This window comes from Oncorhynchus clarkii, chromosome 21 (assembly GCF_045791955.1).
Source record: "Oncorhynchus clarkii lewisi isolate Uvic-CL-2024 chromosome 21, UVic_Ocla_1.0, whole genome shotgun sequence".
NCBI lineage: Eukaryota > Metazoa > Chordata > Actinopteri > Salmoniformes > Salmonidae > Oncorhynchus > Oncorhynchus clarkii.
In genome coordinates this window covers 12,263,080-12,407,258 of record NC_092167.1, presented here as the reverse complement: position 1 = coordinate 12,407,258, position 144,179 = coordinate 12,263,080, and the positions used below count along the sequence as shown (strand labels likewise).

The 144,179-nt window shown below is 43.0% G+C and overlaps 10 protein-coding genes and 1 long non-coding RNA gene across 14 annotated transcripts in view; 5 read left to right on the top strand and 6 right to left on the bottom strand.

Annotated features, from left to right (window-relative positions):
- Positions 1-12,862: 12,862 nt before the first annotated feature.
- Positions 12,863-14,545, bottom strand: LOC139378547 (achaete-scute homolog 1a). The gene is made up of 2 exons (XM_071120820.1): positions 13,888-14,545; positions 12,863-13,734 (listed from the first exon to the last, which is right to left on the bottom strand). The coding sequence occupies exon 1, from the start codon at positions 14,488-14,490 to the stop codon at positions 13,906-13,908; it is 585 nt and encodes a 194-aa protein (XP_070976921.1). The 5' UTR covers positions 14,491-14,545; the 3' UTR covers positions 12,863-13,734; positions 13,888-13,905.
- A 5,059-nt stretch (positions 14,546-19,604) lies between these two features.
- Positions 19,605-21,235, top strand: LOC139378548 (KICSTOR complex protein ITFG2-like). The gene is made up of 4 exons (XM_071120821.1): positions 19,605-19,633; positions 19,751-19,928; positions 20,063-20,206; positions 21,098-21,235. The coding sequence occupies exons 2-4, from the start codon at positions 19,820-19,822 to the stop codon at positions 21,139-21,141; spliced, it is 297 nt and encodes a 98-aa protein (XP_070976922.1). The 5' UTR covers positions 19,605-19,633; positions 19,751-19,819; the 3' UTR covers positions 21,142-21,235.
- On the top strand, positions 21,150-33,085 carry LOC139379602 (KICSTOR complex protein ITFG2-like; the record flags this gene model as incomplete). Its single annotated transcript, XM_071122397.1, has 6 exons — positions 21,150-21,252; positions 21,604-21,695; positions 21,778-21,895; positions 22,793-22,989; positions 29,145-29,155; positions 33,016-33,085. Coding segments are annotated over 6 exons (591 nt in total), but the record flags the coding sequence as incomplete, so codon positions are not given.
- A 7,486-nt stretch (positions 33,086-40,571) lies between these two features.
- Positions 40,572-70,417, bottom strand: LOC139378544 (nuclear receptor-interacting protein 2-like). Its single transcript, XM_071120817.1, has 6 exons — positions 69,585-70,417; positions 58,985-59,293; positions 48,561-48,643; positions 48,186-48,301; positions 47,218-47,270; positions 40,572-45,543 (listed from the first exon to the last, which is right to left on the bottom strand). The coding sequence occupies exons 1-6, from the start codon at positions 69,738-69,740 to the stop codon at positions 45,424-45,426; spliced, it is 837 nt and encodes a 278-aa protein (XP_070976918.1). The 5' UTR covers positions 69,741-70,417; the 3' UTR covers positions 40,572-45,423.
- A 4,930-nt stretch (positions 70,418-75,347) lies between these two features.
- On the bottom strand, positions 75,348-78,962 carry LOC139378546 (kelch-like family, member 42). The gene is made up of 3 exons (XM_071120819.1): positions 77,692-78,962; positions 77,314-77,507; positions 75,348-77,128 (listed from the first exon to the last, which is right to left on the bottom strand). Exons 1-3 carry the CDS (start codon positions 78,453-78,455, stop codon positions 76,677-76,679), a joined length of 1,410 nt encoding a protein of 469 aa, XP_070976920.1. The 5' UTR covers positions 78,456-78,962; the 3' UTR covers positions 75,348-76,676.
- A 5,136-nt stretch (positions 78,963-84,098) lies between these two features.
- On the top strand, positions 84,099-98,762 carry LOC139378545 (endosome/lysosome-associated apoptosis and autophagy regulator family member 2-like). The gene is made up of 22 exons (XM_071120818.1): positions 84,099-84,334; positions 87,314-87,434; positions 87,740-87,929; positions 88,650-88,797; positions 89,079-89,168; positions 89,274-89,379; positions 89,595-89,744; positions 89,844-89,932; positions 90,066-90,246; positions 90,515-90,643; positions 90,886-90,976; positions 91,244-91,346; positions 92,479-92,616; positions 92,831-93,100; positions 93,396-93,569; positions 93,689-93,878; positions 94,047-94,143; positions 94,547-94,648; positions 97,401-97,527; positions 97,700-97,878; positions 98,000-98,162; positions 98,237-98,762. Exons 1-22 carry the CDS (start codon positions 84,230-84,232, stop codon positions 98,306-98,308), a joined length of 3,015 nt encoding a protein of 1,004 aa, XP_070976919.1. The 5' UTR covers positions 84,099-84,229; the 3' UTR covers positions 98,309-98,762.
- A 2,437-nt stretch (positions 98,763-101,199) lies between these two features.
- Positions 101,200-104,253, bottom strand: LOC139378543 (uncharacterized). Of its 2 annotated transcripts, XR_011628308.1 has the most exons (5): positions 104,197-104,253; positions 102,066-102,189; positions 101,860-101,980; positions 101,689-101,762; positions 101,200-101,537 (listed from the first exon to the last, which is right to left on the bottom strand). It is a non-coding gene; the product is annotated as an uncharacterized lncRNA (long non-coding RNA). The 2 variants fall into 2 exon arrangements; XR_011628307.1 differs by lacking the exon at positions 104,197-104,253 and having other exon boundaries at positions 102,066-103,023.
- On the top strand, positions 104,224-109,504 carry LOC139378541 (tetraspanin-9-like). Of its 3 annotated transcripts, XM_071120814.1 has the most exons (9): positions 104,224-104,494; positions 105,073-105,121; positions 106,354-106,433; positions 106,586-106,777; positions 106,876-106,950; positions 107,070-107,171; positions 107,283-107,414; positions 107,832-107,915; positions 108,022-109,504. In XM_071120814.1, exons 3-9 carry the CDS (start codon positions 106,371-106,373, stop codon positions 108,091-108,093), a joined length of 720 nt encoding a protein of 239 aa, XP_070976915.1. In that variant the 5' UTR covers positions 104,224-104,494; positions 105,073-105,121; positions 106,354-106,370; the 3' UTR covers positions 108,094-109,504. The 3 variants fall into 3 exon arrangements, with proteins under 3 accessions (XP_070976915.1, XP_070976916.1, XP_070976917.1); XM_071120815.1 differs by lacking the exon at positions 105,073-105,121; XM_071120816.1 differs by lacking the exons at positions 104,224-104,494; positions 105,073-105,121 and adding an exon at positions 105,153-106,148.
- An 18,861-nt stretch (positions 109,505-128,365) lies between these two features.
- LOC139378540 (amidohydrolase domain containing 1) lies at positions 128,366-133,713 on the bottom strand. The gene is made up of 8 exons (XM_071120813.1): positions 133,476-133,713; positions 133,119-133,225; positions 132,393-132,457; positions 131,841-132,118; positions 129,757-129,982; positions 129,381-129,599; positions 129,057-129,217; positions 128,366-128,790 (listed from the first exon to the last, which is right to left on the bottom strand). The coding sequence occupies exons 1-8, from the start codon at positions 133,604-133,606 to the stop codon at positions 128,685-128,687; spliced, it is 1,293 nt and encodes a 430-aa protein (XP_070976914.1). The 5' UTR covers positions 133,607-133,713; the 3' UTR covers positions 128,366-128,684.
- Positions 133,714-133,891: 178 nt separating this feature from the next.
- LOC139379316 (small nuclear ribonucleoprotein F) lies at positions 133,892-135,683 on the bottom strand. The gene is made up of 4 exons (XM_071122117.1): positions 135,578-135,683; positions 135,158-135,283; positions 134,665-134,729; positions 133,892-134,159 (listed from the first exon to the last, which is right to left on the bottom strand). The coding sequence occupies exons 1-4, from the start codon at positions 135,578-135,580 to the stop codon at positions 134,093-134,095; spliced, it is 261 nt and encodes an 86-aa protein (XP_070978218.1). The 5' UTR covers positions 135,581-135,683; the 3' UTR covers positions 133,892-134,092.
- Positions 135,684-142,587: 6,904 nt separating this feature from the next.
- The window catches only part of LOC139379315 (netrin-4-like), a 22,734-nt gene continuing 21,142 nt past the window's right edge, over positions 142,588-144,179 (top strand). The window contains exons 1-2 of the mRNA XM_071122116.1: positions 142,588-142,782; positions 143,516-144,057. Coding sequence (XP_070978217.1) covers positions 142,725-142,782; positions 143,516-144,057 — 600 coding nt within the window. The 5' untranslated portion in view covers positions 142,588-142,724. The remainder of the gene's footprint in view (positions 142,783-143,515; positions 144,058-144,179) is intronic.

The following is a 144,179-nucleotide window of genomic DNA, read 5'->3' as shown; positions in this document are numbered from 1 at the left end:
TGTTAGGTGACCTAAACTGGGATATGCTTAACACCCCGGCAGTCCTACAATCTAAGCTAGATGCCCTCAATCTCACACAAATCATCAAGGAACCCACCAGGTACAACCCTAAATCCGTAAACATGGGCACCCTAATTGACATTATCCTGACCAACTTGCCCTCCAAATACACTTATGCTGTCTTCAATCAGGATCTCAGCGATTACTGCCTCATTGCCTGTATCCACTACGGGTCCGCGGTCAAACGACCACCCCTCATCACTGTCAAACCCTCCCTAAAACACTTCTGCGAGCAGGCCTTTCTAATCGGCCTAGCCCGGGTATCCTGGAAGGATATTGACCTCATCCTGTCAGTTGAGGATGCCTGGTCATTCTTTAAAAGTAACTTCCTCACCATCTTAGACAAGCATGCTCCGTTCAAAAAATGCAGAACTAAGAACAGATATAGCCCTTGGTTCACTCCAGACCTGACTGCCCTCGACCAGCACAAAAACATCCTGTGGCGGACTGCAATGGCATCGAATAGTTCCTGCGATATGCAACTGTTCAGGGAAGTCAGGAGCCAATACATGCAGTCAGTCAGGAAAGCAAAGGCCAGCTTTTTCAAGCAGAAATGTGTATCCTGTAGCTCTAACTCCAAAAAGTTCTGGGACACTGTACAGTCCATGGAGAACAAGAGCACCTCCTCCCAGCTGCCCACTGCACTGAGGCTAGGTAACATGGTCACCACCGATAAATCCATGATAATCGAAAACTTCAACAAGCATTTCTCAACGGCTGGCCATGCCTTCCTCCTGGCTACTCCAACCTCGGCCAACAGCCCCCCCCCCCCCCCCCCCCCCCCCCCCCCCCCCCCCCCCCCCCCCCTCGCAGCTACTCACCCACACCTCCCCAGCTTCTCCTTTACCCAAATCCAGATAGCAGATGTTCTGAAAGAGCTGCAAAACCTAGACCCATACAAATCAGCTGGGCTTGACAATCTGGACCCTCTATTTCTGAAACTGTCCGCCGCCATTGTCGCAACCCCTATTACCAGCCTGTTCAACCTCTCCTTCGTATCATCTGAGATCCCCAAGGATTGGAAAGCTGCCACGGTCATCCCCCTCTTCAAAGGGGGAGACACCCTGGACCCAAACTGTTACAGACCTATATCCATCCTGCCCTGCCTATCTAAGGTCTTCGAAAGCCAAGTCAACAAACAGATCCCTGACCATCTCGAATCCCACCGTACCTTCTCCGCTGTGCAATCTGGTTTCCGAGCCGGTCACGGGTGCACCTCAGTCACGCTCAAGGTACTAAACGATATCATAACCGCCATCGATAAAAGACAGTACTGTGCAGCCGTATTCATCGACCTGGCCAAGGCTTTCGACTCTGTCAATCACCATATTCTTATCGGCAGACTCAGTAGCCTCGGTTTTTCTAATGACTGCCTTGCCTGGTTCACCAACTACTTTGCAGACAGAGTTCAGTGTGTCAAATCGGAGGGCATGTTGTCCGGTCCTCTGGCAGTCTCTATGGTGGTACCACAGGGTTCAACTCTCGGGCCAACTCTTTTCTCTGTATATATCAATGATGTTGCTCTTGCTGCGGGCGATTCCCTGATCCACCTCTACGCAGACGACACCATTCTGTATACTTCTGGCCCTTCCTTGGACACTGTACTATTTAACCTCCAAACGAGGAGGTTAAATGCCATACAACACTCCTTCCGTGGCCTCCAACTGCTCTTAAACGCTAGTAAAACCAAATGCATGTTTTTCAACCGTTCGCTGCCTGCACCCGCACGCCCGCTCCAGCAGGTGTATCTCACTGATCATCCCTAAAGCCAAAACCTCATTTGGCCGAATTGCAAAAATCTCTGAAGTTGGAGACTTTTATCTCCCTCACCAACTTTAAACATCTGCTATCTGAGCAGCTAACCGATCGCTGCAGCTGTACATAGTCCATCGGTATATAGCCCACCCAATTTACCTACCTCATCCCCATACTGTTTTTATTTTATTTACTTTTCTGCTTTTTTGCACACCAGTATCTCTACCTGCACATGTTCATCTGATCATTTATCACTCCAGTGTTCATCTGCTAAATTGTAATTATTCGCTCCTATGGCCTATTTATTGCCTACCCCCTCATGCCTTTTGCACACAATGTATATCGTTTATTTTTTTCTACTATGTTATTGACTTGTTTATTGTTTACTCCATGTGTAACTCTGTGTTGTTGTCTGTTCACACTGCTATGCTTTATCTTGGCCAGTTCGCAGTTGCAAATGAGAACTTGTTCTCAACTAGCCTACCTGGTTATATAAAGGTGAAATAAAATAAAAAAATAAAAAAGTAGTTCTTACTCTCTCTATAGTTCTTACTCTCTCTATAGTTCTTACTCTCTCTCTCCTTTTCACTCTTCCTGTCTCTCTCTTTCTCTAGTTCTTACTCTCTCTCTCCTTTTCACTCTTCCTGTCTCTCTCTCTCTATAGTTCTTACTCTCTCTCTCCTTTTCACTCTTCCTGTCTCTCTCTTTCTCTAGTTCTTACTCTCTCTCTCCACGTCACTCTTCCTGTCTCTCGTGATCCTAACTTTGCTTACATGATGATGTTGTTGTTGATTATGATCATGTTCATGATGATCCCTTCAGGTTGTCATCGATGCTGATGGTTACATCTTCTGCCTGTAAGTGCTGATGACACTAAAGATGGTCATTCCTCCAGAGCTGCTGTCTGATGAAGAAGATACGTCTACAGGTTGAATACACACACACACACACACACACACACACACACACACACACACACACCTTCCGCATCACTTTGACCATGATGGTTTTTCTCTCAGATCCTGGAGATGGTGGATTTCAGGGTGACAGATGAACTTACAGACCTGAGGCTCTTTGCTGTGATTGCAAGCCTGGCTCAGAAAATAGCTACCATGGAGTGAGTAGTCCAAGTCACTAATCCAACTCCCTTTTCACAATGAAGTCGAAAGAGGTGTCACCGAACCCCCCCACCATGAATAAGAATAATAGTATGTCTGTCCACTGTGTGTGCATCGGTATGTCTGTCCACTGTGTGTGCATCGGTATGTCTGTCCACTGTGTGTGCATCGGTATGTCTGTCCACTGTGTGTGCATCGGTATGTCTGTCCACTGTGTGTGCATCGGTATGTCTGTCCACTGTGTATGCCTCAGTGCGTGTGTACTGTTTTGAGTGTGTTTGTGTATGCCTGTGAATATATTAAGACTACAACATGCCTAGTCAGGCCATTAAATCTGACCCGGGCAGTCATGATCCCAATACAGAACCCCATCACACTGATTCGAGTTTGGGGCCTCTGTCACTACATTATGTCCCATATGCCACAGATTCCCACACACTGCACGTTTCTCCCTGGCCATGGTTTATGGCTGAGTACTAAGTACTGTGAACAGGGCCCGCCTGAAGCTCCAGGGGTCTCCGGGGGTCAGGGGCTGCTCAGGGAGACACAGTCCAGTGTGAGAGCTCCCTCTCAGGGTGGACGCGGCCAGGGTCATGGGTCCCCTGATTTACGGCGGGCCCTTTGTGCTGCCCGGTGAAGAGGAGAAGAGGTTCCTACTCAATCCCATCTAGGACTATAGACTGTCTGACTTCTCCAGAAATGGAGAGGGACTAACTGGGGTGTTTAGTCTGGAAAGAAGTAATTGTGATCGTGATTCATTTTAACGCCCTGTGCATGGAAATGGTACTCTTTTCAGGGATCTTGTAAATGGTTCCTGGATATTTCTAACAGGGACCATGCCCAATCATTAACATCTCAGACAATACTGGCATGTAATACTTCCAGAGTTTCCTAAACCGCCCATTTTCATCTGTAGGTCCTTAGATGGAAGTACAAGCTTCAAGACAAAGATTAGTCATCTTAATACCCTTCCCTAAAAAAACAATAGCGTCAGTCTCTCATCTGGTCCTAGCTGAACTAAATTGATCCTGTTACCTGCTCTAATCCTGTTGACTTTAGTCCTAGCGTAAAGCTAATCTGTAACGGTACCCAAAAAATTCTACTCTCTGGTTGCCTTTGAGGATTGACCAGCATGAGTATACCAAATAATGATGTACCATTATTTCCCCCTTCCCCCGCAATTCCCTTTATATCCTTCGCAATGTCACTCTACTATTCAATCTAGTTCTCCCCTCTGTGCCTCAGTATCTCTCGCTCTCTTGCTCTCTCTCAATGTCTCTCTCTCTCAATGTCTTTCTTTCTTTTCTCTCTCTCTCTATCTCTCTCAATGTCTCTCTCTCTCTCTCTGGCGTGTTGCCCCCTGACTCAGTCCATCTGTCCCTGTATAACACTGTGCTTCTCAGCCTGCCTTGTACATTGCTATTCCCTCAGGGCAGGTCACATGACCTGAGAGACACATTTCCATACAGCAGCAGCCCATCAGAGCCAGGGTTGCATTCCCTTACAGGACACCAGTGGAACCCCCCCCCCCCCCGAACCTGGAAGATCTGTAGTAGAATTTCACTCCTATTAGTCTTTCCTCACTCTGACCTGTGTGTGTGTCACTTCTGAGTCCCTCCAAATGCATTCTCCTCTTCTTCTCCCTCAGACATGCTTTTATTAATTCTATCCTTCCTTCACACTGCATTCAGACCAACTGTGGCCTGCTCAAATCCCCCTCTTCCAAAAACAAGTCTCAATTTCTCCCTGTCACTCGATTTTAACTGGGTCAGCATGCATTTGCGTTCCAATACTGACCCCCAACCTCATCATGCCCCGGCCCCCCTAATGGAGGAGTGACCAAAATTTTGGACATTACGTGAGTACGAAGTCTGCTGGGTTGTCCATGGCAGGGTGCCGTAGGAGGGCCAACAAAAGAAGTGGGTTAGGCTGCTATTATCCTCACTGGTCCTTCCCGGACCCATGTTTAGGGCGGCCATTATCATGACTGTCCTTCCCTGCACTGTCGTTTGGGCTCTTTTACTGCAAACCAAGTGCAATTAATGATCATTAGCTGCCCTGTCTCCCCTCGTTCCCATCAAGCCCCTCCTGTCTTGGCCCCGGTTGGGGAAGTGGGCCAATCGCAGAGTTGTGAGCACTCAGGCGTGCGCTCAACTCAGTGGCAGAGTGCTGATTCCATTCTTTCCCACTAACAGGCCATTCAGCGCGTGGGCCTGGCCGGGGAGGGACAAGGGCTCATTAGCACAGGGGGCTCGTTAGAGACCGGGGGACGACCGTCGCTGTGCCACACGCTGGACAGGAGAGGTCTGTCCCAACACAATCTTCTGTGTCTCTGTCTAATTATCTGAACGGGGACTAGATTGTGCCGGTCAGTGAGTGGTCATATTGCACCAGAGCGTGCCCTGATCCTGGTCTCTCCTTCCTCTTCCTCTAATCTACCTCCACTGAACCCCCCCAACCCTACTACCCCTCACCACCCACTCACTGTCTCCATCCAGAGCAGTTTTATCCGTTATCTGTGGCGGGATTTCCCCTTATCCATGGTCATTGTTTGGGGGACAGGCCACGGTGAGCAACCACAATGGGCTCAGAACACTTTACCATCACGTCTCCCCAAACAGCGTCACATGGGAGAGCCCCGCCAAAAAACACCCGCCACAGGGACCCAGTTTTTCTGTTTACTCTCTCTTTCTCGCCTTTACCCTAACACTGCAGTGATACTGTAGAGATGCGTTCCCTGATAAGCTAAATGGACTTCCATTCTTTGGCATTAAAGCTATACAAAGCAAAGGTAATACAAACCACATATTGTCATTCTCTCATGCCTGTTGAAGCAACATCTTCAGTATGAACGATGGTCTACAGTGCCTTCAGAAAGTATTCACACCCCTTGACTTTTTCCACATTTTGTTGTGTTACGACCTGAATTTCAAATGTATACTGTAGATTAAATTTAGATTTTTTTGTGTGTCACTGGCCTACACACAATAACCCATAATGTCATAGTGGAATTATGTTTTTTCGAAATTTGTAAAAATGTATTCAAAATGATAAGCTGAAATGTATTGAGTCGATAAGTATTCAACCCCTTTGTTATGGAAAGCCTAAATAAGTTCAGGAGTAGAAATGTGCCTAACACGTCACATAATAATTTGCAGGGAGTCACTCTGTGTGCAATGATAGTGTTTATCAATTATCTGTAAGGTCCCTCAGTCGAGCAATGAATTTCAAACACGGGCTCCCGAGTGGCGCAGTGGTCTAAGGCACTGCATCTCAGTGCAAGAGGTGACAGTCCCTGGTTTGAATCCCGTCTGAATCACATCAGGTCGTGATTGGGAGTCCCATAGGGCGGCACACAATTGGCCCAGCGTCGTCCGGGTTTGGCCAGGGTAGGCCGTCATTGTAAATAAGAATTTGTTCTTAATTGACTTACCTAGTTAAATACATTTTATTTTATAAACACAGATTCAAAGACCAGGGAGGTTTTCCAATGCCTCGAGTAAGTAAAAAAACAAAACAGACATTGAATATCTCTTTGAGAATGGTGAAGTTATTAATTACACTTTGGATGGTTTATCAGTACACCCAGTCACTGCAAAGTTACAGGCGTCCATCCTAACTCAGTTACCGGACAGGAAGGAAACCGTTTAGGAATTTCATCATGCGGTCAATGGTGACTTTAAAACAGTTACAGAGTTTAATGGCTGTGATAGGAGAAAACTGAGGATGGATCAACAACATTGTAGTTACTCCACAAAACTAACCAAATTGACAGAGTGAAAAGAAAGGAAGTATGTACAGAATAAAAATATTACAAAACATCCATCCTGTTTACAACAAGGTACTAAAGTAATACTGCAAAAAATGTGACAAAGCAATTAACTTTTTGTCCTGAATACAAAGTGTTATGGTTGGGGAAAATCCAATACAGTACATTACTGAGTACCACTTCCTATTTTCAAGCATATAGGGGTGGCTGCATTGGGTTATGGGTATTCTTGTAATCATTAAGGACTGGGGAGTTTTTCAGTAAAGAAAAAACACAGAATGGAGCTAAGCACAGGCAAAATCCTAGAGGAAAACCTGTTTCAGTCTGCTTTCCATCAGACACTGGGAGATTAATTTACCTTTCAGCAGGACAATAACCTAAATCAGAGTTTCCCAAACTCAGTCCTGGGGCCCCCCGTGGGTACACTTTTAGTTTTTTGCCCTAGCACTACACAGCTGATGCAAATAATCAAAGCTTGATGATGAGTTGGCTATTTGAATCAGTTGTGTAGTGCTAGGGCAAAAAACTAAACTTGCACCCAGCGGGGGCCCCAGAACCAAGTTTGGAAAACCCTGACCTAAAACACAAGGCCAAATCTACACTTGAGTTGCTTACCAAGACAACATTGAATTTTACTCGTGGCCGAGTTACAGTTTTGACTTAAATCTGCTGGAAAATCTATGTCAAGACCTGAACATGGTTGTCTAGAAATGATCAACAACCAATTTGACAGAGCTTGAAGAATTCTGAAAAGAATAATGGGTAAATGTTGCACAATCCAGGTATGGAAAGCTCTTATAGACATACCCAGAAAGACTCACAGCTGTAATCACTGCCAAAGGTGATTCTAACATGTATTGACTACTTACATTACTGAGTAATTTGTGTAGATTGCTGACAAAAAAAATGTCAATGAAATCCATTTTAATCCCACTTTCTGGAGGCACTATTCATGTGGTAATAATATTCAATATAATTCAGGTAGTTTGCTTACTCCCTAACTGTAAAGCCCATCTTTACCATGTACAGTATAGTTTAGCATTTACCATAATCACTCTCATGAAGGTATTTTCATGCTTACATCACAATCTCTTCCAACCTGCGGTACCTCTCCCTCTTTCATGGCCCCGGGAGGGTAATTACAGTGAAATAAAGACTTGGTAAACACTTTGAAGGGCATTTCAAATGAAATCTTAGTAAAACTAGCTTTTTCCAGAAGGACCAAGTGCATCTATAGAAAGAGAGAGAGAGCGAGAGAGAGAGAGAGAGGCTCCTTTTCGCTTTCATGGATTGCGGGGCCTTAATCTCATTAAAGTGCCCAGCGGTGTACCTCCCGCGCCGCTCCGCCCCTCCCTCCCTTTAATCAGCCCTGAGACACACTACCACTCATCTCAGATGGACCAGGGTTATAGGATGGCCATTCACAAGAGGCAAGGCAGCCCGTCGCATTCAAATGGGGAGGGCAGGCCGACGGGGCTGCTGAAAGGCACATAGGGAACATGAAAGCATGTGGCCATGGGTGTGGAAACTGAGCCTGGTCTAGGTGGAGGAAGGCTTTGTAATTATAGAGCTGGTGGTAGGGATAAGGTTGTTAACTGGGCTGCAGGAGCTGGAGGGTAGAAGTGGGCTGATTGCCAGAGGATTATACCCCCTCCCCCCAATTATTACCTAGAATGCATTTAACTGTGCAAACAGGTGCACTCATACAAGACTAGAAACAGGCCGATGTAACATGAGGCGCTAGAAGAGGCACACACCGACCTACACACACATATACGAGACACACACGCACACCTCTGCCCTGTCTAAACCAAGTCCACACCATTGCATATTGAAAGGGCCTCTCTTTTTTTCTACCATGGTGTTTGTCCCTCCACAGCAGCTGTTCCTGTTCCTGCTGGAGGGGCCGACAGGGGGTGCTGTGGCCCAGCAGGGCTGTATCAGCGCAGAGCAGCTCCTGGTGGAGCTAAAGGCCGGGGGCATCCGACCAGAACAAGAAGAAGCCATCAAACAGAAGCACCGATACATCAGCTCCCTGGACCTGCTGGACTTCCTGGCGTACCAGCCCCTCTTTGTCCTAATCCACAACTCGGTCATCGCCAACCCACTGGATGACTCCAGCAACCTGTGTTGTCATTGGCTACACAGGCTTGACCCCTATTTGTCATTAGCTACCACACACTGTGGCAACAGGGTTCCAGGGTTCTCTTTCTAAAATGCTAGCTAATGCACTTAAAGATGTTTTTTTTTTCAGGGGGGGGGCACTTTTCATGTAATAAGGTCGACATTCTGAGACATTTCTTCAAAAGGGCTTTGGAGACACCCTTTGGAATATGCATTGATAAATAGCCTACTGAAGGTGGACATCTAAGCTTGAGAAGGGTGCTGTCTATGGTACTGAAATATGCAGGGCTTTTCAGTTGCGGTTCATGCTGAATCAGTAATGCACTGAATAGGAACATAACACGTTTAGACTCCAGTTAGACAAGGGATACACAATTGATGCTCATGGGGGGGCGAATCCTAAAATGCAAGATGCAGGTGCAACTTCGAACTTTTGCACAAATCAAGCATTGATTTAATGCATGATTTATGCCAAACCTTTGTGCGGGTTTTTCAGATAGAGGGGTGAATATAATGGCTCTCCACCGCTTTAGTAACTGAGTAATGTGGCATTATGAAAATAAAATAAATGAAGCATGACCTAACCTAAATCTCCTATGTGTTTTCAATCAGCTCCCTCAGCTTTAAGTGAGAGGGTCCGGCAAGAAATGACAAATTAGATATAGCAGTTCTTTCTTTAATTTCCCTCAGGCTTGACAGAGTCGGGGGGGGAAGCGTTAACGCACTCTGACAGGCGGTCACGGAATTGTTCGGACCATTCATTGCTGTTTTCGAGTAGCTGTGTCATAGACATTCTATAATGCCTGATAAGGGTACTAAAGAGAGCTATACATATTGCCTGTCGTTTTTGTGTCTTGTGCCCTTCTTGGTAAGCTCTATTTTTATTTCATCTTTATTGTAACCCTTTCCTGCAGTCAAATGATCAAATCGCCCTCTAGAGCAATCCTGGGTGTAATGTTATTTTTTTCATAATTAATAAAAATGTTCTGTTTTTTACGCCGATAATTCGGTGTTTCTATGTCAAACGGTTTTGTTATATTTCAGTCTTCTGTGATGTATAATGTTGGGATGCAAAGTCAAAATGGAATACATTTTCGCTGACGCTTTTCTATTTTCTATTTTTTTATTTATTGTTTAAGCCCATAACCGTGTGTGAAGTGCATACTTTTGTTTCAAAGTACAGTAGATTTGTTTAAGACTACCAAGAAAGACTGTGTGACCCTGACTTAGCCCACTGCAGTAAAAGGTTAACAGGGAGTTCCATTGAGACCAAGGTCTATTTACCAAGCAAGCCCAGCATATACACAATTTAAAATATAATACAAATAGGCCTATACAAAATTACAAACACATTCAAGAAAAACAATCACAATCCTCAGCAAAGAGGTCCCCAATCAACAATTTGAACGAGAGGCACCACACCACATCCGGGAACTCTATAGATTGTTCCATACATAGGGTGCTAACAAACTAAAAGCAGAGACCGAAGGGATTTCCAGAGTAAGCCATCCCTGAGACCAGGTATGATACTGTAATTCGTATCTCTAAAAGTTATTAATGATGCTAGGTACGGCTAGAGTTTTTGTAAGGGAGCTTTATAAATAAAAAGAGCGCAATGAATCGACCAATGTGACTTCAAAGATGGCCAGCCTACTTTTTGGTAAAGAAGGCAGTGATGTGTATTGAACCTGTCACCAGTAATAAAACGAAGTGCGCTATGGTAAACTGCATTTAACGGCGTTAATGAAGTGGCTGCTGCATTCATATAGATGTCACCATAGTCTAGGAACCGTAGGAACGTCGATAAAAGGATCTGCGTTCTACAATTAAGCGAGAGGCAGGGCCTATTTCTATAGTAGAAGCCCATTTTTATTCTCAGCTTCCTCACTAAATCATCAATATGCTTTTTAAAAGACAGCCCATCGTCTATCCAGATGCCCAGATATTTGCATGCAGGGACACAATCGATGTTAGCACAATCTAAAGTGCATGTGCTCTAGAAAACATATAATTAAATACTAGTTTGAGGTCAATAAAGGTTTTCTGTAAATCAATGAAGGCAGATTGATGATCAGATAGAGCCATGTCAACAGAAAGGGCAGCAGAACACACAACTGTATGCCCGCGCACACAAGTGAAGGTAAAACATTTTTTTACAGACAAACCAATAGTGTTTCTGCACTGTATTTAGTAAAATGTACAGGACCCAAAATCAAACCTTGTATGACACCTTTCCTAATATCAAGGAAACCTGACTTAACACCATCAGAAAATACACGTTGTGTCCTGTCTATAAAGAACTTGGCCCCAGCAATAGATTTCAAATCAGTATTTGTCCCTCTAGAGAGTTAGATAATGGTGCATTATACACAATGCACAGGCTTGATGTAATAGTAGTCTCCACTCAAATAATATGTAGGCCTAGTAGCCACGCCTTAGAATATATTCTTATGCGACTACCATTTTACCGAATAAATCATTAATGAAGCATCAGCTATGATGTTTATCTTGGTGTCAAGGAATTGTATTGTGGTAACATCACAAGTTCATAACTGCTGAGCAATAACCCTTTCAGCTATAGATAGTGGTGAACAATACCTGGCACTCTTTGACGATATTCCCTCTGGCAGCTGCACGCAACAAATGGTTTAACTTCAGCCAAACTGTTTTTTTCTTCCCAAGGACATGTGTTGAGTGCTAGTCGCGCGCTGCTGTAGGAAAGGCACACGCCGTCAGCCAATTCAATGCTCTGTCTCCACTCCACCACCAGACAACCGCATTCACTCATTAAACCAGGCACGCGCCTCGGAGCAAACGCGTCCCTACCTGTCAAACTCGATGCTTCTTGGCCTCAGGGAATAGATAGGTACCTGAACTAAACATATTCTCATCTAAAATATTGAATCAGTCTCTGTTTCATTGATTAAATCTTATGAACCAAGGCAATCAAGACTACCAAGTGCCAGCTTTTGTAATCAATATAATCAAACAACTACAAATTATTTCCTACCCTTTGATTATGCTTAATGTGAGTTTCAATATATAGCCTAAAGTTACGGTCAAATATACTGTCACCTTAGCACTTTACAGAGTGAAATGGAGCAGAATGTTATGGGTGGTCTTTGCACTGTTTGTATGTCTATTTTTACACTGTAGGCACCTGCAACTTACCACAGGTGAGATCCTTTACATGTAGGCTAAACAAGAATAACTTTTTAAGGTTTGTGTTTTTTCTTGTCATCGCAATGAACTTTATTTTCAGAGCTTAAAACCCCTACAGTTCTATATGATTCAGAATCCTAATGTTGATGGTTTGCCAACGAAATAAGTATGTTTACATGAGAAATATGATTGTTTGTTTTACAGAATTGCACAATATATTAGAGGTTCCAAAAACATAGTAAACTGATATAATTCAGTTATTTATACAGTTTTGTTTACTAAAGTTGTTTTTAGAGTTTATTGTAATGGATTTGACAAAGAGGATGGCATAGACTGACTGACGGAGTCATTGTCACAACTGGGACTTTTTCAAGAGCTATTTTGGGGTGCTGGGCTAAGCTACATATTTTTCTCACTCTGTTATGCACGCGCTTGCGCGCTTCAGCATTGAGCTGGTGCACAACAGAATTGACATGCAGCATGAACGCTCCAATATTCATGACACGTCTCCGCTAGCCTAAAGCCAGGCAAGACGTATTATCCCCCCATTAAGTATCCTCGGGCTAGAAACAGGGCTATTGGATTCTTGAGGATTCGAATTTGCTATTGTTATATTACTCTATTTGTATGTTAATAACTTATATTACAGAATGTACCGTTTTTTACGCAAATTGAGATGCGCATAAAATGTGTTCGTTGGTGGAAGTGTGCGTAAAATGGGTAACATTTGTATAAAAAAAATGTAACAGAAATATGTTTAATTCCCCCCTCTCCTATATCCTTTCTCCCATTCCATCTCCAGTCAAAACACACTGTAACTAAAAGTGAATGTAAAATGCAAACGTAAAAAAAGTCTGAGGTACAAAAGGAAATACTAGAAAATGTTTTATTATGAGACTAGAGTGTAGAAAATATGGTTATAGGCTTTTCTCTTTTCAACCAACATGATATAAGTAAAGGCAGTGTGGACCTGGCAGTATAGCAATAGACAATGAATCGCCATTGTGCTGTGTTTGGACAATAGCTGCATAACCTTTGATCATCGTGAACTCCATGTACAATAACATGTATTTCCTATTAAATAAGACACATTGGTGCTAAATTCAAACGTCGGAGTGTCAAACCCCTTCTTGAAACCTCATTAATCAATGACCATACACAGAATAGCCAGCTGCAGAGCATTATACAAGTCTAAAATAGGCAAGAGGTAAGAGCAACTTATCAATATAAATATATACAAAAGAAAACATCTAAAAAAAATCTCTTTACATACAAAAATATCTTGATATATTTCAAAAACATGTTTGATATAGAATTTCATATAATAAAATCCGCACATTGGAAGCATTTTAGAACTAAATGTCACAGGAGTTTACAAAGAAGGGTTGATGTTCTTTGATTGGATTAAGCATAGTTCGAGAACAACATTTTACATTATGTTTTGCGTGCTGTTGTAAAATCACTTTTGAAATGTTGTTTTCGTGGGCGAATGTGCTGGAAGGTTGGATTCCCACGCTGTCAGACATGGAGAGCCTGTTTTCTATTTAGTCCTTTGGCGTTTTTGCTCAACACTGGCCTGCATGTCCGCAGTTTCTCTGGTTGCAAGGCGGTTCCTTTAGGTGGACTGGGTCGTGGACGACCGGAGCAGAACGCCAGCTCAGTGCGTCTTGTTCTAGAGGGCGCGAGCTCCTCTGTAATCCTCCCGAGCCATGCTGAGAGCTTACATCATTCAATTGATCCATATTCCTATAGTAACGAACAAGAAAAGGGGGTAAGACATTAGTTCAGTTATTTTCAATTGATCTTGAAAACCTAATAATGCAAATATTTATTATAACAAAGCATAATACAGTACTTGTAGAATATGAATGATAGGCCTATTATAAAAAACATTTTTACCTTATAGGATACAGTTTCTCAGAACCAGTTAGTGAAGTCCAGGAGTTCCTGCTCCTCGGGGCTGAGAGGGTCGTAAGACCCCTCATCGGACGAGTAGGAGGACACTGGAGAGCCTGCCATGGAGTTCATCTCGTTGGGGTAGTTGTTGGGCGACAGGACCCCGGACTGAAACGCTGCGCTCACGGCGTCGTGCTCATCCAAAAGTTGTTGTAGTGCGCGAATGTACTCCACCGCCGACCGTAACGTTTCCACTTTGCTCATCTTCTTGTTGGCCGCGCCATTGGGGACGTGTTCCCGGAGAGTGGCGAAGCCGTTGTTGACAAGTTTCACTCTGTTGCGCTCCCTCTCGTTCCGCCGAGCCACAGTGTGCGGCTGCTGCTGCGGCAGGCTGTACCCAAAGCCGGCAAAGTTCAGCCTCCTCTTGCATCTTAGCAGCTCGGGCGAGGATGAGCGCTGTCTCTTCACCTTGGATGCTGACTTGCCGCTCCCTTGGCTGCTGGTAGGGCTGAGCTGGATACTCTGCGCTGCGGCAGCAAAGAAGCAGGAGGGCGGCATGAACTGCTGCTGGCTCACATTTATTTCCATCTTTGCTGTGATGTCCATTGGCACGTATTGAAAAATAAAAAATAAGAGCTGCAGAGAATCTCAGAGTTCTTCTTTGGATTGATCGGTAGCAGTTGCGTCCTGCTCGTGGCGTTCACGTGTGGCTTAATGCTCACTTTAGCCGTGTTTAATGGGCGGTCTTGTGGGCTTCTGCCTCGCACACTCCTCAGTCTGAACTGAGTCCTGAGAAAGGCTAGTAGCGAGGCTTATACACTGGCAACCCCACGCGCTGGACCTGACCACGCCTCCTCCTCGTGCTAGTTGTATTCACCTTGGCTCCTGTGCTGTTGCAATGCGTACGCCGGTCGCGTGCCACTTGAACCACTGAACAAACAGTCACCAAAGCACAACTGGTTGCAGCATGCCGACTTGTTCCAGATGTCTTGAGAGTTTTGAGCACTAATAGAATGTTAGTTTTAATAGAATGAATGATTACGCGCAAAGGTTACAAAATGCTCCTCATATAAAATGCATAAAAATAGAGCGTCTTTGGTTCAGAAATGGACCTTATATAATATATATATTGAATTGTTTCATGGCGAATGAGAGATTGGGGGTGTTGTTCATAAAAGTTGGCCACAATGTGATAGAATATAAAATAAGATCGAGGTCAAAAGACAAATAAGGCGTAATTTCATTTTATGCGTAAAATGAGTTAAACGTGTCCCTTTATGGGTGACTCAAACAACTGTTGAATTTTTTTTGAATATATAATTTTTAGAAATTAGCTTATACAAGCGAAACTATTAGGCTATACTAGCTTTTTACGCATGCAGATAACCAATTTCTCAAGTGGACCGAAAAGTAGTGCTGAAAGGCAGCTCTCAAACTCAGGCGGACCTTAAAGGCGCTTATCAAAGATGTTAAGATTTAGTTGTTTGCATTGTCTTTGCGGTCCATACAGTATGGGCAGTATACTATAAGGTATACCTTATAGACCCCATTGACTGTAAGTTGTTTGGAACACTGTCGGGTTGGCAGGCACAAGCAGACCCCACAGTCTTGGATGACCCACAGTTTATTGTTAACACTTTTACAACCGCATTTGAATGCTTCGTCTTTCGAAGAATGGAGCTTTGTCCAGCAGAGGCGAATTTCCCACTTTCATTAGGCTAGAGCTAATCATCACCCTCGGAGAGGCGGAACGGAAGGGTAAATCTGAGAAGGGGCCATAAGAAGGACGCATTCGAGGATGTTTTGTGTATGATTTGATACACCCTATTTTGTTACAGTAACGACTCGACACAGTGTATTTCGACAATTTTGTTTTCTTTTAAAGGGCAGCATAATAGAACATGCCTTTCACTGAGAACAAAACCAACCGACTCCACTCATGGGGATGAGTGTGTGTGTGTGTGTGTGTGTGTGTGTGTGTGTGTGTGTGTGTGTGTGTGTGTGTGTGTGTGTGTGTGTGTGTGTGTGTGTGTGTGTGTGTGTGTTTGAGGGGAGGGGGTAAATTGTGAAATTTTTCTGTGTTGGCTGTGGCATTCAAAATCAAGCCTGCATTGAAGAACCCAGCCCCCACCAACTTTTCTTTTCTTTTTCCTCCTTTTTTTGCACAGCAAGAGAGTTTAGAAAATAAGCGTGGGTTCTATTCAGTTTCCCCCAGTCCCCTCGCCATCGTCGGCTTTCTGAAACCTATCTACCATCCCCTGTCAATGCGGTTCCAGAGTCCAATTAGCGCTTTGTAAAGACTTGTTTCTACTGCAGATCTTCCAGAGGCAGGCAGAGCGCCATCTATTCGAGGGTTCCAGTCATAGCCGAGTGTAATAATTAATATGACATCTGGGCGCCCGAGTCTCCATTGAAACACCTCTGTCTTTCTGCTTTTGGAGTTCACTGAGACATCATAAAACAAAACTCATAAGGGCCCATTTGTCCTGGGAAATAATCCCTATGTGATATGCGGGATTAATTTTCAATTTGTTAGCTGTTAAACTAAATTGTGGTGTTTATTTTTTTTTAAATAATGTGGTCGTTTGGGGTCGCCCATGGCACTGACTCTACTTTGTATAATTTCTGCAGGTGCATTACAACAGATCAGTCTTATAATAAAGTGAAAAGCCTCTACTGAATGCATTTTGAAGGATTCAAACAAGTGATCACGGTTATCAAAATTCTGATTTATCTTTACTAACAATTTATATACATGAATAGGTCTAAATAAAAAAGTTTGAAGGGCATCGCCTATATTCAGCTGCATTAACTATTCAATTGTGCTAAAAATAGAGTTTTCGATGAAAGACCATATCTGAAATAAGACATTTGAAGTGGACTATAGCATAGTGTTGTCTAGCTGGCGTACATGACAGTATAGGGGACTTTAATTTTGAAAGTTTTGGACGTTTAAAATTAGACTACTTTAAACATCTATCTGATGCTTTTGTTTTAATTATTGAGTAAAAGAAAAGTGTTGTGCTATGCATTAATTAATTAATGAGACCTGTCAAGAACATCTGGAGTGAATGGTAATGACCCATGCCATCCACAAGGCATCTGAGTAATCTGAATCAACTTCTCTCAGCAGTTAGCCTATTGAAGAGATGCTGAACTGAATATTTATCTGAAATTCCCTACAGTCGATGTGGACAATCATCCAGTCCTGTCTGTGGCCAGTGATGTGCAGCTGTTTAATGGGTCGTGACTACCTGTTCTGGTCTTTACACACACACACACACACACACACACACACACACACACACACACACACACACACACACACACACACACACACACACACACACACACACACACACACACACACACACACACACAGACACACAGACACACAAACACACACACACAGTTAGAGAGAGAGATCCCCAGTAAAATTCTACTTGAGTAAAAGTCTAGAAGTATTTGGGTTAAAATATACATAAGTATCAAAGTAAAAGTATAAATCATTTCAAATTCCTTATATTAAACAAGCCAGATGGCACCATTTTCTTGTTTTTTATTTTATTTACAGAAAGCCACGGGCACACTCCAACCTTCAAACATCATTTACAAACGAAGCATTAGTGTGTTTAGTGAGTCCACCAGATCAGAGGCAGTAGGGATGAACAGAGATGTTCGGTTGATAAGTGCATGAATTTGACCATTTTTCTGTCCTGCTAAGTATTCAAAATGTAACAAGTACTTTTGGGTGTCAAGGAAAATGTATGGAGTAAAAAGTACAATATTTTCTCAAGGAATGTAGTGAAATAAAAGTACAAGCAGTCAAAAATATAAATAGTAAAATAAAGTACAGATACCCCCAAAAAACGACTTAAGTAGTACTTTAAAGTATTCTTACTTAAGTACTTTACACCACTGGAGATCACTGAAAACAGCAGCTCTGCTGCAGTAAATATCCACAGGCTGTGCACTGAAATTATTCCGCACTTCTGAGAATATACCAACAAATGTAGGTCTTTCAAACATGTAGGCCTAATATATAGGCAAAACAATGGTGGCTTGGGTTCCTCACTCAAAGTGTCATATGGGTCAGAAGGGCCTTGGGTCCCTAGACAGTATGGATGAGGTGAAATAGTTGGAAAATATTTTGTCTTGTACAACAGCACCCTCTAGAGGATTGACAGTGCATCACCCAAATGCACTTGATGGCAGTTGTACTTCGTTTTTAAATCTTTTGATTTAATGCCCACAGCAGTTTACCACGTTATTCTTTTAGTTTACTGACATTATAATTTATCATTTACACTCATAGAATATTCTGGAATTACTAGGCTACATGTGAGTGTGACATTAGTCTATATTATGAACAATTGAATAATCAGCTAGGTGGGATTCAGTATTTGTGCATAAATACAAATGCAGGGATTATGTTACAATATCACATTTCCGTTGTCTGTTTCATTTTTTCTTTACTTCTCAATAACTAACGATATCTGTGGGATTATAATAAATATCGCCACGTGACCATACGAATCGCAAAATACAAAACGCGTGAAGTCTGTCTCAAGTACGTTTCCGTACTGTTTTTGTCATGTGAGCGATTTTTAAGGAGAAGCATACAAATCCTCACACCTTACAAGTTTAGTATAGCTTTCTGTTATTTTTAATGGTTATGGTTGATAATAGTTATCACGCCAAGTTTAAAAGCAGAAGCAACGCTTAAATATACGCTTTAACACAGCTAACTACTTGACGTTTCTCTAACTTGCATCTGGATGGTGCAAATTGCAGCTGTCAGTCTGTTATCTGGTGATATGCGGTCCTTGAGCTATGTTCAGCTTGTTAGTTTGGATTTCACCGGAACCCTTTTCCCTCGTACAATTTGTCTTGGGGAGGCGGACAATGACTCGGTAAAATATCAGCAGCTAGACAATTATTCAGCGATCTTTCATTGTGTCCATGTTTTCAGACATAGGCAATCCTTGAAAACATTTGTGTAGTCTCAATGCTCACGGCGTTAGTGTATCCACCTCCTAGGGACAGTTATACATACTGTAGCCTACCAATGACATGTATCAACTCGTTTTTTTGCCAGTTATTTACCCACCTACGTGGCAACATATACATCATTTTCCAGAAGTCATAAACTGCTCTGTCCACTCTCCAATTGCCCACTCGTTGTCCAGCTGTGCCTTTCTAGTCCCTGTACTGTAAATAACAACTCTTGCTTTAGAGGGTCTCTGACTCATTCCCTCCAGTCACGATAAGAGGGTCAAGAGTGAAATAGTAGATGCCATAACAGTCCTCTTATCACATTCCTTGACCTTCAACATATCTTATATCTATGGAAACAAAATGTCCTGACTGTACCCGTGGCCTTGAGACCAAAACCTTGACATGAACTGTTATTATTTTTGAACAGCTGAATGAACTTATCGTGGGTGACACCAGTGGAAAGCTGCATGTGTACAAGAACGATGACTCCAAGCCTTGGATCACTAGAACATGTGTGGGCATGATAAGTGGCTGCTTAGAGGGTATTTGATCACCTCTCTTTGAGTTCAAATATCGTCACGTTTAAGTACAACTGCAGTGGCGTTAAAGAGGGGTTTTGAACACCCCTGCCTGCACATCTGATTTCTGTTGTTATTTTAGCAGATTTAGACAAATATTTAATGAAGTATCTTTTTTGTTTCTTCTTTAGCTCACCGGTGTTGGTGTTGGAGACATCTGCAACAACGGAAGGGTGGGTGTGCAGAAACTGCATAGTCCTCCAGTCAGATGAGGAATAGTGGTGTCATTTTCCCCTTGCATCCAATGAGTGCTATCATCTAACTATTCACCGCCTTAACTTATCCATCAGAACTTTGTAGTTGCTGTGGGTGCAGAGGGATGGTTTCACCTGTTTGACCTGTCTGCAGTGGCAGGAGCCATGTCAGATTCATCCAGCCAGCAGGAGGCGCTGTTCTCTGACGACCAGAAACCCTGCTTCTCTCAGCACATTCCTGCCAGCACCAAAGTCATCCTTATTAGTGACATAGGTAACCTCTCTGTTCTGCACCCATTTCATCCTAGATGTAGGGACCCTCAATGCAATTGACCGTTTCTGTTTTGACTGCTTTATTCTCAGCCGTGTGTGTGTGTGTGTGTGTGTGTGTGTGTGTACGCTTTGCAGATGGGGATGGGCGCAGTGAGCTTGTAGTGGGATACACAGACCGTGTGGTGAGAGCGTTCCGCTGGGAGGAGCCCAACGATTCTTCAGACCTGAGCTCTGGACAGCTGGTCCTGCTGAAGAAGTGGCTTCTGGAGGGACAGGCAGGTCTATACACAAACATGGAATATGTCAATCAAAGGCTGAAAAACTCCTGAGGGGTTTCCTACGGAGTAATCTAGATTACTCTACTCAGGGTTTTCTTACCATCTTCAGCAAGCTTTACATTCCAGCTCAGGCTTGGTCCGTACTACGACGGTGGATATTGCTCGTCCGCCTGCCGCTAAACTCTAACAGGCTTGTAACTGCGCATGTCGCACATGGCTAGTCGCTCTCTTCGTTGTGACAATGCTGAAACCTTCATCTATGAATTAATCAGTGCCACATTTTTATTTGTTCTGAGAGAAAAAATCTCTTGCAAGTTCAGCAGGCTATGGTGTGAAATAGGCTATTAAAAGTGCCGTCTTTATTTTCCAACTTTTCGTTAAGGCCGTCTTTGGTGTGTTTATCAATGCACAAGCACCTTCCCACTCCTATTGATATTTGTTATTTATTAAGTCACACAAAAGTGTTACGTTGCGTGAAGTTTAAAATGCATTCTATCATTACTAAATGTGAAATGTGATATCTTAACATTAGTATTTTGTAGCACACAAAAAACATTTGATTAATAAAATATTGAGTCAGTCGTCTTCCTCAAATGAAGGGGATGATGCAGTCTTTGCAAGAGGGAGTGAATCTGAGTTAATTGATCCTCAACTCGTGGCTCAGTCATTTCATTCAGGGTAAGTGGAGTTAGCTTGCCCAGGAGCAGGTTCGTTCTGAAAGATTCGTTGCCATAGAAATTGACCTGGCTAAAAGCTGAGCTACTTTTGTATGACCGGTTATCCCAAGTTGAACTCTGGCCCGACATATAAACCCCACATAACACTGGATGACTTCACATCCTGTAAAGTGTACACTCTACTATTTCTAATCCATTATTTCCTCCTGTGACAGGTGGACAGCCTGTCAGTAAACCCAGACCTACAGGGTTTTCCTGAACTGATGGTGTCCCAGCCTGGTTGTGGCTCTGCCATCCTGCTGTGCACATGGACACAACAGGACTCCTCTGAGGCGGGGCCTGGGGAGGAGGCTCCACCCACTCCTGGCAGGTACATACCACTGGACATGCAGAGCACCTAATACATATGCAGAGAACCTAATACATCTTTAGATGACTATGTTGGTGTCCAGCACTGAGTGCTGCTGTAAACATATGAATAATTCATTCCATTTCTATGGCTTTAATGTTTTCCTTAACCCTGTGAGAACCAGTGGTCTGTAGGTCTTGAGCTGTTTTAGTTCTTTACATTTTTTTATCAGACTGTCATTTTATTATTATTAATATTATTATTATATGCAGTTTAAACAATACTCTTGATGCCATTAACAATTGTAAGCATAAAATGTTGGTAATTTTAGTATGTGAACAATGTGATCGTGTAGTTTTTTGTGTGTTCCAGGCACACTGAAACTGATGGACAGTTCAGAGCAGTTGAAGTGGTCAGTGCAGGTGGATCACCAGCTTTTTGCTCTGCAGAAGCTGGACATCACAGTGAGTTTATAAAAACAGTATATGTTTTTTTTGAGTGACTGCCTGTGACCGTGCGGTTTTTGACTGTGCCTCTTGTCTCCAGGGCGACGGCAGAGAGGAGGTGGTGGCGTGTGCCTGGGACGGTCAGACCTACATCATCGACCACAACCGCATGGTGGTGCGCTTCCAGTTTGACGAGAACGTCAATGCTTTCAGTGCAGGTGACATCTCATTCTGAACCACACATTCTTGTCATGTATACCTGATTTACGTGATGACTAAGCAAATGATATTGACAGTATTAATACAATAAATGTTTACAGCTCATGTCACCATTAGATGGCAGTGTTGGACTTCAGGCTCACATAAACAAGCTACATCCTCTCTATCTCCCACTCTCTCGCTCGCTGTCAAATGCTGTCTCTCCAATTTCTGCACGAGCCCCAGTGCCTCTGAGAGCAGAGAGAGGTCCTATTGTTATCTAATAAGAGGATTAAAGAAATGGGCAAGAGAGAATCAAATGAAATTATTTTTGTCACATGCTTCTTAAACAACAGGTGTGGAGTAACTGTGAAATGCTAATTTACGGGCGCTTTTCAACAGCGCAGAGGATAATACAAATAATAATAATACCACAAGGAATAAATGCAGAATGTGTAACGATGAACGCATGTTGAAGCTACAGACAGGACTATCAGAGTCAGTGTGTGAACAACACACACTCAGGGGTCATCCATGCTTTGTCTCTGTGGTTATTGGAATGAATTAGTTCAGCCTCACCACTGTTGGCATTGCTTGCGAAACACACATTATTATAGGCCAGTGTTCACAGGGCCACAGTGATGAGCAAATATTTTCTTACAAAAAAACCTGCATTGTTGGTTAAGGACTTGTCATTTCATGGTAAGGTCTACGACACCTGTTGTATTCGGCGCATGTAACAAATAACATCTGATTTTATTTATTTGATTTGAACAATCCTATTTCTAAGCCTCTCCTATTGTCACTGAATGTATATTTTACTGTAATGACTAGGGCCTGGAGTTTTTCCTGATTAAGACATGTGATTAGGGGAAACTCTTGTTGTCTAACCGGCCTTAGATGTTGGTGTTTAACAGGTCAGTACACCTGTAAGGATGGCAAGAACAGCCCCTGTCTGGTGTACGTCAGCTTCAACCACAAGATCTATGTGTACTGGAGGGTGGAGCTGGAGCGCATGGAGCCCACCCATCTCCTTAGGGTCCTGGAGGAGAGGCCAGAGTTCAAGGCCCGGCTGGAGCAACTGGGAGTGGGCGAGTTGGAGTTAAACAACAATGTAAACCTAAAAGCTACTCTCACTCAAACCATATCAAGGAAAAAAATGAGTTAGTTCTAACCTCCTCCGCAGGCTCGTTACTAGAGAGAGCCGACAGGTGGACTAAGTAGGTCAAAATACAAAAATAATCTTGCATGTAATTTAATTAGAACGCAGCACCAGGTAGAAAGCTCCTGGTTTTCCCTGTCCACCATTTTGTTTAGTTCCCCATTAACTCAGCTAATGCTACCTGACACACAAACAGTGCATGTACTGTTCTGTATTCATGTCCTCTAACTGAGAGTAAGGGAAACAGATGAAATGTGTGTGTCCTCTACTCGTCTAAATGTATGTAAAACCTGTCCCCGCCAGCAGACTGTTGTTCTGATGCGTGACTGGAGTATTTATAGAGGCAGAGGCTGGAATCCACGCATTCACTCCTGTGGAGCAGACGGGACCACTCTCTTCATCTCTCTCTCTGCCTCTCTCTTCTTTGCTCTCTATATCCCAGGGGAATTCTCTCTCAGCAGGCTAGCAACACTGTCAAAGGGCTGCCCAGATTCACAAACACATCACACACACACACACACACACACACACACACACACACACACACACACACACACACACACACACACACACACACACACACACACACACACTGAGGGACACATCTAGAGACGTACAGAAGATCCATCACACAGCTGTTCATTGTAGGGTGTGGGTGGACATGCACAGGACAGACTGGGGATATACAGTTGAAGTCGGAAGTTTACATACACCTTAGCCAAATACATTGTTATTCACAATTCCTGACATTTAATCCTAGTAAGAATTCTCTGTCTTAGGTCAGTTAGAATCACCACCACCTTATTTTAAGAATGTGAAATGTCAGAATAATAGTAGAGAGAGTAATTTATTTCAGCTTTTATTTCTTTCATCACATTCCCAGTGGGTCAGAAGTTTACATACACGCAATTAGTATTTGGTAGCATTGCCTTTAAATAGTTTAACTTGGGTCAAACATTTCGGGTAACCTTCCACAAGCTTCCCACAATAAGTTGGGGTAGTCAGGTGTGTAGGCCTCCTTGCTCGCACACGCTTTTTCAGTTCTGCCCACAGTTTTCCTATGGGATTGAGGTCAGGGCTTTGTGATGGCCATTCCAATACCTTGACTTTGTTGTCCTTAAGCCATTTCGCCACAACTTTGGAAGTATGCTTGGGGTCATTGTCCATTTGGAAGAACCATTTGCGACCAAGCTTTAACTTCCTGACTGATGTCTTGAGATGTTGCTTCAATATATCCACATAATTTTCCATCCACATAATTTTCCTGCCTCATGATGCCATCTATTTTGTGAAGTGCACCAGTCCCTCTTGCAGCAAATCACCCCCACAACATGATGCTGCCACCCCCTTGCTTCACAGTTGGGATGGTGTTCTTTGGCTTGCAAGCCTCCCTCTTTTTCCTACAAACATAACAATGGTCATTATGGCCAAACAGTTCTATTTTTGTTTCATCAGACCAGAGGACATTTCTCCAAAAAGTACGATCTTTGTCCCCATGTGCAGTTGCAAACCGTAGTCTGGCTTTTTTATGGCGGTTTTGGAGCAGTGGCTTCTTCCTTGCTGAGCAGCCTTTCAGGTTATGTTGATATAGGACTGGTTTTACATTTTCCTCCAGAATCTTCACAAGGTCCTTTGCTGTTGTTCTGGGATTGATTTGCATTTTCGCACTAAAGTGCATTCATCTCTAGGAGACAGAACGTGTCTCCTTCCTGAGCGGTATGACGGCTGCGTGGTCCCATGGTGTTTAAACGTGCGTACTATTGTTTGTACAGATGAAGGTGGTACCTTCAAGCATTTGGAAATTGCTCCCAAGGATGAACCAGAATTCTGGAGGTCTACAATTTTTCTTCTGAGGTCTTGGCTGATTTCTTTTGATTTCCCCATGATGTCAAGCAAAGAGGCACCAAGTTTGAAGGTAGGCCTTGAAATACATCTACAGGTACACCTCCAAATGACTCAAATTATGTCAATTAGCCTATCAGAAGCTGCTAAAGCCATGATGTCATTTTCTGGAATTTTCCAAGCCCGTTTAAACGCACAGTCAACTTAGTGTATGTAAACATCTGACCCACTGGAATTGTGATACAGTGAATTATAAGTGAAATAATCTGTCTGTAAACAAGTGTTGGAAAAAGTACTTGTGTCATGCACAACGTAGATGTCCTAACCGACTTGCCAAAACTATAGTTTGTTAACAAGACATTTGTGGAGTGGTTGAAAAACGAGTTTTAATGACTCCAACGTAAGTGTATGTAAACTTCCGACTTCAACTGTAAGAAATAGTAATGGTGTCTTTTTGTAGGCACCACTCTGCCATGGTTCGTTGGGCAAGGCCTATGGGTAAATGAATGGCGTTTTGGGATATACGCGATGAAAGAAGGTTGGTGGTAAACACAGGTTTAGGAGATCTTGTTCTATGAGATAATCTTCACCCGCTAACATAACTTTTTTTTGTGAATTCTGAAGCATTTATGTCATCAAAAAAAGCACACAGAGCACATGAAAGGCTTCAGAATTCATAAAGGCCACGTTTACTGCCTGATATTATCTCATCGAACAAAACGTAGAAGATCTCCTAAGCCTGTGTCAACCTCAGACCTTATTTTCGGCGTTTATCCCAAAACCCTGTTCTTTCCCATTCATTTCCCCCAAAGAAACGAACCAGAGGTATCTCTTTTCAGTTTTTTTTTAGGACGACAAGCTGCCGAGCTCTATTCAGGCTTATCTTTCTGCTGCATGAGCACTATCTCCATCTGTCCCTGGGCTGAATGACATAGACTGCACTACATAATACAGTAGCTAGCTTCCTGTCTGTTTATGTTTGTGTTGCGTATGCACGTACTGTGTGACTGTTCGTTTGTACTATACTCTGCTGCTCTGCATGGCCCTCTCTGTCGGAGCCAGTAGCTGCTGTGCTCACAGAGTGACAGATGGTCCAGCTACCAGACCCAGTGGAGGCTGCTGAGGGGAGAACGGCTCATAATAATGGCCGGAACGGCGTAAATAGAATGGCATCAAACCCCTGGAAACCATGTGTTTGATGTATTTGATACCATTTCCTGATTCTGCTCCAGTCATTACAACGAGCCCGTCCTCCCAAAGTAAGGTACCACCAACCTCCTGTGCATGACACTGACAGCTTCTATATAAACACTGCCATCCTGGCTACAGGGCAGACACGCTGTTGAACTGTCTCCTGTTTCAACAACAGAATGAAGCACTAGCAGGGTAAATCAATTTGGCCCAAAGAAATGATCATTAATCCCTTAATTAGCCTCTTGATTAAATCAAAGGTCTGGTGAGCTGACTGCTCGCCTAAATGATTACATAGTCTGCAGATAGCCATTTCAGGTAGGCCTTATTCATAAAAAAAATCAAAAGATTTCCTAACAACAGTTAAGCCTAGTAGCTTCCTGTTCCTGCAGCGTGTTAATAATTGAACCCCTGGGCGTGTTGGTGCTCCTTCCCGGGATTTCAGAGAACTGTTACCTAACTCATCATGAGACACATAGTGGTCATGGAGACAGGGCTGGGGGGGAGGGCAGAGAGAGAGAGAGGGGGTAGGGACAGAGAGAGAGGGGGTAGGGACAGAGAGAGAGGGGGTAGGGACAGAGAGAGAGAGGGGGTAGGAACAGAGGGGGTAAGGACAGAGAGAGACAAATGGGGTAGGGACAGAGACAAAGGGGGTAGGGGCAGAGAGAGAGAGGGGGTAGGGACAGAGGGGGTAGGGACAGAGAGAGGGGGGGGGGTAGGGACAGAGAGAGAGAGGGGGTAGGGACAAAGGGGGTAGGGACAGAGAGAGAGAGGGGGGGTAGGGACAGAGAGAGAGAGGGGGGGTATGGACTGAGAGAGAGAGGGGGTAGGGACAGAGGGGGGTAGGGACAGAGAGAGACAAAGGGGGTATGGACAGAGAGAGACAAAGGGGGTAGGGACAGAGAGAGACAGAGGGGGTAGAGACAGAGAGAGACAGAGGGGGTAGAGACAGAGGGGGTAGAGACAGGGGGGGTAGAGACAGAGAGAGACAGAGAGGGGGGAGGGACAGAGGGGGTAGGGGGAGAGAGAGAGAGGTAGGGAGGGAGGTAGGGAGAGAAGGGGTAGGGACAGAGAGAGAGAGGGTAGGGACAGAGAGAGAGGGGGTAAGGACACAGAGAGAGAGAGAGAGGGGATAGGGACAGAGAGGGACAGAAGGGGTAGGGACAGAGAGGGACAGAGGGGGTAGGGACAGAAAGGGACAGAGGGGGTAGGGACAGAGAGGGACAGAGGGTAGGGAGAGAGAGAGAGGGAGGGGAGGTAGGGAGAGAAGGGGTAGGGACAGAGAGAGACAGAGGGGGTAGGGGCAGAGGGGGGTAGTGACAGAGAGAGACAGAGGGGGTAGGGACAGAGAGGGACAGAGAGAGACAGAGGGGGTAGGGACAGAGAGAGACAGAGGGGGTAGGGACAGAGAGAGACAGAGGGGGTAGGGACAGAGAGAGACAGAGGGGGTAGGGACAGAGAGAGAGGGGGGGGGGGGACAGAGAGAGAGAGAGGGGGTAGGGACAGAGAGAGAGAGAGGGGGTAGGGACAGCGAGAGAGGGGGGGTAGGGACAGAGAGCGAGAGAGAGGGGAGGGGGTAGGGACAGAGAGAGACAGAGGGGGTAGGGACAGAGAGGGACAGAGAGAGACAGAGGGGGTAGGGACAGAGAGAGACAGAGGGGGTAGGGACAGAGAGAGACAGAGGGGGTAGGGACAGAGAGAGAGAGGGGGTAGGGACAGAGAGGGACAGAGGGGGTAGGGAGAGAGAGGGACAGAGGGAGGGAGAGAGAGAGAGGGGAGGTAGGGAGAGAAGGGGTAGGGAGAGTAAGGGAGGAGTAGGGAGAGGGGTTTGGGAGAGAGAAGGGAGTGGAAGAGAAAGAGGCTCAAAGAGAGGGAGATGTTAGAGAGAAAAGGAGCGACAGACTGTAGCTAGAGAGAGAGAGGTCCTTATGGCTAAACCCAGTTTGCAGTGTGACATCAGTTTATTGCTGATAGCGCTGCCTGTGTGTGTAGCTGTCGCCTGTCACCAAGTCTGAGTTCCACACACAATGGTAGACATCTTCACCCACCCATCACAAATAACAACCAAACACATCCCCCTTCTCTGACTGTCGACAGACCTGAGGTATTATATATGAGTCATTTCTTAATAACACGGAAGGGAGTAAAGTAAATGTATCTACAGTGTGTTTATCAGGAAGCTTATTTTCTCTGGCTTCACAATGTGACAATGCAGGATAATTCTGTCTGTTGCTGTACAAGGCGTCGTGAGGAGAGATGCATGTTGTTATACCTATGGGGACTTTTATCTCTCTCTGCTTGTGTTTATTTCAGCAGTAAATTAATCATCTGAATGTCTTCTCAGCAGCGTTGCCATGCAGATGGTACAGTTTACTTTGTACCACCACTCTCGGGTGTTTCACTGTGGCAAGCTAAAACATTTATGTCAAGTGAACCTGTGTACCTGTCTGCAGTATGTCATTACTATGTAAATATGGGTTTGAACAACACTTACAAAGTTGGGCCCTCAACAAGAAAGCTCAGACATGCAGCTACTACATACTGCCTGTGTGCATCTCTTGATTTAACATCCTGCCCTAATGCATTTTCTTTAAGGGGCCAGCTAAATGAATGGCCCATCCGTAATGCATGCCACCCTGCTTCTGCATGATGATGTCACACTTTTTCTGCATTACCTTCCCTAAAGCAACCATGGTTATGCATTCTAAACTCCCCAGTTTAAGTGAATGCTGGTAGAAGAGCTCCCCAGAGCAGCAGGGAGCTCCTCCGCTGGCTCAGCCGTGATTTATTCATCTAAAGCAGTGCTCTCATCTGCATTTCAAAACCCACTCTGACTCAACCCCACTAAAGACAGAGTTTAATACAGAGCGACTCGGTCGAGCCACTGCGGTTCAGTTTTTTTGTTGTGACCCTTCCCTGTCCTAAGGCAATGTGCCGGTTTGACAGAGTTAATGTGCGATAGGTTCAACCACCAATATTTATTCCCGGCTTTTCATCTTGTAAGTTATACCAAATGTCGGCCATTTTACTCCCATTCTTTCTGTCTTTTTGTTCTGTGATCGTTGATCCTCAAGGATCTGGAGAGGTACTGCTGTTACATAATTACCAACAGCGTTATGTGACTTGACCATCAGCGTAGCAGCAAGACTGTACGCTCCCCTCCCCTTCATGGGCCAAGGCCCTGCAGTGCAGTGTGTACTGTATGTGTGTGTCTAGACTCTGGGCTCAGGTGTCTCTTGGGTATCATACTCTAGAGCTCCCCTTCATGGGCCAAGGCCCTGCAGTGCAGTGTGCACCAAAGCATGGACACTTTGTTTTTCATCTGTTTAGTTTCACTTCTCAAGGTTAGAAGTTGCATACAGGTAGCTGCCAAAATAATGGAAACAAAGAGAAATCGAAAGCAGGTGCTTCCACACAGGTGTGGTTCCTGAGTTAGTTAAGTGTTTAACATCATGCTTAGGGTCATGTAAAAAAATATATAAATCTGGGCAGGCCATTATTTCGCCTACCATGGCTATGCCCCCATAGGATGACTATGCCCCCATAGGATGACTATGCCCCCATAGGATGACTATGCCCCCATAGGATGACTATGCCCCCATAGGCTGACTATGCCCCCATAGGATGACTATTGGATGACTATGCCCCCATAGGATGACTATGCCCCCATAGGATGACTATGCCCCCATAGGATGACAATGCCCCCATAGGATGACAATGCCCCCATAGGATGACTATGCCCCCATAGGATGACTATGCCCCCATAGGCTGACTATGCCCCCATAGGATGACTATGCCCCCATAGGATGACTATGCCCCCATAGGCTGACTATGCCCCCATAGGATGACTATTGGATGACTATGCCCCCATAGGATGACTATTGGATGACTATGCCCCCATAGGATGACTATGCCCCCATAGGATGACTATGCCCCCATAGGATGACTATGCCCCCATAGGATGACTATGCCCCCATAGGATGACTATGCCCCCCCATAGGATGACAATGCCCCCATAGGATGACAATGCCCCCATAGGATGACTATGCCCCCATAGGATGACTATGCCCCCATAGGCTGACTATGCCCCCATAGGATGACTATGCCCCCATATGCTGACTATGCCCCCATAGGATGACTATGCCCCCATAGGATGACTATGCCCCCATAGGCTGACTATGCCCCCATAGGATGACTATTGGATGACTATGCCCCCATAGGATGACTATGCCCCCATAGGATGACTATGCCCCCATAGGATGACTATGCCCCCATAGGATGACAATGCCCCCATAGGATGACTATGCCCCATAGGATGACAATGCCCCCATAGGATGACTATGCCCCCATAGGATGACTATGCCCCCATAGGATGACTATGCCCCCATAGGATGACTATGCCCCCATAGGATGACTATGCCCCCATAGGATGACTATGCCCCATAGGATGACTATGCCCCCATAGGATGACAATGCCCCCATAGGATGACTATGCCCCCATAGGATGACTATGCCCCCATAGGATGACTATGCCCCCATAGGATGACTATGCCCCCATAGGATGACTATGCCCCCATAGGATGACAATGCCCCCATAGGATGACTATGCCCCATAGGATGACAATGCCCCCATAGGATGACTATGCCCCCATAGGATGACTATGCCCCCATAGGATGACTATGCCCCCATAGGATGACTATGCCCCATAGGATGACTATGCCCCCATAGGATGACAATGCCCCCATAGGATGACTATGCCCCCATAGGATGACTATGCCCCCATAGGATGACAATGCCCCCATCCACAGCGTTTTCCACCACCATCAACAAAACACCAAAATATGGAATTTCTTGTGGAGGAGGTGTGTCTCATCCCTCCAATAGAGTTCCACGCCCTATTAAGACATTTTTATGTCGGTGTTTCCTTTATTTTGGCAGTTTCCTGTACGTTCATTAAGGTATTTAATGAACCGGTGATGGGAACTGTAGAATGATGTGTGTGTTCTATGTCCTCCTTCCTCTCTGTTAATCATTATATTCATGGGTCTGGCCAGGCTGTTCAACAAGTTACGTGATTATGTTTTTAGGTTGATCGTTGCGCCCATTACTGTGGCATGAGAAAAACAACGCTGATTTATGCCCTTATATGTAGCCGGCTCATTGGTCAGCAGCATTCCTATCAGCTTTGTCGAGACTTGTTCCTGTTTTGCCCGTTAATGGTCAAACGGTTGGCACGTCCATGTGTCACGCTGCTTCCCAGGACCTGTGTCTCTGTGCGTCAAGACTGAAGGGACAGAAAAACACTGCATTCTATAACTGGGTTCCACTTGGGTCTCGACTTCTGACTCCGTCTGCCGACTAAGGCCTCTGACTGCAGTCCCAGTACTTGCTACATCACGTGGTTATTCAGTATATCAAATCTTCTAATGTTAGGTTCTTAAGTGTTTGTCTACTTTATATAGACGTGTGTCAAGCCCCTGCAAATAGAGTAATGTCAAGACCAGCAATTGGTTCCATATTTGATTTCTTTATTTATTTCCCACATAGGACACAGCTGGCCTGGTATAATAAATGCAACATGGAGGAGTGGAATGGTTCCTGTGTGAATTTGACCTTTGCCCTGATATTTCCCCAATGCCATCAGGCTGGATGTTACACTATCTAATACAGAAGCAGCAGACAGATGACCCTGGGAACTAACCACCCAGGGGTAATGTCCCCACCAGCTGTGTGTGTGTGTGTGTGTGTGTGTGTGTGTGTGTGTGTGTGTGTGTGTGTGTGTGTGTGTGTGTGTGTGTGTGTGTGTGTGTGTGTGTGTGTGTGTGTGTGTGTGTGTGTGTGTGTGTTTAAGCAATGGGAGCTATTCTTGTCACCACTCTCCTGTAGTTTTTACCATTTATATTGATAGTCAGTGTTGACATCTGTTTAGTCTCACTTGTCCAGGTTAGAAGTTAGAGCTCGTAACAGAAGTTCATTAGGGAATAGAGTAAACCGACAGTGGGGACTGTAGAATGATGTGTGTTGTATGTCCTCCTTCCGTTCTGTTAATCATTATATTCATGGGTCTGGCCAGGCTGTTCAACACGTTTTGGGATTATGTTTTTAAGTTGTCTCTCCCATTACCGTGGCATAAGAAAAACAGCACTTTTTTTTTTGACTGTGTGTAATGGACGGAGGACTTTCTCTCTCTCTCAGAGATAGAGAATGTTATCATTTCATGTGCTTCCACAGAGCATAGCTACCGGGTTAGTGTAATCGCAGGAAGGTTGAAAACAACTGTTCTGATGAAGCAGAATGGTGAGGCTATGATCAGGGCGTCTCTAAACACACTCTATAATGGATGCATTTGTATCACTGTAAATGAAGGATACATTTTATTTTGTCTGCTGTTATTGAAGTTGATTTGCAACATGTCATTTTATTTACACTACATAATATCATTTTGGGTAAAGCATCAACAGCTATAATTACCTTAGAAGAAAGGGGTACATTTGAATGTCATTACAAATGATAATAATCGAGTTATAATTGAAGTTAAAGCTGGAGGGGGAAAAAATCTGATATGGTGTTGAAGGCATTAGGCTGTAAGAGCTTTAGCCAACATAAAAGGGTTTGGAAAACGTTCCCCTTTGAGTCCCATCTAAGCTCAAAGACAGGGCTAATAATAAGTACTGTCGGAAATAGTATTTCCTCTATGCGGGAAAAGAAAATGGTCCTACTCTGAAAACTGACAGCCGCCTCTCGTACAAACAGCCTTTACGGAAAAACCCCATGAACTTCACGTGATCTTATGTGAAATGAATGTGATAACATGTAAAGCGACGTGTGATAACATCAACCAACACATGAAAATGTGATCACGTGAAGTGTTCCAAAAACATGATTTCAACGTGAAATATCGTGTGATTTGTCACATGTCGAATCATGTGTTTTTTTGTGTAAAGGAGTATCCCCCTCAAATCCTTCACCTTCGCCATCAGGTCACTCGGTTGTCATGGCAGTCTCCTCACATGACTAATAATAATATTGCGGGTCAGATAGCACTTGTGTGACACTAAAGAAGCCCCCTGATTACTAGGACTGAGACTGATTCATATTTCAGTTCAGCCATCATTGTCCCTTCAAGGTCTCCTCTGTCAAACACTGTATATCAATTCAAGGCGCTTTATTGGCATGGGAAACATACAGTTGAAGTCGGAAGTTTCTCACAATTCCTGAAATTTAATCCTAGTAAAAATTCCTCGTCTTAGATCAGTTAGGATCACCACTTTATTTTAAGAATGTGAAATGTCAGAATAATAGTAGAGAGAATGATTTACTTCAGGTTTTATTTCTTTCATCACATTCCCAGTGGATCAGAAGTTTACAATTAGTATTTGGTAGCATTGCCTTTAAATAGTTTAACTTGGGTTAAATGTTTCGGGTAGCCTTCCACAAGCTTCCCACAATAAGTTGGGTGAATTATGGCCCATTCCTCCTGACAGAACTGGTGTAACTGAGTCAGGTTTGTAGGCCTCCTTGCTCACACACGCTTTTTCAGTTCTGCCCACAAATTTTCTATAGGATTGAGGTCAGGGCTTTGTGATGGCCACTCCAATACCTTGACTTTGTTTTCCTTAAGCCATTTTGCCACAACTTTGGAGGTATGCTTGGGGTCATTGTCCATTTGGAAGATCCATTGACGACCAAGCTTTAACTTCCTGACTGATGTCTTGAGATGTTGCTTCAATATATCCACATAATTTTCCTTATGATGCCATCTATTTTGTGAAGTGCACCAGTCCCTCCTTCAGCAAAGCACCCCCACAACATGATGCTGCCACCCCCGTGCTTCACGTTTGGGATGGTGTTCTTCGGCTTGCAAGCATCCCCCCTTTTCCTCCAAACATAACGACGGTCATTATGGCCAAACAGTTCCATTTTTGTTTCATCCGACCAGAGGACATTTCTCTAAAAAGTACGATCTTTGTCCCCATGTGCAGTTGCAAACCGTAGTCTGGCTTTTTTATGACGGTTTTGGAGCAATGGCTTCTTCCTTGCTGAGCGGCCTTTCAGGTTATGTTGATATAGGACTCGTTTTTACTGTGGATATAAATACTTTTGTACCTGTTTCCTCCAGCATCTTCACAAGGTCCTTTACTGTTGTTCTGGGATTGATTTGCACTTTCGCACCATAGTACGTTCATCTCTAGGAGACAGAACGTGTCTCCTTCCTGAGCGGTGTGACGGCTGCGTGGTCCCATGGTGTTAATACTTGCATACTATTGTTTGTTCAGATGAACGTGGTACCTTCAGACGTTTGGAAATTGCTCCCAAGGATGAACCAGAATTCTGGAGGTCTATAATTATTTTTCTGAGGTCTTGGCTGATTTCTTTAGATTTTCCCATGATGTCAAGCAAAGAGGCACTGAGTTTGAAGGTAGGCTTTGAAATACATCCACAGGTACACCTCCAAATGACTCAAATTATGTAAATTAGCCTATCAGAAGCTGCTAAAGCCATGATGTCATTTTCTGGAATTTTCCAAAATGTTTAAAGGCACAGTCAACTTAGTGTATGTAAACTTCTGACCCACTGGAATTGTGATACAGTGAATTATAAGTGAAATAATCTGTCCGTAAACAATTGTTGGAAATATTACTTGTGTCATGCACAAAGCAGATGTCCTAACCGGCTTGCCAAAACTATAGTTTGTTAACAAGACATTTTTGGAGTGGTTGAAAAACCAACCTAATTGTTTGTAAACTTCCGACTTCAACTCAAAGTTTACATTGCCTAAGCAAGTGAAGTAGATAATATACAAAAGTGAAATTAACAATAAAAATGAACAGTAAACATTACTCACAGAAGTTCCAAAAGAATAAAGACATTTCAAATGTCATTATGTACAGTATATATACAGTGTTGTAACGATGTGCAAATGGTTGAAGTACAAAAGGGAAAATAAATAAACATAAATATGGGTTGTATTTACAATGGTGTTTGTTCTTCACTGGTTGCCCTTTTCTTGTGGCAACAGGTCACAAATCTTGCTGCTGTGATGGCACACTGTGGTATTTCACCCAGTAGATATGGGAGTTTATCAAAATCGGGTTTGTTTTCAAATTCTGTGTAATCTGAGGAAAATATGTGTCTCTAATATGGTCATACTTTTGGTAGGTGGTTAGGAAGTGCAGCTCAGTTTCCACCTCATTTTGTGGGCAGTGTGTACATAGCCTGTCTTCTCTTGAGAGCCAGGTCTGCCTGCGGCGGCCTTTCTCAATAGCAAGGCTATGCTCACTGAGTCTGTACATAGTCAAAGCTTTCCTTAAATTTGGGTCAGTCACAGTGGTCAGGTATTCTGCCACTGTTTACTCTCTGTTTAGGGCCAAATAGCATTCTAGTTTGCTCAGTTTTTTTTGTTAATTCTTTCCAATGTGTCAAGTAATTATCTTTTTGTTTTCTCATTCTCATTTGGTTGGGTCTAATTTTGTTGCTGTCCTGGGACTCTGCGGGGTCTGTTTGTGTTTGTGAATAGAGCCCCAGGACCAGCTTGCTTTGTGGGCTCTTCTCCAGGTTCATGTCTCTGTAGGTGATGGCTTTGTTATGGAAGGTTTAGGAATCGCTTCATTTTAGGTGGTTGTATAATTTAGCGGTTCTTTTCTGGATTTTGATAATTAGTAGGTATCATCCTAATTCTGCTCTGCACGCATTATTTGGTGTTTAACGTTGTACACGGAGGATATTTTTGCAGAAGTCTGCATGCAGAGTCTCAATTTTATATCTCTATAGGCCTACCTACCCCATTTCCATTCTATATCACAGTTTGTATGTGCCATTCTGTGTGTTACTAGCCCACATGCTCCCCTGATCTCTGTAGCACAGAATGAAATACAACAGTAAAGTATGCATGTATCTATGCTCAGTAGCCCCTCTGTGAGAGCCTCCATGCATAATCTGGGTCTGTTTGTACAATAAAGCCTTATTGATTTTCACATAATATCGCTGCAATGTTGCATTCATACAGGCTGAATAGCATCCATACAGGCTGAATAGCATCCATACAGGCTGAATAGCATCCATACAGACTTAATAGCATCCATACAGGCTGAATAGCATCCATACAGGCTGAATAGCATCCATACAGGCTGAATAGCATCCATACAGGCTGAATAGCATCCATACAGGCTGAATAGCATTCATACAGGCTGAATAGCATCCATACAGGCTGAATAGCATCCATACAGACTGAATAGCATCCATACAGGCTGAATAGCATCCATACAGGCTGAATAGCATCCATACAGGCTGAATAGCATTCATACAGGCTGAATAGCATCCATACAGGCTGAATAGCATCCATACAGGCTGAATAGCATTCATACAGGCTGAATAGCATCCATACAGGCTGAATAGCATCCATACAGGCTGAATAGCATTCATACAGGCTGAATAGCATCCATACAGGCTGAATAGCATCCATACAGGCTGAATAGCATCCATACAGGCTGAATAGCATCCATACAGGCTGAATAGCATCCATACAGGCTGAATAGCATTCATACAGGCTGAATAGCATCCATACAGGCTGAATAGCATCCATACAGGCTGAATAGCATCCATACAGGCTGAATAGCATCCATACAGGCTGAATAGCATCCATACAGGCTGAATAGCATTCATACAGGCTGAATAGCATTCATACAGGCTGAATAGCATTCATACAGGCTAAATAGCATTCATACAGGCTGAATATTGAAGTAGTGTTGGTAGTTGTTTACAGACGCTTCATGAATTGTCTCAACCTGAATAGACATGGTAGTGTACTGTAATCAGTCCTGGTCCTTGTGAGTACATGAGAGCTGTTAGAAAGATGAGCCATAACAAAGTCCCTAGCCCATGAGACAACACTCATCTTGATGGAGATGTACTACTGTGCTTTTGCTGAGTCTCTGTGGTGGCTACAGTCTGTTCCAAACTGGCATGGTACCCCTGTGCGTGCTTAGGCTTGATGCTGGTGTGTGTGTGTGTGTGCGCGTGCGTGCGCTCTCGCTCAGGCTTGATCCCAGTGTCACCGTGACGGGTTCTGATCCTGACTGATAGCCCACCGGCCGCTATCTACCTCACAAGGGTCCTTGATGTGAGGGCTAGTCTCTGTTTCCCCCGCGGCCCCCACCATGTGGAGAGAGAGAGGAGGAATCTAAACCCAGAGAGTAATTTCTCTTTGACAGGCAAGACAAATCATCACATTGTGAGTTGACATACAGAATACAGACAGACAGCGTACAGAATACAGACAGACAGCATGCAGAATACAGACAAACGGGTTTCTACTCCACCCCACCAACCCTGTCTGTTTATTCTCAGGTCTATTACAATAGGAGCAGGTAACCTTGTCAATTATAATACTGTGTCAACACTGGCCCGTAATTTTGACTGCAATTGTGCTGCCTTGTCCGATATTTATTTTCATGTCATGATCTATTGCATGATTTGAAACAACACTTTTCTTTCAATTACCATAGTTACACCATTTAGCCTGCGATGCTTAAAAGCAACGAAGGCTCTTCCATTCGTGACCGGTTGGACATGGTCACACATTGACCATCTTTCATCAGTGGAACGCCTATGTAACCTGAGAGCCCATGTGTAGCGATGAAGACTCTGAGAGAGATTCAGTGTGTGATGGTTCTGTGAGTGAGATTGTTGTATCAGCCTTTCATCCACTGGGTCTGACTATGTCTCCTGCTTGGCTCTGCAGAGCCCCTCTCCTTCCAGTAAGTGAGAACGGTCTCCGGTACGGTGTCTATTTGTTGAGGCTGTCCGAAAATGGACACCGTACTCAAGGTCTGCGGGGAGGTGCTCTGTTACCCTGCAACACTCTTCTGAAGATGGCGAGAGACTTCAGACGTGGCTAGACTTTAGTGTGGGCGGCAAAAGAGGGTTAGATGCCTCACTGATGCCTCGAGTTTAATGTAGTTTTAACCATATGACTAACAGAATCACATGTGAGCAATAATCAAATCAAATTTTATTTGTCACATACACATGGTTAGCAGATGTTAATGCGAGTGTATTAACATCTGCTAACCATGTGTATGTGACAAATAAAATTTGATTTGATTTGAATAATACTTACTCTTATGTTTTATTCACAGCAGTTTTTAAGTAATCAAGCAAGAAAATAGCTTGGCGGAGGTCCGGAGGTGTCAAAAGCCCCAAAGTACAACGGAGACTACCATTACTGTTTCCTGTGTTCAGCGTTTACACCTTTGAATTATGCCGTTGTTCTCTGCAGAGGAACAAATGATGTGGCGACTTAGAGCTGTGACAGGATGTGGCCTGTGGTCAGTGAATAGCAAAGGAAAGTTGCTACTGGCCTCCCAAAGCATGCTGTGATGGCAAACTACAGTTTTGCACAGATGACTATGCTTTGGGTTATCTGTAGGGTGCTCGGGGGACGTTCTGTACCTCGCTTTGATGTAATGTAGCTCCGCAGAGTTCCTTCAATCTGTGTGCCTACACGTTTGAGCCCACGCGTTGCGTTTAAACCTAGGATAAGCCAGGGACGTCCCATGGCTCAGATGAAACCGTTACTGAGAGACAGTTCAGATGAGGTGATGTTTTTGTGACATGATAGCTGATACATCTGTAAAACAGACAGAAGACAGCAGCAGCAGCACAGGACAATAGCTTTTTAAATTGACACTGATCTGATTAGAAGTTTCCTTAGCTGAGGTCCATTTCTCTTCCAAAATTCACATTAGCAATGTTATTCTGAATCCTGTCTACTGCAGTACCTGTTCTTATTCCATCAGCACTGTGGACATGGAGAACAGTGGGAAAATAGTCTCTTGTGACAGCCTTAACATTGAAGCTGATTTGGTTCTGGGTGCCAAGGTAATAACTTGGTCATAGAGACCTCTGCTAGTAGCATTGTTTTGAGCTTGTAGTCCTTTGCAGTCAGAGATACATCTGTGTAATATGTGTGGCTCTAGTCCTAAGGCTGTTTGTTGGTAGCAGTGATTCAGCAGAGCACCTGGGGGCTGGGCTGGCATGGGGGATTAACAAACAGAGGCAGCCTGCCTCCCTGGTTCCGTTCTGATTTGGGGAGGTGGGAGCATGCGTAACAGGGTTGGTTATGTTTCCACTTGCCACTGAAGAAATATGTATTCAGTGTATGTATTCCTATTGGTTGGTTGAATTTACATATCAATAAGGTGTTATGCCATTGGTCATGCTTGCAGATAGGGGGAGATCGTGAAACGTAAATTCTAAGCAGTCTGAGGGTGAATGGGCAAGACAAAATATTTAAGAACCTTTGAACGGGGTATGGTAGTAAGTACCAGGCACACCGGTTTGAGTGTGTCAAGAACTGCAACGATGCTGGGTTTTTCAAGCTCAACTGTTTCCTGTGTGTATCAAGAATGGTCCACTACCCAAAGGACATCAAGCCAACTTGACACAACTGTGGGAAGCATTGGATCAACATTGGTCAGCATCCCTGTGGAACTCTTTCGACACCTTGAGTCCATGCCCCGACGAATTGAGGGTGTTCTGAGTGCAAATGGGGGTGCATTCAATATTAGGAAGGTGTTCCTAGGGTTTTGTACACTCGGTGTGTGTGCGTGCGCACCTGTTAGATATTGCGGGCTTCCTGGGATTTGCATTTGTATGTTAGCGCTGTACGAGGGTTGTTAGCTAGCATTTTCTGATTGTAGTGGACACATTAGCTCCCTGCTTTTTCAGTTATTTTCATGCTAACAGACGAATCACAAATCTACAGCCATCAACATACTGTTGCTCCTGCGTTTCTAATGTGCTTCCTTGTGTCTATTGTCAGGTACTTACATGTATTGTATTTTGTACTCATTTTGTCGTTATGACGTTTGATTACAAAATACCCAGTCTGATATTGACATGCAAATGACTAATAACGAATCTATAGCCATCAACCTACAGTCCGTCATATCTAATGTGCTTCCTTGTGTCTATCGTCAGAATAAACACCAATCAACTGGGATCTCTGGCTGAACAGTTTAAGAACACAACGCAAGAGTTCCGTAGTACTATCACATCTGTTACACATGTTAGCATTAGCACAGGGACCTGCTCTTTAGTCAGAGGAGTCATCCCTCCAGCCCCCCAGTCCCTCGCTGTGGGAACATCTGCTTTCTCTGCTGCGCCAACTTGAAAAGGTTATTTTTATAACGACGTCACAGCAACACAACCATGAGAATATCAGAGCTATTTAAAAAAAAGAAAATGGCAGCACAGTGACTCATGTTTTAGTTAGCGCTGCATATCCTCCCTTCTTCCCTCCACTTGATCAGGTGGTGGATATTAGTGATACTGCTTGTGGTTTGATGTGTTTTGAGCAGATAAATGGTTGTACTGTTACTGTAGCTTAGTCTTGTTTTTGTGTTATAACTGGCATTCGTCAAGATGTGACTGGCACATCTTAGTCTTGGCATAGTAAATGTGTGCAAATTAGACCTATAAAAAAAACTGCAAGCATAGCTAGCCAGAATACATCTTTTAATAGGCAGAGAAAATACTGTTCAGAAAAAACACAAAAAATAAATGTATTTCATACGTCGATTACCATCGCACAGCATATTAGGAAGTACACTAGTACGAAACATTAGCAATTATTTGTGGGTGACCTCCATAGAAAGAGATAGAGGTCAGATGGATATTGTTACACAGTTGAGAGCATGGCACTGTCCAGGACCCATCTTCACAAAAAGTCTGAGTTGGAGTGCTGATCTAGGATCAGGTCCATGTAATATTGTCCATTATGAGCTGAAAGGCATGACTGATCCGATATCAGCACCTACTCGGGGTAGTCACTAGTTACCACAGCCACAAAGTCATAAACCCAGCCTATTTCTACGTCTCTTCCTGAAATCAGATTTGTATACCTAACCGTAACCACACTGCAAAACGTATGTCTAACCTTGAATTAAGACCAAAAAGCTCATTTTGGTTTTCATTAATTTTTTTCCCGATATAGACAATTTTGACTGTGGCTGTGCTAACTAGTGGAAACCCGTACTCAGAGAGTCTTTGAATACAGGTCCAGATGGTAAAAGCAGAGTATGAAGACCTTTCTGAGGGCGTCTGAAGCGCTTCTCGATTGTTCAAACAATGCGAATGGATCAAGGCAGAGTGTAATGCATGTTAGTGGGAAGATTATGGCGTGGCCTTTTGGCTTTCTCACATGCCTGATTCACACCATCGGGTCAAACTGAACCAAGCCGAGCTGTACAGTACTGGATTGGACTCGTTACGTATCCACCATAGTAGCTGGAACTGTGCTGTAAAGGATAATGAGAAAATACGATATTCAAGCCAGCACAGTACGTTTCGGCCCTGTAGTCGACCCTGTAGTGTGAAACTGTCAGTCAGGCAACAAGCAGGGGCCTGATGATGATTCTGTGCCGCTGCGCCGGTCCTAGTAAAATACCAAATCAGCAAGCAAGGCTTGTCAAAGTGAATAACGTACGTCAGCAAAAGTGGAACGAATGAGAAGAGGAAAAATGTATCTATAAATGTATCTATCCTCCTGATTCCTGCTTGCAGGCAAAAATTCAAGCAGGAAGCACCAGTGACTAGATTGATTAAAAAAAGTGGTCAGATGAAGCAGATGCTAAACTACAGGACTGTTTTGCTATCACAGACTGGAACATGTTACGGGATTCTTCCAATGGCATTGAGGAGTACACCACATCTGTCATTGGCTTCATCAATAAGTGCATCGATGATGTCGTCCCCACAGTGACCGAACGTACATACCCCAACCAGAAACCATGGATTACAGACAGCATCCGCACTGAGCTAAAGGATAGAACTGCCACTTTCAAGGAGCGGGACTCTAACCCGGAAGTTTATAAGAAATCCGCTATGCTCGCCGACGAACCATCAAACAGGCAAAGCTTCAATACAGGACTAAGATCAAATCGTACTACACCGGCTCTGACGCTCGTTCGATGTGGCAGGGCCTGCAAACCATTACAGACTACAAAGGGAAGCACAGCAGAGAGCTTCCCAGTGACACGAGCCAACCGGACGAGCTAAACCACTTCTATGCTCACTTCGAGGCAAGTAACAGGGCCAGACAGATTACCAGGACATGTACTGCGAGCATGCGCTGACCAACTAGCAAGTGTCTTCACTGACATTTTCAACCTCCCTGTCCGAGTCTGTAGTGCCAACATGTTTTAAGCAGACCATCATAGTGCCTGTGCCAAAGAACACTAAGGTAACCTACCTAAATAACTACCGACCCCGTAGCACTCACGTCTGTAGCCATGAAGTGCTTTGAAAGGCTGGTCATGGCTCACATCAACACCATCATCCCAGAAACCCTAGACCCACTCCAATTTGCATACCACCCCAACAGATCCACAGATGATGCAGTCTCTATTGCACTCCACACTGCATCTTTCCCACCTGGACAAAGGGAACACCTATGTGAGAATGCTATTCATTGACCACAGCTCAGCGTTCAACACCACAGTGCCCTCAAAGCTCATCAATAAGCTAAGGACCCTGGGACTAAACACCTCCCTCTGCAACTGGATCCTGAACTTCCTGACGGGCCGCCCCCCAGGTGGTAAGAGTAGGTAACAACACATCCGCAACACTAATCCTCCCCTCAGGTGCCCCTCCTGTACTCAATGTTCACTCATGACTGCACGGCCAGGCACGACTCCAACAGCATCATTCAATTTGACGATGACACAACAGTGGTAGGCCTGATCACCGACAACAATGAGACAGTCTATAGGGAGGAGGTCAGAGACCTGGCCGTGTGGTGCCAGGACAACAACCTCTCCCTCAACATGATTAAGACAAAGGAGATGATTGTGGACTACAGGAAAATGAGGACCGAGCACGCCCCCATTCTCATCGACGGTTCTACAGCTGCACCATCGAGAGCATCACTGCCTGGTATGGCAACTGCTCGGCCTCCGACCGCAAGGCACTACAGAGGGTAGTGCGAACGGCCCAGTACATCACTGGGGCCAATCTCCTGCCATCCAGGACCTCTATACCAGGCGGTGTCAGAGGAAGGCCCTGAAAATTGTTAAAGACTCCAGCCACCCTAGTCATAGACTGTTCTCTCTGCAACCACACAGCAAGCGTTACCGTAGCGCCAAGTCTAGGTCCAAGAGGCTTCTTAACAGCATCTACCCCCAAGCCATAAGACTCCTGAACATCTAGTCAAATGGCTAGCCAGACTATTCACATTGCCCCCCTCCCCTCTCCACACCACTGCCACTCTCTGTTGTCATCTATGCATAGTCACTTTAATTATCTCTACCTACATGTACATACTTCCTCAATTAACCGGTGCCCCTGCACATTGACTCTGTACCGGCACCCCCCCTGTATATATTGTTATTTTTTACTGCTCGTCTTTAATTACTTGTTACTTTTGTCTCTTATTCTTATATGTATTTTTTGAAACTGCACTGTTGGTTAGGGGCTCGTAAGTAAGCATTTCACTGTATTCGGGGCATGTGACTAAGAAAATGTGACTTGTTTTGAAACTGTCAGTCAGGCAACAAGCAGGGTCCTGATGATGATTCTGTGCTGCTGCACCGGTCCTAGTAAAATACCAAATCAGCAAGCAAGGCTTGTCAAAGTGAATAACGTACCAAATGAGAAGAGGTAAAATGTACTAAGCAGATTTGTTTCCTGAACATAAAAAAATTAAGGGAGAGAGAGAGAGAATATGCTTAAACAAACATCTATGAGGGCCTTGATTAATGTCCCCTAAAGAAGACGAGGGAACGAAGGCAGCTGGGGTCAGCTCCGTTTTGGCAGCTCCCTCTGACTGGAGCTGGGAGGAGGAGTAGGAGGAGCTGGGAGGAGTAGTAGGAGATGGGAGGCGAAGTAGGAGGAGGAGGAGCTGGGAGGAGTAGTAGGAGATGGGAGGAGAAGTAGGAGGAGCTGGGAGGAGAAGTAGGAGGAGCTGGGAGGAGGAGTAGGAGCTGGGAGGAGTAGGAGCAGCTGGGAGGAGTAGGAGGAGGAGAAGTAAATAGAACTCATCCCTTTTTCTTTCCCATGTGAAACACTAGCCACTAACCATATCAAAACAGAAAAGCCCCTCGATTGACATGCATCCAACACATACACACACACACACACAAAGTGCACATCTACCAGTACGTACACACACTCGCACATCTCCAAGTCACACACACTGACACACTCTCACAGGAACACTAACATTCAGACGTATACAAAAGCAGACTTCTACAAAAAATCATGCAGAAATATGGAATGTTTGGATCTTTTTGCTGTGCTGTCCGTCTGACACACACAACTAGCTCCAGGACTCTTAACATTTTAAGTGGAATTATTGAGAACTAGTTTTGATGTGGGTCATCGTGACATTCTTAGGAGCACTCTTCATTTGGGAAAATAAATGAGAGAGAGAGTCTTCACTTGGCTGAAGGCAGTTCGTTCAGGAGTAGCAGTAGTCTCCTCACATCTCTTCCAGAATTCCCTGTCTGTCCTGACTCTCAATTAGATTTTTTAACAGGCAGATTCAAAGGTTTCATAAGACCTGTTTTTTCTCTCACTTTCTCTTGAGCACGTGTGAGAGGACATCTGGAAGACTATCTCTCTGTAAAGGGATGTGAGGGAGATATAATTTTTTCCTCTAGGCTGAACTGATTTTGATTTTAAACAGTTTGGGCATTTAATTGATGATCAATGTGAATTATTTTATACCTCCAAATCACAATATGTTCATTTCAAATGATAATCATCGTCTGACTCCGTATGTTTCAATACACTCTTAGGAAGAAAAAAAAAGGTGCTATCTAGAACCTAAAAGGGTTCTTTGGCTGTTTCCATAGGATAACTTTTTGAAGAACCCTTTTGGGTTCCTGTTTTTTTTTTTTTTTTTTTGAGATCAATGTAGAACTCTTTACAAAGAGGATTCTACATGGAACCCAAAATAGTTCCACGTGGAACCAGAAAGAGTTCTCCTAAGGGGACAGTCAAATAACTCTTTTGGATTCCTTTTTTCTATGAGTGCATTAAACAATGATGCACTGTCTGGCAGATAAAAAACACCTTGATTAAGTACATAATTATGAAGATTGTTACATAGAATTGTCCCAATCCTTGAGCTCCATCTGCTCCATGAACTAGTCTAATTCAATACAGGGGTAACATCATGGTAATGTCTTAATTCCACAGAAACAAACACAATGGTGTAAACTGAAGAGAATTGGGGTGGTCAACCATGTTCCTGGCAGTGCGAGACACTGATTGGACAGTCCCGACCCGGACCGCATTATGTTTTTTCAGAGGAGGGCGTGGGACGGCTGGGAGGTTGTGACACGCCAGCGTCACAGGTTCTCATTGCTGTCTTGGTGATGGCACTGGCTGACCAATGGCGGCTCCATGAAAGGCAGCTCCTCCCCTGAGCCCTGGAGCTTTAGGACTCTACTGCTCAGGTCCACACAGCACTGGAGATAAAGGATGGATAAGGGAGACATCAGATGGGTGACCGTGACTGACTATAGGGTCAAAACATGGTTTAACATCAACTCTACCACAGATAGAGTGCAGTGCCATGGAAACTCCATTAGTTTGCGGAACTGCCATCATCCAACAAAGTGCCATTTTAGACAACAGAGGGTTAATAATGTTATGTAAACCAAAATCCTCAGAAAGGTCGCCTCGTCTGCTCCAAATAGCAGTTCAATCGGTCTGCACATGGTGACATTAAAGGGAGACACTGTACTTTTTTCCGTTATGTACTTTTCCATCCAAATGGTTCTCTTGAGGGGCACAACATTAAATATGCCCCAGTGCGCATGCATATGTGATCACAATTCACACAATGGCTGTGAGATGCACCTGAGTCTAGCTCTCTGCTCTCCATTGGGCCTAACAGACTCCACTGAGCTTTGTGTTTTACTTCCAGGTCATCAGAACGGCCCAGGGACTAAACTGAACATTTTGTCTCTGTTCTAACAGTTGTCTTTAACTTTAACTCCAGGCTTTCTCCATCTCCATATATGGGTATCTTTCCTTGCAGGCATACGTGATAATTAAATTAGGATTTACCCTTTTTTCCAAGCCACCGGTCTATTTAAGGAGTATTTTGAAAACTTTTCAGCTATGATTAAATTGAGTTAAAGTTCCCATCTTGAGTTTTGCCGAGGGAGCAGAATACTGAGACTGGGTGCACTTGGAAGGAAAATTGTCTCCGGTATCGCAGATCCTCCGGGGGTGCTTTTGCGTAATCATAGATCTGGTTTGCAGTGTACCCTTAAAGTCTAATTAGATTCTCTGTGAGAAATGGTCGCAATTAGTCTCGTGCCTAATTCTACTTTCCCTCTCAGACCCTCTAAGACAGAATTCTGTTCATGTAATTTCCCCTTCTGTTCTGTTTGTTGACTGTCACATTGGGTTGCCATTTCCTGGGATATCCTGGGGAAATGGCAGCATTTTAAACCTCAGTGAGATGTGCTGATCTGAAGTCTGTATTATCTGTCTGCTTTCACCTGCAGCCCTGTCCTCACCAGGAAGCGCCAGCAGTGCAGCCGTAACCCTCAGATAACATAACACAAACCTGTCTGTCTCCACCTCTGTCTTAACCTGGCATTACTTGATGTGTTCTGATAGTAACACATTGAAGATGCCGGTTCCTAAGGTCTCTGCTTAGTCTAATCGCTACAGCTCAATGTCTGCTTTTTTCCCCCCCTAGGATTATTTTCAGCAGCAGTTTTCATTAGCTGTGAAGTTCAAGTTGGGGGAGATTTAGGGAGGACGGCAGATTCAAAATACTAAAGGATCTCGCACATCTGAGCAAACGTTTTCAGGTGCAGTTGAACAAGATGAATGAAAAAGGAACCCGCACACTGCTCTTGATAGTATCACTGATCTGTAATAAGCTTACATATCGGTCTCACGGCCTTCGTCAGAGCTTTTGTGAATGTTTTTAAATTAGCACCCTTAAGTAGACCTAGCCCCACCCACATCCGTTCCACGCATGGAAAGGGGTTGGAGGCGAAAGGAAAAACAAAGTGCTACCAAATATAACAATTTACATTTCATAAATATTCAAATAAAGTGTGTAAATAAGACAGATCAAACACAGCATTTACACATTTGCGACACTAATGAGGACTTACTTTGAGTTCCTGCAGAGTCTGAAGACCCAGGCACAGCTCAAACACCTCATCCTCTGTGGGGAGATGGTGAGGAGAGACAAAGAGAGGAAGAGAGAGATAAAGAGGAGAGAGGGAGCAGAATAAGAAACAGTGAATTTCTAACCTGCCGTGTCTCTCACTGACTGATTAATTAACACTGCATAAATGAGCTCAAAACTAACAGGAATCATCAGCACATCTCCATTCTCCCATCTGCATTGTGTGTGTGTGTGTTCAACCATTAAGGTATTAGTCTCTCTCTGCTTGTCTTTGTGATTTGTCCCTGGCTGCTGAATAGGAAAGGTCAGGAGCACATGCTGCATACTGAGTTCACACACACTCACTCTCTCTCTCTCACACACACACACACGCTGTCACATACACATTGGCTGCCAAGCACATCTCCAACACCTTTTAAGACCGCTGCCTTTTTAGAGCAAGCATTCAGAAATAACACAGCCAGTAAGCAAATCTATTACCATCTGTTAATGTTACTGTCTGAAACACAGCTTTGTACCTAGGCACTGATTTGTTGGGGGGGGGGGGGTTTACCAAGGGGTTTTGTATTGACATGGGTAAAGGGAAGTAATCTTGATGGTGTGGAAAAGGGCTTGTGGTCATTGTGAGAGAGCACCCAGACGTTTTGTATTGATCACTGACAGGAACATTACAGTTTAACCCCAGCGATTTATATAATCAAGTTTACTTATCCAATCCATAGCATTATTCGATTCAATGTTGTTTGCCACGCCTACAGTCCAGATAATGCTGAGCAGAACGTATGTTTACGGAGAAAGAAAAACAAAAGTGTTTCATTGACACTATCATAACACCTGTATTCCTACCCTGTATGAGTGGACTCTCTCTTGCTTCATTGACAGTCATTACAACTGGCTGCAATGCTGCTTTAAATGTTTATGTGACGTAATATTTGGTCTCCCCTTCCTTACCGGTGACGTGGGCAGAGCACTGGACACTCTGTCTGCCCAGCTGCAGCTGCAGGCCCCTCACAGAGCCCTGGCCCTCTGTCTGCTCACAGGGTGGACCTTCCTGGGTGGGAACCAATCTGGCAACACACAACACAACACGGCCATGGTAGAGGTTATTAGGACGCTACTCTGTTCTGTCTCTCACAGGCCAGTTTGTTGATGCTGATGCAGTCTGATGTTGGTTGTGGTTGTATGAGTGCCTGTGGAACTCAAATGTGTTTGTTGGCGCTCTGTATTTCGGTGCTAGTTGGCAAACCTGGACCCAGGAGTGTTATGTGAAGGGTGTGGTAGAGGTCGACGGAGAAAGAGATAACGAGGGAGAATAAGGCCTCTCACCCAAGCCTCCTGCAGCAGGAGCTGGAGATGCGGTTGTGTTGACTCCCGGTGTTGATGGAAGCCTTCACCTCAGTGTCACAGCACTGTGGAAACACAGCAGAACAACTACAGTGTTAACTGACAGTGTACGTGTATAGTCAACACACTTATACTCCCACAAAGGAGAGAACAGCAGACAGGAACGCGTATATTTATCCTGCAGCCATAGGGAAATATATCTGTTTGATTACAAAAGGCTTCTCATCATATGGGTCCCAACAGCTCAGCTGTTGAAAAAAACTGCCAAACTATGATAAAGTCTGAATTAAAGCCTTATCGACTCGAGTTTTGGTCAAATTTGTGCTAGTAGTCCATTATTAAGCCACATTTCCCAACCAATTACAGGTAGTGTTTAAGACCAGGTGTTTTCTAGGTTTGGCATAGTTGTTTATATGCAATCACGTTTGTATTGATCCTCTCTGTCTGAGTCAGAGACTATTAGATCATGAAGCCTGTGCTGATGTTGCAGGACTTTGGCTATTCTGCCTCATGGTTAGAGATAATACCAAACCAACCATGACTGTTTTAGAAAAAAACACCTATGAAATCATTAGTCTCACTCCAGTGGATGTGTTGACTATTAGTTCAACCATTAAAGCCAATGACTGTGTTTGTTTTCTGAAAAAGATCTGAGAGATCTTATCTGAGGCCTGTCCATGCTTTTATAATCCTGAATACATTACTAGACAGTGAAATATTAGCTCAATCAGCAGAGCCTGTGGAATATTCTTCAACTAATCAGCGAACCGGTCAGTTCCTGTTTCGAAAATAGTGCTCGTCCAAAACCATTATGCTCAAGGGCAACATCTTCTGTACAAGAGCAACATGATGTTGTCTTCTGAGCCAGAACCATAGAACAGTAAACAACACAACAATACTTCTGAAGTGAGGATCCTGTGTTTCAGCAGGGCTGTCTTCTCCTGGGTGCCTAAAGCATCCTACCTGTCTCACTCCCTGTCATCCAGCGTGTGTGTGCGTGTGCGTGTGTGTGTGTGTTCACCCACCCAGCAGAGCTGCTAACAGCCAGGGTGGTGGTCCTTTATCCTCCTCCACATCTCCCAGTAGTTCTGTCGTAGGGCACTTCATGTCACAATGCAGTAATTCACGGTAAAGGGGAAGCAGACATTGCGGCAGATTCTAATGACTGCAGAGGCCTGGCGGCATGTAGCCTAGTGGTAAGAGCAATGGGCCAGTAACCGAAAGAGCGCCGGTTTGATTCCCCCGAGCTAGGTGACAAATCTGCCGATGTGTCCTTGAGCAAGGCACTTAAACCCATAAATGTAAAATGTTCTATAATGAAGTTTCTGTTGTAAATCTCAAGGCTCTTATTAGAATATTGCTTTTAAATGTAACTTTTTTTTTTTTTTTAACTAGGCAAGTCAGTTAGCATATCATACTTCTGCGAGTGGAAGGCAGAACAGGCAATGTTGCTGAAAACATGCAACTCTGGAGGGAGGATTTAAAACATGTTCACACTTCACAGCATATGGTGGATCTGCGTGAGTGAGAACGGAACAAGATGTCACACCCGCCCCCTCTCGATGGAGAGGGAAAGACACCGAGTGGACACATAATGATATGCTTCCCTGAACACGAGTTAACACAACCCAGTGACATAACCTCTGTGTCCTTGCTAGGTCAGCAGTACTACCTTGTGGTTTCTGAGACTGTGTACCTCATCTCAAGCCTTCTCTAACATCCACCATGTTTTGAATGAATGGTTCGATTGGTAGATGGAAGGATGAATAAGGGTTGGATGGGTGGATAAATGGATCCTAGATGTATGGATGGATAAAACATCCTGAGAAAAGCATGTTTTCACTTGTCTTTTTCCTGCCATATTATCACTGTGTATCACAGTACATACATCGACTTGACTTTAGGGTGTTTTTTACCCCCTAGATTAAAGCCCACTAGGACATAAAATCCCATTGCTGTGGCTGGGTGTAAAAATGTAGTCCCGACACACAATATGGTGATAGTTGAGCTTTCCCTCTTAATCCCTGCAGGCTTCTCACGGCCAGGCTTCTCAGCAGGCCTGCGAACGTATGTTTTTGTCTCTGCCTGAGTGGTGAAAAATTCCTTCCCTTCTGTGAAGTTTAAAAATGGCTCCGGAATTAATGGGTAAATATGGAGCGTGTAACCGCTTTTAAAAACAGAATTAAACAAAGATAAGCTGAGCCCCATGGAATGTTCCCTGGTGAACCACTTACTTCAAACACATACACAGTAGCTGTGTTCGCATACTCAGACTAACCGTACTATTTGTGACGTAAATTGAGGATATAAACTCAGCACAAAAAGAAACGTCCCTTTTTCAGGACCCTGTCTTTCAAAGATAATTCGTAAAAATCCAAATAACTTCACAGATCTTCAATGTAAAAGGTTTAAAACACTGTTTCCCATGCTTGTTCAATGAACCATAAGCAATTAATGAACCCTCTGGGGTTTGTGATATATGGCCAATATACCATGGCTAAGTGATTTGTCCAGGCACTCCACGTTGCGTCGTGCGTAAGAACAGCCCTTAGCCGTGTTATTTTGGCCATATACCACACCCCGTCGGGCCTTATTGCTTAAGTATTCACCTTATTTAAGAACCCGGAAACAAAACAATGTCCGAACGTTCTGTTTTGTGGAGGACTTTCGTTGTGGCGTTCTTGCCGTTTTGTGATCGTTAGCTAGCTAGCTCAAAATGTTGTGGGATCTTACCAAGAAAAACCTTTCAAAGTCTAATGGCAAGTCTGTGCCACATCCACGGATTATTCAAGTAATGTTTTGTTGAAGGTGTAGAATGCTGTGTATGGAGGATTGACAGGGGTGTCCTGTACAGATGAGCAATACCAGTGGAACTCGGGGAGGCAGCGGAATTTAGCTCCAAAAAGGTTGAGCGAGATCTGTTTCAAACGTCACAAACCAAGTGACGAGTTCTCTGACAACACCACAGCCGCTTCTCCACCTCTACCTCCAACTCCTGCATGCCACTCCCACAACGCACTTAAACGTTTGAAAGGAGCCAATGTTCCAGTGTTGAGCTTTCTACACAAGTGCATCAAAGCTTAACCAAACAGTCATCAGGTTCCAGCAGCAGCCACACAGCTACAACAGCCTTATGGTGAACATGGCATCAACATGCAGTGTCAGAAATGCTTGTCATATTATGACATCTATGTTAAGCTGGAGGAGTGTAAATGTGCCAGCTTGGAGGAGGTCACTAAAGCACAGAGTGCCTCCCATGCATTGTATGACGCGCGTTAGCTTTGGATCACTGCTAGCTCAGCAAAGAAGGTTCCCGTGCGCACCTCAACAAATCACGACTTCTTTGTGCGGGAGAATCTCTTCTCCCGGGTTCCGCAACCACATATAGCAAGGAGAACGAGCAGGTGGCCTACACATGGATGGAGAGCTGAAGGTTTAGTCTGGAGAGTGGAGGCACAATAGTGAGTGTCAAGAAGCCATGTTTTTTTTCTGCATGCCCAGATCAAGTGTTTAAACTCTCAAGAACTATTAGAAATCAAATTTCCCCTTCTGATTAAGAAGTGTGAGTCTCTGACTGAAATGTTCTCTGGCAAACTCACCGACGTGAAGCTGGTGCATGGGGTTCCTCAACCTAATGGAGCCCGTGGGTACTACATGCAGGTGCAAATGGGCATGTTCTGCACAGGACTGGAGAGATGTGCTAGCAGTTGATGTTATTCTTCAATAACACAGACCCCAAAGCAAATCAGGGGGAGAAAAATATATTTATTTAAAGAGAACAAATCATAGTTGAAAGTAGATGGTAGATGTTTATTCTTCCCTGTCCTCAATGTTTCTCCTCTGAACAAAGAGACTGGATGGAGTTTATAACCCAACCCTAGCCCGTGGTTGACCAATTAGAATGTCTTGCAATAAAACTGGGCCAATGGCCAAATAACAAATATCCTGTTTCAGGCTCAATGTTTAGACAATTCGGACCAATGAGAACTTGACACATGTAGCTATGAGTCCCAGACTGAAATTCCTTCCGTGTCCCTGACCCATTAATCTTCAGTTCCCCATTAGAGAAAAACAACTATTTCCATTGATAATGAATTCCCTCTTGACCTTTAGTCCTCTGAGTTGTGTATTTATCTTTGAATACTCGTACAGATGCAAACTGCTTGTCTGGGCTCCATCCGAGCAGGTTGTTATTGATGTGCCTTTTGATGTGAAGTTCTGTGCTGATCTTATCCCTAAACTAAAGGCATTCTATTTCACACACATGCTGCCAAGGATAGTAGATGAGTTCCAGTCAGGCAGACCAACCCTGTGCTCCAAATATGTTCATCTATGTGGTATCTAGGGGTCTTATACTTCTCTGTTTTTAAATGGTTCATATATTTTGTGTCTTGTAAAGCTCTGTCAGCTCTACCTTATTATCTCAGCATAACTCTTGATTGGTGTTTTAGTCTGTCACAGTTCACCTTCATATGCACATTTACCTGATTTTATATTTGCATAATTCTTGTTTTTTTATATCTTGCCTTGTACAGCTCTCTTCATACTTGTTTATCTAATGCCTACGGATAATGATTTATGAATGTTTTTATTGTCCCTTGTATAACTCTCTTTTCATATGGCACTTTATGAATTTATCTCAGCATATCATAATTCATCTTGCACTTGGCTAAGGATGGTGTTAATAAAACCACTATGAAATTCAACTTTGTTGACATTTTCTTTTGATACTTAACATTTTGAAATGAAGGACGAGGAGGCATGTCTAAAGGTTTCAAATGGGTTTTCAGTTTGATTCTGCGTTTGGTTTTCAAGGGCACAAATTAAGAAAACTGTACAAAGCTATCAAGGCAATGGGTGGCTGCTTTGAATAATCTAAAATACAAAATATATTTTGAATTGTTTAATAGTTTTTTTGTTTACTTCATGATTCCACATGTGTTATTTCATAGTTTTGATGTCTTCACTATTATTCTACAATGTAGAAAATAGTAAAAAATACAGAAAAAGCCTTGAATGAGAAGGTGTGTCCAAACTTTTGACTGGTATGTGTTTACACCCCTTTGCAATGACAATCCAAATTGAGCTCAGGTGCATCCAATTTCCTTGTATCATCCTTGATGAAGTCCACCTGTGGCCAATTCAATTGTTTGGAGATGATATAGAAGGAAACACACCTGTCTATATACAGTAAGGTCTCACAGTTGACAGTGCATGTTAGAGCATAAACTATAACATGCAGTCCAAGGAAATGTCTGTAGATCTCTGTGATATAAATATGATGAGGCATATATCTGGGGAAGGTATAAAGTGTTTTTCCAAGAGCACAGGGGTCTCCAGCATTGGGAAACTGAAAAAATATGGAACTACCCAGACTCTGCCTAGAGCTGGTTGTCTGACCAAACTGAGCAACCGGGCAAGAAGGTGGCCAAGAACCCAATGACCACTCTGACAGAATTACATAGTTCCCTTGACTGAGAAGGGAAAACCTGCCAGAAGGATAACAGTCTCTATAGCACTTCACCAATCTAGTCTTTATGGGAGAGTGGCTAAGCGGAAGCCACTCCTAAGAAAAAGGCACATGACAGCAGGCAAATCCTTCATGAGAACTTGGTTCCGAGTGCAAATGACCTTAGACCGGGGTTAAGATTTACGTTCCAACAGGACAATGACCCCAAGCATGGATCCAAAGCAACGCTGGAATGGCTTCAGAACAAGAATGGGAAAGTCCTTGAGTGGCCCAGCCAAAGCCCATACTTGAATCCCATTGAAAGTCTGTGAAAAGACCTGAAGATTGCTGTTCACTGCTGCTCCCCATTTAACTTAACAGACCTTGGGAAAATATGCAAGGACGATTGGGAGAAAATACCCAAATCCAGATGTGCAAAGCAGATACAGACATACAGTTGAAGTTGGAAGTTTACATACACTTAGGTTTGAGTCATTAAAACTCGTTTTTCAACCACTCCACAAATTTCTTGTTAAAAAACTATAGTTTTGGCAAGTCGGTTAGGACATCTACTTTGTGCATGACACAAGTACATTTTCCAACAATTTCAAGTATACTTCACTGTATCACATTTCCAGTGGGTCAGAAGTTTACATACACTAAGTTGACTGTGCATTTAAACAGCTTGGAAAATTCCAGAAAATAATGTCATGGCTTTAGAAGCTTCTGATATCATGAGTCAACTGGAGGTGTACCTGTGGATGTATTTCAAGGCCTACCTTCAAACTCAGTGCCTCTTTGCTTGACATCATGGGAAAATCAAAAGAAATCAGCCAAGACCTCAGAAAAAGAATTATAGACCTCCACAAGTCTTGTTCATCCTTGGGAGCAATTTTCAAATGCCTGAAGGTACCACGTTCATCTGTACAAACAATAGTACGCAAGTATAAACACCATGGGACCACACAGCCGTCATACCGCTCAGGAAGGAGACGTGTTCTGTCTCCTAGAGATGAACGTACTTTGGTGCAAAAAGTGCAAATCAATCCCAGAACAACAGCAAAGAAACTTGTGAAGATGCTGGAGGAAACCGGTACAAAAGTATCAATATCCACAGTAAAACGAGTCCTATGTCGACATAACCTGAAAGGCCGCTCAGCAAGGAAGAAGCCACTGCACCAAAACCGCCATAGAAAAGCCAAACTACGGTTTGCAACTGCACATGGGGACAAAGATCGTACTTTTTTGAGAAATGTCCTCTGGTATGATGAAACAAAAATAGAAATGTTTGGCCATAATGACCATCGTTATGTTTGTAGGAAGAAGGGGGATGCTTGCAGGCTGAAGAACACCATCCCAACCATGAAGCACGGGGGTGGCAGCATCATGTTGTGGGGGTGCTTTGCTGCAGAAGGGACTGGTGCACTTCACAAAATAGATGGCATCATGAGGCAGGAAAATTATGTAGATGAGCGATAGTATACAACATCTCAAGACATCAGTCAGGAATTTAAAGCTTGGTCGCAAATGGGTCATCCAAGTGCACACTTCCAAAGTTGTGGCAAATTGGCTTAAGGAAAACAAAGTCAAGGTATTTGAGTGGCCATCACAAAGCCCTGACCTCAATCCTATAGAAAATTTGTGGGCAGAACTGAAAAAGCGTGTGCGAGCAAGGAGGCCTACAAACCTGACTCAGTTACACCAGCTCTGTCAGGAGGAATGGGCCAAAATTCACCCAACTTATTGTGGGAAGCTTGTGGAAGGCTACCCGAAACGTTTGACCCAAGTTAAACAATTTAAAGGCAATGCTACCAAATACTAATTGAGTGTATGTAAACTTCTGACCCACTGGGAATGTGATGAAAGAAAATAAAAGATGGAATAAATAATTGTTTTTACTATTATTCTCACATTTCACATTTCACACAGTGGTGATCCTAACTGACCTAAGACAGGGAATTTTTACTATGATTAAATGTCAGAAACTGTGAAAAACTGAGTTTAAATGTATTTGGCTAAGGTGTACGCAAACTTCCGACTTCAACTGTACCTAAGACGACTCCCCTGTAATCGCCGCAAAAGGTGCATTTGCAAAGTATTAACTCGGGTGTGAATACTTATGAAAATTAGATACAGTGCCTTGCGAAAGTATTCGGCCCCCTTGAACTTTGCGACCTTTTGCCACATTTCAGGCTTCAAACATAAAGATATAAAACTGTATTTTTTTGTGAAGAATCAACAACAAGTGGGACACAATCATGAAGTGGAACGACATTTATTGGATATTTCAAACTTTTTTAACAAATCAAAAACTGAAAAATTGGGCGTGCAAAATTATTCAGCCCCCTTAAGTTAATACTTTGTAGCGCCACCTTTTGCTGCGATTACAGCTGTAAGTCGCTTGGGGTATGTCTCTATCAGTTTTGCACATCGAGAGACTGAAATTTTTTCCCATTCCCCCTTGCAAAACAGCTCGAGCTCAGTGAGGTTGGATGGAGAGCATTTGTGAACAGCAGTTTTCAGTTCTTTCCACAGATTCTCAATTGGATTCAGGTCTGGACTTTGACTTGGCCATTCTAACACCTGGATATGTTTATTTTTGAACCATTCCATTGTAGATTTTGCTTTATGTTTTGGATCATTGTCTTGTTGGAAGACAAATCTCCGTCCCAGTCTCAGGTCTTTTGCAGACTCCATCAGGTTTTTTTCCAGAATGGTCCTGTATTTGGCTCCATCCATCTTCCCATCAATTTTAACCATCTTCCCTGTCCCTGCTGAAGAAAAGCAGGCCTAAACCATGATGTTGCCACCACCATGTTTGACAGTGGGGATGGTGTGTTCAGCTGTGTTGCTTTTACGCCAAACATAACGTTTTGCATTGTTGCCAAAAAGTTCAATTTTGGTTTCATCTGACCAGAGCACCTTCTTCCACATGTTTGGTGTGTCTCCCAGGTGGCTTGTGGCAAACTTTAAACAACACTTTTTATGGATATCTTTAAGAAATGGCTTTCTTCTTGCCACTCTTCCATAAAGGCCAGATTTGTGAAATAGGATTGTTGTCCTATGGACAGAGTCTCCCACCTCAGCTGTAGATCTCTGCAGTTCATCCAGAGTGATCATGGGCCTCTTGGCTGCATCTCTGATCAGTCTTTTCCTTGTATGAGCTGAAAGTTTAGAGGGACGGCCAGGTCTTGGTAGATTTGCAGTGGTCTGATACTCCTTCCATTTCAATATTATCGCTTGCACAGTGCTCCTTGGGATGTTTAAAGCTTGGGAAATCTTTTTGTATCCAAATCCGGCTTTAAACTTCTTCACAACAGTATCTCGGACCTGCCTGTTGTGTTCCTTGTTCTTCATGATGCTCTCTGTGCTTTTGACGGACCTCTGAGACTATCACAGTGCAGGTGCATTTATACGGAGACTTGATTACACACAGGTGGATTGTATTTATCATCATTAGTCATTTAGGTCAACATTGGATCATTCAGAGATCCTCACTGAACTTCTGGAGAGAGTTTGCTGCACTAAAAGTAAAGGGGCTGAATAATTTTGCACGCCCAATTTTTCAGTTTTTGATTTGTTAAAAAAGTTTGAAATATCCAATAAATGTCGTTCCACTTCATGATTGTGTCCCACTTGTTGTTGATTCTTCACAAAAAAATACAACAAAAATGTCTGTATTTCATTTTAAATACATTTGCAAACATTTCCCCCAAAAATGTCACTTTGTCATTATGGGGTATTGTGTTTAGATGGGTGCAATTTCTTTTTTTATTGTAGTTAATCCATTTTGAATTCTGGCTTTAACAACAAAATGTGGAATAAGTCAAGAATGAATACTTTCTGAAGGCACTGTACGTGTATGAGTTCATCAACAAAGAGCTCTATCTATCCCAAACCACATTGATTTGTTGGAACCTGCTTCAGGCAGGTATGATTCAGAAAGCCAGTCAGTTAAAATGCTACACAACACTACCTTGAGATGACAGCCAGAAATGATGCAACTGAGTGGGCGTTTTTTTGTGTGGCAGTCATCATTGTTCTATAGAGTGACTCAGGTGAGGTGATCTGGAGGAGGTAAAGAACACAGTAGTCTCTGCCGCCCGCCCACCCACTCCCCAAGGTCAAACTCCTTTATTTGGGGGTATATTTCCGTACCTCTCAGTGGATGCCTGGTTAGTCTTGTGTGTGTAGGTGTTGTTTCATCAGTCTGAGCCTGTGTTCCAGACAATCAATACTTGTGGGTGGGTGCAGTATGGTGTTTTAAAGTTAGTCCAATTATTACGTTGCAGTATGTGGGTTGTCAGTGGGTTGTCTGCAGAAATAATATAGCCTGAACATACTGAGTCAGAAATGACTTGGGATGGTACGTTTGCTCATGTTCACTAATAACATCTTAATGACTGCTATTCATTCACTGAAATGAATGATGTTGCCAGTGAACTCAATGCATTTGCATTGCTGGTTTGTCTTCCCATCTTGCATATAGATTGATTCTACCAATGTTGTTCGTATGATTATCTTGTGATGTTCGTATGATGGGGTCTTCAGCTGTGTGTTGACTTCATTATGAGGCTGTTGCTGATCCTGCATGTGGAGGAGTCACTGTTACAGTATGTTACATTAGCTCTTCATTTAGCCACAGACACAGTGTGACGAGAGTGTCTGAGGGGTGCAGAGGGTCGATATGGGGACTCTACAAACCCTAGAATCAAAGCCATTTAGAATTGACGAGACCGGGCTCAGTGGAATACAATGAGGGAATAAATAATCTGGATAAATGATGAGTCACTGTGGTCTCTCTGAGTGCTTCTCTCTCCTCCTATCCCTTTATCTCCCCCTTTCACTCCTCTTTTATCTTCATATGGAGTGGAACTGAATGGTATCTGAGATTTAATTTAGGTGAATAAAAAACCCATGGGGCCAAAATGAAGGAAGGGTGGATGTTCAAGCGTACCTTGCACTGGACCAGCAGGGTAGTGAGAGGCCTCTCCTTCCTCCCCTCCTCTGTTTTATCGTTCCCCGCCATGCTGCTTGTCTTCCCCCCGGCCTCGCTGCTGTCCTCCTCCTCGTCCGACCTCGTCTCTAGGCTCCTCTCGCTCTCCTCCGTGGAGTCGTCAGCCGTGCTCTCGCTCTTCTCCTCTGCGTCGCCGGCGCCCGCCTCCTTGCTGTCGACTAGGGGCGAGGGTCTCCCCACGCGGGCCTCGCCACGCAGCTGTGTGATGTTTCCCGCCATGAGGCGGCGCTGCACGATGCTGTGGGGCTGCTGTAACCAGGAGACAGGGCAGGTAGAGGGATGTCAGACACCATTTTCAGGGGAGTCAGAAAGAAGCTATGCATTTAGGGCTTAGTTAAGCCTAGTCCTGAACTAGATTAGATTAGAGAGTTTATAGTCACATGTATAGGCTGGCAGATGTAATTACAGGGTACAGTGAAATTATTGCGCTCCGAGCTCCAACAATGCTGGACAAAGAGAAAAAAAATGAATACAAATAGATAATAAAATAATAATATATACATATTACAACTGTGGCAATGATAAATGTCCATTGGGGTGGGGGCAGGGTGACTCAAAATGATGTCACTATAGAATCTCCATTGAAAGTGCTTTTTAGTCTTGGACTAGGCTTAATCTGTGTCTGAGATCCCGCCCCTTAGTTTAATATGTATTTCATAGTCGACCTAAAATGGTAAATAAATAAATTAAGAGAAGAGGGAACCAGTCTCGTGCAGTCTCTGTTCAATGTTACAATGATTCCATATTCTTCAGGACAGAGAGTTCTGTAAATATGATACATTTCTATCTTAGTGTTCTGTACAGCTTTCATGTCCATTTACTCAGACCAACCCCATTCCATAGAGACATTAAGGCAACTGTTCTTTTATGATTCGATAATTGCCTGGATGACTAACAAAAATCGATTTTAAACCATTTCAGAAAAACTGGTGGGCAAAACAATAAAATGTTGAGCCTTATGGTAGTCCAGTTGTTTTGCAGTAGGGAGTCACTCTAGAGAAAGATGGAAATAGTTTTTCTAAGAGGCCATGTAGTTTGAAGTGAACAAAAGGTCAGCTAACACCAGCAAAACCAACAGCATCAATTCACCAGAAGGAGGATGTCAGTGATTTCAGATATACTTGCTGCTGAAAAACGGTGCTGCTACTGACGGGATGGAAACATCCATTCTCTCTATGCCAGAGGCACATCGTTAGCTGTAAGTAGCGTGTGTGCGCTCTTATGTGTGGGTAAGCGCGCCTCCAATCTGTGTTATCTGCACTGTGCATGTCTGTACAGTATGTAGCCTACAAAACAGTTGTTCTGCTTGTATCACACAGTTGCTGGTCTCAAATCTCACCTTTGGGGCCTCATTGTGAGTTCAGTTGAGGTGTTGAAGGTTTCAGGTAATGACCACAACATCAGAGCATATCAGAGCCGAGCTGTCTGTCAGTCTCCTCCTGGGCTCATTTCACCCTGTGCTCCAGCTCTCCCTGTCAGCCCATCAAAGTGATCGTATCAGGGCTCTGAGCCAGTGTTCTCACACTGGCTCACACAATAGATTGTATCAGGCCTCTGTATACCTCTGTGGGTAGGCGTTCTATTGATCAGGGAGGAAGTACTCTCTGGAGGGGCCAGTTTTGCTAAGAGCTTTCTCTGTTATAGGGCTTATTGACACTGTAAACAGGCAGATATGCACTCTCTCTCTCCCTCTCATATTCAGCTCTCTCACACACTCACACGCACATAGAAGCAAGCCTGCGTATGTGTGATAACCACATGAACAAGGTTAACAAAAACAAGAAGCTTGTTTGCTCTGACTTTTCTAAGACATTTAGTGGGTATACTGTATATAGTGAACTCCAAACGTATTGGGAGGGTGGCTTTTTTGTTGTTGTTTTGACTCTGTACTCCAGCACTTTGGATTTGAAAGGATACAATGACTATGAGGTGAAGATACAGACTGTCATCTTTAATTTGAGGGTATTTTCATCCAAATCGGGTGAATCGTTTTGGAAATGACAGCCCTTTTTGTACATAGTCGACCAAAATTATTGGGATAAATTCACTTATGTGTATTAAAGTAGTCAAAAGGTTAGTATTTTGTCCCATATTCCCGGCACGCGATGATGACATCAAGCTTGTGACTCTACAAACTTGTTGGATGCATTTGCTGGTTGTTTTGGTTGCGTTTCAGATTATTTTGTGCCCAAAATAAATGAATGGTAAATAATGTATTGTGTCATTTTGGAGTCACTTGTATTGTAAATAAGAATAGAATATGTTTCTAAACACTTTCTACATTAACGTGGATGATACCATGATTACGGATAGTCCTGACTGAATCATGAATAATTATGAGTGAGAAAGTTTGACTCACAAATATCAAACCCCAAGACATGCTAACAATTACAATAACAGCATTTTTTTTTGGGGGGGGGGTGTATGATATTTGTGCATCTATAACTTTCTCATCATTATTCACGGTTCCTTTCAAAATCTCTTAAGTGATGGCTACTGTAAAGTCAGCTAAATTGCATTAGGGGAGTAGGCTCAAATTAAGATCCTACATCTGTAGGTGGGTTCTGCTGCTGGTACTGTGGGAGACTGCAGTTTCTCTAAAGACTCTGTGTCACACCGGAAGTGTCTGGTGAGAGTTTACACAGACATGACCCTTGACCTCCTCAGCACCTTCAGTAGACGAGCAGGTGTCCGTTGTGTATACTGCTTTGAGTCTGTAGTCTAGTGCTTCCTCTAAAAGATACTATTACTGAGAGCAGCTGCAGGACATCACAGCACAAACAGCCTCATTACTATGTTGTGATACAATGCCACCTCTGATAGTTATTTTATAGTTCTATAACAAATCATATTATTTTACATTTCCTCCGTATGTTCGTGTTAATAGAAAACCTTGGTACCTTGTATCCTTTCTCTGCACATAAATGAAGTATTACATGGCCCACTCCTGTAATCATAGTATTGTATTGCACCCAGATACGAAGAGCACAAATCCCCAGAGGGTTGACTGTCCAAATACTGCGATTGTGCAATCATACCCAATAGCCTGAGGAACAGATGGAGCAAGACGGAGAGGAAGGAGGAGGATAAATGCCACGCTGGTATTTTGTCCCGTTCTTTTCTCAGCTGATTGTATTGTTTTCATCATCATTTCATCCTTGTTTTGTATTGTGCAACGTGCAGGGCTAATTTACCATTCTCTACACGAGGCTGGAAGCTGCAGCTTGTTCTGCCTGTTTACAATATGAATGAAGATAAGAGGGGAGAATTATAGGAGGGTAGAGAGAGGGAGAGAATGAATGAGAGAGAGAAAGAGAGAATAAGAGGGATAGAGAGATCCCAGTAGATACTGGCTATATCCCTTTATTCTCCCCCCCACATCTCCTACCATTTTGCCTCCATCTCTCCCTTCCTTCACTGTTGTCTGCCAGTGCGAAGGCAAAAGTATATTGTTGCTGTTGCTACCTCATAGTCCAGCCAAGGTTTGTGGATACGGGAACCGACTGGGTAAGATGTGAGAGGTATTCAATCACTCTCAGAGGACATGGAACTCTTCTGTATTTTTCCAAAGCAACTAGTTTGGGCATTACACAATTCATCTGGGTACTTTAGAAGCTACCAGTCTGTAGAATTGTCCTCCCAACCCAGCCTCAGTTCTAGCTGATCATGTAGTTTCTAGGCTGAGCTGTGTTAGTCAGCTCTGACACAAGCTGTGAAGAAGGCCTCTCCACAGGAGCCCGCCGCAGAATAGTCTTTTCACAATGAGCAGCTCGACGTCCGCTCCACACCACTCCACATCAATCAACAGGGTCACTTGGACCGGGCCTGAATCATACTCACCCCCTTCTGGTCCTGGAGCGAAGGGAACAGTGTTTTCTGACTCTGTCATATCTGACAACCGTTCAAATCAAGCTCCCGTGGTTCCTTTGACCTCACACTCACCTTCCCAGCTATCAACACCCATAGAGACGGGTTTTATCTCGATGTCCGCAGCCCTTTATCAGAGATGTCATTGGAAAACCAGCAGTGTGTCATTCTCGTTTGACCCCCACCATTCAGCCTTCTATCTTGCACCAGCGTTGTTGAAAGCAACACAGAAAAGGTGTAATTTCAGCAAAGTTTTCTCATTTACATTTCTCAAAGCTGACAGGATCAGATAATTTATTATCTAAATCCGACAATGATTAAGGGTACTTCAACACGTATCCCCCCGCTCCTTCCTGCTGTAATGAACAGCATGTGTATGGAAACACACACAGGGAGATAGATAATGAACCCAGGTAAATGGCTGGCTGGCTGATGGAGGGGCTTCCCTGGGCGAACTACTAAAGGTTAATCTGGAGGGAGGAGTCACAGTCTGGAGGGAGGAGTCACAGTCTGGAGGGAGGAGTCACCGTCTGGAGGGAGGAGTCACCGTCTGGAGGGAGGAGTCACAGGCTGCGTCCACAAATGGCTCCCTGTTCCCTATTTTGACCAGAGCCCCATAGTATCCCTGTCATTTCAGACACAGACACAGTCTGTGGTACTGCTGATTTCTCTGACTTCGTCCCAGTGTGTTACTTTTTTACATTTATGGAGTTTTTGTTTGGTCCTTGGGAGGAGATTTAAAAAATGAAGAAATAAACATATTTCTCTTTGACACTTTGACAAGCATTAATTAGTCGAGGGAGGGAGCGAGAGAGTTGCCTGGTTGCCTGCCTCCCCTCCCAAGGGGAAAACCCTCCTTTAAATCCCATTATTATTAATCAGTTATCGAAAAACTCCATTACCCATACTTCCCCTCCTCAGTGCTCCTCTCTGACTGGCAAAGAGCAGAGCAGATTGAAGCTGACAGCAGTGTACCCAATGTAATTCCCCCTGCTCCATGTGAGTGAGGAGGCAGATGGCTGTTGTAGGTTCCGATTGCCCTGCAGCTACAGCGAGGTCAGACTGTTTGGATGCAGATCCTCTGTCCACAACAAGCGGCCTGTGTGCAGTGGTTGTGAACTGCCATACTGTATGTGCCCTGGCCTTTTTATAAAGTTCAAATGCAATTCACTGTTCTAGCGCTCCACTTAGGCGGATGTGCTTAGTCTTTTGTCTGGTTTCAGGGACAGGGATGAAAGTGGCTATAAAAAATAACCCGTTTGGAGACAAAGATTATAATAATGTCTGATGTTGCATCTGTCTGACCTCTTTTCTAGCCATGACATTCTCAGAGACAAGATGGCGTGCTAAGGTAAGCAGTATGATTTCAGGGCTTTTGCAACAACAAAATAATATATTGACCGAATGCCGCAAATGAACGTTGATTATCTATTCAATTTCAGCTATCACAGTGGACATGTTCATCACTTTTGTGCCAACCGTCAAATGGCAAAAGCATGAGTACATGTAAAACTGTCTCGTTTTGCCAAATAGCTCATACAAGGCTTTAATTGGATTTGTCACACTAAATATGGAGTTACCCCTATTGAATCCCCCCTGGGATAACCTTTATGGCTGTAAATGCATGCTGATAGGTGGTAGTCTTTATTGGCTAAGTGGTTCACTTGGAATTGGCGTCCCTGCTATGACTTAGGCTAATCTTTGTCTGCATCCATCAGCGTTCATGCAAATGAGATTATATTGGCTGATATCATGATTAGCCATCATTCATTTCAGCCAACAGAGATGATGACTGGATGAGTCTTAAATAGGGATTTGTGATGGTTGGTTAAACATGTACAAAGGATGTGAAGGTTCCTGTTCCTTCCTGTCCCTCCCCTAGTTTGTCAATTGGCTGTAATTAAAGAGAGTATAACTTCCCATAGCCTTTCTGGTACTGAAAGTATGGAGCAGAGATTGAAATGAAAACTTTATTGGCATGACATATAATATTTCTATGACTTGTTGAGAACACTGCATGACACTATTGATGAATGCCAACTGTAGGCTAGATGGCCATTGTTTATTTTATAAAAAATGTTATATTTGAATTTACTAGATACAGAAGCAAACTGACCCAGTCAGACAACCAGTCCAGTCAAACCACTAGACATGGCACAATAGGTTAAGAGGAAAAACAAACTGGGATGTTTATAGAATATCAATCATCAATGACCTTGTCCTTTCCTGTCTGTATCCTGTCTGTCATATTCTAGCATTCCATCTAGCATCTTTTCAAGCCCTCCTCAAACACACACACACACACACATATATATATACACACACACTGTTCCTCTGTGTTCTTAATACATATTGCAGACTGCTGATTCTGCTGCTGAGTGTCCTGCAGTGACCTCCCTCGGAACATGTCCACAGTGTTCCAGTTCAAACCGGTCACTATGATGCTCTCTCTCTCTCTCTCTCTCTCTCTCTCTCTCTCTCTCTCTCTCTCTCTCTCTCTCTCTCTCTCTCTCTCTCTCTCTCTCTCTCTCTCTCTCTCTCTCTCTCTCTCTCTCTCTCTCTCTCTCTCTCTCTCTCTCTCTCTCTCTCTCTCTCTCTCTCTCTCTCTCTCTCTCTCTCTCTCCCTCCCTTTTGTCATGGCATGTCCTCTTTCCTCTTTTCTTCTCTCATTCTCTCTGAGAGATTAGAGCCTAATTGCCGTGTGGGCTAATTATCTGACTGCAACAGGCTCCTCTCTCTGTCATGGCTGAAGTCACATGACTCTGCTAATGCCTGCTTTCCCACTCGGATCAAGGTCCCCAGCCGCTGGCTTCCTGTCATACAAACCATCAGGGTGTAGCCAGCAACACATCTGCTCTCTCTCTCATCTCACTCTCTTTCTACTCTCGATCTCTCCCTCTGCCATCCCCTCTGCATCCCCTCGGTCTCTGTGCCGGTCTGTTTCACCCAGGTATTTTTAGCCGGCTGTCTGTCTGCGGAGCGCGGACCAGCTCTGGGTGAACCAACGCTGCCGCCCATCAAAGCTTCTGACAACTGGCAGCGAGAGTGGATGAGAGAGAGCGGGGAGGGTGAGAGAGTGCAGAGAAGAGAGAGAGAAACAGATAGAGAGAGTGTGGAGAGAGGGTGGAGGGATAGAGAGAAGGGTCCTCACCTCTGCTCTCGTCAGCCAAGCTAATTGGCTCAGTGCTGGGTTCTAATGGTAATCACTAGAACCTTCCTGAGATGTCTCCTGAATCAATTCGCCATGGCCCTCCACAGTCAGAGTTAGGGCACTTTTCTCAAACTTCTTAGGGAAATGTCAAGGGATCCCATTGAGTGAGTGAAGGTGCCATCGCCGCCTGGGAGAGAACTCGGTCTAATGTTGTCGTCCTTGGATGTTATAAACAATTTAATGAGATAATTACCACCAATTAAATCCAAGCCCAGACACTTCCACTTGATGTGGAGAAGGATATGCCCTGCTGGGTTTGTTTGCCTGGTGCTGTAATGCACTCCTCTGAGCTTCATGCTGCAGTGAGGTGAAGGGAAGGTGCTCTACATTCTGCTCCACACTGGAGCATGCGGACGCTGCAGCCCGGCTCCGACCTGACAGAGACACCTGGAGCCTCCCATTTAGACAAGCCTCACTGGGTCTGTCAGGAAAGAGGATACACAGATACACTCACACACAGCTTATTCACACACACAAAGTTAAAAAGAGTGGGAGGCAGAGCAGATGGAGGGATATAACTGAGGAGTGGCGAGAGGGATGCTGCTTCCTCTCTTCCTCGCCCTCACTGTTTTTCTAGAACTCATGGCTTTCTGATATAAATAACACTTGTGCTAAAAGGGGCCACAGTCTACCACTTCCCCTCTTGTCCCCACCCTCCTCCACTCTGCTTTTCCCTTCCCTCGCTCTTGCGATTGAATGGTGGGTTGTCTTTGCCCTTTTCATGATCACTGCTCCCTGGCTCTGGTATAGGATGAGGAAGGGAGGGAGGGAGGGAGGGAGGGAGGGAGGGAGGGAGGGAGGGAGGGAGGGAGGGAGGGAGGGAGGGCAAACACATTCACTCTTATATAACTGGCCCTTTACTGTTAAATGATGTACTGGCTCAGTTGAAGTGGAGGGGCAAACCAGGCTACATCTAAAGAAGCCCAGCGCGGTTCAATGTGTGCTTTTACACCAGGATTAGTTCTATTTTAATGACTTGAGAATGATAATGAGGACAAATCTTCATCCTTCCTTAATAAGGGAAGGAACCCATGAGACTGATAATGAAGCATTCTTGAGATATGAACACAATTTCATAATGACAGACAGACACACATATGTGGGCAGCAGGTAGCCTAGTGGTTAGAGCGTGGGATCAGTAACCGAAAGGTTGCTAAATCGAATCCTCGAGCTGACAAGGTACAAATCTGTCGTTCTTCCCCTGAACAAGGCAGTTAACCCACTGTTCCGAGGCCGTCATTGTAAATAAGAATTTGTTCTTAACTGACAATGCAAAGTTAAATAAAGGTGAAATAAATAAAAAAACATACACACATACATACTGCCTGTCTATTCAGCTGTGAGGTGACATCACTACTCTGTTGATGCCCGTCAGCTGGCTTCTGTTTTATCTCAGAGTAGCCCCACGCACCTTAGGGAAACTCCTGCTGCTTTTCTACAATTCACTTTAGCCATGTCTCCACTTGGAGCGTGATTGCTTTTGACAGTCAGTACGGAGAGCGAGGCGCGGCGGGGGAGCTGTAACAATGGCTGCCTCTCTGGTGTTCTGCCGTCCAGGCTCCCAAGGCCATTACAATGCGAAGCAGGGCCGTGAGATGACATGCAAATCATTCTGTAACCCCTGGGGCCTGTTACCTCCATCGAATGGGGTTTCTAGCAAATGAGGTATGAATCAGAGCGAGTTCTTTTCTCTTTCCTATGAGCAGATAATTGGTATTAGCATAAGAGGGATTTATCCCAGTAGCGTCGTTGAATTACAGGCTGCCGTTCAGCAGATGTGGTCTGCATGTTGGAGGTGATGCAGAAAAGATTCAGCTCTGACTGCATTACATCGTGACAAAATGGCATAAAGTTATACATGTGACTGTAAATACACACTGAAGAGCCTGAGTGTGTCAGTGGCATCATCCACTCTTGTTGTCACCCTTGTAATAAAATATTCCCCTGACTATTGCTTGTTTGTATTCAGAATAATGGAGACACTCGTTTACAAGTCAGACACCATGGGTGAATCCCAAATGGCACCTGATTTCCTACTGTATATAGTGCACTACTTTGAACCAGAGCCTTATGTGTATAGGGCATAGGGGTCCATTTAGGATACAGAAGATGGTTACCTTCAGGTTCTCTCACTGCATAGGGATTTGATATTTTCTCAGAGTGTGAATAGAATCCACAGCACCAGACAGGCTCCAACAAATATTTAATTTCGCTCTAAATAACAGCTTGTTATCCTCCCACAATGCTCTTGTGAGAGAATTCAACTCTGAGAGCAAAGGGAAATAGATTTAGATATAACGTGAGAGGGTTGAGAGAGATGGAAGTTCGTCATGGAGATGCTGCTGCCTTCTGCGAAAGCTGTCTTTAAATACACAGTGTAATCACACACAGACACACACACACAGTGTAAACACACGCACACACACACACACACAGCACACTTCTGATGCTCTCCGCTCCAGTCATTCTGGAGATTTTTGGAGTGCGTTCTGGGAATTTGGGAGGCAGCCATCTAATCAAGACTGTGTCAGGAGTTGACAGTGGGGCAACGAAGCCATTATCACAGGAAGCCCTTGTGTCCATAGAGGAGGCCTGGGAGAGAGAGGACTGATTGAGCAGGAAGTGGGAGGATGTTGGGGGACGGGCGGACACTTCCTAACAGGGACTGTCGCTCTGTCTTACAGTGTGTTCTGTCACTGTGTCATGCATTGATTAGAAGAATGTGGCTGCGTGGGTGGCTGCGTGGGTGGCTGCGTGGGTGGCTGCGTGGGTGGCTGTGTGGGTGTGCGCCTACATCTTAATCTAACTTGCCTCGCTCTGTTTGTTCTGTCGCTCTGACCTCATAGCTAGTGTACTGATGGAAGTAGACATGTGACGACCACACTGTGTCTCTGAGGCTCCATGTTCTCTGACGGGGCTTGACAGGCAGTCCTCTCATCTACTGTACTGAGTCTCTTACATGGCCTACCATCTTCTCTTGACACCTCGTCAGATAATGGAAATTGCAGTTGATGTTGCAGCGATAACAGTGAATCCATGAGAAGCAGCTGGTGGCAAACAGAGGACAGCCTCTTCAACTAACTATCCAAATAAGCTTATTTCAACATCTTCTATCTGCCAAGTCTCATCCAAAATGCATTTAGCCACCGTTAGCCACCATTTAGCCACCACCACTAAGAGTCAAAGTGACACAATACAAGCAGTAGAGTGTGATCTAATGGGACTTTCAGACAGCCACTGACCAGGGTGGTATTCATTAGGTAAAGACTGTAACAGGGAGGGACTATCTGAACTTGTTCAATAAGAGCAGGGCACACTGTAGTAAAGCATTCTACAACAGAAAACAGACGTTTTTCCTTGCAAAACATTTTGCAACAGTGACTTAATGAATAAGTCATGTAAGTGACAGTACCACCAATAACAGAATAAGAATAGTCCAATGGGACATTGACAGACACTCACCAGATCTTTGGAGGTGCCCAGTCTCTTGAGCCCATCCAGGGGCAGCAGGTCGGCTGAGTCTTTGTGTGTGAACTGGGTGGCCTGCTTCAGACGCCTCTGCTGGCCCAGGATGGCTTTATCCCGGATAGCCAGATCACCCTTCTTCGACTCACTCATGGTCAGTCAGTCAACCAGTCAGTCAGTGCAGTACAGCTAGCTAGAGTGTAGAGCAGAGCTGCTCAGTTCAGCGTACCTCTGTCTGATGTAGCCTGGTTTGGAACAGCAGGAACAGCAGTAGCGGCACAGAAGGGTATGAGTGTTGAAGGCAGAGCAGCACAGCCCAGTGCCCTGTACTGTAAAGTCTCTCCTTTTCACTTCCAAGAGCTAGATCGCAGAGAGGAGATGATACTGTTGATTACTCCTGTTTTAGTTGGTCTCTTCCAGAACAAATGTCTTCCCTCACCTTTACCGTGTCTGTCTTCAAACTGTTCCACCTTCAAAATGTGACCTCCCTCTCTGTGAGGGTGAGGTTGTTTTGAGGTGCTAGTCCTTGGCATCTATTTGTGTTCTGTGTTGCTGTCAGTGTCCAGAAATGATTAGTGTGCTGATGGTCCTGTTATGTAGACATGTCTCTCTTCAGGCTTGGCTGTGTGTGTGTCCCCTCCTCTGTCAGTGGAGTCTGTCCTTGCAGCGCTGCAAGAGCAAACTGTGCCCATCTCTTTCTCTGCGCTCGCTCTCTCTGTCTCTCTCTCTTTCTCTCTTTGCTCTCTCCCCCCCTCTCTCTCGCTCTCTCTCTGCTCTCTCTCTCTGCTCGCTCGTGCTCCTCTCTTTCTATCTCCTCTCTCTCTCTGTGACTGTCTCTTCCTCTCTCATTGCTGCTCTCTAGAGGAGTACATACCCACCCCCTGTCCATCCCCTCAAGCCCTCTTTCCATCACACACTCTGACACACACATCTCTCCTAGTTTCAAAACACGACACCCACATGTTCTCGGTTAATGCCCCGTAGTGGGGGGGAAACACTTTGAAGTAGAAAAGCAACCAGCTGCCTTCTTATTACCTCCCTACCCTCCACACACACAGCTGGAATACCTTTCTGCCCTGGCTGACATGCTGAACATGCTGTTATAGAACATCAGAGGTGTAACATGTCATAATGCAGTCAACCAATAGAGATTCTAACTCCTGTACAGTGGTAGTTCTATGTGATGGATAACACATTGAGGGATCCACTCGGTCAGCTATATGTGTATTTAGCTGAGTTCTAACCCGTTGTCATTTAGTTCCCCTGGGTTTTCAGTGGTTCCGGCACCTATGCTACGGTTGTGTCTGTGATTGGTGTCTGTGATTAGTGTGTGTGTGATTGGTGTGGTTGCTCCAGCATTGATCTCCACTCAATCAAGCTCCATGAATAAATGAACAGGCTCCAGCATGAGATTCACAAACCCCTTCAGTTCAGACCCCCCTCATTTATATATATATATATAACCTCATCTATATATAATTATCAAAAGGGAAGAAATCAATCCCTCAATGAGCATCGGTGTAATAGAACCTTGATGTGTCAGTAAAACGGTCATATATATTTTGCAACTCATTGCTTTTGACCTTGGGCTTAGCAGGTTAAGTCATAAACAACATTTATCTGGTTCAGCAAGAATGCATGTAGCCTACTCAATACATGTAAATGTACTCAACATTTACATGTCAAACAGAGTATAATGTCCTTAAAATGTCCCCCTGCACAGAATATTGTTTCCACATATCCAGTTAACCTGTTTACCAGTGTTTATTTATGGGACTGTTGGACTTCCCAAGGTGATTGATTGGAAATGGACTGTATTGAAAATCTAAACACTCAGACAGGGATATACTGCCACCTTCTGGTGATATTTTTATTTGACCCTGGTGGATTGTTACATGGGTTTTTGTCGAAGATGTGCACGCTCACACACTGCCATTTGCGGTTGTGTTTTAGCTTTGGCGCCAGTCTGTTTTTGCTCTCTTGCCATCTCCTTATGGAATTGTCTAAAAATCCAAAAGCACAAACAAATCTGAGACCAGGCTAGTTGTGTTTATGTAGTTTAAGAGAAATGTAATCTAAATGGATGTGTTTGGTGGGGGTTGCAAAGTGCTTTTAGCATTGATTTGCAGCTGTGTAGAATAGTTAACATAGTTGCACAAATGTTGTAGATTAAAATCTCAAAGGACGCAGACAAGTTCCAGATGTTTTAATGGCCACTATTTTAGAAGTCTACTAATGTTCAGGGCCATTCCATTAGAATTCAGAATGATTTCCAAATGATTGTTTCCATAGAGACATTACAAACCAAGAGCGTAGATAATTTTTTTAAAAATCAAATAAGCATTGACATGACATGGAGGTGGTTTAGCTCTATGCAGAGAAATATCTTATGAGGCTGACATTCTATGCAGAAGACAATCCTGCTTTCAATTTAGGTATAAAAAAAAATTTGTATGTAAATTGTGACATAGCCACCAATTTATTATTTTTCTGTCAGGGTTATTTCAAACAATTTCATAGTTCCATTCCTTGTTTCATGATTGGGCAGATTTCATGAAGGAAACATACTCCTACCCAACAAACACGACTGTGCGACTGTCCAATACAGCAGTGAAGCCTCTGACACAGCAGAACCTGCAGTGTGTGGCCCTCAGCATTCCAGACCTCCACTACCGTCTCACAGGCCATCCTTATGCCCCAGGTCTCCTCCACCTTCAGACAGACCCTCTACTCCTGGACTATAGCTCTCCAGCTAGACCAACCCTGGATCCCAGAAAGCAGACATGAGATAGTGGAACGTTCCAGAGACTATTCCCCTGACCAAGATGTCTCTTCCTGAGGACCAGTTCCATAGCTCTCAAGGGGATAGCGAGAGCAGCAGTAACACTGACTGATTCCTCTGTGACAGACTTCCCAGGGAAGGAGTGGACCTCTGTGAACTACAGAGGCCTGGAGTTTATAAGGGCTTTCTCCCCAATCAGACAGACTGACGATGCAACTGATATACTGGGAAGTTGTAATATCATCGATTACACTGCTTACGAGCAGTTTGTCTTCTCTGTCGATGTGAACATCTTCAAGGCAAAAGATCCTTCAGGAACAGAGGAAGCTAGTACCACCTCCAAAATGTTAGAAGAGAATAGTTTAGAACGAGAGGAAGCTAGTACTGCCTTCATAAGGGAAGAGGGGAATAGTTTTGTAAGAGAGGTCTCTAGTTTTGACGACAAATGGGACAGGGGGAATAGTTTAGAGAGAATGCTAGTTCCGCCTACACATGGGAAGAGATGAATAATTTAGACAAGAGAGGACACTAGTTCCACCTACACATGAGAAGAGATTAATCATTTAGACAAGAGAGAATGCTAGTTCCACCTACACATGGGAAGATATTAATAATTTAGACAAGAGAGAATGCTAGTTCCACCTACACATGGGAAGAGATGAATCATTTAGACAAGAGAGGACACTAGTTCCACCTACATATGGGAAGAGATGAATAATTTAGACAAGAGAGGACACTAGTTCCACCTACACATGGGAAGATATTAATCATTTAGACAAGAGAGGACACTATTTCCACCTACACATGGGAAGAGATTAATCATTTAGACAAGAGAGGACACTAGTTCCACCTACACATGGGAAGATATTAATAATTTAGACAAGAGAGGACACTAGTTCCACCTACACATGGGAAGAGATGAATCATTTAGACAAGAGAGGACACTAGTTCCACCTACACATGGGAAGAGATGAATCATTTAGACAAGAGAGGACACTAGTTCCACCTACACATGGGAAGAGATTAATCATTTAGACAAGAGAGAATGCTAGTTCCACCTACACATGGGAAGATATTAATAATTTAGACAAGAGAGAATGCTAGTTCCACCTACACATGGGAAGAGATGAATCATTTAGACAAGAGAGGACACTAGTTCCACCTACACATGGGAAGAGATTAATAATTTAGACAAGAGAGGACACTAGTTCCACCTACACATGGGAAGATATTAATAATTTAGACAAGAGAGGACACTAGTTCCACCTACACATGGGAATAGATTAATAATTTAGACAAGAGAGGACACTAGTTCCACCTACACATGGGAAGAGATTAATCATTTAGACAAGAGAGGACACTAGTTCCACCTACACATGGGAAGAGATGAATAATTTAGACAAGAGAGGACACTAGTTCCACCTACACATGGGAAGAGATGAATAATTTAGACAAGAGAGGACACTAGTTCCACCTACACATGGGAAGATATTAATCATTTAGACAAGAGAGGACACTATTTCCACCTACACATGGGAAGAGATTAATCATTTAGACAAGAGAGGACACTAGTTCCACCTACACATGGGAAGATATTAATCATTTATTTCCACCTACACATGGGAAGATATTTTAGACAAGAGAGGACACTAACCTACACATGGGAAGAGATGAATAATTTAGACAAGAGAGGACACTAGTTCCACCTACACATGGGAAGATATTAATAATTTAGACAAGAGAGGACACTAGTTCCACCTACACATGGGAAGAGATAATTAATAATTTAGACAAGAGAGGACACTAGTTCCACCTACACATGGGAAGAGATTAATAATTTAGACACACTAGTTCCACCTACACATGGGAAGATATTAATAATTTAGACAAGAGAGGACACTAGTTCCACCTACACATGGGAAGAGATTAATAATTTAGACAAGAGAGGACACTAGTTTCACCTACACATGGGAAGAGATGAATAATTTAGACAAGAGAGGACACTAGTTCCACCTACACATGGGAAGATATTAATCATTTAGACAAGAGAGGACACTATTTCCACCTACACATGGGAAGAGATTAATCATTTAGACAAGAGAGGACACTAGTTCCACCTACACATGGGAAGAGATTAATAATTTAGACAAGAGAGGACACTAGTTCCACCTACACATGGGAAGAGATGAATAATTTAGACAAGAGAGGACACTAGTTCCACCTACGAATGGGAAGATATTAATAATTTAGACAAGAGAGGACACTAGTTCCACCTACACATGGGAATAGATTAATAATTTAGACAAGAGAGGACACTAGTTCCACCTACACATGGGAAGAGATGAATAATTTAGACAAGAGAGGACACTAGTTCCACCTACACATGGGAAGATATTAATCATTTAGACAAGAGAGGACACTATTTCCACCTACACATGGGAAGAGATTAATCATTTAGACAAGAGAGGACACTAGTTTCACCTACACATGGGAAGATATTAATAATTTAGACAAGAGAGGACACTAGTTCCACCTACGAATGGGAAGAGCAGAATAGTTTAGGAAGAGAGGACACTAGTCCCACCTACAAAATAAAAGACAGCAATAGTTTAGGAACAGTTTTGCCTACAAATGTGAAGAGAGAAATAATTTAGGAATAGAGGACGCTAGTTTCACCTACAAAGGGGAAGAGGGGAATAGTTTCAGGAGAAAGGCTGTTAGTTCCCCCTACAAAAGAAGAGAGGACAAAGTACCGGGATGTAGAGAAGCGAGGACCAAACCAAAGACAGGGAAGAAAGATAACTAAATGATCCTTAAGGCCTTAATATGGCCAGACTATGAACGTTTAGATGTGATTCAAAGTATTTTATGTCGCTTCACTTGCAGAGATGAAAAGACAAAGCCTTCTACATCCAAAAAGGCACAATCACTGAATGCATGGTTTCAATGTTTTTACAATTAAACAGAACGACACCTACTCCCTGAATATTTTCTTTAATCTTCTAAGTCAAAGTCCAAGGCATCTGTCAGAACATAACCAGAGGTGACAAAACAATATACAGTCCCTTAATCAAACTCCAACACATCTTTAGAAGCCAAACGACGTAGTTGTATTATCAACAGAAAGACAAACCATCTCCACAGAAAAGGTCTGTAATCCCCTTTAATTAAAAGTAGACTCAGCAAAGTTACGTTGCCAAAAGCAGCGCCGGAGATATTGAGATGAGCGACAGTCACACACAGTATCTGTGCACGGGTTCGCGTCACCCTGTTCACAGCGTGGTAGCCAGGGCACCAAAATAGCTGAGAAGTCGAGCCTCACGCTCCTACGCTTCTTAGTTGTGGAAATTGACCCACTATGTCGTTTACTTTTCTGCTTCATATCGCGGAGTCTACCTTTAAACCAAAACTACATTCTCATTGTATTTCATCAATTTGTCCTTAACGTACCCTAATGAAAGCCCTTTCCTTATAATTCAACAGTGAATTGGGAAAAAAAACACAGTTTTGGTTGGTCACTTACAATTCAACTCTTCTTCATCTGTACAAAATCCCCCCAGGTGAGGGAGAAGGCACGTTCCTTATCCATTTCATTGAACTGTACTGCTGCTGAGTTTAGCGTTTGTTTTCTAAACAATGTTCATAAGTTAAATCAAGTCAATGAATTTCTCAATTTTGCCCGTTCATGATTCTACCATTATATCTTCTCACGCAAGAGTTAAAACATTTGTTTAGTTATTAATTGTGGTCCGGCATCAGCTTAGCATTTTATTTAAGTTCTTCAATTGCACATTGCAAAACAAGCAGTGTAACACCAAAGCCACTTCTTGGCTACAAACTTTCTTCAATATCCAATATGACGTATTAATTATATTACTTATTTGCATTAGCGTTTAAGGTTTGTAGTTAACACTAAAACGAAGATTTTTGCAAATCTTTAATTTTTAATTTGCAGTGTAAACAATAGGGAATGTTCTATATGATTCTAAGTCTACTTCTAATCAAAGAATCCGAAAATAGATCTTGATGGTAGCCCAATGCTGCTATGCTAACTTAGACATTGACCCACAATGCATGACTGTTGCTTTGCCTGTGCTTGTAGCTACTTTAAGGTTTAAATAATGTAACAAGTCTGTGTCTTTCTAGATTTTGCCCCACCAACGGGGATTTGGCCATACTGTTTCATACTGCAGCCATCTACAGCTCTACCGTTACCACTTCTCTTCATGGGAGCTATGTAGCCGCAGCACGCACAAACAAGCCTCTTGTGGCACATGATGTAGTCTCTCTCATTCCATCCGCAACGCTCATAGAACGTTGGGCAGATAGAGGGAGCAGAGTAGCATATTCTGGCCCAGCGCGGGAAAGCGTCTGAAGGCCTCCCAGGCGTCTGAGAAGATGTTGTACTTGAGGAAGACGCGGTGCTCCAGGCTGGTGGGCAGACTGACGTCGCGCGACATAATATAGACGCCGTCGTTGTGCAGCGTGCACGTGAGGTTCAGGCCAGACTTGGAGGTGTTGTCCTTCAGGTGGAGCCACTCCCCCGTGATCACGTTGTAAGACTGCACCGTCAGCATGTCCTCCGTCTGGCTGGCCCGCCGCCCCGGACCCGGCTCCAGCTCGTGGGTGTACCCCCCCACCAGGTAGATGGTATCTTCCACCGAGAGCATCTGCTGCTTACGCACGTGGGCCGAGCAGGAGCGGAACACTGTCCAACTGTCAGAGGTGGGGCAGTAGCGGAGTACGCTGGTATTCCTGTCTAATAGATACACAGAGAAAAAACAGCATTTGTTAAACTAATTTAAGAACCAGTTGATATTTTGTCAAATGAACAAGCACTATTTGTGTAGCCTACAGTTCTTTATGTCTACTGTGTGTATACATTGGACATTTTAGAAAATGTTCTCACTTCTGCTGAGAATGAAAATCCCCCCCCCCACTAACCTCTGGCAGTATATCCTCCCATGACGTAGATCATGCCCTGGCACTCGCAGGCAGAGAACTCTGCCAGGGGGTCGGGTAGTGACGACACACAGGTCCACCAGTCCTGCTCAGGGCTGTAGCACTCCACAGTGCCCTGACACTGGCCTCCCACTGCATACAGCTTCCCTCGTACCGCCAGCAGCTTGAAGTTGGACCTGACCGGAGGAGAGACGGATATACAACAACATTACAGGACGGAGACATACTGTAGCCCATGTAGTTTGCTGGCTCAGCATCAAAACAGATTGAAGCTCAAGACATCGGAACAGACTGGATATTGGAACTCAAGACTGGGACAGACTGCATAGAGATCTATTCATATAGCTGACCTGTACTGACCTCTTCTGGTTCAGGGGGGATACCTGGTTCCATTCATTTCTACAGGGGTTGTAGCAGTGTGCCGCTGAGATCTCCTGGCTGGTCATTCTGTACCCACCAACAATGAACAGGTAGTTGTCCAACACGGCCGAGCCGTAGCCTCTCACATTGACCATGTCAGAGGGCAGGTTGTTAGCGAGCGGCTTCCAACGCTGCTCTACTTCCCCATACCTCAGCATGGACCAGGGCTCGTCCTGGTCTGGTAGGTCCAGAGCCAGACAGGTGAAAAGTCCGATAGCCACCAGAGTGGCTGTGCCTTTCATACGCATCTCTCTAACCTGGTTGCGCAGGGCAGCAGGTAAGTCGCTGAACTCTGGTCTCCGCAGCATCGGGTGGTAGTGACAGCTCATATATCTGAGACAAGCGTTGCGTAGATCATGAGTTCCATATACCTCAGATAGGCTGTAGAGTTCCACACAATTCTCTTGTCGAATTTCAGACGAAAGGAGTTTTAGGATAGAAGTGACTTGCAAAAAAGATGCAGTCTCAATCAGGTCTTCCAGGGTCTCGTTGACTACTTTCACTTTGGAGGTGTTGATAAACTCCAGGACCAGCTCGAGCCCTGGCACACTCAGCCCCTGCAGTTGCACTGAATCCTCTCTGGACTCGCGCATCCCAGAGCTGTACAGTGCACGGAAGTAGTCGCTTTTTTCTATCAACTTGCCTTTGTTGACGTTGTACGTTTTGTCATCCATGACAATTACGATTATTTGTTCAGATGACATGTTTAGTGGTTGGGTTAGCTAGCTAATGTTGTCAAGTGATCTGTTTTGTTGACTGTCTTCTTCCGGCCTCGATCTGTTAATGACGGCCTGTCACAGTTTACATTTCTCAGGCGCAGGGGTGGTCTGCAACTCTAGTCGCACCGCAGTCACCAGCCCTATATATGGTAATGTTCAGCCCATACGTCTGGATGATGCCTGGTTAATTTCAACTCAGTTATGAGTGGGCTAGCTAGCTAGCTAGCTAGCAAGAGGCTAAGAGTGACTTGGAAATCTTGCTAGCCACTTTATCTTTCAAAAACACCAGGTATTATCTCGACGTACATCCAAAGAAGATGTTTTGCTGGACCATGTAGTCATTTTTAAGATGTTTATATTGGGTAACACACTTTCCTTGCATTGTCGAGATAATCTGCAGAAAGCTACAGTTGGTTTTTGAGGAGAAATTGGCAGCATGTTTCCTGTTTTGATCCTGTGGGTTGCGTCACTTGCTTGCTCAACCGGAAACCACTGTTTTCTTCTTCGTGTAAAGACAATGCCATGCAGATTGGTACAAGATGTGTTGCTGCCACCAGCTGGCTTGGGGTATACTCTACCTGCACTCGACAGGTGCAAGCCACCCGTAATACATGTTCCTATACTTTGCTTCCCGAAATTTTCAGGGAACCAGGTACATTAAATCCCACAGTTTCCAACTATCAACAACATAAACTTACAATGAAGTAAGATATCAATGTATAGCCTCTGTGGCACCCAACACACAGCTCATCTAGCCTCCAATCTCAGGCTGAGCCTACCCAACAGGGACATGTTTAATGGTGGTTGATGTAGGATACAGTATTTTACTGTTAACTTAATGGCTATATGGACTGGAGGCAAGCATTACCCAGTGATGAAATATGTAACTGTTTTGCACTTTGCTGAGTAGGCCTTTTGGAGTACCAATGATATATATTTGAATCACAATTTAACAGTAGAGTAGTAGGAAGCTGAATCTGATACTTTTGTTTGGCATGACTATTTTGCCGCTCTACTTTTCTCTTTCTCAGGGGCATCTGTTAGTGGAACAGCAGGTTTTGGGGAGAGTTAAAACAGAGAGACTTTCTGCATTCTTCACCCTTCTGCTCCGTGGAAAAAACACTCATCGAGGGAGTACAAGTCTAGATAATGGCTGATTGCACTCTTCAAGAATGCGGATGGCCATGTATAGGGGCAGGCAGCTTGTGTGTGTGTGTGTGTGTGTGTGTGTGTGTGTGTGTGTGTGTGTGTGTGTGTGTGTGTGTGTGTGTGTGTGTGTGTGTGTGTGTGTGTGTGTGTGTGTGTGTGTGTGTGTGTGTGTGTGTGTGTGTGTGTTGGTAGGAGGGGGGATAGGTGATGACACGACACTATGGCAGACCCAACTACTTCAGGCTGGGACTTACAACAGATATTCACACCTGCAATGGGTCTACCCTATATGGGTCCTATGAGCTGGACTGTCAGGTGTCCATACGTTGTAAACACTGCCCCAGATCTGTGGCTTGCTGCACCTCTACAGACAATCATCTGCCACCTCCTTCCCATGCACCATACCATAGAAATTGTATTCCTATGGCATACATGTTTCCAGGGCAAAACTTCCTAAATGTGTCCCGGTTAAGGTTGCAAAGAGACATTATATTACTGGTAACTTTCAAAGTTTACCAGTAAACTACCAGAATTTTGGTAACTTTCAAGGATTTTTTGTCATTTATCAAAGGACATCTAGTGGCCCTTTTGGGTACTTCAGATTATCACAGGCATCTGTAAATACAGTGCCTTGCGAAAGTATTCGGCCCCCTTGAACTTTGCGACCTTTTGCCACATTTCAGGCTTCAAACATAACGATATAAAACTGTATTTTTTTGTGAAGAATCAACAACAATTGGGACACAATCATGAAGTGGAACTACATTTATTGGATATTTCAAACTTTTTTAACAAATCAAAAACTGAAAAATTGGGCGTGCAAAATTATTCAGCCCCTTTACTTTCAGGGCAGCAAACTCTCTCCAGAAGTTCAGTGAGGATCTCTGAATGATCCAATGTTGACCTAAATGACTAATGATGATAAATACAATCCACCTGTGTGTAGTGTCTCCGTATAAATGCACCTGCACTGTGATAGTCTCAGAGGTCCGTTAAAAGCGCAGAGAGCATCATGAAGAACAAGGAACACACCAGGCAGGTCCGAGATACTGTTGTGAAGAAGTTTAAAGCCGGATTTGGATACAAAAAGATTTCCCAAGATTTAAACATCCCAAGGAGCACTGTGCAAGCGATAATATTGAAATGGAAGGAGTATCAGACCACTGCAAATCTACCAAGACCTGGCCGTCCCTCTAAACTTTCAGCTCATACAAGGAGAAGACTGATCAGAGATGCAGCCAAGAGGCCCATGATCACTCTGGATGAACTGCAGAGATCTACAGCTGAGATGGGAGACTCTGTCCATAGGACAACAATCAGTCGTATATTGCACAAATCTGGCCTTTATGGAAGAGTGGCAAGAAGAAAGCCATTTCTTAAAGATATCCATAAAAAGTGTTGTTTAAAGTTTGCCACAAGCCACCTGGGAGACACACCAAACATGTGGAAGAAGGTGCTCTGGTCAGATGAAACCAAAATTGAACTTTTTGGCAACAATGCAAAACGTTATGTTTGGCGTAAAAGCAACACAGCTCATCACCCTGAACACACCATCCCCACTGTCAAACATGGTGGTGGCAGCATCATGGTTTGGGCCTGCTTTTCTTCTGCAGGGACAGGGAAGATGGTTAAAATTGATGGGAAGATGGATGGAGCCAAATACAGGACCATTCTGGAAGAAAACCTGATGGAGTCTGCAAAAGACCTGAGACTGGGACGGAGATTTGTCTTCCAACAAGACAATGATCCAAAACATAAAGCAAAATCTACAATGGAATGGTTCAAAAATAAACATATCCAGGTGTTAGAATGGCCAAGTCAAAGTCCAGACCTGAATCCAATCGAGAATCTGTGGAAAGAACTGAAAACTGCTGTTCACAAATGCTCTCCATCCAACCTCACTAAGCTCGAGCTATTTTGCAAGCAGGAATGGGAAAACATTTCAGTCTCTCGATGTGCAAAACTGATAGAGACATACCCCAAGCGACTTACAGCTGTAATCGCAGCAAAAGGTGGCGCTACAAAGTATTAATTTAAGGGGGCTGAATAATTTTGCACGCCCAATTTTTCAGTTTTTGATTTGTTAAAAAAGTTTGAAATATCCAATAAATGTCGTTCCACTTCATGATTGTGTCCCACTTGTTGTTGATTCTTCACAAAAAAATACAGTTTTATATCTTTATGTTTGAAGCCTGAAATGTGGCAAAAGGTCGCAAAGTTCAAGGGGGCCGAATACTTTCGCAAGGCACTGTATATACCTCTGTGTGGCCTTATCACATGTAAAATATATAAAACAATAAAATAAGAGAATTTTTACCATAAACTCGGTCAATACCATTGGCCTTTTAATAAGGGTTTCAGCACAAAATATGCTTAATATATTTTATTTACACACTTTCATTTATTTTACTATGTCAATATATCTGTGTTAATGTTTTGCCACCAAACTGGTGGCAGTTGTGAAAAAAAGTCAATAGTTGAAAGAGTTGCAGAGTTTAAAAAAAATATGCCTGGTATTTCCCCAGTCATCTTGCATCTGGCACAACTCCTCTTGAGAATCAGGACAGGCCTACAACTGGTTTAGTGTGGTTGTTAGCTGACAAGTCAGCAGCTCAGTATCTTCCTGGTGGTTCATTTAAAGTGGTGTGTGGTGCCAGGGTCTGCTGCTTGACCCAATGCTTGACCCATCTGTCTGCCTATTCAGATTCCCCATTTTGACCAACATTCACCCCATTCCATGTTATTGGGCTGCTGGAAGATGTTTTTGAATGTTCGCCTAATCATTTATGGTAATAAAAAGTCATATATTTTAACAGTGAACACTGATGGTAATAGGTCTATACACAGATGGTGGACTTAATAACAAAACCCATTGTTCTTGCTGTCAATTAGACCGAGGTGAAGTTGGTTTTATATTCGCACATTCAGACATTCAACAGACATTCAACAGATATACACCAAAATCCATTTCAAAATAAATATGGTTTATTCTATAAATGTCTAGCATACTTTTACATCATTTTGTTTTGAGTAAACATTCCAGCTTTGACTTGATAGAAATATATAACATCTATGGACTTGGTGTATGTAGGAGCAATTTATTTTTGTGAATACGGTGGCGAACCTAATGAAGTAAATCTGATCCCCAAGGTCCTCATAGGCTCACTTGGATATATATAGAGCTGGAGGTAAAGATAACAAATATGAAACTAGGACCTTAAAACACTGGCAGAATTCTTTCATCCACATCCATTCACATAAAGCCTGTCTTTTAAAGAACAAATACCCTTCTAAGACCACTGTCTTTATGGACGTTTTAAAAGGTTTGCAAATAGTTATTTCTGCAAGGAATGTGAATTGAAAGGGATATGGTAATACCTATGTAGGTGACATATTTCTCCGCTGGTATAATGGGTATAATGTGTGGTAGTTGCGCACCTCCCTGCTGAATTATGAAGAGCTGATTTGGGCCAGTTGATTTTTTTTCATGATCTATTGTGAGAGAAAAAAAAACACATTTGATGTAGGCTTTGTGCTAGCAGTTTAAGAGAGAAAGAGAGCCAATAGCATAGGGACAGCCCGGTTGAAGTCCTCATTTTTAATGGTTAGTGCCAGTAGATTGCAGAGGGGTTCACATACAGTTCAGAGGCAAATCATAATGTATACATTTAGCCCAAAAACAAAACATGTACCGTCCACTTCTTATACTAGTGGGGTTTTTTTGTCATCCACCCTCTGTTATCTTTCACTACCCAATATATATATATATATACTCTATATATGTACACTACGATTCAAAAGTTTGGGGTCACTTAGGAATGTTCTTGTTTTTGAAAGAAAAGCAAAAAAAAAAAAGTGCATTAAAATAACATCAAATTGATCAGAAATACAGTGTAGATATTGTTAATGTTGTAAATGACTATTGTAGCTGGAAACGGCAGATTTTTTTTAATGGAATATCCACATACGCGTACAAAGGCCCATTATCATCAACCATCATTCCTGTGTTCCAATGGCACGTTGTGTTAGCTGGAATGTTTACTCAAAGCAAAGGTTGTACAATTATACTAGACATTTATAAAATAAATCATACCTAGTTTGAAGATTCTGTGACAAGGGTGAATTAGTTATTGATTTATACAGCTTTAAATTGCATTTTATAGATTTTATGTATTTCTATCAAATCTAAACTGGCATTTGTATTCAAAACAAAGGTTGTAAAAGCCTGCTAGACATTTATAGAATACGTCATATCTAGTTTGATGATTCTGTGACAAACTGTGAATAAGTTATTGATTTTTACATTTGTGAATGGCTTTTTGGCGAATGTCTGATGAATGTCTGTTGAATGTACGAATGTGTGAGTATAAAAGCAACTTTACATCGGTGTCAATTAGCTGTCTTAAAATAATGCAAAGCCAGTACTTTAGCAGAGTGACGTCGCCGCGTGCCTCTGACAGGATGGCTCTTGAGCGCAGCGTAGCGGAGTGGGTGGAGAGAGCCGCGCGCATTCATAACGAGTGGGCACCATAACCAAAATCACGCACTGTCATTCATGCGTTTGGTCTTCATCCGAAGCTTTTGACGGACTGTCTTAAAACAAAACGAGGATGTGGGAAGAGTCACGCGGGTTCTGTTTTCTTAAATGTTTTTTATTCATCATCAGCGCCCGGCAATGGGTGTCCGCGAGCAGGAACCTGCGCCCGTGCAATGAGGTAAGAGCGCGCAGCTCGACACGAACGGCATCGGCTCTCACTGTTATTTAGAACACTGTTATTAAACTACAATAAATAAGCAAGCCATGACATTGCCACCAAGTGCGCTGCACGCACAATGTGTAATCATCTTATTCTATGTCCCAACCATATTTATCATGTTTATGTTACGAACGTTATCATAAGGGTCAAGAATTAACATTAACCAGGGATTATAGGCTACAACCTTCTGCCAATCGTTGTTATAAAATACCTATTGGCGTGGAATGGAGTTGAAATATACGATGTTATGGAGGCCTTCTTTGTTAATGGTGGGATTTAAAATGTGTTGGTCGCCTATTCTTCTTATCGGCTTAAATCCTAAGCATGTTGACAAAATATAAGGCTCCATAATATGATGACGCGGCGCACTGAGCCGATCACTTGGCATCCATCCTCGTCCGTGCTGCCTTCCGATGATGTGTCGGAGTAATATTACCGCTGAGTAAGGGAAGGGGGAAGGACAGCTGAACAGCAAGGGCCCTGGCATAGCATTATCCGGTTAGATGTATATATTATGGCTGTGATATCAGCTCTCTAAGGACAATAGCTGCCAGGAAGCCATCTCTGTCCCAGCCTTCTCCATATTATTTGAGCTGAAAATTATTGAGTGCTGTCAGATTTGTGCCCCAGAGTGTGTCCCATTACACTGCCAGATCTACACACACACACACACACACACACACACACACACACACACACACACACACACACACACACACACACACACACACACACACACACACACTGATGGATTCATGGATGATGGATAGGTCACTCTGGCACTAAATATCTTGTGGCACATGGTGTCCTCTGTATCCATGGTGACCGTGATGAGTCACAAGGAGACAAGTTATGCACATTAATCTCAATCCCCATTCTATACCTCCAATTCCACTGCACAAGGCCCATATCCACCACAGTACCAACATTTACCCACCAGCAGGTGCACTCCACTTGAAAGGGGTTCTTGTCGGCTTAAATCCTAATATATGGCCTCACCTATTGAGAGTTTGTTATGCGTGTGTTTGCGTGTGTGTGTGTGCCCATGTCCCCAATATTTGTGTGGAAATGGCAGGAACAATACTTGTTAGAACTAGAGAGAGATGATGATCTATACAAAAGAGCCCAGGCTTATCTATACTCCACACACAGCCTTAAACGGTCTCTCTCTCTCACTGTTTCTCTCCATCCTCAGATTCTACACCCCTCTCTCTCTCTCTCTCTCTCTCTCTCTCGCACTCACTCACTCACTCACTCACTCACTCACTCACTCACTCACTCACTCACTCACTCGCTCACTGACTCTCTCACTCTCATTCTCTCGCTCTTTCACACACAAACACACACACATTTAACATTAACAGAACCACATACAGTCAGTATATACACACACTCACCCACTTTGAATGCAGTAATGATTTGGGTGGCAGTGAGCTGTTTGCCGGTGGTCCTGATTGATTGCCATGGCAATGCTGGGTGAACAGAAGGTTTGGGAGGATGGGGGAAGGGGACGGGGAGCAACATGGTGGTGGAAGTGAAGTGTTGCATGACTGGCTGCAGATAGAATGCTTAGAGACAAACCACCATGGCCTCCAAAACAAGATGGCCATCCAGTCTCCTTATGCCTTTTCTCTGTGGGGATCCTCTCTCTCTCTCTCTCTCTCTCTCTCTCTCTCTCTCTCTCTCTCTCTCACACTCACACTCACACTCACACTTGCTTGGTTGTGTGGATTAACAGTTTTTTTTCCAGTAGAGGTTATAATGTTATTTACCCGAAGTGACCTGTTCACACCTGGCTTACTATTTAGTAGTAAACAAACAGAAGAACAAATGCACATGGCTGAGACAAAGATGAGCGGTGATAACCCAGAGTATTGACTAACATACAGCAGAGCCGACCCCAGTCTCTGACTCAGAGATCCTGGTGGTGACTCTCTGTCAATTATTAATGGAGCTTTCTTTTCTTTCCGTCTGATTCTCTTTTCCTCATCTGCCAAGCCTCACTGATGACAACCTGCTCTACCACTGGCTTTCTGTCTGATTTTCTTTTCCTCATCTGCCAAGCCTCACTGATGACAACCTGCTCTACCACTGGCTTTCTGTCTGATTTTCTTTTCCTCATCTGCCAAGCCTCACTGATGACAACCTGCTCTACCACTGGCTTTCTGTCTGATTTTCTTTTCCTCATCTGCCAAGCCTCACTGATGACAACCTGCTCTACCACTGGCTTTCTGTCTGATTTTCTTTTCCTCATCTGCCAAGCCTCACTGATGACAACCTGCTCTACCACTGGCTTTCTGTCTGATTTTCTTTTCCTCATCTGCCAAGCCTCACTGATGACAACCTGCTCTACCACTGGCTTTCTGTCTGATTTTCTTTTCCTCATCTGCCAAGCCTCACTGATGACAACCTGCTCTACCACTGGCTTTCCGTCATACTTGATGTTGGCTGTTTAGTGCGCCTATGCATCTTATTAGATTCATTTGGTGCATGCTGTCTTGCAGTTTATTAGATTAATTTGGTGCATGCTGTCTTGCAGCTTATTAGATTCATTTGGTGCATGCTGTCTTGCAGTTTATTAGATTAATTTGGTGCATGCTGTCTTGCAGTTTATTAGATTAATTTGGTGCATGCTGTCTTGCAGCTTATTAGATTCATTTGGTGCATGCTGTCTTGCAGCTTATTAGATTCATTTGGTGCATGCTGTCTTGAAAAACAACTTCATATGACGAGTGAATGGGTGTTCTGGCACATTGACACAGTGACAAGGAGGTGTCACTAAAATGAAATGCTTGCAACCTGTTCTGTCACTGCAGATTTAAGTGCGTCTTAGATTGTTTTATCTACTGGGACATGTGTGACTGATTGTGACTGTGTTTTAGGTGAGTGTGAGTATCATGCTCTAATATGACTACTGTGTGATTGTGTATCTTCCAGACAGACTACTACTATGAGTATACAGAGTGTGACAGTGTAGGGTCTCGATGGAGGGTGGCCATCCCCCACAATCTGGGCACCTGCTCAGCCCTGCCTACTCCCACCAGAGGAACAGACTGCTGTGAGTACTGTGCGCGCGCGTGTTTGTTAATTCACATTTATTTCACCTTTATTTATTCAGGTTTTCCTAATTTTCCAGAGAGACCTGTTCAAGATAGCTGCGTATGTTCATGAGAGAGAGATACTGTCTAGGTGTGAATGTGTCTGTCACATTGTGTGTGTGACCCTCCTCTCTCTCTCTCTCTCTCTGTCTGTCTGTCTGTCTGTCTGTCTGTCTGTCTGTCTGTCTGTCTGTCTGTCTGTCTGTCTGTCTGTCTGTCTGTCTGTCTGTCTGTCTGTCTGTCTGTCTGTCTGTCTGTCTGTCAGCATTCTCGTGTGCGGCGGGAGAGTTCCTAGAGATGTCCGCTCAGCAATGTACGACGTGTGCGGCCGGCTCCTATTCGCTGGGCAGTGGGGTGCGTTTCGACCAATGGGACACTATCCCTGCCGGCTTCACCAGCCTGGCCACCTACATGGACCCAGGACCCAGTGGAGAGGAGAGTCAGGCCTGTAATAGGTAACACACATGTCGGTTTTACTGTCCTTGTGGGGACCAAACAGTTGATTCACATTCAAAACCCTAACTCTTAACCCTAACCTTAACTCCTAACCCTCATTTTAACCTCTAAACCTAATTCTAACCCTAACCTTAACACCTAAATCCTAACCCTAACTTTAACGCCTAAACCTAATTCTAACCCTAACCCTTAACCCCTAACCCTAATTGTAACAATAAACATAAAATAGCCTATTTCCCTGTGGTGAAAATCTTACATTTTTTCCTTGTTTTACTATCCTTATGAGAACTTCTGGTCCCTACAAGGATAGTTAAACCCAAAACACACACACACACACACACACACACACACACACACACACACACACACACACACACACACACACACACACACACACACACACACACACACACATACATACACACACACACCTGTCCTACACATACAGCCACACACACACACACACACATACATACACACACATATACTACACACACTTGTCCTACACATACAGCCACACACACACACACACACACACACACACACACACACACACACACACACACACACAGACACACACACACACACACATACACACACACACACACACACACATACATACACACACACACATATACTACACACACCTGTCCTACACATACAGCCACATACACAAACTCACAGTCGTCCTGTATTCTCTTTCTCTCTGTGTACTGTAGCTCGTCATGGACGCCGCAGGGCGTGTATCTGGAGTCTAGTCGTGATGAGTGCACCGTGTCTCTGGTCTACGCTGTGCATCTGGAGCAGCAGGGCTCCGTCTCCTTCAGCTACCAGTACCCTGACAACAACATATTTTTTGAGTTCTATGTGAGTCTGACTCTCTCCTTCCTGATAAAGTTTATATCAGTTCATTTATTACCCTTTTATTTAGCTGGTTGACGTCCGTAGAGATGAAAAGTGGGTCTGTTTTGCGGCAGCAGGGAAGACTTTAATTGTACATTTATAGATTTTTGTACATCAATGGCTTTACATTAATGGGTTTTACATCGATGGCTTTACATCAGTAAATGTAAAGCGAGAGAATCAGTAAAGCGAGAGAATCATGTGATGCAATGTTCTGAGTGGTTACCGTGGTGATGTGTGTTCAGGTCCAGAACGAGCAGTGTCAGGAGATGGCCCAGACCGACGATCAGAAGTGGATCAAACTCACCACCAATGGAGAGTGGGACACACACACGGTGAGGAGGAAGGCAGTGTGTGTGATACGTGTGTGTTATATGATTGGTGTGTGTGATGTGTGTAACATAATCTGTGTGCAACATACTGTGTGACATGTGACTCAGGTGAATCTGAAGTCTGGCACTAACATACTGTACTGGAGGACGACAGGGATCCTGGTCGGAGGGAAGATGGTTAAACCAGTGTTGCTCAGGAACATCCAGATTGAGGGTAAAGACCGCTCGTACCCGTAGTCCCTATCTTCACACTCACCTTTATTCTCTCTCCCATTCTGCATGCCTCTGTAATGTGGTTGGTCAAGGCAGGGTAGTATCACAGGTTCTTACCCACTCCAGAACTCGCCCTTCTTAGATCTAGGAAATGAGACCACAGTGTGAGACGACAGCAGAATCTACATCTTAATGAATTAATGTGTCTCTGTCTAGGTGTTGCCTACACCTCGGAGTGTTTCCCGTGCCGACCAGGCTGGTTTAGCTCCGCCCCTGGCTCCTCCTCTTGCCAGCCCTGCCCCAGGAACACATCGTCTAACAAGGGAGCCGCCTCCTGTACTCCCTGCCCCGACACACAGTACTCACGTATGTACTAGACACACACACACACACACACATTCAAATGTATCAGTAAAGACCAGTTAAAATATCCACGGTCTCTCTCTCTTTCACTCTTTCCCTCAGATGAAGGCTGGTCACAGTGTAAGGAGAGGCCTCCGTGTTCAGAGAAGGATTACTTTCAGATCCACACAGCCTGCGACAGCGAGGGAAAGGTAAGTCACACACACAGTGTGCATATAGAGAGAGAAGGCTGTGGCCATATACATTAGATTACAATACATAGGACATTCTATGTATAGTATCTCTATGGTTGTGATGTAACTGCTGTGGTTGCCCTGGTGACAGACGCAGGTGATGTACCGGTGGGTGGAGCCGAGGATCTGTGAGGAGAATGTGACGGGCGCTGTGGCACTGCCCCCTACAGGGGAGAGAGAGGCCTGCCCACCCTGTAACCCTGGTTACTACAACACCGACGACTCCACCTGCTTCCCCTGTCCTCCTGGAACACACTCTGACGGCACCTCAGGTACACACGCACGCACACACACACACACACACACACACACACACACACACACACACACACACACACACACACACACACACACACACACACACACACACACACACACACACACACACACACACACACATACACACACTATATATGTATATTCACATGTGTATATACATTAACAGTGTACATACACACACTTACAGTACACACACACACGCCACTCACGTCTGTATTGCTGTATAATGAAATGTGTTGTTGACGGTTGTGTGTGTCCCAGTGTGTGAGGAGTGTCCTGCGGGGACAGAGCCAGTACTGGGGTATGAGTATAAATGGTGGAACGTCCTCCCTTCCAACATGAAGACTTCCTGCTTCAACGTGGGCAACTCCAAGTGTGACGACATGAACGGTGAGACAGAGACTCGGGTGATTAGGGTCAAGAGATATGTGATATGTATGTAGTAGTACACATAGGTGAATAGTAAATATGTCTAATATAGACATCCTGCTGGGTATGTCATATCTCTGTGTCTCTCTGACTGATGGGAGCATAGATGTATGTTTAATAGATATGTGGTGTCCCTCAGACTGTAAGGAATATAGATGTGTGTTTAATAGAATGTGTAATCACAGTAATATGTTGTTGTTCAGGCTGGGAGGTGGCAGGGGATCACATCCGCAGCGGTGCTGGAGGCTCGGATAACGATTACCTCATCCTGAACCTGCATGTTCCTGGCTTCAAGTTAGTCTTGGCTTGACTGCGTATTATTGTTAGAGCTCTCAGGTTTTTCATGGTTAGGTCATGTGGTCAGAATGAACACATGGCTATGATTATTGTGAAACATTTTTTTATTGGCCCTGTGTGTGTGTGTGTGTGTGTGTGTGTGTGTGTGTGTGTGTGTGTGTGTGTGTGTGTGTGTGTGTGTGTGTGTGTGTGTGTGTGTGTGTGTGTGTGTGTGTGTGTGTGTGTGTGTGTGTGTTAACTGTGTGTATGTGTGTGTTCTGTCAGGTTACCCACATCACTTGCTGGGATGACCGGGACTGAGTTTGGCCGAATCACCTTCGTCTTCGAGACAATCTGCTCTGCCGACTGTGAGCTCTACTTCATGATGGTGTGTGTCGGATCATTCGCATCTGCACGAGTGTGTGTCTAGGTTCTCAGGGAAATGTTACTGGCAATATCAACAGTGTTTTAGCCAGTAAATCAATATTACCCAACCCAACATAGCCAGTATGACATAGCCAATACATGAGTGACCTTCTTTCATCCCGCTTTTGGATAAATACATATCAATATCTATGTTTGTTAGTAAAGCCATATAAAGCAGAACAGCGTTCCCCAACTAGCAGCCCGCAGCCCCCCACATTTTCTGAGCCCAAAGAAATAATACAAAATGTAATTGTTGGACATTAAACACTGTTAAAACACCAGAAAATCAGCTACAAGTGATTTTAATTTAGGAAATCTGTTCCCGCGTATAATAGAGAGTTATAATGTTTTAGTCAAATATTATGTTTGTGCTTCTTGCGGTCAATCCGCTCAGGATAACATCGGCCCGCGGCTGAATCTAGTTGATAATCCCTGCAGTAGACTCAGTTAAAACAATCCATGTATCTAAATGAAACCAAAGTATATTTGAACAAACACAACCAATCACAGTACACAATATACACAACTAAATCACAGTACACAATATACACAACTAAATCAAAGTACACAATCTACACAACTAAATCACAGTACACAATCTACACAACTAAATCACAGTACACAATCTACACAACTAAATCAAAGTACACAATCTACACAACTAAATCACAGTACACAATCTACACAACTAAATCACAGTACACAATATACACAACTAAATCACAGTACACAATATACACAACTAAATCACAGTACACAATATACACAACTAAATCAAAGTACACAATCTACACAACTAAATCACAGTACACAATCTACACAACTAAATCACAGTACACAATCTACACAACTAAATCACAGTACACAATCTACACAACTAAATCACAGTACACAATCTACACAACTAAATCACAGTACACAATCTACACAACTAAATCACAGTACACAATCTACACAACTAAATCACAGTACACAATATACACAACTAAATCACAGTAAAGCAGTGAGATTTCAGATAAACCAGTCACTGTGTAAATTGTAAACTAGAGTGATCCGCTCCCATATAAACCCTGTGTGTGTGTCGCCCCCTGCAGGATGTGAACAGGAAGAGCACCACGGTGGTGGAGTCATGGGAGGGCAGTAAGGAGAGACAGAGTTACACACACATCATGACCAGGAACGCATCCGTATCATACACTTGGGCCTTCCAGAGGACCAACCAGGCTCAGGACGTGAGTACACACACACATACACTCTCTCACACACACACACACACACACACACACACACACACACACACACACACACACACACACACACACACACACACACACACACACACACAGTGACACTGCACACACACACACACAGTGACACTGCACACACACATACTTCACAGACACACTTACATACTGCACTATAATACATTGACGTGGGTGTATCTAGGTGCGGCGGTACATCAGTGACGTGGTGATACTCTACTCGGTGAGCGTGACAAATGTCCAGGATGGCGTGGCATCTGCGTGCCGGGCCTGCGCCCTCTTATCCCAGAGTTCTCAGCGGCCTGGGTCGTGTATTCCATGCCCAGCTGGGTTCTACATTGACAGAGACACCAACCGGTGCCAGGAGTGCCCCCCCAACACATACCTGTCTGGTCACCACACATATGGAGAAGACGCGTGTCTGCCCTGTGGCCCCGGGAGTAAGAGCAACAAGGTATTATATTACACACAAACACACAACTCATATCATCACACAACCATAAGTTACAACCTTACAAACTAACCTTACGCAACCATTATAATCATTAGAACCACTTTATAACATTAAATCCTCCTAATCTAAAATCTCAGGGCCATAGTTCTATGAGTTTTACTCTCATCCAGATCAACAGTTAACCGTCTCTGCTCTGGATAAGAATGTTTTTAGCATTGGTACTACCATGTGTGTATCATGTGAGCCGCTATTTGTGCGATGTGTGTTGACTTGATGCTATTGTGCCCCCTCCTAGGAGCACTCTCGTTGCTATAGCGACTGCTCCTTCAGTCACACGGAGAACAACCGCACCCTGACCTTTGACCTGAGCTCTCTGAGCACCGTGGCCTCGCTCACCATCGGCCCCAGCTTCACCTCTAAAGGCACAAAGTATCTCCACGTCTTCAATGTCAGCCTGTGTGGACACCAGGTAACACACGCACACACACATTCGCACACGCACACACACATTCATGCAGGCACACATCAGTTGTGTGGACACGAGATAACACACATACCTCAGGGTCGTCGTTGTGTGTTCTGTTTCAGGGGACGTTGGCAGCTGTCTGCACAGATAATGTCACCGATATCGCCAACAAGGACATGGGGAGTGATTCCACCCAGTTCGTCAACTCAGTGGACAGCTTCATCTGTCAATCAACCATCATTCCTGCGGATGGGCGGGGCTTCAGGATGGCTCTGGCATCCCAGTCTATCAGCCTGGCTGATACCTTCCTCGGTGAGATGGCAATCGAATAGTGCCTTCATAATGATTATAGGACAGTGCCACAACCACAAGTAGTCATATAGCCAGAGTACAAAGTATACTCTTCATCTAAAAACACATTTATTTTCAACAATTTCATTTGAAACTTGTTTTCTCCATCTCTTTCCGTCTCTCTCTCAGGAGCGACAGTGGACAGTGATTTAGACGGAATAAACGCTAGACCAGAACTCTTCTCTGACAACTCAAAAACCATACCAGACATCAACTTCTTCTACAGGTAGGCCAGCGCAGAGCTAGATGCCATAGAACAGCATTCATAGTTTAATGGTTCCAGAGAAGATCAGTCATTGTGGTTGAAAGTGGGTGGAAAATGTATTTTTTGTACACTGATGTCTATTATCTATGCATAGTCACTTTACCCCTACCTACATGTACAAATGACCTCGGCTAACCTGTACCCCCGCACATTGACCCTGTATATAGCCTCATTATTTTATTGTGTTACTTTGTTGTTTTTTTTACTTAAGTTTATTCCATAAACATTTTCTTCACTCTTTCTTGAACTGCATTGTTGGTTAAGGGCTTGTAAGTAAGCATTTCATGGTAAGGTCTACACATGTTGTATTCAGCGCATGTGACAAATAAAATTTGATTTGTGTGTGTGTGTTTGACTGTCTCAGGTCTACTCAGGCGACTGGATCCTGCCAGCGTGGTCGGAGTGCGGTCATGACCATACGCTGCAACCCAGAGAAGACGGACCGCGGGAAACTCACAGTGCCCAGGTACACACACCTGTCTGACTGTCTGCTCAACATCACCTGTCTGACTGTCTGCTCAACATCACCTGTCTGACTGTCTGCTCAACGTCACCTGTCTGACTGTCTGCTCAACATCACCTGTCTGACTGTCTGCTCAACGTCACCTGTCTGACTGTCTGCTCAACGTCACCTGTCTGACTGTCTGCTCAACGTCACCTGTCTGACTGTCTGCTCAACGTCACCTGTCTGACTGTCTGCTCAATGTCACCTGTCTGCTCAACGTCACCTGTCTGACTGTCTGCTCAACGTCACCTGTCTGACTGTCTGCTCAACGTCACCTGTCTGACTGTCTGCTCAACGTCACCTGTCTGACTGTCTGCTCAACGTCACCTGTCTGACTGTCTGCTCAACATCACCTGTCTGACTGTCTGCTCAACATCACCTGTCTGACTGTCTGCTCAACGTCACCTGTCTGACTGTCTGCTCAACATCACCTGTCTGACTGTCTGCTCAACGTCACCTGTCTGACTGTCTGCTCAACGTCACCTGTCTGACTGTCTGCTCAATGTCACCTGTCTGACTGTCTGCTCAACGTCACCTGTCTGACTGTCTGCTCAACATCACCTGTCTGACTGTCTGCTCAACATCACCTGTCTGACTGTCTGCTCAACATCACCTGTCTGACTGTCTGCTCAACGTCACCTGTCTGACTGTCTGCTCAACGTCACCTGTCTGACTGTCTGCTCAACGTCACCTGTCTGACTGTCTGCTCAACGTCACCTGTCTGACTGTCTGCTCAATGTCACCTGTCTGCTCAACATCACCTGTCTGACTGTCTGCTCAACGTCACCTGTCTGACTGTCTGCTCAACGTCACCTGTCTGACTGTCTGCTCAACGTCATCTTTCTGACTGTCTGCTCAACGTCACCTGTCTGACTGTCTGCTCAACGTCATCTTTCTGACTGTCTGCACAACGTCACCTGTCTGACTGTCTGCTCAACGTCACCTGTCTGACTGTCTGCTCAACGTCACCTGTCTGACTGTCTGCTCAACGTCATCTTTCTGACTGTCTGCTCAACGTCACCTGTCTGACTGTCTGCTCAACGTCACCTGTCTGACTGTCTGCTCAACGTCATCTTTCTGACTGTCTGCTCAACGTCACCTGTCTGACTGTCTGCTCAACGTCATCTTTCTGACTGTCTGCTCAACGTCATCTTTCTGACTGTCTGCTCAACGTCATCTTTCTGACTGTCTGCTCAACGTCACCTGTCTGACTGTCTGCTCAACGTCACCTGTCTGACTGTCTGCTCAACATCACCTGTCTGACTATTTGCTCAACGTCACCTGTCTGACTGTCTGCTCAACGTCACCTGTCTGACTGTCTGCTCAACGTCACCTGTCTGACTGTCTGCTCAACGTCACCTGTCTGACTGTCTGCTCAACGTCACCTGTCTGACTGTCTGCTCAACGTCACCTGTCTGACTGTCTGCTCAATGTCACATGTCTGCTCAACATCACCTGTCTGACTGTCTGCTCAACATCACCTGTCTAACTGTCTGCTCAACGTCACCTGTCTGACTGTCTGCTCAACGTCACCTGTCTGACTGTCTGCTCAACATCACCTGTCTGACTATTTGCTCAACGTCACCTATCTGACTGTCTGCTCAACGTCACCTGTCTGACTGTCTGCTCAACGTCACCTGTCTGACTGTCTGCTCAACGTCACCTGTCTGACTGTCTGCTCAACGTCACCTGTCTGACTGTCTGCTCAACGTCACCTGTCTGACTGTCTGCTCAACGTCACCTGTCTGACTGTCTGCTCAACGTCACCTGTCTGACTGTCTGCTCAACGTCACCTGTCTGACTGTCTGCTCAACGTCACCTGTCTGACTGTCTGCTCAACGTCACCTGTCTGACTGGCTGCTCAACGTCACCTGTCTGACTGTCTGCTCAACGTCACCTGTCTGACTGTCTGCTCAATGTCACCTGTCTGCTCAACATCACCTGTCTGACTGTCTGCTCAACGTCACCTGTCTGACTGTCTGCTCAACGTCACCTGTCTGACTGTCTGCTCAACGTCACCTGTCTGACTGTCTACTCAACGTCATCTTTCTGACTGTCTGCTCAACGTCACCTGTCTGACTGTCTGCTCAACGTCATCTTTCTGACTGTCTGCTCAATGTCACCTGTCTGCTCAACATCACCTGTCTGACTGTCTGCTCAATGTCACCTGTCTGACTGTCTGCTCAACGTCACCTGTCTGACTGTCTGCTCAACGTCACCTGTCTGACTGTCTGCTCAACGTCATCTTTCTGACTGTCTGCTCAACGTCACCTGTCTGACTGTCTGCTCAACGTCATCTTTCTGACTGTCTGCTCAACGTCACCTGTCTGACTGTCTGCTCAACGTCACCTGTCTGACTGTCTGCTCAACGTCACCTGTCTGACTGTCTGCTCAACGTCATCTTTCTGACTGTCTGCTCAACGTCACCTGTCTGACTTTCTGCTCAACGTCACCTGTCTGACTGTCTGCTCAACGTCATCTTTCTGACTGTCTGCTCAACGTCACCTGTCTGACTGTCTGCTCAACGTCATCTTTCTGACTGTCTGCTCAACGTCATCTTTCTGACTGTCTGCTCAACGTCATCTTTCTGACTGTCTGCTCAACAACTCAGCTGAAAACGTTTGTGTATTTTCATTAGCTCCTTCTACATTTATCCTCTGTGTGTGTGTGTGTGTGTGTGTGTGTGTGTGTGTGTGTGTGTGTGTGTGTGCAGTGCGTGCCCTGCAGGTACGTGTGACGGCTGTACGTTTCACTTCCTGTGGGAGAGTGGGAGCGCCTGTCCCCGCTGCACCCAGGATGACTATCACCAGATAGAGGGAGCCTGTAAGGGAGGGGCCCAGGTAACCTACACTCCCTATATTCCCTCTCTCTTCATCTCCTTTTAACACACTCATGCTACTCTTACTTTCACCTCTTGGTATTTCAATTGAACCTAGTTTCTCGCCTTCTCTACTCTCTCTCCCTCCTTCCCCCTCGCCTTCTCTCTCTCTCTCTCTCTCTCTCTCTCTGTAGGAGACTCTGTCTGTGTGGAATGAGCCAAAACTATGCATCAAAGGCATTTCCCTGCCAGCTAAGAGCTCCGCCCCCTGCGAGGCCATTGCCCTATGGCTAAAGGTGGGGGTAGGGGGCGGGGCCTTCTTAGCTGTGCTGCTCGTCTCTCTCACCTGCTATTTCTGGAAAAAGAACAAGAGGTGATTGACTGACACCTGTTAATCAAATAACCATCCTAGCCATAGGCTGTAGTACAACGTTCCTGACTCCTGCATCTCTGTGTCCTGTGTGTTTCTGTGTCACTGTGGCACCCCCTGTCAGGCTGGAGTATAAGTATTCTCGGCTGGTGATGTCAGCCAATAAGGAGTGTGAGCTGCCGGTGGCAGATAGCTGTGCCCTGGCCGAGGGGGAGGAGCCTGAGGATGACGTGGTCTACTCCCACAAACCCTCACTGCTCGGCAAGCTCAGGGCCATCGCCAACAAGGTGTGTGTGTGTGTGTGTGTGGTGTGGTGTGTGTGTGTGTGTGTGTTAAAACTGTGTGTATCTCTATCCTTCAGCAGAGGGAGGGAGACAGCAGTGAGTCGGTACAGCTGAAGTCATCCCAGTCTGAGAGATGGGTCTGGGGGTAACGACGAGGGAAGGAAGGAAGGAAGGAAGGAAGGAAGGAAGGAAGGAAGGAAGGAAGGAAGGAAGGAGAGAGAAAGGGAAATAGAGAAAGAAGAAGCAAGAGTTGGTAGGGTTGGCACTGAGTTCCACTCCTCTTCATGTCTCCTGGACTCTGCTTATTCCTGAGGACTCCATCATGGCTCCAGCTGCTCCAGTTTCCTTTGCAAAGGTACCTGTTCCCATGATTCTGACTGAAACTGGAAATTGGTTTGGCTCCCCACCCTAGACCCTACCACACATGGGAACACAACCATGCTTATTGCCATGGATATTGAAGGGCTGCAAATGAAAGAAACTGTCACTGTTTTTGTATATTTTGTATTGTCATTTGGAGTTTATCTGTACAGTCATGTCCAAAGTATTTATAATTATTAGTGGTGTTATGATTTATCTTTATTAAATTCTCACTTGCCTTTGGGGCCGTGTTTGTATTTGTGTGCAGTTGTGTTAGGCTACACATTATTATTATTATTATTATTATTATTAATAATAATAATAATAATAATAGTAATACAACAATAGTTAATGGGGCCTGGAATACTCCTGAGAATACCATGTCTTGTAGTATTAGATCAGTTTGTTGGATATTCGACGGCTATTTGCGCTTTCAAACCTCAATAGCTTTCAAACCAATTGAGCACAACATTGCACAGGTCTTATTTTCACAATTTGGGAATTCATTTTCTCTCCAAAACGAATAAACATGTGGAAATGTGGGCAGCATTTTATATTCCTAATTGAATTAGTTAGGGAGCGTAAACAAAGTACAAACATTTTTTACATTCAAATTTCAATAGCTCCTTGGTCATGTGACCTACTGGACTCAAACAAATGTCATAATGTCCACGAACTAGCCTTATATATTGCACACTCTTGTTTGTGTACTGTAAAATCACACAGTGTAACATACATTTTTCAAAGTTTAACATTTCAATTGCTCCTTGGTCATGTCAATTACACACCTAAGAAGCGTGCAGTGGATAAACACCCATATTGCATCAACTCTAGTCATGTATCTTCTGTTTTGTTGTACATGAATATTAGTTTGACAATTAGGGGCTTCAGTCCAGTGATGTGTTAACCCTTTTCTTTAATATTTATCTATAATAATTGGTAGTTCTAAGTACTTATTTTCCCTGTTTTTTATTTTGCCACAGTATTTAACAGCGGTACACAATAGGAGAGAGACAGATAATATCTCCTTTCATCGTTACTATTAACCATAATGGAAAAGGGCAAAGTACGAGAGTCATGCTATTAATTGTCCAAAACAGGGATGGAGAGTGAGCTAGTGAGGTAGGCTGCAGTGGGTTTGCTGGTCAATACATACAGTGGGGCAAAAAAAAGTATTTAGTCAGCCACCAATTGTGCAAGTTCTCCAACTTAAAAATATGAGAGAGGCCTGTAATTTTCATCATAGGTACACTTCAACTATGACAGACAAAATGAGAAAAAAAAATCCAGAAAATCACATTGTAGGATTTTTTATGAATTTATTAGCAAATTATGGTGGAAAATAAGTATTTGGTCAATAACAAAAGTTTATCTCAATTCTTTGTTATTTACCCTTTGTTGGCAATGACAGAGGTCAAACGTTTTCTGTAAGTCTTCACAAGGTTTTCACACACTGTTGCTGGTATTTTGGCCCATTCCTCCATGCAGATCTCCTCTAGAGCAGTGATGTTTTGGGGCTGTTGCTGGGCAACACGGACTTTCAACTCCCTCCAAAGATTTTCTATGGGGTTGAGATCTGGAGACTGGCTAGGCCACTCCAGGACCTTGAAATGCTTCTTACGAAGCCACTCTTTCGTCTCCTGGGCGGTGTGTTTGGGATTATTGTCATGCTGAAAGACCCAGCCACGTTTCATCTTCAATGCTCTTGCTGATGGAAGGAGGTTTTCACTCAAAATCTCACGATACATGGCCCCATTCATTCTTTCCTTTACACAGATCAGTCGTCCTGGTCCCTTTGCAGAAAAACAGCCCCAAAGCATGATGTTTCCACCCCATGCTTCACAGTAGGTATGGTGTTCTTTGGATGCAACTCAGCATTCTTTGTCCTCCAAACACGACGAGTTGAGTTTTTACCAAAAAGTTATATTTTGGTTTCATCTGACCATATGACATTCTCCCAATCTTCTTCTGGATCATCCAAATGCTCTCTAGCAAACTTCAGACGGGCCTGGACATGTACTGGCTTAAGCAGGGGGACACGTCTGGCACTGCAGGATTTGAGTCCCTGGCGGCGTAGTGTGTTACTGATGGTAGGCTTTGTTACTTTGGTCCCAGCTCTCTGCAGGTCATTCTCTAGGTCCCCCCGTGTGGTTCTGGGATTTTTGCTCACCGTTCTTGTGATCATTTTGACCCCACGGGGTGAGATCTTGCGTGGAGCCCCAGATCGAGGGAGATTATCAGTGGTCTTGTATGTCTTCCATTTCCTAATAATTGCTCCCACAGTTGATTTCTTCAAACCAAGCTGCTTACCAATTGCAGATTCAGTCTTCCCAGCCTGGTGCAGGTCTACAATTTTGTTTCTGGTGTCCTTTGACAGCTCTTTGGTCTTGGCCATAGTGGAGTTTGGAGTGTGACTGTTTGAGGTTGTGGACAGGTGTCTTTTATACTGATAACAAGTTCAAACAGGTGCCATTAATACAGGTAACGAGTGGAGGACAGAGGAGCCTCTTAAAGAAGAAGTTACAGGTCTGTGAGAGCCAGAAATCTTGTTTGTTTGTAGGTGACCAAATACTTATTTCCCACCATAATTTGCAAATAAATTCATTAAAAATCCTACAATGTGATTTTCTGGATTTTTTTTCTCATTTTGTCTGTCATAGTTGAAGTGTACCTATGATGAAAATTACAGGCCTCTGGGAGAACTTGCACAATTGGTGGCTGACTAAATACTTTTTTTGCCCCACTGTATACTGAACATGTAACCACAGTAAAGGTGGCCAGAAAATCAATGAATAAAAATGTACCTTTAAACTTTTCCAACATGTCAACAGACACTTTACTTTAAATAAGTACAAAACATTTCACAGTGTTAACTTTCTCTTTCTCCCTGGTTGATGTACATTTCAGAGCCTCTTCAGTGTGGATGGGGTATAGCATACATTTTCAACAACAAAGACAGCACTTCCAGTTGATGTTCTTCACTCTGTTGAACTCTTTTTGGCATGCAAATCATTCAATCTAAATCAAAACGTAACACGTTATAAATAATATCAAATATCAATGCAGTATGACGAATTAGCCATCCATTGTGTTATATCATAAATTGTCTTACGTGCCGTGCCGTCACTGTTTTCAAAAGATTATAAACATGTTAGATAAAGTTACTAACCCAGTCAGTCTTTGGGCCACATCCAGGTTCTTTATCAGTGGCACACATGAAGCAGTTGTTGGCTTTGTTGAACTCTGAAATGATAGGCATGAACTGAACAGATGGCTGTCCCACACGACATCATAAAAATAAAGAATTGACATTTACTTTGAATTAAATGTCATTACATACCAGACATTTTTAGTATATCCTCAGCCATTTCTTTTTGCAGTTGCTCCATGTGTTTTTGTGAAGGTTCTATATCAATTTGGGAGGGGATGTTGGGGAAGTTCTGTGCAACTTCCTTGGCCATCTACACCCAAAAAATAAAATAGAGTTTTTGACATAATTGTCACATAACAGCTAATCATTCATTATTGAAAATATAACTATCAAACCTGCATTACAAAGACCCCACAGCTGAAGGTGTCCTGCTGCATGGTGGGAGTTACTTCTCATTTCCACTTTATGTCCACCCACTTGTCTTTTCCAAGGCAGGATCTTCTCATTTTGAAGTATTCTCTTTTTTATGTAAACATAATGGAATACTGATTAGTTATAGAGAAGTGAATACACAGGCCAAAACTGTATGCTGATTTCCTTATCACTATAATCTAATAGAGGTCATTTCCTTCATGCCCCATTCTACACACAGCCTAAATTATAGGCACTGAACCATTTACAGGAGAACAATAAAAGTAGCATATAGGATCCAGCCCCATCACAGAGTGAATACATGTAGAGCGACTGTAGACTTTAAGAAAAAAACAGGAAGTGACCGTTTCATTAGTACGTGCTTAAAGAAAGTCATATCACAAAGATCACAGATGACAGTGCCCACCAAGTCTATGACAATAGAGAATGAATTGTGAACACCAAAGTGTGTTAAAGTGTGTTAGTCAAAATAATATCTGAAAATGTCAGTTGTTGAACATAATACAATTTATGATAGATGCAGTTGAGGAATATTCCATGTACCAACACTACATGTAGGACAGACATGAGACATTCCCACATACAGTATACACATACATAGAGGCATTTTTCAGCTATGATTTTACCACTCAGAATCCAGAAGGGATATGACAATGGGGCCAGCACATGACATAATAACCCTTACTACAATCTACTTTCTGAACTTCTTGACTTCTTATTTGGTAAACTGTTACTGTGTGTCAAGGAAAGAGCCCCGATTAAAATGAGTGTACTCCAGTAAAAGAGGTCTGGTTTAGATTAAAAACTATTGCCCTGTGTCCCCGTCCATAGGGGCATGAGAGACTAGTCAGTGGTAGAATCGAGTTGGCCCAAACACCCACAAGGTTGAGGTTACTCATGTACAGTCATTTGTAAAAAATTAAAAAAAATAAAAATTGGCATTGACATATTGTGTCTTCTAACTGTCCAAGAATAGGATCCAAAGTGTTAGGAAATATAAGTTCCCATGAATACAAAGGAGGATGTCTGTCCTCATACCTCTGGCACTTTAGTCAGACTGCTAGACTGTGTAAAAACGTAATGATGGGGCCGGCAACGGAGTTCCTATTGACTAAGCACCACGGAGACCAATCAGGAGAGAATACATACAGGTCAGGGGTGCCAATTGAAAGTCAAGGGGTGTGTCTGTGCCTTTTGGATTACCCTCTCTTTACAAAGAACCCCTGGGGTTCAAGTCAAGAGCTACCCTTCCCCTTTCAGTCTGCTCTACGCATGTCTGAAAGTGACAGAGCCAGCAGCCAAGAGAGTTTTTCACAGTATGTCATAAAACATTATTACACTTATGAATGTATGTAAAATGCTAGAATGTATTAGATCCAGTATAATGGAATAACTATAGTCCACTGACTATGTAAGGGTAGTCAGTGGACATTCTGAACTTTGTTTGAAGTCAGTAGGTCACATGACCAAGGACCTATTGAAATTTGAAAGTTTACAATTTGAATGTAAAAACGTGTGAGATGAAAATTGACAAACTAAAGGGTGTGCAATATAGAAGGGTAGTCAGTGGACATTCTGAACCTTGTTTCAGGTCAGTAGGTCACATGACCAAGGAGCTATTGAAATTAGAAACATTGAAAAACATTGAAAATTCATGTAAAAATGCCCGAGATGAAAATGGACGAACTAAAGGGTATGCAATGTGTACGCCCAATGAGTGGACATTCTGAACCTTGTTTGAAGTCAGTAGGTCACATTACCAAGGAGCTATTGAAATTTGAATGTTTGAAAAATGTATGTAAAAAACGCGTCAGATTAATATTTACAAACTAAAGGGTATGCACTGTGTAGGGCCACTGAGTGTACTTTCTGAACCTTGTTAGAAGTCAGTAGGTCATATGACCAAAGAGCTATTGAAATTCAAAAATGTAAATAAATAATTTAAAATAGTGCGAGATGTATATCAACCAAAAGAATGTGTGCAATGTGTGTCGGGTTAGCTACAACCAGTTTTGAAAGTTTCAGGTGTAATGTTATTTTTTTAAATTATTATATTTTTTAGGAGTAATGGTTAAAGAGCTATTGAAATTTTACCTCGGTCAAATAAATCCATTATCTCCCAGGACGTCCCATACTATCGTTGCAGTTCCATTCGGAAACGTAATTCCTCCCCGCCACCAGACCAGTTTCCGCCCTTCCGAGAGAAAATACTTCGCATGTGATTCATTGACGACAGCAGGAAAGTTTAAATATAGCCTACAAAAAGAATACAATCGGATTTAACTTTTGCGTTATCGTGGATTCTACGCTGGAAAACCGGATAGAGGTCGGTCGCAGTAGTCAGGAGATGGTTGAAATGAGGATGAGCTGAACTCGAGCTGGTGCAGTTACGGTACGGAATCATCTCTTTGGTCTGGATACTCCGGCCATGCTGTTTAGGACAAGTCTAAAATCATCCCAGCAGTTTTGGGTATCAAATCCAGTCCGTAATTAAAAATATATATATATATATATGAGAATATATGCTTGTAAATTATGTTAGATTCACGCACGACCAACGTTATCTGTTTACAACGTCAACGAATTAAATTAGAGGTTTAGCCAAAACCATTGGACCTGGCTGCTAAACAATGATGACATTTTCTTTGAACAGAAGTTACATCATAACACTATCAGATTCAAACAGTAACAACACATTCTAGAGCGAGCAACAATGCTTCTTTCTCGATCCTCACCAAATGTAACTTCCTGTGGTGGCGATGTAGAGAAAAGATGAAGGGGGAGTGCAATCTGTGATTTATTATTCTGTAGTTGGCCTAAAAGTGATGGTAGATTTATCTCTCGCTCTTTGTGTGTGTGTCCACTGTGATTGGCTCAGAACATAATTTCCAAAAAAACATAACTACTACTACATAGAACAACAGTAGGCCTACATGAAAGAGTTGTGTGTGTGTGTGCTTTATTTTACAGGTCCCTCCGCTGAAAGTTCGACGGCATCATCTAATTCCTTATCTAAGTGGTAAAATTATTCAGAGAGAGGGAAATTACATTTAATCATTCTGAATTTTGAGAACAATTTACATGTTCAAATATATCAATCAATTGTCATGCCTCAACACAACCCCAAGGGGGCAGCACTTTCCCAGGAAATAAGTGACTAAATCAAAACACTGTTCATTATGTTCTTTAGTTTTTCAAATGCATTTTCTGTTATTTCTCGGGGGTTATCTGGAGGTTTTGGCGTTGTGCTCGTAAATACGACGCTCACAAGCACTTTTATATCAGGAGTGAACAGAATAGCCTACACAATTATTTAAACGTTGCTTTAGTCCTTAGGACTCCAGTCACTTTAATTCTTGAGCAAACGCTGCCCTCTTGTGGTTCCGTTGAAGAATTACAGCGGGGTAATATTTTCACAGGTAAATGTCAAACAGATGGATAGGAGCTAATAATCTTTGTGTCAAACTGTACATTCACCTGGGAAAATGTAGGCCCTAGTTTGTTGTAATCCCTCAAGAGATCAACGAAGTGTTTTTTTACAGGACGAGCAAAAAGAACATGACGTTTTAATAGATGGGTTAGCTGGAAATGTCACGAAAACAAATGTGCACGTTTCTATGGGGGGCAGAAGTCAGTGTGTTGTTGTGATTCTGGATGGCCAGATTGCTAGCAAGAATGAGAAGTGCCATGTGGGGAATCGTAAGTGGCTTGTTCTTGATACCATGTCCTGTTTTGACAGATTTCATGTCAATGCTAATATGGCCCAAATTCGCAAGCTAGTCAACAACTGTAACGATGTATTTGAGAGACAACAAGTGCTCATTGTGCACATGTATTTCTGTTTTTAATAAACATTGAATTCGAAATAGAGTTTACATGTTGTCAGCAATGTAAAGCCAACCCCGTGTGTTTTGCCCTATAGTTGTGCAAGCGTTGATTTTGTTGCAAAACAACCAACCCTTCTATACCTGCGAGTTTTGATTTGTTTACTTTGTTAACGCTGCACTGGTGGTTTCTTGAGGAATTACAAGAGTTTCGCAAGTGAGGTGAGTGCAGTATTACTATTTACTAGTGCCTATGGAAATACACTCGGTTGTAACGACTTAAAGGAAACAAGTTCGAGCAGTGTTTGAAGTAATATAGATATTCAGTCACATTTGAATTGTAGTCGATTGCTGATAATTTGCAAGGGAGAAACGTACAAATTCTTCACAAGTTTTACATAATAAACACTGCCCTTTTTATTTGCAGATAGTCACAGCTTCACCATGGCTCGCGGCTGCCTCTGCTGCGTCAAATACATGTTGTTCCTCTTCAACCTGCTCTTCTGGGTGGGAGAATAAACTCACTGCACACATCATTTTCAAAGAAATTGATCTTCTGATTCTGAATTCTATTTTATTAATAAATCATAATATACTAAATGTATAATAATGATTAGAGTAATGACACTCATGTATTTATATTTTATTCTGCCTCTCAGTTGGGGGGCTGTGGTTTGTTGGGTGTGGGAGTGTGGTTGTCTGTGTCCCAGGGCAGCTTTGCCACCCTATCACCATCCTTCCCCTCCATCTCTGCTGCCAACCTCATCATCACCCTGGGTGCTGTCATCATGGTCACAGGCTTCCTGGGTTGTCTGGGTGCCATCAAGGAGAACAAGTGTCTGCTGCTGAGTGTGAGTGAACTACACGACCCATGATGCACCACACTACATTGCTTGGCACATTGGCAACCTCACCTGCCTCTCTCTCTTCTCTCACTGGTTCCCTGTAGTTTTTCATCACGTTGTTGGTTATTCTGTTGGTGGAGCTGATCCTACTCATCCTGTTCTTCGTATACACAGACAATGTAAGACTCCCATAGAAGCCACCTGTCAATTCAACCCCTGGTTATCCTTCCACCTATGGTTCCTGTTCCCATAGTGCTCTGTGCCTCTGCCTACATTTCTCATGATCCACTGTGTGCAGGTGAGTGAGAACGCCAGACAGGACCTGAAAGAGGGACTTACTCTGTACAGCACCAACAACAACGCGGGCCTCCGCAACGCCTGGAACACCATACAGACAGAGGTACGGTACCTAACTACTAATGATCTACCATACAACCCCACACTAATAGCATAGCATTCCATCAAGGGAGAGGTGCAATATGTAACCCTGTCTCCTCTCTCTCTCTGTCAGTGGCATTGTTGTGGGGTGAATGTGTACACAGACTGGCACACTGCCCTGCAGGAGAAGGTGGTTCCTGACCACTGCTGCCAGAATATCTACCAGGACTGTGGGCGCAATGCCACCAACCAGTTCTGGACACAGGTCAGTTTGTGTTTGTTTAAAAATGTCTGATCTTCTCCCTCCCATCAGGGAGTGTGTGTCTGATCTTCTCCCTCCCATCAGGGAGTGTGTGTCTGATCTTCTCCCTCCCATCAGGGAGTGTGTGTCTGATCTTCTCCCTCCCATCAGGGAGTGTGTGTCTGATCTTCTCCCTCCCATCAGGGAGTGTGTGTCTGATCTTCTCCCTCCCATCAGGGAGTGTGTGTCTGATTTTCTCCCTCCCATCAGGGAGTGTGTGTCTGATCTTCTCCCTCCCATCAGGGAGTGTGTGTCTGATCTTCTCCCTCCCATCAGGGAGTGTGTGTCTGATCTTTTCCCTCCCATCAGGGAGTGTGTGTATCTGCATGTGTAGGAGTGTCCTTTTTCACTTCTCAGAATTGTATGTTTCTCTCTTGTCAGGGTTGCTATGAGAAGGTGGAGGAGTGGCTGGATGACAATAAACACCTGCTGGGAACCATTGCCATGTGTGTTCTGGTCATACAGGTAAGGTGTGTGTGTGTGTGTGTGTGTGTGTGCGTGCATACAGGAAGACATACAGATATACATGTAATGATGTTGCAGTGTGATTGATGTGACTTCCTGTCTGCAGCTCCTGGGAATGGCCTTCTCCATGACTTTGTACCAGCAGATCCACCGATCCGGGAAGAAGTACGAAGCTTAGAACACACACACACACAGAGTTTGAGACCCATTACTTGTATACAAAATTATACTCTAAATAAAGACACACACACATGTCACAAAACAGCTTTTTATTTAGTGTTTTGTATTTACACACCCTTGTATCATTTTGTGCACAAAGGCAATATTGTTTTTTAATTATCATCTTTATCATTATAATCAGTGTTCTTGGCTGGGATTCAATCCGACCGCGGTTTGTCAACAATGCACTGTAAATGGGTTATTCCACAAATAAAGTGCCAACAATCAGCATTTTGACATTGTCCCTCGTTATGTTTTTCCGACTTCTGGGAAGATTTCAACCAACTTCACCCCAAAATTCCTCCATGTTTTCAACATCATTGAAATTCTACTGTAAAAAGTTGAACTAGTAATGTTGTTGCTTTGACAGTTTTTTCTGAGGGTTAATATTTATTTATGCGATTTCATTTGTTTTCCCCTCATTTTAAGGCCAACCCTGTTAAGTAAACCTGACTCTTATATAAAAATAAATATGGTGAAACTTTTCCAAAACAAACTGTCAAATCAGTGTAAAAGCAGGTGGTTCTACTCTTTTTGGTAATTTTCTGGTGTTTTGTGGTTAAACTGAGCGTGTTGATTATAACGCGTCAAAGACACCCAAAGATTAGTTTTGTTAAAACATTTCTAGCCAAACGTGTTGTGAGGCTTGCATTTATTTCCCCTCCCTGTTGCACACAAGTGTCCATTCCCCCTGTCACAAGTGTCCATTCCCCCTGTCACAAGTGTCCATTCCCCCTGTCACAAGTGTCCATTCCCCCTGTCACAAGTGTCCATTCCCCCTGTCACAAGTGTCCATTCCCCCTGTCACAAGTGTCCATTCCCCCTGTCACAAGTGTCCATTCCTCCTGTCACAAGTATCCATTCCCCCTGTCACAAGTGGATTTATGGCTGATTTCAGATGAAAACCTCAACCCTTATATGGTCAACCCTGTTACTTTAAAGACACTTAGTCATTTTTTTATTCAACCGCTTATGTGAAGTTAGTTTGTTTTGACCAATTTTAACTGACCAAAGTGTTATCATTTTGTGGAAGGACCCAAATGCTACATATAGCTCAATCAGAAATTCCCTTTAAAAGCTGAATTGTCCACAACCTGCAGTCGGATTGAATCCTGGCCCTAGTTCAGTTATGGGGGGACTAAGGGTGGGGGAGGAAGGGGGGGGGGGGGGTTGGATTGTGTGTATGGGAATAGGGACACCCCTCAGTCATCCAGGATAGCATGGCTTGAACACAAAATAGAGTAATGGGAAAGAGGTTCGATTTCATGCCTTAGAAATCCTTAAACGGATGACATTTATATTGTATGGATTTATTATTGTAAAACCAGTTACTGTGATGTGTTCAATAAAAGTTAAGCTTATTCTGTCAACATGCTGGCCATTTTTCCCTCAGTTCAAATTCCAATTCTGTTTACTAAAGCATCATGTTCAATTGAGGGGGAGATGGAATGAACTGTCATCATGTAGTACTGTTACAGGGGTGAACTATTATCATCTAGTACTGTTACAGGAGTGAACTCTCATCATCTAGTACTGTTACAGGAGTGAACTCTCATCATCTAGTACTGTTACAGGAGTGAACTCTCATCTAGTACTGTTACTGGTGTGAACTATTATCATCTAGTACTGTTACAGGAGTTAAATATTATCATCATCTAGTACTGTTACAGGAGTGAACTATTATCATCATCTAGTACTGTTACAGGAGTGAACTATTATCATCATCTAGTACTGTTACAGGAGTGAACTATTATCATCATCTAGTACTGTTACAGGCGTAACCTCTCATCATCTAGTACTGTTACTGGTGTGAACTCTCATCTAGTACTGTTACTGGTGTGAACTATTATCATCATCTAGTACTGTTACAGGAGTGAAATATTATCATCATCTAGTACTGTTACAGGAGTGAACTCTCATCATCTAGTACTGTTACAGGAGTGAACTCTCATCTAGTACTGTTACAGATGTGACCTCTCATCATCTAGTACTGTTACAGGTGTGACCTCTCATCATCTAGTACTGTTACAGGAGTGAACTCTCATCTAGTACTGTTACAGGTGTGACCTCATCATCTAGGACTGTTACAGGAGTGAACTCTCATCATCTAGTACTGTTACAGGAGTGAACTCTCATCATCTAGTACTGTTACTGGTGTGAACTCTCATCTAGTACTGTTACTGGTGTGAACTATTATCATCATCTAGTACTGTTACAGGAGTGAAATATTATCATCATCTAGTACTGTTACAGGAGTGAACTATTATCATCATCTAGTACTGTTACAGGAGTGAACTATTATCATCATCTAGTACTGTTACAGGAGTGAACTATTATCATCATCTAGTACTGTTACAGGAGTGAACTATTATCATCATCTAGTACTGTTACAGGTGTAACCTCTCATCATCTAGTACTGTTACTGGTGTGAACTATTATCATCATCTAGTACTGTTACAGGTGTGACCTCTCATAATCTAGTACTGTTACAGGAGTGAACTCTCATCATCTAGGACTGTTACAGGAGTGAACTCTCATCATCTAGTACTGTTACAGGTGTAACCTCTCATCATCTAGTACTGTTACAGGTGTGAACTCTCATCATCTAGTACTGTTACAGGTGTGAACTCTCATCTAGTACTGTTACTGGTGTGAAATATTATCATCATCTAGTACTGTTACAGGAGTGAACTATTATCATCATCTAGTACTGTTACAGGAGTGAACTATTATCATCATCTAGTACTGTTACAGGAGTGAACTATTATCATCAACTAGTACTGTTACAGGAGTGAACTATTATCATCTAGTACTGTTTCAGGAGTGAACTCTCATCATCTAGGACTGTTACAGGAGTGAACTCTCATCATCTAGTACTGTTACAGGTGTGAACTCTCATCTAGTACTGTTACTGGTGTGAACTATTATCATCATCTAGTAATGTTACAGGTGTGACCTCTCATCATCTAGTACTGTTACAGGAGTGAACTCTCATCATCTAGGACTGTTACAGGAGTGAACTCTCATCATCTAGTACTGTTACAGGCGTAACCTCTCATCATCTAGTACTGTTACAGGTGTGAACTCTCATCATCTAGTACTGTTACAGGTGTGAACTCTCATCTAGTACTGTTACTGGTGTGAAATATTATCATCATCTAGTACTGTTACAGGAGTGAACTATTATCATCTAGTACTGTTACAGGAGTGAACTATTATCATCATCTAGTACTGTTACAGGAGTGAACTATTATCATCAACTAGTACTGTTACAGGAGTGAACTATTATCATCTAGTACTGTTTCAGGAGTGAACTCTCATCATCTAGTACTGTTACAGGTGTGAACTATCATCATCTAGTACTGTTTCAGGTGTGAATTATCATCATCTAGTACTGTTACAGGTGTGAACTATCATCATCTAGTACTGTTACAGGAGTGACCTATTATCATCATCTAGTACTGTTACAGGAGTGAACTCTCATCATCTAGTACTGTTATAGGAGTGAACACTCATCATCTAGTACTGTTACAGGTGTGAACTATCATAATCTAGTACTGTTACAGGAGTGAACTATTATCATCATCATCTAGTAGTTACAGGAGTGAACTATTATCATCATCTAGTACTGTTACAGGAGTGAACTCATCACCTAGTACTGTTACAGGAGTGACCTCTCATCATCAAATACTGTTACAGGAGTGAACTCTCATCTAGTACTGTTACAGGAGTGCATTATCATCATCTAGTACTGTTACAGGTGTGACCTCTCATCATCTAGTACTGTTACAGGTGTGACCTCTCATCATCTTGTTCTGTTACAGGAGTGAACTCTCATCATCTAGTACTGTTACAGGCGTAACCTCTCATCATCTAGTACTGTTACAGGTGTGACCTCTCATCATCTTTTTCTGTTACAGGAGGGAACTCATCATCTAGTACTGTTACAGAAGTGAACTATTATCATCATCTCGTACTGTTACAGGAGTGAACTCATCATCTGGTACTGTTACAGGAGTGAACTATCATCATCTAGTACTATTACAGGAGTGAACTCATCATCTGGCACTGTTACAGGAGTGAACTATCATCATCATCTCGTACTATTACAGGAGTGAACTATCATCTAGTACTGTTACAGGAGGGAACTATCATCATCTAGTACTGTTACAGGAGTGAACTATTATCATCTAGTATTGTTACAGGAGTGAACTATTATCATCATCCAGTACTGTTACAGGAGTGAACTATTATCATCATCACGTACTGTTTCAGGAGTGAACTATCATCATCCAGTACTGTTACAGGAGTGAACTATCATCATCATATACTACTGTTACAGGAGTGAACTATTATCATCATCTAGTACTGTTACAGGAGTGAACTATTATCATCTAGTACTGTTACAGAAGTGAACTATTATCATCATCATCTAGCACTGTTACAGGAGTTAACTATTATCATCTAGTATTGTTACAGGAGTGAACTATTATCATCTAGTACTGTTACAGGAGTGAACTATCATCATCATATACTACTGTTACAGGAGTGAACTCTCATCATCTAGTACTGTTACAGGAGTGAACTATCATCATCATATACTACTGTTACAGGAGTGAACTCTCATCATCTAGTACTGTTACAGGAGTGAACTATTATCATCATCTAGCACTGTTACAGGAGTGAACTATTATCATCATCTATCACTGTTACAGGAGTGAACTATTATCTTCTAGTACTGTTACAGGAGTGAACTATTATCATCTAGTACTGTTACAGGAGTGAACTATCATCATCTAGTACTGTTACAGGAGTGAACTATCATCATCATCTAGTACTGTTACAGGAGTGAACTATCATCATCTAGTACTGTTACAGAAGTGAACTATTATCATCATCTAGCACTGTTACGGGAGTGAACTATTATCATCTAGTACTGTTACAGGAGTGAACTATTATCATCTAGTACTGTTACAGGAGTGAACTATCATCTAGGACTGTTACAGGAGTGAATTATTATAATCATCTAGTACTGTTACAAGAGTGAACTATCATCATCTAGTACTGTTACAGGAGTGAACTATTATCATCATCTGGTACTGTTATAGGAGTGAACACTCATCATCTGGTACTGTTACAGGTGTGAACTATCATCATCTAGTACTGTTACAGGAGTGAACTATTATCATCATCTAGTACTGTTACAGGAGTGAACTCTCATCATCTAGGACTGTTACAGGAGTGAACTCTCATCATCTAGTACTGTTACAGGTGTGAACTCTCATCTAGTACTGTTACTGGTGTGAAATATTATCATCATCTAGTACTGTTACAGGAGTGAACTATTATCATCTAGTACTGTTACAGGAGTGAACTATTATCATCATCTAGTACTGTTACAGGAGTGAACTATTATCATCAACTAGTACTGTTACAGGAGTGAACTATTATCATCTAGTACTGTTTCAGGAGTGAACTCTCATCATCTAGTACTGTTAAAGGTGTGAACTATCATCATCTAGTACTGTTTCAGGTGTGAATTATCATCATCTAGTACTGTTACAGGTGTGAACTATCATCATCTAGTACTGTTACAGGAGTGACCTATTATCATCATCTAGTACTGTTACAGGAGTGAACTCTCATCATCTAGTACTGTTATAGGAGTGAACACTCATCATCTAGTACAGTTACAGGTGTGAACTATCATCATCTAGTACTGTTACAGGAGTGACCTATTATCATCATCATCTAGTACTGTTACAGGAGTGAACTCTCATCTAGTACTGTTACAGGAGTGCATTATCATCATCTAGTACTGTTACAGTACTGTGGAGTGACATCATCTAGTACTGTTACAGGTGACCTCTCATCATCTAGTACTGTTACAGGTGTGACCTCTCATCATCTTGTTCTGTTACAGGAGTGAACTCTCATCATCTAGTACTGTTACAGGCGTAACCTCTCATCATCTAGTACTGTTACAGGTGTGAACTCTCATCTAGTACTGTTACTGGTGTGAAATATTATCATCATCTAGTACTGTTACAGGAGTGAACTATTATCATCTAGTACTGTTACAGGAGTGAACTATTATCATCATCTAGTACTGTTACAGGAGTGAACTATTATCATCAACTAGTACTGTTACAGGAGTGAACTATTATCATCTAGTACTGTTTCAGGAGTGAACTCTCATCATCTAGTACTGTTAAAGGTGTGAACTATCATCATCTAGTACTGTTTCAGGTGTGAATTATCATCATCTAGTACTGTTACAGGTGTGAACTATCATCATCTAGTACTGTTACAGGAGTGACCTATTATCATCATCTAGTACTGTTACAGGAGTGAACTCTCATCATCTAGTACTGTTATAGGAGTGAACACTCATCATCTACAGGAGTGAACTATTATCATCTAGTACTGTTACAGGAGTGAACTATTATCATCATCTAGTACTGTTACAGGAGTGAACTATTATCATCAACTAGTACTGTTACAGGAGTGACCTCTCATCATCAAATACTGTTACAGGAGTGAACTCTCATCTAGTACTGTTACAGGAGTGCATTATCATCATCTAGTACTGTTACAGGTGTGACCTCTCATCATCTAGTACTGTTACAGGTGTGACCTCTCATCATCTTTTTCTGTTACAGGAGTGAACTCATCATCTAGTACTGTTACAGAAGTGAACTATTATCATCATCTCGTACTGTTACAGGAGTGAACTATTATCATCTAGTACTGTTACAGGAGTGAACTATCATCATCTAGTACTGTTACAGGAGTGACCTATTATCATCATCTAGTACTGTTACAGGAGTGAACTCTCATCATCTAGTACTGTTATAGGAGTGAACACTCATCATCTAGTACAGTTACAGGTGTGAACTATCATCATCTAGTACTGTTACAGGAGTGACCTATTATCATCATCACCTAGTACTGTTACAGGAGTGACCTCTCATCATCAAATACTGTTACAGGAGTGAACTCTCATCTAGTACTGTTACAGGAGTGCATTATCATCATCTAGTACTGTTACAGGTGTGACCTCTCATCATCTAGTACTGTTACAGGTGTGACCTCTCATCATCTTTTTCTGTTACAGGAGGGAACTCATCATCTAGTACTGTTACAGAAGTGAACTATTATCATCATCTCGTACTGTTACAGGAGTGAACTCATCATCTGGTACTGTTACAGGAGTGAACTATCATCATCTAGTACTATTACAGGAGTGAACTCATCATCTGGCACTGTTACAGGAGTGAACTATCATCATCATCTCGTACTATTACAGGAGTGAACTATCATCTAGTACTGTTACAGGAGGGAACTATCATCATCTAGTACTGTTACAGGAGTGAACTATTATCATCTAGTATTGTTACAGGAGTGAACTATTATCATCAGGAGTGAACTATTATCATCTCCAGTACTGTTACAGGAGTGAACTATTCATCTAGTACTGTTACAGGAGTGAACTATTATCATCAGTACTGTTACAGGAGTGAACTATTATCATCATCCAGTACTGTTACAGGAGTGAACTATTATCATCATCACGTACTGTTTCAGGAGTGAACTATCATCATCCAGTACTGTTACAGTTACAGGAGTGAACTATTATCATCTAGTACTGTTACAGGAGTGTTATCATCTAGTACTGTTACAGAAGTGAACTATTATCATCATCATCTAGCACTGTTACAGGAGTTAACTATTATCATCTAGTATTGTTACAGGAGTGAACTATTATCATCTAGTACTGTTACAGGAGTGAACTATCATCATCATATACTACTGTTACAGGAGTGAACTCTCATCATCTAGTACTGTTACAGGAGTGAACTATCATCATCATATACTACTGTTACAGGAGTGAACTCTCATCATCTAGTACTGTTACAGGAGTGAACTATTATCATCATCTAGCACTGTTACAGGAGTGAACTATTATCATCATCTATCACTGTTACAGGAGTGAACTATTATCTTCTAGTACTGTTACAGGAGTGAACTATTATCATCTAGTACTGTTACAGGAGTGAACTATCATCATCTAGTACTGTTACAGGAGTGAACTATCATCATCATCTAGTACTGTTACAGGAGTGAACTATCATCATCTAGTACTGTTACAGAAGTGAACTATTATCATCATCTAGCACTGTTACGGGAGTGAACTATTATCATCTAGTACTGTTACAGGAGTGAACTATTATCATCTAGTACTGTTACAGGAGTGAACTATCATCTAGGACTGTTACAGGAGTGAATTATTATAATCATCTAGTACTGTTACAAGAGTGAACTATCATCATCTAGTACTGTTACAGGAGTGAACTATTATCATCATCTGGTACTGTTATAGGAGTGAACACTCATCATCTGGTACTGTTACAGGTGTGAACTATCATCATCTAGTACTGTTACAGGAGTGAACTATTATCATCATCTAGTACTGTTACAGGAGTGAACTCTCATCATCTAGGACTGTTACAGGAGTGAACTCTCATCATCTAGTACTGTTACAGGTGTGAACTCTCATCTAGTACTGTTACTGGTGTGAAATATTATCATCATCTAGTACTGTTACAGGAGTGAACTATTATCATCTAGTACTGTTACAGGAGTGAACTATTATCATCATCTAGTACTGTTACAGGAGTGAACTATTATCATCAACTAGTACTGTTACAGGAGTGAACTATTATCATCTAGTACTGTTTCAGGAGTGAACTCTCATCATCTAGTACTGTTACAGGTGTGAACTATCATCATCTAGTACTGTTTCAGGTGTGAATTATCATCATCTAGTACTGTTACAGGTGTGAACTATCATCATCTAGTACTGTTACAGGAGTGACCTATTATCATCATCTAGTACTGTTACAGGAGTGAACTCTCATCATCTAGTACTGTTATAGGAGTGAACACTCATCATCTAGTACTGTTACAGGTGTGAACTATCATCATCTAGTACTGTTACAGGAGTGAACTATTATCATCATCATCTAGTACTGTTACAGGAGTGAACTATTATCATCATCTAGTACTGTTACAGGAGTGAACTCATCACCTAGTACTGTTACAGGAGTGACCTCTCATCATCAAATACTGTTACAGGAGTGAACTCTCATCTAGTACTGTTACAGGAGTGCATTATCATCATCTAGTACTGTTACAGGTGTGACCTCTCATCATCTAGTACTGTTACAGGTGTGACCTCTCATCATCTTGTTCTGTTACAGGAGTGAACTCTCATCATCTAGTACTGTTACAGGCGTAACCTCTCATCATCTAGTACTGTTACAGGTGTGAACTCTCATCATCTAGTACTGTTACAGGTGTGATCTCTCATCTAGTACTGTTACTGGTGTGAAATATTATCATCATCTAGTACTGTTACAGGAGTGAACTATTATCATCTAGTACTGTTACAGGAGTGAACTATTATCATCATCTAGTACTGTTACAGGAGTGAACTATTATCATCAACTAGTACTGTTACAGGAGTGAACTATTATCATCTAGTACTGTTTCAGGAGGGAACTCTCATCATCTAGTACTGTTACAGGTGTGAACTATCATCATCTAGTACTGTTTCAGGTGTGAATTATCATCATCTAGTACTGTTACAGGTGTGAACTATCATCATCTAGTACTGTTACAGGAGTGACCTATTATCATCATCTAGTACTGTTACAGGAGTGAACTCTCATCATCTAGTACTGTTATAGGAGTGAACACTCATCATCTAGTACTGTTACAGGTGTGAACTATCATCATCTAGTACTGTTACAGGAGTGAACTATTATCATCTAGTACTGTTACAGGAGTGAACTATTATCATCATCTAGTACTGTTACAGGAGTGAACTATTATCATCAACTAGTACTGTTACAGGAGTGACCTCTCATCATCAAATACTGTTACAGGAGTGAACTCTCATCTAGTACTGTTACAGGAGTGCATTATCATCATCTAGTACTGTTACAGGTGTGACCTCTCATCATCTAGTACTGTTACAGGTGTGACCTCTCATCATCTTGTTCTGTTACAGGAGTGAACTCATCATCTAGTACTGTTACAGAAGTGAACTATTATCATCATCTCGTACTGTTACAGGAGTGAACTCATCATCTGGTACTGTTACAGGAGTGAACTATCATCATCTAGTACTATTACAGGAGTGAACTCATCATCTGGTACTGTTACAGGAGTGAACTATCATCATCATCTCGTACTATTACAGGAGTGAACTATCATCTAGTACTGTTACAGGAGGGAACTATCATCATCTAGTACTGTTACAGGAGTGAACTATTATCATCTAGTACTGTTACAGGAGTGAACTATTATCATCATCCAGTACTGTTACAGGAGTGAACTATTATCATCATCACGTACTGTTTCAGGAGTGAACTATCATCATCCAGTACTGTTACAGGAGTGAACTATCATCATCATATACTACTGTTACAGGAGTGAACTATCATCATCTAGTACTGTTACAGGAGTGAACTATTATCATCTAGTACTGTTACAGAAGTGAACTATTATCATCATCTAGCACTGTTACAGGAGTTAACTATTATCATCTAGTATTGTTACAGGAGTGAACTATTATCATCTAGTACTGTTACAGGAGTGAACTATCATCATCATATACTACTGTTACAGGAGTGAACTCTCATCATCTAGTACTGTTACAGGAGTGAACTATCATCATAATATACTACTGTTACAGGATTGAACTCTCATCATCTAGTACTGTTACAGGAGTGAACTATTATCATCATCTAGCACTGTTACAGGAGTGAACTATTATCATCATCTATCACTGTTACAGGAGTGAACTATTATCTTCTAGTACTGTTACAGGAGTGAACTATTATCATCTAGTACTGTTACAGGAGTGAACTATCATCATCTAGTACTGTTACAGGAGTGAACTATTATCATCATCTAGCACTGTTACAGGAGTGAACTATTATCATCTAGTACTGTTACAGGAGTGAACTATCATCATCACATACTACTGTTACAGGAGTGAACTATCATCATCATCTAGCACTGTTACAGGAGTTAACTATTATCATCTAGTATTGTTACAGGAGTGAACTATTATCATCTAGTACTGTTACAGGAGTGAACTATCATCATCATATACTACTGTTACAGGAGTGAACTATCATCATCATATACTACTGTTACAGGAGTGAACTATCATCATCATCTAGCACTGTTACAGGAGTGAACTATTATCATCTAGTACTGTTACAGGAGTGAACTATTATCATCTAGTACTGTTACAGGAGTGAACTATCATCTAGGACTGTTACAGGAGTGAACTATTATCATCATCTAGTACTGTTACAAGAATGAACACTCATCATCTAGTACTGTTACAGGTGTGAACTATCATCATCTAGTACTGTTACATGTGTGAACTATCATCATCTAGTACTGTTACAGGAGTGAACTATTATCAACTAGTAATGTTACAGGAGTGAACTCTCATCATCAAATACTGTTACAGGTGTGAACTATCATCATCTCGTACTGTTACAGGTGTGAACTATTATCATCATCTAGTACTGTTTCAGGAGTGAACTTTTATCATCATCTAGTACTGTTACAGGAGCGAACTCTCATCATCTAGTACTGTTACAGGAGTGAACTATTACTATCTAGTACTGTTACAGAAGTGAACTATTATCATCATCTAGTACTGTTTCAGGAGTGAACTATCATCATCCAGTACTGTTACAGGAGTGAACTATCATCATCATCTAGTACTGTTACAGGAGTGAACTATCATCATCATCTAGTACTGTTACAGGAGTGAACTATCATCATCTAGTACTGTTACAGGAGTGAACTATAATTTAGTACTGTTACAGGAGTGAACTATAATTTAGTACTGTTACAGGAGTGAACTATAATTTAGTACTGTTACAGGAGTGCCCCAAGAGAAACACACCAATGCCACCTCATTCTGCAGAATATTGTCTATCATCATCCAGTACTATCATCATCTAGTACTGTTACAGGAGTGAACTATCATCATCTAGTACTGTTACAGAAGTGAACTATTATCATCATCTAGCACTGTTACAGGAGTGAACTATTATCATCTAGTATTGTTACAGGAGTGAACTCTCATCATCTAGTACTGTTACAGGAGTGAACAATAATCATCTAGTACTGTTACAGAAGTGAACTATTATCATCATCTAGCAATGTTACAGGAGTGAACTATTATCATCATCTAGCACTGTTACAGGAGTTAACTATTATCATCTAGTATTGTTACAGGAGTGAACTATTATCATCTAGTACTGTTACAGGAGTGAACTATCATCATCATATACTACTGTTACAGGAGTGAACTCTCATCATCTAGTACTGTTACAGGAGTGAACTATCATCATAATATACTACTGTACTGTTATCAGGTGTGAACTATAATAGTACTCATCATCTAGTACTGTTACAGGAGTGTACTGTTACAGGAGTGAACTATTATCATCTAGTACTGTTACAGGAGTGAACTATCATCATCATCATCTAGTAACTGTACTGTTACAGGTGTGAACTATCATCATCTAGTACTGTTACAGGAGTGAATTATCATCATCTAGTACTGTGACCTTATCATCATCTAGTACTGTTACAGGAGTGAACTATTATCATCATCTAGTACTGTTACAGGAGTGAACATCATCATCTAGTACTGTTACAGGAGTGTGACTCTCATCATCTAGTACTGTTACAGGAGTGAACTCTCATCATCTAGTACTGTTACAGGCGTAACCTCTCATCATCTAGTACTGTTACAGGTGTGAACTCTCATCATCTAGTACTGTTACAGGTGTGATCTCTCATCTAGTACTGTTACTGGTGTGAAATATTATCATCATCTAGTACTGTTACAGGAGTGAACTATTATCATCTAGTACTGTTACAGGAGTGAACTATTATCATCATCTAGTACTGTTACAGGAGTGAACTATTATCATCATCTGTTACAGGAGTGAACTATTATCATCTAGTACTGTTTCAGGAGGGAACTCTCATCATCTAGTGTGAACTATCATCATCAGGAGTGAACTATCATCATCTAGTACTGTTACAGGAGTGACCTATTATCATCATCTAGTACTGTTACAGGAGTGAACTCTCATCATCTAGTACTGTTATAGGAGTGAACACTATCTAGTACTGTTACAGGTGTGAACTATCATCATCTAGTACTGTTACAGGAGTGAACTATTATCATCTAGTACTGTTACAGGAGTGAACTATTATCATCATCTAGTACTGTTACAGGAGTGAACTATTATCATCAACTAGTACTGTTACAGGAGTGACCTCTCATCTGCAGAATACTGTTATCATCATCCAGTATTATCATCATCTAGTACTGTTACAGGAGTGAACTATCATCTTGTTCTGTTATCATCATCTAGTACTGTTACAGAAGTGAACTATTATCAGTACTGTTACAGGAGTGAACTATCATCTGGTATCATACTATTACAGGAGTGAACTCATCATCTGGTACTGTAGTGAACTATCATCATCATCTCGTACTATTACAGGAGTGAACTATCATCTAGTACTGTTACAGGAGTGAACAGGAGTGAACTATTATCATCATCTACAGGAGTGAACTATTATCATCATCCAGTACTGTTACAGGAGTGTTATCATCATCACGTACTGTTTCAGTACTGTTACAGGAGTGAACTATCATCATCATCATCTAGTACTGTTACAGGAGTGAACTATTATCATCTAGTACTGTTACAGAAGTGAACTATTATCATCATCTAGCACTGTTACAGGAGTTAACTATTATCATCTAGTATTGTTACAGGAGTGAACTATTATCATCTAGTACTGTTACAGGAGTGAACTATCATCATCATATACTACTGTTACAGGAGTGAACTCTCATCATCTAGTACTGTTACAGGAGTGAACTATCATCATAATATACTACTGTTACAGGATTGAACTCTCATCATCTAGTACTGTTACAGGAGTGAACTATTATCATCATCTAGCACTGTTACAGGAGTGAACTATTATCATCATCTATCACTGTTACAGGAGTGAACTATTATCTTCTAGTACTGTTACAGGAGTGAACTATTATCATCTAGTACTGTTACAGGAGTGAACTATCATCATCTAGTACTGTTACAGGAGTGAACTATTATCATCATCTAGCACTGTTACAGGAGTGAACTATTATCATCTAGTACTGTTACAGGAGTGAACTATCATCATCACATACTACTGTTACAGGAGTGAACTATCATCATCATCTAGCACTGTTACAGGAGTTAACTATTATCATCTAGTATTGTTACAGGAGTGAACTATTATCATCTAGTACTGTTACAGGAGTGAACTATCATCATCATATACTACTGTTACAGGAGTGAACTATCATCATCATATACTACTGTTACAGGAGTGAACTATCATCATCATCTAGCACTGTTACAGGAGTGAACTATTATCATCTAGTACTGTTACAGGAGTGAACTATTATCATCTAGTACTGTTACAGGAGTGAACTATCATCTAGGACTGTTACAGGAGTGAACTATTATCATCATCTAGTACTGTTACAAGAATGAACACTCATCATCTAGTACTGTTACAGGTGTGAACTATCATCATCTAGTACTGTTACATGTGTGAACTATCATCATCTAGTACTGTTACAGGAGTGAACTATACTGTTACAGGTGTGAACATCATACTACATACTGTTACAGGAGTGAACTATCATCATCATCTAGCACTGTTACAGGAGTGAACTATTATCATCTAGTACTGTTACAGGAGTGAACTATTATCATCTAGTACTGTTACAGGAGTGAACTATCATCTAGGACTGTTACAGGAGTGAACTATTATCATCATCTAGTACTGTTACAAGAATGAACACTCATCATCTAGTACTGTTACAGGTGTGAACTATCATCATCTAGTACTGTTACATGTGTGAACTATCATCATCTAGTACTGTTACAGGAGTGAACTATTATCAACTAGTAATGTTACAGGAGTGAACTCTCATCATCAAATACTGTTACAGGTGTGAACTATCATCATCTCGTACTGTTACAGGTGTGAACTATTATCATCATCTAGTACTGTTTCACAGGAGTGAACTATTACTATCTAGTACTGTTACAGAAGTGAACTATTATCATCATCTAGTACTGTTTCAGGAGTGAACTTTTATCATCATCTAGTACTGTTACAGGAGCTATAATTTAGTACTGTTACAGGAGTGAACTATAATTTAGAACTCTCATCATCTAGTACTGTTACAGGAGTGAACTATTACTATCTAGTACTGTTACAGAAGTGAACTATTATCATCATCTAGTACTGTTTCAGGAGTGAACTATCATCATCCAGTACTGTTACAGGAGTGAACTATCATCATCATCTAGTACTGTTACAGGAGTGAACTATCATCATCATCTAGTACTGTTACAGGAGTGAACTATCATCATCTAGTACTGTTACAGGAGTGAACTATAATTTAGTACTGTTACAGGAGTGAACTATAATTTAGTACTGTTACAGGAGTGAACTATAATTTAGTACTGTTACAGGAGTGCCCCAAGAGAAACACACCAATGCCACCTCATTCTGCAGAATATTGTCTATCATCATCCAGTACTATCATCATCTAGTACTGTTACAGGAGTGAACTATCATCATCTAGTACTGTTACAGAAGTGAACTATTATCATCATCTAGCACTGTTACAGGAGTGAACTATTATCATCTAGTATTGTTACAGGAGTGAACTCTCATCATCTAGTACTGTTACAGGAGTGAACAATAATCATCTAGTACTGTTACAGAAGTGAACTATTATCATCATCTAGCAATGTTACAGGAGTGAACTATTATCATCATCTAGCACTGTTACAGGAGTGAACTATTATCATCTAGTACTGTTACAGGAGTGAACTATTATCATCTAGTACTGTTACAGGAGTGAACTATCATCATCTAGTACTGTTACAGGAGTGAACTATAATTTAGTACTGTTACAGGAGTGAACTATAATTTAGTACTGTTACAGGAGTGAACTATAATTTAGTACTGTTACAGGAGTGCCCCAAGAGAAACACACCAATGCCACCTCATTCTGCAGAATATTGTCTATCATCATACTGTTACAGGAGTGCCCCAAGAGAAACACACCAATGCCACTATCATCATCTAGTACTGTTACAGGAGTGAACTATCATCATCTAGTACTGTTACAGAAGTGAACTATTATCATCATCTAGCACTGTTACAGGAGTGAACTATTATCATCTAGTATTGTTACAGGAGTGAACTATTATCATCTAGTACTGTTACAGGAGTGAACTATCATCATCATATACTACTGTTACAGGAGTGAACTCTCATCATCTAGTACTGTTACAGGAGTGAACTATCATCATCTAGTACTGTTACAGAAGTGAACTATTATCATCATCTAGTACTGTTACAAGAGTGAACTATCATCATCTAGTACTGTTACAGGAGTGAACTATAATTTAGTACTGTTACAGGAGTGAACTATAATTTAGTACTGTTACAGGAGTGAACTATAATTTAGTACTGTTACAGGAGTGCCCCAAGAGAAACACACCAATGCCACCTCATTCTGCAGAATATTGTCTATCATCATCCAGTACTATCATCATCTAGTACTGTTACAGGAGTGAACTATCATCATCTAGTACTGTTACAGAAGTGAACTATTATCATCATCTAGCACTGTTACAGGAGTGAACTATTATCATCTAGTATTGTTACAGGAGTGAACTCTCATCATCTAGTACTGTTACAGGAGTGAACTATCATCATCTAGTACTGTTACAGAAGTGAACTATTATCATCATCTAGCAATGTTACAGGAGTGAACTATTATCATCATCTAGCACTGTTACAGGAGTGAACTATTATCATCTAGTACTGTTACAGGAGTGAACTATTATCATCTAGTACTGTTACAGGAGTGAACTATCATCATCTAGTACTGTTACAGGAGTGAACTATAATTTAGTACTGTTACAGGAGTGAACTATAATTTAGTACTGTTACAGGAGTGAACTATAATTTAGTACTGTTACAGGAGTGCCCCAAGAGAAACACACCAATGCCACCTCATTCTGCAGAATATTGTCTATCATCATCCAGTACTATCATCATCTAGTACTGTTACAGGAGTGAACTATCATCATCTAGTACTGTTACAGAAGTGAACTATTATCATCATCTAGCACTGTTACAGGAGTGAACTATTATCATCTAGTATTGTTACAGGAGTGAACTCTCATCATCTAGTACTGTTACAGGAGTGAACTATCATCATCTAGTACTGTTACAGAAGTGAACTATTATCATCATCTAGCAATGTTACAGGAGTGAACTATTATCATCATCTAGCACTGTTACAGGAGTGAACTATTATCATCTAGTACTGTTACAGGAGTGAACTATTATCATCTAGTACTGTTACAGGAGTGAACTATCATCATCTAGTACTGTTACAGGAGTGAACTATAATTTAGTACTGTTACAGGAGTGAACTATAATTTAGTACTGTTACAGGAGTGAACTATAATTTAGTACTGTTACAGGAGTGCCCCAAGAGAAACACACCAATGCCACCTCATTCTGCAGAATATTGTCTATCATCATCCAGTACTATCATCATCTAGTACTGTTACAGGAGTGAACTATCATCATCTAGTACTGTTACAGAAGTGAACTATTATCATCATCTAGCACTGTTACAGGAGTGAACTATTATCATCTAGTATTGTTACAGGAGTGAACTATTATCATCTAGTACTGTTACAGGAGTGAACTATCATCATCATATACTACTGTTACAGGAGTGAACTATCATCATCATCTAGCACTGTTACAGGAGTGAACTATTATCATCTAGTATTGTTACAGGAGTGAACTCTCATCATCTAGTACTGTTACAGGAGTGAACTATCATCATCTAGTACTGTTACAGAAGTGAACTATTATCATCATCTAGCAATGTTACAGGAGTGAACTATTATCATCATCTAGCACTGTTACAGGAGTGAACTATTATCATCTAGTACTGTTACAGGAGTGAACTATTATCATCTAGTACTGTTACAGGAGTGAACTATCATCATCTATTACTGTTACAGGAGTGAACTATAATTTAGTACTGTTACAAGAGTGAACTATAATTTAGTACTGTTACAGGAGTGAACTATAATTTAGTACTGTTACAGGAGTGCCCCAAGATAAACACACCAATGCCACCTCATTCTGCAGAATATTGTCTATCATCATCCAGTACTATCATCATCTAGTACTGTTACAGGAGTAAACTATCATCATCTAGTACTGTTACAGAAGTGAACTATTATCATCATCTAGCACTGTTACAGGAGTGAACTATTATCATCTAGTATTGTTACAGGAGTGAACTATTATCATCTAGTACTGTTACAGGAGTGAACTATCATCATCATATACTACTGTTACAGGAGTGAACTCTCATCATCTAGTACTGTTACAGGAGTGAACTATCATCATCTAGCACTGTTACAGAAGTGAACTATTATCATCATCTAGCACTGTTACAGGAGTGAACTATTATCATCATCTAGCACTGTTACAGGAGTGAACTGTTATCTTCTAGTACTGTTACAGGAGTGATATATTATCATCTAATACTGTTACAGGAGTGAACTATCATCATCATATACTACTGTTACAGGAGTGAACTATCATCATCATCTAGCACTGTTACAGGAGTGAACTATTATCATCTAGTACTGTTACAGGAGTGAACTATCATCTAGGACTGTTACAGGAGTGAACTATTATCATCTAGTACTGTTACAGGAGTGAACTCTCATCATCTAGTACTGTTACAGGAGTGAACTATTATCATCATCTCGTACTGTTACAGGCGTGAACTATCATCATCTAGTACTGTTACAGGAGTGAACTATAATTTAGTACTGTTACAGGAGTGAACTATAATTTAGTACTGTTACAGGAGTGAACTATAATTTAGTACTGTTACAGGAGTGCCCCAAGAGAAACACACCAATGCCACCTCATTCTGCAGAATATTGTCTCATGATTCTGAGGTTGTGGCTCAATGGTTAGAACCCGTCACATAACCCTGAGTTTGGGTTTAAACCTCAACTCTTACACGTGTGAATTTCTGCAACTCTTAATGTCAAACATACAAAGACGTGCAAGAAAAGTGTAACGGAATCTGGCTTGTGAAACACACCTTCCACATCGTTCATTCTTTTCCATAGAACACATAGTCTCATTGATTATCCGTTACAGAAAGAGTAGAGGGAGAAATGTGAAGCATTTCGGTACTTAAATCTCTGCCTCCTACCTAGAGGTTATGGGTTCAAACCTCATATCTTATGCTTTAATGTACATTTCAACAATTCTCTATGTCAAACATCCAGAGGGGAGTGTGAAGGAGTCTGTGGCTCTGGTGTAAGGCTCTTGACCCATAAGTACAGGGTTGTAGGTCTGAACCTAGTTGCTGGCTCTGGCTCATGGTTGCCTATTGGGCCTCTGAGTCAAGGGTGCCACACAAAGATGGTTGGAGCAATAAGCGGGGGTGGTTAACTCCCTGGGGGGGGCCTGCAACTTCAGAGCAGTGGTTATGAAGAAAATCTCCAGAAAAAAAGTGGACACTTAGTTTTTAACTGTAGGCAACTCTTCATTTAAATACTAAGTGTCCACTTTTTTCTGGAGATTTTTTTCCCATACCATCTTTGAGTGGCAGCACCTCTTTAGCACTCGCGCAACCATGCTCCAGTGTCACACACAGGACTGGATCATACTGAGCACAGTCCCCTTGCAACACTACTGGATCATACTGAGCACAGTCCCCTTGCAACACTACTGGTATGCTTGATCAGTTGAGCTGGCAGATAGTACCATGTTCTACAGGCTGAGCTTCCTCACTAATGATTCACTCACCTGTGTTAGCTTTACTAACTCTTCTACAACCTCAGAGAGAGAGAGACAGGAAGGGGAGGGGTGTAGAGCTGAAGGGCGAAAGATTAACAGAGCAAGAACGAGAGGAACCAAGGGTCAGAAGGTCTCCAACCTAAAACAGGGCAAAAAAATGACAGCGCAAGAATGGAGACTTTTGTTTATGGTAAGAAAAACATTTAAATCACGTTATTTTTAACAAACACTTACTGGATATGAACCCTACCCAACTCTACAGTAATTTGGAGATTGGAGAAACAATGGTTCAAAGCCGATACTCAAATGTTACCACATACCCCACTGACACTGAATATCTGGTTAATATTAACTGTCTATTTACAAAACCTTGACTGTGAGCTGTGTCCATTTATAGGGACACACAGCCCTGTCCACTAGGCCACGGGGCTAAGGGCCGTGTGAGACTATGTCTGGGGGAAGAACAATTATTCAAAACCAATTTTGGAGTTAGAAGTCCATGGTTTTGTCGTTGTTGTAGACGACGTTGCCCCTGATGACAACGTAGCGGATCAGTTCCTGGTGTCCTCCTAACTGGTAGATGAGATGCTCCCACCTGCCGGACAACACAACACTGTCAGTCCACACACACACACACACACACAACACAACCTTAGGTAGTCTCACTCACACAAACCAACCGGTTCCATTCACACAGCTACTGCATTTTAGACAACGCCATACACAGTCCTCACCACAATTACAAGATAACCTTCAGCAGCTAGATGACTTAACGGTCAACTGGAACATACACTGTGGTGTCTGACCAGTAAATCAAGCCAGCTCTTAAAATATAGTAGCATTTATTGACAGTAACTTTACCGTGGTGCGTTGAGGACCAGCAGGTCGCCGTGTTTGTTGACCTCCAGGGAGCCGTGCGTGTGAGAGCGGCCCAGGGCGTAGGCTGCGTTGATGGTGGCGGCGGCCAGAGCTTCAGGCATGGACATCCTCATGTTCACACACGCCAGGTGCATCACCACTGGCTGGGATAGACAGAGAGGGATAAAGAGATGATGACAGAGGGATCGCTATATAGAGGAATAGGCTTTTTACCTTCTCCCACTAACTCATTGAACTTACCCCCACAGCCCCCTCCATCTTTCCCCCCTAACTTTCCTCCTCCACCCCCCGTCCTCTGGTACCCACCATCGAGCAACAGTAGGCATTAGGGTTGAAGTCACTGCCCAGGGCAACAATGACCCCAGCCTCCAGCATGTCTCGGGCCCGTGGCTGGGGCAACCGTAGGATGTAAGCAGTGGTTGGGAGCAGGATGGCGGTGGTCTTAGCTGTCGCCATGGCAGCGATGCCCTCATCTGTCACCTCCTCCAGGTGACTGATAGCCAAGGCACCAAGCTCTGCCCCCAGCTAGCACCACCAGAGAAACACACACACACACACACACAATACAGGAATGGTTAAGTGAGATGGACAGTACCATAGACACTTAAATAATACGTACAGGTAGTAAACCAGCTGTTGTTACACCAGTGACAGAAGAGAGGTGCAGGTTGATGATGCGTACCTGTGCAGAGTTCATGGGGTGCAGCTCGTCTCCGTGGAAGTTGATGTTGAGGCCCATGTCCAGGCCAGCCTGCAGGATGGAGCGTGTGGAGGACAGGTCAAACACACCCTGCTCACAGAACACATCTATGTTGTCCACCCTCAGGGCCCCCGCTGACATACGCTCACGCAGCCGCGGCAACTGGACCTTAAGGATGTCTGTTGTCGCCTCTGCAACAGTCTTACCCCTGGGAAAGAATCAGAAGGGGTGGGTATTTAATAACACCTAGTGAGGACGAAAGTCAGTAGGGTTAGCTGTATGGGTGTGGGTGAATGTAATACATAACCTCAACAGGTCATGACGGGGTGGAAGTGAGGTGTCTGTTCAGGATGGGGAATTTTTGCTCTGTCCAGAATACCTCTGAAGTACCACCTCGTGTGCATTTTACCAGCTTGTCTATGGTGTCATGAGTCTTCTCAACTACCTCCTGTGGATAGACCAACTACCCCCTGTGGATAGGCCAACTAACCCCTGTGGATAGGCCAACTACCCCCTGTGGATAGGCCAACTACCCCCTGTGGATAGACCAACTACCCCCTGTGGATAGACCAACTACCCCATGTGGATAGGCCAACTACCCCCTGTGGATAGACCAACTACCCCATGTGGATAGGCCAACTACCCCCTGTGGATAGTGTGGCAGATGAATCAGAATTAGTTGGGTAACATAGATAATTAAGATGTTTTATTTGCATAATATGCTTATGTGAGATACTTGTCATTAGAATGTATCCTTTTGGACTCTAGTGTTGGCAGTTGCACTTTTCCCTCAGCTGGGGCTCAGTCACCTGGGGCCCAGAGAGGGGAGAGAGCAGAATGGAACATTGTTTTTCATATGTGAATGTGTCTTTACCTATTCTTAAACCATGTGAAGGGATGGCGTGATTAATGGGGAACCAATTACTTGTCTCCGCAATGTCTGTGCGCCAGTCACTCCCTCCTTTTCCCATTGGGGGGAGGTGTATGGTAGTGTCTGGAAACATTGTATGTCCTCTCTGATCTTACACTTATCCTGGGATAGTGTATGACCTAGAGGCTCACTCCCCTCAGTGAGCATGTCCAGGAGTGTGGTCAAGAGGGGGTTTACTTGAGATGGGAGTATCTAGAGTTGACAATTGATATATGCCATTGGATGAGTTGGTGTTTTTTGAACTATGAAGTACCAGGAATGAGATTAGAACCTTGTCTGAGTGACCAAACTGAACGATAATTTATAGCGAATGTTAAGGGATACTCCTTTCTCAAGAAAAAGTATTTATTTATGAACTGTTCCTAAGATCTGTGGTTCGTCAGTGTAATTTGAGAGGGGTGTATCTTGGCTATAAAATATCTTTGTACTTTTCTGTTGGTACTTTTCAATGGTTCATTAGAGATAGCGCATCATTGAAAGTCAAAAAGGCTATTGCAAAGCTCTTATTAAAAATATGTAGTTTAAGTGTAACTCTGACTGGTGTGTGAAGTTTGTAACTCTCCTCATTTGGTAAAGCAGAGAAATGCCACCACAATAGGCCAACTACCCCCTGTGGATAGGCCAACTAACCCCTGTGGATAGGCCAACTAACCCCTGTGGATAGGCCAACTAACCCCTGTGGATAGGCCAACTAACCCCTGTGGATAGGCAACTACCCCCTGTGGATAGGCCAACTAACCCCTGTGGATAGGCCAACTAACCCCTGTGGATAGGTCAACTAACCCCTGTGGATAGACCAACTACCCCTTGTGGATAGGCCAACTACCCCCTGTGGATAGACCAAGTACCCTCTGTGGATAGGCCAACTACCCCCTGTGGATAGGCCAACTACCCCCTGTGGATAGGCCAACTACCCCCTGTGGATAGGCCAACTACCCCCTGTGGATAGGCCAAGTACCCCCTGTGGATAGGCCAACTACCCCCTGTGGATAGGCCAACTACCCCCTGTGGATAGGCCAACTACCCTCTGTGGATAGGCCAAGTACCCCCTGTGGATAGGCCAACTACCCCCTGTGGATAGGCCAACTACCCCCGGTGGTCCTAGTACCACTGGTGTAGAGTGTGTGTTCAGTACTTAGGGACGGCGTGTGCGCCACAGTAGGTAGACGATATATTGATTGGCAGGGTACGTCTGGCCATCTCGATGACCTCCAGCATCTTCAGCTCTGTCTGCAGCTCCAGGCCGTAGCCACTCTTACACTCCACCAGGGTAGTGCCTGCCCGCTGCATCCGACCCAGCCTGCCTGTCAGAGAGGCCAGCAGGGTGGAGGCAAGAGCAGCCCGGGTGTGCTCCACTGTGAAGTGGATCCCTCCTCCGGCACGGTGCACATCCATGTAGGTGGCACCAGCCAACTGTAAGCACACACAATATTACCTAGGCTGCGTTTTGACAGGTAGCCCAATTCGTATATTTTTTCACTAATTGGACTTTTGAAAAATCAGATCAGCTCTGAAAAAGATATTGTGTGAAACGATCTGATGCGATTGGTAAAAATACCAATTTGTGGAAAAAAATATCAGAATTGGGCTGCTTGTGTAAACGCCATATAAAGCTTTACTCTGAAAGATGAGTCATATTACAAGCTGTTGAGGCAGAGGGGACAGGACCCATGGAAGTCATATTTACCTTCATGGCAAATTCATGCACCCTGTCTCCAGCCCATACGGGGTGGGTGTGTGCATCAACCAGTCCTGAAACGCAATAATCAAAGAGCACAACTGCATTTCTGTAAAACCTAATTCTCTACATGATAGAACAATAAACCAATGATTCAAATATTTGTATCAATAGAACAGGGGTGCGTTCGGCAGGACCTAACATTTTGGAACATTCAAATAAAAAATATGCTATGTAGACCAAACATGGCTCTCTGACACACAGGAGGCTGCTGAGGGGAGAATGGTTCATAATAATGGCCAGAACAGAGCAAATGGAATGGTATCAAACACATGGAAACCAAGTGTTTGATGTATTTGATACCATTCCACTGATTCTGCTCCAGTCATTACCACGAGCCCGTGCTCCCCAATTAATGTGCCACCAACCTCCTGTGCACTGACGGAATAATGTCGGCCCTATTCATGGCAATTCTATTTGCACAGTTCGACAACGTTTGGCAAATAAACGTGGCCAAAGTTGCATGTTTACATGGCTCTTGCTATCCAGTATCCTTGGGACATCCCTACCCCATTGAAGTTGCCATTTAAAATGGTATGGGTTAAATTTAGGATTAGGAAAAGGTTATGGTTAGGATTAAGGATCCCAGATAGCGCAAACCATGTTTACACCGGTGTGCACACCTAGATATACCGCCCCCTATTGTCCAGGGTGGTGTATTGCACTGATACTTGCCTGGAATGACACACATGCCAGTTGCATCGATGACTTTATCAAACGAGACCCCTGCATATTGGAAATCAATGGTGCTCGCTGGTCCAATATCCTTTATCAGGCCGTCGCTGCACGAACAATACACAGCTCTTTTAATCAATAGTTTGCGGTGGAATAGCATCTGGTTTAGGCCAAAATTAAATTTTACTTTCAGAGCACGTTAGGGCAATTTGTAGTCTGCGACGTTTGACAGTCGCTGTCAACTCGTTCTAACCAAATTGTAACAAACAATAACTAGTAGCCAAACCACTGAATATTAAACAATGTTGCAATCTGCAACCCTATATCGGACATTAATGATACAATGTTTCGACTTACCTCCCGATAACCAAACTACTGTTCTCAATCACACACAGCTTTTGCATCCCATCCTTCGTCAGGAACTTCTCACCGTTGTTGCAAATTAAAACCACCTGTTTCGCGTTCTTTACCAAAAGTTTGTTGGACATTTTGAAATAGTCGAAATTAAACTTTAAAATGTTGAATTACTTGTGTAAGTCACCTCTATTCCTATGTCGCCTCGCTGTCACTTTCTAGTGGTTTGGGGGAAAGTAAATATGTGCTCAACAGGTGTTCAAAGTGCAAGAGCCAAATCCTGGGAGGGGCTTTGAAAATGAGGAATACTGTACATTGATTGACAGGCTCTGTTCAATGTGTAGTGTTTGATAATAAGGTTGAGACACCACATCAATCACCTCCCTCACAAACCTGTAATAATACCACCAGACAGCAGGTTTAGGAATGGGTACAATAAACATCCTTTTATTTTTTTTTCTACAGTGATAATACATACTGATCATAAACAGTAGAAGAAGAGAAAAGTTTCACACATATAAAACTAACTTGCTTCCCCAAGGGTCAATTTTCCACATAGTGAAAATGAAAAAAAAAACAACTAAGATTTAAACACTCATCCAGATGTCTCATCCTCGCCATCATTCTTTCATTTCTCCGTCCTCCTCTTCTTCCTCCACTCCTCTAATATATAAAACATTATTGCACCTGTGGGTAGAGAATTACGCACTTTAGATCAAAGAGAATTACACTGAACAGCCACTATCAAACATCTGCATCAGTCACACTAGAAGTATGCTGGATACAGAAGTGCAGGGAGAATACATTTCTACTGGTATTCATTAAAGGGTTGACTTGCAGTTCAACCAATAAATCAGAATAGAGTTACATTCTATTGCAGAAAATATTTGATTTCAACAAATACTTCCTTCCCTCCCCGTTTTCTTGAACTGGGTATTATTTACTACAAATCAAACAAGACGAAGTGGGACTTTGAGGGACTTTCCTGAACTTGTTCAATATGAAACCTGTTTTTGTTGCAAAACACTTTCTGTTGAAACAGTCTACACTAATGAATACACCCCAGGTCACTGCTCTAAGAGAGGTAGATATTTCATGAACGCAGTCATTGTCAATCTTGATCACCTCAGGAGTGAAGGACAAGAGGCAGAAGGCAACATTGTAGAGAATCCAGAAGAGGGCTCTTATTTACCTAACAAGTACTTCTCCAAGGTGACCAGCCAACGCTCCATCCACATACTCTTCTGTGTTCGCCAACTGTTGAAACCAATGACAAAAACATGACAAATTTACATTGGCATTAATCTGCACCAGCCACACACACACACACTGTCCAGGTTAGTGCAAAATACAAGTCTTGCACATGCAGCATATGTGGACAAAAAAATTAATAACTTGTGGGGGACTTTTATTTTGACATGAGATAAGCAGAAAGAAAGTGGGTCTACAACAGACCCACATTTGGAAAGTCTGTTTAATAATACAATCCTTTAGATATTGTCTAAAATTCCGTCATAATGACTAATCGTCCTGCCCACCAGCACTGTAAACTGAAATGGAATTGTTTTTGACTTCTGGCTTCCCACGGACTGTTTTTGTGCAATCCAATCCAATTGAAAGCAACGTTAGCGTATGTAAATACACCGGCGTTTCTAAAAGCACACGTGTCCAGATGTGCTCCTCACCTGCATGTTCATGTAGCTGTCCACAGACACTAGGTAGCCCTTGTACTCCATCCCCCACTTCAGCTTCACCATCACCGGCTTGCCTGTCAGGCCGTTCAGGAAGGGCTTGGGGTTCAGAGGTAAACTCTACACACACAGCAACGGGAAGACGGTGGGATTATTGTTATGGGTAATAATTTAATATAACAAAATAGAACGTCCAGACCCATGTGTAGGGAAGAACATACGTATATCACCATGCAATGAAACGCATATTAGATTTCAATCTGCAACATTACTTTATGTGCTGCTCATTCACTCCAATGAATGAATGGGATAACGTTAGCTTGCTGGAAAAAGGCACCCAACTCAACTGCTGATCCGTTTTTCTTTTCAAAAGATCCTGGCAATTGTATTATAACCAACCATGTCAACACTCACCATTGCTGTGCGAAATGTGGTGCTATTATATCTTAGTACTTTACTATCTTTTCGACACAAAAACGTCCAGACTAGCACGCATTGCCGCAGAAACCAGGAAACTGGAGCAAATCAACTTTGACCCAAAACAAATGTTAATCAATTGAGAAGAAGAGCTCGAAATATTTATGTACCGCCACCTAGTGTACTGAGGGGCAAAAATTAAGAGACATGATTTACATTTCCATGTTCATTGCTCATTGGGGCAGATATTTTAACGGAAAATGTTATAGATAAGTAAAGGACAGTAAACTATTATATTTCTACTTCCGGCGCCGACAGAGATGGCCGCCTCGCTTCGCGTTCCTAGGAAACTATGCAGTTTTTTGTTTTTTTACGTGTTATTAAAAAAAATAAGGAATTGTTAGTTAGATTACTTGTTGGTTATTACTGCATTGTCGGAACTAGAAGCACAAGCATTTCGCTACACTCGCATTAACATCTGCTAACCATGTGTATGTGACAAATAAAATTTGATTTGATTTGATTTGATTTGATTTTGATTTGATTTATCCATATCCATCTTCAAATGGTTGCATTTTATTCAAAAGACTGCCCATGTGTATGGGATAATGGCGCCCTCTGGCGGTTATAGTGGTTATCGTGTTGAGTACTGCACCTCGGTCCACTTCCCAAAAATCTTTGAGCTGTGATGTGACTTATTTACTATCAATGGATGTAATCTACCTAGATAAAGCTTTACTAATTTCTATGTAACGCAGCAAATAAACAAATTCTATGTTTTCAAGCCAAAACCCAGTCTTCAGTCATGTCCCAGGAGGAGTGGCCCATCAATGGAAACCACTGGTGTCCAAGGTCATTGTAATTGAATTAAAAACATTTGAAACAAGATTTGAAATCTGCATTTAATTTCAAATATAATGTTTATTTATTTTCAATAAATGAATATGTTTTGTCTGGAATTGCATGAAGAACTTATGGCATAGAGGTAAACTGTCATATCTGGGTCTGTCTGGCAGCACTCTTTACTCTTACTAAACCGTTTGGCAAGTTTGAACTTGAGATCATGAATAATACTTCCAACAGCAAGGGATGGTTTAAGTGGAAATTCCTTTGAAATTACACTAAACCGTCTTTACATTACTGATGTCCTTACATCAATGTTAATGTGTTTGTGTGAGCATGTTCAGGTGTGTGTGTGTGTGTGTGTGTGTGTGTGTGTGTGTGTGTGTGTGTGTGTGTGTGTGTGTGTGTGTGTGTGTGTGTGTGTGTGTGTGTGTGTGTGTGTGTGTGTCAAATGAAATCAAATTTTATTGGTCACATACACATGGTTAGCAGATGTTAATTTGAGTGTAGCGAAATGCTTGTGCTTCTAGTTCCAACAGTGTAGTAATATCTAACAAGTAATCTAACAAATTCACAACAACTACCTTATACACACAAATGTAAAGGGATGAATAAGAATATGTATGGATGAGCGATGGCCGTGCGGCATAGGCTAGATACAGTAGATGGTATAGAATACAGTATAAACACGATATGAGATGAGTAATGTAGGATGTGTAGACATTATTAAAATGGCGTTATTTAAAGTGACTAGTGATACCTTATTAAATCAATTTATTAAAGTGGCCAGAGATTTGAGTCTGTATGTTGGCAGCAGCCACTCTATGTTAGTGATGGCTGTTTAACAGTCTGATGGCCTTGAGATAGAAGCTGTTTTTCAGTCTCTCGGTCCCTGCTTTGATGCACCTGTACTGACCTCGCCTTCTGGATGATAGCGAGGTGAACAGGCAGTTGCTCGGGTGGATGTTGTCCTTGATGATCTTTTTGGCCTCCCTGTGACATCGGGTGCTGTAGGTGTCCTGGAAGGCAGGTAGTTTGCCCCCGGTGATGCGTTGTGCAGACCGCACTACCCTCTGGAGAGCCTTGCAGTTGTGGGCGGAGTAGTTTCCATACCAGGCGGTGATAGGTGACAAGCCAAATTTAGGTGACAAGCCAAATTTCTTCAGCCTCCTGAGGTTGAAGAGGCGCTGTTGTGCCTTCTTCACCACGCTGTCTGCGTGGGTGGACCATTTCAGTTTGTCTGTGATGTGTACGCCAAGGAACTTAAAACTTTCCACCTTCTCCACTACTGTCCCATCGATGTGGATAGGGGGGTGCTCCCTCTGCTGTTTCCTGAAGTCCACAATCATCTGCTTTGTTTTGTTGACGTTGAGTGAGAGGTTATTTTCCTGACACCACACTCCGAGGGCCCTCACCTAGCTGGGGGCGTCTCGTCATTGTTGGTAATCAAGCCTACCACTGTAGTGTCGTCTGCAAACTTGATGATTGACACAGTCATGATTGACGCAGTCACGCAGTCATGGTTAAACAAGGAGTACAGAAGAGGGCTGAGAACCCACCCTTGTGGGGCCCCAGTGTTGAGGATCAGCGGGGTGGAGATGTTGTTTCCTACCCTCACCACCTGGGGGCGTCAGAAAGTCAAGGACCCAGTTGCACAAGGCTGTGTCGAGACCCAGATTCTCGAGCGTAATGATGAGTTTGGAGGGTACTATGGTGTTAAATGCTGAGCTGTAGTCAATGAACAGCATTCTTACATAGGTATTCCTCTTGTCCAGATGGGATAGGGCAGTGTGCAGTGTGATGGCGATTGCTTCGTCTGTGGACCTATTGGGGCAGTAAGCAAAGTGTGGGTGGGTCTAGGGTATCAGGTAGGGTGGAGGTGATATGATCCTTCACTAGTCTCTCAAAGTACTTCATGATGACAGAAGTGAGTGTTACGAGGCGATAAAGGGCATAAAAGGGCATTGTGTGAGCGGGTGTGTGTTTGTGTGTGTCTGGTTGTATAAACAGACATACACCTAGGTATGTATCATGGGAAAACTCTTATACTGTTAAAGGATAGTTAAACTATCACTAATCATGAGCTGCTGCATGCATGACCTAGGATAACACTGACATGTCCCATTGTCTATTGTGTAATAGATGTGCAGGGATGAAGACTCATGGGGAAGATGGAAACAGAAGTGCAGGATATAATCCAGGAGAACTAGAGCTTTCAGCAAAACAGAGAATAAAATATATTAGACAGTATGCAGGTCTGCTCTGGTGGGCTCCATGCAGAGTAGCCATGCTGGGCTCATTGAGGTGAAGCAGAAAGCAGCAGAGAGGAGGCGGTTGAGGGCCTATCAAAGAATTAGAGCAGGAGATCACTGAGCTAAAGGGGGGGGGGGGGGGGGAATTGAGTGTCAGAGCCCCACATCATTCCTGAATACCAATGCAGCATCATGACTTCACTGTCCTACTGTATAATGCTCATCGCCAGCACTGACCACACGAGGGCAACATGTACACAGACACTGTTTGTTACTGATTTAGCTCAAATGTCACAATATTTGGAAGCGTGTAGCCTATTGCAGAGAGAGAATATGCTATAATCAAACCCCATATCCTAAGCAGCACTGTCACCAGCTACACTTTTATATAGGCCTAATGACAAGATGAGAAGTTATAATATTATTGAGATTTTGCCTATAATATTAGGCCTACAATAAGATGTATTGCTGTCATTATTAAATGGATATTTTGGGATTTTGGCAATACCCTTTATCGACTTCCCCTGAGTCAGATGAACTCGTGGGTACCATTTTTATGTCTCTATGTGCAGTTTGAAGGAAGTTGATAACAAGCGCTAGCGGAGCTTGCTAACTAGCATTGGCGCAATTACTGGAAGTCTATGGGCATCTGCATGCTAGCAGATCCGTATAGACTCCCAGTCATTGCGCTAACGCTAGTTAGCATTGGCTCGCGAAAATACCTCTTACTGCCTTCATAATGGACACAGAGACCTAAAAATGGTATCCACGAGTTCGTCTGACTCTGGGGAACTCTTTGCCAAAATTCCAAAGTATCCCTTTAAGAGTCCTTTGGAAACGGAAGCAGGACTTTGGTAGGCTATTAAAAATTCATCTAGGAATTAAAAGGCCAACCCCTGGTATAATCATCTCTGCATAGGCCAGGGTAGTTAATTAATTAATTGGTACTACATAAAACAGATCAGTTAATAATTCTCAATTGGCTTGCATTCCACTCCAATTGGCTGGGATTTTGGATAGGCCATCAGTAGCATATTGTCAACATAGCCCATGCATAAGTGTATTTAGCCAAGTGACCAAACTCCCCATATATATACACTACCGGTCAAAAGTTTGAGGTCACTTACAAATGTCCTTGTTTTTGAAAGAAAAGCTATTTTTTTGAAAATTAAAATAACATCAAATTGATCATAAATACAGTGTATACATTGTTAATGTTGTAAATGACTATTGTAGCTAGAAACAGAATATTTTTTATGGAATATCTACATAGCTGTACAGAGGCTCATTATCTGCAACCATCACTCCTGTGTTCCAATGGCACATTGTGTTAGCTAATCCAAGTTGATCATTTTAAAAGGCTAATTGATCATTAGAAAACCCTTTTGCAATTATGTTAGCACAGCTGAAAACTGTTGTTCTGCTTAAAGAAGCAATAAAACTGGCCTTCTTTAGACTAGTTGAGTATCTGGAGCATCAGCATTTGTGGGTTCGATTACAGGCTCAAAATGGCCAGAAATAAAGAACTTTCTTCTGAAACTCGTCAGTCTATTCTTGCTCTGAGAAATGAAGGCTATTCCATGCGAGAAATTGCCAAGAAACTGAAGATCTCGTACAAAGCTGTGTACTACTCCCTTTACAGAACAGCGCAAACTGTTTCTAACCAGAATAGAAAGAGGAGTGGGAGGCCCTGGTGCACAACTGAGCAAGAGGACAAGTACATTAGAGTGTCTAGTTTGAGAAACAGATGCCTCACAAGTCCTCAACTGGCAGCTTCATTAAATAGTGACCGCAAAACACCAGTCTCAACGTCAACAATGAAGAGGCGACTCTGGGATGCTGGCCTTCTAGGTATGAAAAACAAGGACATTTTTAAGTGACCCCAAATGTCTTTGTTGTTGTTGTTGTATTTTACCCCCTTTTTCTCCCCAATTTCGATTTTGTCTCATCGCTGCAACTCCCCAACAGGCTTGGGAGGCAAAGTTCGAGTCATGCCTCCTCCAAAACATGACCCGCCAAACCTTGCTTCTTAACACCCGCCCGCTTAACCTGGAAGCCAGCCGCACCAATGTCTCGGAAGAAACACAGTTCAACTGATGACCTGTGTCAGCCTGCAGGAGCCTGGCCCGCCACAAGGAGTCGCTAGAGTGCGATGAGCCAAGTAAAGCCTGCCCGTCCAAACCCTCCCCTAACCCAGACGACGCTGGGCCAATTGGGCGCTGCCCTATGGGACTCCCAATCACGGCTGGTTGTGATACAGCCTGGGATCAAACCCAGGTGTGTAGTGCTGCCTCTAGCACTGCGATGCAGTGCCTTAGACCATTGTGCCACTCAGGAGGCCCCCAAACTCCACAATTTTAAAGTAAGTGCCCAGTGAAAATCTCTCTCGGTTTAACTCGTCCTACACTGGTATTTGTGGCCAAAACATAAATGGGAGAAAAAACACTTCAAAACCCCAATCTCAAATTTGTATCTCAAACAGGTGTTTCAAAAATGCTTGCTATTTCCTCATATAACATGACACTGGGCAGTTACTTTAGTTAAAAGTGGGTCACTAGCTAGGTTTCCATCCAATTGGTGACAGATTTTCTTGTGAATATTCTCAAATCTGCATAAGTAAAATATGCGCATTTGATGTGTTTACGTCAAATTGACTTGTGCTAAAAGTCTGTGTGTGATGACATAATACACATAAAAATAACTGTTGCGGTTCAATTCCCATGTACAGATAAAAATAAAAAATAAAGTTAAATGGGTTTCCATTGTATTTTCAACTCTACTGATGTCACAAAACATTTGTTATATAGCGAATGTGCCCACCCTGGTATTGGCATATGTGCTCTAGCCACCAGTTTGCAGATACAGCTGTGGGTACAGTCTACGCATGATAAGATTATTATGGCCAAAAGAGTGAGATTGTTTTAATTTGTCAAACGGCAGCCAAGCATGGATTCATCAAGTCACCAGAATAAGATCCTCGATATTAATTGGAAAGTAGCATTAACCTCATCACCTTGCACTTTCACCACCCTATGAAGTTCATCATCATGTATTTAATCTGTAGCCAAATAAACTGTATGCTTTCCCGAGTCCTAGTGGGATGACCACATAAACATGTCATCCGTGACTCCAAATTTACTTCGATATGATGGTTATGTCAATATTTGGTCATAAAAGCGTTTCCACCTTCATTTCTCGCATAATACATGAACCTACACAAAAATATCCAACCTTATATTTGAGTGACAATATTAGCTGTTTCCATCAGGCATGTTGTACTTTTTTTATGGGACATGTAGGCCTACTTTATTCGCATAAAAAGGTTGGATGGAAAAGTGGTTCGTCTCCTTTCTAAAAAGGGGCAACTATTTCCCCCAATGTGAATCCTGTTCAGCTCACGAGCCTCAATCATTCTGGACCCTTGGCGTTGTTATTCTGCGTTCCTTTGTTTTGTTTCCACGAAGTGTCAAACTTTACCGCATTTAATTTTTTTTATCCGGATGAGTGTCTGTGGATTGGAGAGGTTTGGATGACCACAGCGTGCCAGCTCTGACCTGACACCGACTGGCTCCTGACTACCAGGAATGTTCCTTTAAAGAGAAAAATGCAAAGAGACGGGGCGGAGCCGCAAGCCCGCTGTCACTCTCTCAGTATTCTATAGTAGATTCACAGTATATCTTCAGGCCATCAGCAAGCAAATTAACTGTAAGGTAGAAGGTCCCGACGAATACGAGAGAACGAAAATCAGTCCTCGGCCTTTGCAGAAGTAAATGCGGCATAATGGAATACTTTTCCCTGGGTGTCTGAACCTTCTGTGTTGTCAAACTGGGGACTTTGTTCTTTTTTGATCATATTTGATTGTTATTGAAATGGATAGTACAACCTACACTGGCTTTGAACCTTGGTTTTACATTCGCGGATGAAATCTAGCATCTATTTGCCACTTGAATAACACCAACGAGGTGTCGCGTTGCCTATTCACAAGGCTTCTCTCTAGGTATCTCATCGGCTAACCTCTTCTTGGGAACACTTGCTCTTGGGTCGGAACTATGATGTGGACTTTGTTTGCTGTTTTTACCTGTACTGGACTATCTGGTATTCTTGCAGGTTTGTATTTTTTCTTAAAAAAAAACACTGATCCTATTCGAATTGGATTCATGGGCAGTGTATTCATTGTGTGCAACAATGTAGCGTTCCCGCTGTCTCGGAACAATACGCGTGATAAGGGCAGCAACAGTGACAAAAGTATTTCCTTACGCTCCGCTCTGTTGACCACCTTGGGTCAACATTCTATTTGTGTCGAGGTGAAACTCGCGTCTCATGATATCATTTAGATTTTCTCTATAATGTAGAATGTTTTCAAACGAAACACAAAGATACTGATGTGTTTTTATAACTATGTAATAACCTCAAAAGACCATAACAATGAAGGCTACTGTGAGCTAACATCCATTGTCGACTGCCAAAAATTAATTTTGAATACCTGCCCATATTATAAACAGAATTGTTGTGTTATAAAACCATGAAACCCCTGCTGTGAACAGAACAGCCCTTGTGTGCATGTTGGCAGTAGAGAGGACTCTTAAAGATGGCAGTGTTGTCCAGAAGGTGTTCTTAAGACCCATGGGCAATGCATCTGGAACGCGTCTGGAGTGCACATCCTCCTCCCATAGCTTCCCAAAACTTGATCTGTGTCAAAGTCCACATTGAAGCATTCAAGTTAAGACTTTAGATTCAAGTTTATATGACATACACACAGACGCACACACAACCACACACACACATCCTCACCCTCCTCCTCCTCCTTCTCCTATAACCTGTCCTCTCTCTCATCCTATAGATGTGGGTCGTGTAGGGGGGGTAGCCCCTCGCTGTGAGAGCCAGGCGTGTAACCCCCGAATGGGCAATCTGGTGCTAGGCCGCAGGGTCCTGACCCAGACCGTGTGTGGCTACAAGGGCACAGAGCCCTACTGCTCCTACTCTGACCCCTCCTCCTCCACAGTGCCCTGCCCCCCGGCCAGGTGTGGGGAGTGCAACGCGGCCCTCCCCCTGCAGGCCCACCTGGCTGCAGCCATGGCCGACTCCTCCTTCCGCCACCCCAACACCTGGTGGCAGTCGTCCGGGGAAGTGGAGTCTGAGACTCTGCAGCTGGATCTGGAAGCAGAATTCATCTTCACCCACCTGATCATGGTGTTCCGCTCGCCCCGCCCTACCGCCATGACCCTGGAGCGCTCGCAGGACTTTGGGCAGACCTGGAAGACATTGCAGTACTACGCAAGGAACTGTAGCGCCACCTTTGGACTGGAGGATGGAAAGGCAGTGCTGGACAGGGCCCCCTGCACCTCCAAATACTCTGGAGCTTACCCCTGTACCAGGGGAGAGGTGAGGAGGGCTTGTGTGTGTGTGTGTGTGTGTGTGTGTGTGTGTGTGTGTACGGAGACAGACAGACAGACAGACAGAGACAGACAGACAGACAGACAGACAGACAGGACTGTCTGAGACAG

Coding starts and splice junctions, on each gene's coding strand:
- LOC139378547 (XM_071120820.1), bottom strand. CDS start 14,490: ATGGACATCACAGCAAAGATGGAAATAAATGTGAGCCAGCAGCAGTTC.
- LOC139378548 (XM_071120821.1), top strand. CDS start 19,820: ATGTCAGATTCATCCAGCCAGCAGGAGGCGCTGTTCTCTGACGACCAG. Junction 19,929..20,062: donor CATCCTTATTAGTGACATAG/GTAACCTCTCTG, acceptor TACGCTTTGCAG/ATGGGGATGGGCGCAGTGAG. Junction 20,207..21,097: donor GCTTCTGGAGGGACAGGCAG/GTCTATACACAA, acceptor CTCCTGTGACAG/GTGGACAGCCTGTCAGTAAA.
- LOC139378544 (XM_071120817.1), bottom strand. CDS start 69,740: ATGAGTGAGTCGAAGAAGGGTGATCTGGCTATCCGGGATAAAGCCATC. Junction 47,271..48,185: donor GTGCTCTGCCCACGTCACCG/GTAAGGAAGGGG, acceptor ATCTCCCCACAG/AGGATGAGGTGTTTGAGCTG. Junction 45,544..47,217: donor AGACTCTGCAGGAACTCAAA/GTAAGTCCTCAT, acceptor CTTTATCTCCAG/TGCTGTGTGGACCTGAGCAG.
- LOC139378546 (XM_071120819.1), bottom strand. CDS start 78,455: ATGTCATCTGAACAAATAATCGTAATTGTCATGGATGACAAAACGTAC. Junction 77,508..77,691: donor TCCCCCCTGAACCAGAAGAG/GTCAGTACAGGT, acceptor TCCTCCGGTCAG/GTCCAACTTCAAGCTGCTGG. Junction 77,129..77,313: donor GGGAGGATATACTGCCAGAG/GTTAGTGGGGGG, acceptor TGTATCTATTAG/ACAGGAATACCAGCGTACTC.
- LOC139378545 (XM_071120818.1), top strand. CDS start 84,230: ATGTGGGAAGAGTCACGCGGGTTCTGTTTTCTTAAATGTTTTTTATTC. Junction 93,570..93,688: donor TCAGCCTGTGTGGACACCAG/GTAACACACGCA, acceptor GTTCTGTTTCAG/GGGACGTTGGCAGCTGTCTG. Junction 97,879..97,999: donor TTCTGGAAAAAGAACAAGAG/GTGATTGACTGA, acceptor ACCCCCTGTCAG/GCTGGAGTATAAGTATTCTC.
- LOC139378541 (XM_071120815.1), top strand. CDS start 106,371: ATGGCTCGCGGCTGCCTCTGCTGCGTCAAATACATGTTGTTCCTCTTC. Junction 106,951..107,069: donor TCTTCGTATACACAGACAAT/GTAAGACTCCCA, acceptor CACTGTGTGCAG/GTGAGTGAGAACGCCAGACA. Junction 107,172..107,282: donor GGAACACCATACAGACAGAG/GTACGGTACCTA, acceptor TCTCTCTGTCAG/TGGCATTGTTGTGGGGTGAA.
- LOC139378540 (XM_071120813.1), bottom strand. CDS start 133,606: ATGTCCAACAAACTTTTGGTAAAGAACGCGAAACAGGTGGTTTTAATT. Junction 132,458..133,118: donor TGGCATGTGTGTCATTCCAG/GCAAGTATCAGT, acceptor ATTGCGTTTCAG/GACTGGTTGATGCACACACC. Junction 129,218..129,380: donor ATGCCTACTGTTGCTCGATG/GTGGGTACCAGA, acceptor TGTCTATCCCAG/CCAGTGGTGATGCACCTGGC.
- LOC139379316 (XM_071122117.1), bottom strand. Junction 134,730..135,157: donor ACAGCTACATGAACATGCAG/GTGAGGAGCACA, acceptor TGGTTTCAACAG/TTGGCGAACACAGAAGAGTA. Junction 134,160..134,664: donor CTTGGAGAAGTACTTGTTAG/GTAAATAAGAGC, acceptor CTCTACCCACAG/GTGCAATAATGTTTTATATA.